At 42.8% G+C, this 144,179-nt stretch overlaps 2 protein-coding genes across 3 annotated transcripts; both read left to right on the top strand.

Moving 5' to 3' along the window:
- Nucleotides 1–41,902: 41,902 nt before the first annotated feature.
- FAM20C (FAM20C, golgi associated secretory pathway kinase) lies at nt 41,903–100,333 on the top strand. Its single transcript, XM_027683454.1, has 11 exons — nt 41,903–42,659; nt 42,940–43,687; nt 45,457–45,632; nt 54,375–54,453; nt 86,902–86,994; nt 88,766–88,881; nt 96,744–96,924; nt 97,504–97,613; nt 98,963–99,044; nt 99,144–99,203; nt 100,004–100,333. Exons 2-11 carry the CDS (start codon nt 43,161–43,163, stop codon nt 100,254–100,256), a joined length of 1,677 nt encoding a protein of 558 aa, XP_027539255.1. The 5' UTR covers nt 41,903–42,659; nt 42,940–43,160; the 3' UTR covers nt 100,257–100,333.
- Nucleotides 100,334–129,756: 29,423 nt separating this feature from the next.
- LOC113967678 (forkhead box protein L1-like) lies at nt 129,757–133,005 on the top strand. 2 transcript variants are annotated; one of them, XM_027683457.1, is made up of 3 exons: nt 129,757–129,945; nt 130,822–130,888; nt 131,240–133,005. In XM_027683457.1, the coding sequence occupies exons 1-3, from the start codon at nt 129,839–129,841 to the stop codon at nt 131,720–131,722; spliced, it is 657 nt and encodes a 218-aa protein (XP_027539258.1). In that variant the 5' UTR covers nt 129,757–129,838; the 3' UTR covers nt 131,723–133,005. The 2 variants fall into 2 exon arrangements, with proteins under 2 accessions (XP_027539258.1, XP_027539257.1); XM_027683456.1 differs by having other exon boundaries at nt 130,720–130,888.
- Nucleotides 133,006–144,179: the final 11,174 nt, after the last annotated feature.

The following is a 144,179-nucleotide window of genomic DNA, read 5'->3' as shown; positions in this document are numbered from 1 at the left end:
TGTTTGTAGCATAATATGGTTGCAGGGCAACCACAGTCAGTGGTTTTAAATCTTCAGCAAATCTGACACGCAGGATCAACATCAGAATATAAGAGGTTAATCATGGAGAACAACAGGGACTGTTCAGCAAGTTTGGGCACTGAAAACAAGATTCATTTAATCCAACCAAATGCAAAGTTTCATAGCTATCACTGAGGACTGTGGGCCATCCTTGCAGCAAGGAAGCCATGAGTTGGGAAAGAGTTAAGTAACTGAATGTGAGTCCTCACTCTAGGAAAGGGAAAAAAAGAAAAAAGACAAATAAGCAAATTTGACCTTTGAATATGCTAAAAGAAGAGAATTGGGGGGTGGATTGTTACCTCTGCACACAGCACGAGCCAAACTGTCCTGTTTTAGCACTTGCGTTTTTTAAGGCTGCTGAGAATTGAATAAGGAGTCTAAAATAATTTAGTAAAATGGTTTATATGTAGTTTATGGAATTCAATCAATTTGGTTAATCAGCAAGACAATGGAAAAGTGATTGCAGTGTGTTTGTACACACAAAAGGAGAGAACACTGGGTATTAAAGGACCCTTTAATCTAAAGCAGCAAAGCATAACAAGCAGCATGGTCTGAAATGTGAAGACGTACGATATTAAGGAAGCAATTAAGAACACATTTTAATACAGAAACTTATAAATCAATTGTAGAAAATACATAGGAAAGGGTGAGTTCTGCAGTTCTCATACACAAGTCAAAACTAAAGGCTATTTGCTATTTGGAAAAGAAAAGTTCACCAAACATAAGTTTCAGGCTACATATAGGGGTAACTGGCCTTAATTAAACAAAATGTCTGAGTAAATGATCTAATGGTCATTTTTGGCTTTAAACCAAATGAATCTCTGAAGAAACAGAGATTGCTTTTTTCCCTTAAAAAAAAAAACAAACACATGATGACTTTTGGTTTTCAGCCAGTTCAAAACATGCTCTAAATTTTTCAGAGTTTTGACTGTTTTTCCACTCTGCCTTCAGTATTTCAAGCAGAGTAGCATAAATATTGATAAAACATATTTCCCACCAAAAAGGAGATTGTTCAGTCAATAATTTCCATTGACATTCACATATTCTTATAAGTTTATGACTGGTTTTACAAAGTGCTGGATTCCTCTCAGCATTTCTTGGTGAAAAACAGAACACTTTTTCATTGAAACATGCATAAAATTTTGGTTTGTACTTTTCTTCTTACCTGTATTTAATGTTGTGTGGGTAATCAATGAAGTGAATGAACTTGACATAGTGAAGTCGTGGTTTATTCCTATCTTTGCAGCCACAAAGAGTTACGTCAGTACCATCTGCTAAAGTTTTGAATTTCTGCAGCACATGACGGGATCATAGCAAAGTGGAGCAGTTTCTCACTGCGTGTGGTGTGACATTTTTTGCATACCTCCATTGCTACATGATACATTGGCTTAAAACACAACTACGTGGATTCGTGCAAATTTTGGATCCAAAAATAAAAGAAAATGCAGAAATCGAATTGGTCTAATGGGATGGGGCCTCCAGCACAAGTTTTTCCCAATGTTTCTTATGGTATGTCCTAGTCCATGCTGGGAAGGCTCTGTGCTGCTGGACCTTGTGGTGCTGATTCACTTGGTCCAAAAGGCTCAACATACCTCACACCCACGTAGGAAAAAGCTAAAGAAACAACATCCTTTTGTCTTACCAGAAAGATCAAGGCTGATTATTTATTTTTTTGCTAAGTGATATGGCCAAAAGCGAGTTGGTTTGTCTCACTGGGGAATTCCACTTTGGGAAAACAAGGGATGATGTGGTGTTTCCTAATGAAAAGCATACACTGCTGCAACCTACAGGCCACAGCTGGTATGCATCTGCCAAGAAATACCTTTTGGGGGGGAAGAGATTTTTCATTCAGTTTTCCTTTCCACGTTCAACTGACTGTCATGGAGTTATTCCTAAATTGTACAATATCAATGAAGGGAGAATTACGTGAACTCTGTTTCCAAAACTCTTCCCTAACAAGTACCAGCATGTTGTCCTCCTTCTATCTCCCACCCATGCCAGGTATTTACAGCTACACTCTTTATCTTTCTAGCACTATAGTCACAAGATAAAATAATAAAATCCTGCTCTATATATTTGCTTAAGGTATATTCGAAACAAGTGCAGAGCAGAGTCACAGTCAGAGCTGCACACTTCATACCAACCTTTCTCCAAATGAAATGAAGGACTTGGGGACTCAGTTTGGAATAACCTTGGGCACCTTCAACAGATTTTCCCAATATACCAACTTTGAGAAGATGGTTTGTCAAATAGCAAAGTTTAACCCAACCCCTTTACTGCAGACACATGAAGAAGCATTTAAAACACTTGGAAGCATCTCCTCCTTCACCCATGGGGAGCTCACAGCCCCCTGGTTCTGCTGCTGACAGTTTAAACTCCTTCCACATTCCTGGCCAAAGCATCAGCCACAATTATGGGAAAAATCAATCTAGGACCACAAGGAACAAGAAACAGGCTTTGCCTGGCTGGTAATGGTTTACTCACCATCTGCTCTTCCCTTCACATCATTTTCCTATCAGGGGACAGTTGTAACCATCAAAGTTAAAAGTAAAAAACAAGGTGGCTGATTACATCCCACAAATAATAAATAACCAAATTCCCTAGAAGATGGTACACACAGGATCTGGAAGTTCAGCTTTTCCAGTCTTTCAATGTTTGTTTGTCACTCATGTACTTTCTGTGCTTTAGAACATCTCCCTTTGTACATGATGTGCTGTCAATGATTTGCCTGAATTATACACATTTCCAAATAACTACGTGGCCCAGCACCTAATGGTAAGCTCAGAAACCAGCAGTAGTTTGTAAATTATTCACAGATCAGCCAGGGAACAGAGCCTTGAAAGTACTCTTTGAACAGCTATAATATACTTAACAATATTGCAATAAAATGTTGATACTTGGAAATCAATAGGGTCTGACAGCCTAAGTATAACTCTGTGGTCACAAATAGGAGTTTAACTAACTTCAGAAATATTACCTAGGCTGGATGAAGATGAAAATTGGCCTTTTCCTTTATTGAGGGACAAAAACAACAATTTCCTGCACTGTGGTCATGTAGAGATTTCACCTCCTTGCTGCCACGCTGTTCTCCTGATAAGAAGCTGTTTAATCTCCCTGACAAGGGAACACCAATTCTGCTGATTCTCTGAACGAAGTCAAGACCCACAACATGCCTTCACCTCAGACGTGTTTGGAGCCCCAAATGAAGCAGCATGAAGGGACATGCACCAGAACTGCTGCGAGGCATGAATCAGCCTCCTCTGGCCATAAATCCAAGTCATTGCAAAACTCCCTTCCATTTATTCCATCTGATCCTCACCCCTGATTAATTTTGCAATGGTGTAATTTTAAAAGCACAGTTATGCTCCCCGAAGGAGGTGCAGGATCTCTGGGGAGTCTTGGAGCAGTGTTGCCAACTCACATGATTTTAATCTTGAGTCTTATGATTTCTGAGTGTTCTTCAGCTTTGGCTGCCAGAAGCGTGCAATGACATGAGAAACTCAGCTAGCTCCTCTCTTAATTTTTATTAATAGTAATTTTCTAGACTTTATGGTTGCACCCTAAAGACCCAGAAATCAGAACTCAAAATGAAAAAGGGACCAATTTAGTCATTTTAACTGTGATTTTTAAGATTACTGTGTAATTCATGAAAACCTGACTCAATATATTTTTCTATTGAAGTTGGCAGCACTGTTTGCTTTTCATCCTCACTAAACTGCCCTTTAATATTATTCCAATTTAACTGTCTAGATTATTAAAGAAACGGGGAATACAAACTCTCTGTATCTGGAGGCAGAACAGCAACCTGAGTCATTTTTTTCAGGTGCTCACAAAGGACTTGTTGGTACTGGATGAGAAACAGGGCCATCGGGATCATGGGGAGGAGAAGGGAAGGAGACATGTCCTAACTGGAAAGGCAAAGAACAGAAAGACAAGATGAGTTTTCTTCCCTTAAGGAAATGCCCCTCCATAGAGCCTCCCAGAGGCAGGACAGCCTCTTTGGCTGCTCTCTTCAAGATGAGGTGAGATGGGCTGGCAAGAAGCAAAGGCACCTTCTGCAAAGCAGGTCTCCAAGCACATGGCTTATCTTTTTTTCCTCTGGTTTCCACAGGACTGCAACGAGAGCCAGCTCAGAGTCAAGGAAATGCTGTTCTTGGGGCAAGGAGGAGTCCATATTTAACCAGCTTTGAACCCAGGGGGACAAATTATAACCTGTACATTACACAATTCTTGCAGTTACCCAGCTGGCAAGCTGGGCTTCTCCTTTGCCTTTCCAGATGCAAACACACCGTGGGTGCACCTGCAGAGTTACTGCCCCTCCAAACACTCAGGCTTGCAAATAAACAGAGGGTTACAATTCCCTTCTCGAGCATTCAGAAAGGGTTTGCTGAAGTCCATTGTGGGCAAATGATGCTGCTGACAGTGCCAAAATCTCCCTGCTGCCGATAGAGCAGCCAAGCTCCCACAAAGAGATGCTTTGTCAGGGACAACCGTTGTGACCCTGCAGAGGCATATGACCATCACAGCCGCTGTGTTTGTCGGGGTAGGTTGTGCACGAGTTGCCTTTGCCTCTTTAAGAAGAGCTGCTTTGACATCAGTCAGACAATGGGTATCATTGCTTGTAAAGGAAGTGTCTCTGCCCAAAAACATCATGGCAGATATTCTGTGGGTGTGTGTTCCCCTGCTGAGCCATAGCATGGTCACCGACTGGTGGCCAAACTGTGAGTCCTGCTACACTTGGCATCTTTCTGAAAGTGTTACCTTTTGAAAGCATTTAATTAACTGATAATTTCAACCATCAGAACAAACAAAACAAAAGACAACTGTTTAGCTCTGATGACTTTGGATAAAACCTCAAAAACAAAACCCAGGCATTCCCTGTAGGCACCAAAGGCAAGTGGAAAGGTTGCCAGACTTTGTATTTTGCTTTCAGATATTGTGGTTGTAAAGTCAACCTCCTACTTTTAGAGGACCTGACATCATTTTTGCGTGGGAGGAGGCATTAACAGCTTCTCTGGGCATTATCTTTGAGAGAAAAATCATTTAGCAGATATTAGCTATCTCTGAATAGTAATGGGCCAGTGAAGAAAAATGTGTTTTGCTTAAGTGTTCATTACCACTGCAAGTTTCACTTGCTTTAAAACAACTTGCATATTAAGTAGCAATAATGTAAGCCTCATTAGGGGCTGCCCATATGTCAGGCAGTGAAAGGACACATAGCTCTGGTACTATGAAAAAAAGCTATTCCCAACCTTTTCCACTGGCAATGACACCCTGCCACACTCCCCATCCAGGTGGAGGCTCCCACTTCTGCTCCTGGGTTGACCTGCAGTCATTCCTCTTCCCCTTTATGAATAACTACTCACATATCTTTCCATCTGTTAAGAGGTATATTACTCTGTAAGTGCAAAATAGATTACTGGTATGTCCATTACTAGATTGGACTGCTGGCAAAATGAAGTGATATTCAAGGAAGATGAGTAAATGTATCAAAATGCAGCACTAAGGAAGCATTCACCCCACCATAAATGGAGAATTATGCTCATCTGCACTGAGCTTTGCCCCAGAGAGGAGGAGAGAGACCCAAAGCACTAAGCCTTACAGCTTGATAATGTATATATTAATATAAAGGGGAGAAAGGTTTTAACAAATGGAACATTTAAATATGCAAATTTGCATTTGTAAATTTGAAAATGTAAGTTTGCACACAAAGATGTAGATTTCTAAGTGTACCAAATATTTTGGGTATGTGGAGATTTGACTCCCTCTGAGTGGAAAATAAAAAATTAATATTTTATATTAATAGACCAGACCCAAACCCATACTGGAAGAATTTCACTCAAAACTGTAAGATGTCTTGTATTTTTAATGCCTCCAAGCTACGAATGTTCGTATTTCCTGCAATCTATAATACAAAATAACTTTAATTTCTTTGAAGCATGCATTTTTATGAAGTTAGAGGAATAAAAATTCTGACCTTGAAACAGTCATATTTATAGTAACAAACTACAAAATATGTATGATCCAGTTTATCATTATGCCTCAGTTAGATGAGATTAGCTAATCAGGCAGTTTATTTTCCACACACCTATATGCTGTTATTGTTTGTTCGTTTGTAGTTCTGGCACACGAGCCTTACAAGGATGCACAACACGATTAAGGATTTGTTTACATTTTCTTTAAATATCAGCAGCATTATAGTATGAACGACACTTTTAACCACCTACCCAATTCTGTGTCTATAATGCCCATAAATTCTGAGCACTGATTTATTTTTTGACAAAGCTTTGCTGGTGTTATGTACAGACCTATGGAGACAGACCTAACCCCCATTAGAGTCAAAAGCCTCGAGCCTGATTTTAACCTGGCTTTAGGAAATCAAGAGGAACCACACTAACACAGAAAAGAGCCATAAGTGGGGGGAGACTCAAGGTTTCATGATCCCTGGGTACCCCAAATTGCTACTGCCCTGGTAGGCTGCACCCAGGCTGTCCACTCAGCACCTTGGATGATGCTTCTGAGGGGGGGGGGGGGGGAAATCAACGGCCAAGAACAAAGAAGGTCATTCAGCTGCTGTTTCAATCCTATATTTTAACCCAAAAAATAACAGCTGGAAAGACTGATTAGGTCATCCTACTCAACTGCCTGCCAAAGCAGGAATACACTCTGTGGTATTTTCTTGAGGGCTTTTATCCAGCTTATATTTAAATGATTCAAGTAATGGGGATTCCACAATCGACCAGACTTTTCTGTTTGGAAAAACAGACTGATAGCCAGCTTAGATTTCTTTCTGCTCATTTTTCTGCCATTCCTACTCACCGTGCCTCCTTCAACCAACCAATGCAATTTTTCCTGTGCTTTTGGAGCAGTTTCCCTGTCCCTGCCATGCTGCACGAAAGTGAAGGGAAAGGTTGCCTCGTGAAATGTAGCTTTAAGCACAAATTTGTCCTCAAGATCTTGGGAATATTTGCTCCTTGGCTGAAGGCATAAAACATAGCAATCTTGGAAATGTCCTGAGGGATTTAAAGCACAAACTGATGATCTTAGCAAACTAGATACCCTGCCCTGCTGGGTGTCTCCAAGTCACTATTGACAGATGAATTATACCCCTCCCTTGAGCTTTCATTTAAGCCATTCAGGCTTCTTTTGAGCATACCTCCATTTAAAGGCCTCCTGCCCTAACTGACAACCTTCCAATCTGTCCAAGGGAGCCTTTGTTCTCCCCGACCCACTCCAGAGAAACGAGGCCCTTTGCAAATTGCAGACCATCCATTCAATTACATTTCAATAGTAATGCTGGCACATTAGTTCCACTTATCCTTGGTTAATAGTTCAGCTTATATTCAAACAGCCATTAACATAAAATCAACACAGCAATTTTGTATGAATTCTCATATCATTAATCCATTTAAAGTGGATACACAGTTCACACTCCAAATTCACTTAATTATTGACTTAATAACATTTGAGGAGGCCATGGTCTTTGGCTCCATTGGAATGCAATATTGTTTTTTCCTGCTTTCCCTACTTTTATAGGTTTTCTACAGAAGTTAGTTCTGCAAGGTTTGGAGGTGTGTCACCTCACCTCACCTTCCTGTGAGAACTCCTCTCCAATCACACATAGGTTTAATCTCATGAGGAAGACCCTGTTGGCTGGTTTGCTGGCTCACCTTGGGGAAAGAGGAAAAATGTCTAGGGTGGGCTGCACAAAATGGGTTCTATTTGCCCAAACCCCTCTGCAGCAGGCAGCCACAAGCATCCCAGCCTGGAGCATCCTGGGGGAACTCCTTTCAGCCTTCTCCATTGCTGTGGGCTGCAGGAAGCCCTCATGCTGCCCTGCTCCAGTGGCAGCCACAAGCCTTGCTGAGGAAGGGGAGATAATTACATCTTTCTTTGATATAATTAGCTCTTTAGCTCTGGCATGGACAGCAGATATATCATGATAATTTCTAAACACTACACAGAAAATTAATAGTTTCATCAAAATTGTCTATGAAGCTTATTTTCCTCCATAGTTTGATTCAATACTTCTTTTTTTCCTCACTTCTCCCCCATTCCTCTCTTTTCTCTCCTTGTCATCACCCATGGCAAATGATGTTGTTTGCGCTTCAGCTGCTGTTACAGGGCAAAAGCAATCAGCAAGCGGCGGGTCTTGCATTTCACTTTGAAAAATGTCAGGTTAGGACTTGTCTGAATCCTCGCATAATTTGTGTCACTGTTGGAGGCCTTTCCCTGAGACTCGTTTTCCTCCAGTGGCTCCGGTGGGATTTGGAAGCATGAAAAAGGATCTGGGGAGGATCAGAAAAACATCTGAGAGCCGTGGGGAAAACACGTTCATAGCTGACACGGACCATTGTCCCTTCCAGCCTCCCCATGTGGCCGGAGCACTTCCCTGAGTGCCGCTGGTGACAGCAGAGGAAGCTGCCCAGCACCAGGCAGTGCCCAGCTGGATTCCACCTCACTGTCACACAGAGCAGGGCTATCAGGCTCAAGCCATAGCTAAGTCCATGCTGGACTTGCTGTTTGCCAAAACACCTCGAAAACTACTTTGAGCCATCCCTGTGATTACAGCAGCTCATTTTGCTACGTCAAAGTCGCTTCTGTGTGCCCTGGCCCTGTGGCAAACTGCATCCCACAGCAGAGACACATCCTGAACACCCTCTCTCCTCTCCAAGATAGCAGGGCAAGCCAGGCATCCCCACTGCCACAGCACATTCACAGCACAACATTGGCAGGAAAACTCCACTATAATAGACTCGAGCAGAAACTAATTGCATCAGGGTTTGTGCTGTAAAGGGTCATTGGAGCCCATGAGGCTACTCTGCTTTTCCCCGCCTTTCACGGAGAAGTGAATGCTTGGAGGATCACACCAATGGAGAGGAGCCAAATTTTACTAATGCATTCTTGCCACAGACATCAGCAAAAGGAGAATCAGATGCACAGTGCTGCAGGTCATAAGCAAGCATTTTAATCTGGATATTGCAGTTAAAAAAAGAGCAGAACACCCCAGCACAGACAATAACCATAGTGTGTGGTTTCTCCTTCTTAATTGGGCCTGAGGGTGTTTCCCACATCTTCACTGTATTTAACACTGATCCATCTTAATTCAGGCACATGGGAATTTCCAGGTAGCATTTGCTAGGGATTGTCTTTAAAAGAATGAGTTGGTACTTGCTAGAACTAGGTGCAACTTTGCCCCCAAATTGGTTGCTTGGTTATAGCTCTGAGAAATAATATTGTTTCCTATTTGAGATTCAAGGCTTATCTGCACTAATAAAAGCAGTCCTCTTTTTGTTCAGCATCTACTGATGCATCTGTTTGTTTTATAAACTAACACTGTAATCCTGCTTTTACTATAAAATGTAATAAAAACATTGAAAGGAGACATAAAACTGACCCTGAAACTCTGTGACATTTCATAAATACTGGCAAACATCTCCATGTCCTTCCTAAATTTGCCACAGATTTTCTAAACATTGTGTTTAGCAAACACAGTCCTCACAAAGCTTCTCCAAACAAGATCCAGAGCCTGGTTCCAGGCATTGTGCAGACCAATGCTCTCGCTGCAGGCACCAATGTGTTCCTTGGGACCACAGCCCCCCTTGCAATTGCTGGAGAGATGAAGCAACTGAGCACCTGCCTGTCCCTACCTGCACAGCCAGCAGCGATCACAACTCTTGGCAAGTTGAATGATATGACAGGACAGGAGGAATCTACTGACACAGACCACACCTAAACAGCTGGGTTCATGTTGGGATATTCATTATGTCGCCCTAGCAGTGCACAGAGTGCAGCACCCGGGGCAGGGTGATCACAGCAAGGGCTGGACCCTGCGGTGGCCTTACAGCTCAGCCCCACAACCGAGCGGCACATGGGAGACCTGAGAGGGCCATGGGCTTTGCAACCACAACAGTTCTATTCCTGCCCAGCGCTTTTAAGACTAAAAAACCAAACTCGTGGTGTCTGGGTACAGCACACAAACAGACCAGGATGCAGAGCCCACCCAGAGCCTGCCCCAGACAAATCCCCCGTTGTGACTCAGCTGCTGTCCCGGGCAGAGGGTTGGTGCGTGCGCTGCTGGCAAAGGGGAGCTCCCCGAGCAGGCAGCACTGCCAGCACCAGTGCTCTCACTGCACTGCTGCTCATGCTCAAACACCCAGCCTGGGACATGTCTGGACTAACAGGGCTGCTGAGCTCCAGCCTTGAGCCAGAACGGACTCAGCAGCAGGAGTGGAAAAATACCTCTTTCCCACGTGTATCCATTCACCCCTACTGGCTGCCACCCCTACTCCCTGTTCCAGCCCATGTTATACGTGAGTTAATATAAACTAACGTGGAGGGCTGCCCTGCTTTGAAGATTCACATCATGCTTCCTGTTGGGCGCCTCGCCATCCTCATAAATATGTACTAAAATGATGGTCACTATTCCTGGAATAGATCACATCATAATCAAATCTGGAGCAATGCAGTTAAATATTTTCTCTGTCTTACTGGGTCCAGCTATTTGCTGTGGAAAATCACCATTGGAGGAGTCAATTTAAGTGATCACAAGTTTAACACATACACACATCACCCCTTTCATGAAGAAACTTTAGAGAAAGAAAGGAATTGAGTCAGTGCTGGGCTCCTCTGGGACCTCTGCCCACAATCCTCAGCTGGAGGGATGTACCTGTGGATGCCTCAGCTATAGCCAACTCCTGGACACAGCTTCCCTCTTCCAAGGTGCTGTCTGAGAGGAACACTGAGATGCTCAAAACTACCAGTCTCAGAAATAAAGCAAATTTCCAGCAAGCCAGCTGTCTTTGTTCCCATTGGCTTTGGTGGGATGAAGACTCAGAGCCCAGTTGTAGGCCTGGAGATGACAAGAAACTCCAGTGATACACAGCTCTAAATCAGAGAATAAACACCAAGAATTGTCTTTATCTGTGGAAGTTATGCAGACACATTCATACCCCCAACAAGGATGTTTGCACACAGCAGACATTATATGGAAGATGTTACAGCAGCATCTGTTTTGTCTTGCTTGCAGAAACAGGACAAAGAAGAGAAATACTTTGTTTAATTTCCATATTTGTAGGAAAACAACATAATCCTGGTTACTGTATATGCTTCTTGAAGGGTAGGATCTACACTTACATCTTTTTCAGTACAGATCATGTTTTTTTCAGTACGGATTAAAGAAAAATGAGAAAACATGTTCCTCAACAAGGCAGATTAGGGTTTTATTCAGGGTATGTTTTAGACAGATGGGCCTTTCTTAACACCTTAGATTTTCCCTCTCCTCACTTTTTGCAGTCAAGATAAGGATGTCCAGCCCACTATCAAGCCTTTTTCTATCTGTGCTGGACCATGCTCACTCCACAGGAGAAAAAAAAAAACCCATACCAAAAATCTTATGTCCAGCCTTGCTTCACAGAGCACAGAATTCACCTACTTTTTGTAGAATTATGTTTCTTTGGTAATTCAGCTCTTCCTGAAATCTTTAGATCCTCTCATGATTTTCTTCTAGAGCTCTGTGATCTGCAGTCTCTCTTTCTGCATAGATAAGAGATGCAGAAAGACTGAACTATTTGAAGATAACATAGGAAAGTCTATGATAATGAAGGGACTTAAGGCCCTATCCACCAAATCCTTGATGGTGCTCAGACCACTGGAATTTTACCAGTAAGAGCACTTTATTGCAGCCCTAGTTCACCACTGTTCATTTCATTTCACAGATATATTCAGATCTATTTCTCTTCCACTTTAGAACAGGAGACCAACATTTCAAAATCCCTGGCAATAGAAATTGAGAAAATAGTTGCTTTGCACTTATCAAAACATTTGGTTTCTGCATGAATTACTTATTTTTATTTTTGACAGTTTCTATGACAGTAGGAAAAATATAATTTGAAATGCCCCAAGGGGAAACTGAAGTTTCTTGTTTTGCTAATGCAGACATGGACCATACCCATGCTGCTGTAATTTCCTTGTCTTTTTTCCCCCCTTTTCTTTTCTTGTTTCCTTTACAACAAACATCAAAAGAGTGACTAAACAACATGATTTCACAAACAGTTTTGATTTTGGTTGAAATCAGTCCCCAGCAGAAAGATACTCAATGAACAGCCCTTGTCAGAGGTACCAATCAACACCTACAGCTGAACAGGCAGGTTTTGCTCCGCCTTTTTTGCTCACAGATGTGCCTGCTCAAGCACTGCCTCTCTCCCACTTTTTTCCCCCCCCCTCTTTCCTTTCCTCCATCAACATAACCTTTCTGCAGCAGAGTGGGATGTAAGGCTTGAGTTGGCCAAGCTGCAGTTCACCTCAGGATTCCAAAAGTGTTGGGGTTCTCTGATTGTGAACAAGGATTTCAAACAAGAGAGATTTGCTGTAACATGAATCAGAAATTTTAAACTGACTTTTTGGAGATGAGCAGGAACCTCAGCAGCTCTCCTGGAAGAAAGACCCATCCAAATTGTTACATTAGTTGTGCAATGAGGTTTCACAGTACTCATGAACTACCCTGGGGATTTGGGGTGATTTTTTTTGCTCTGCATAAAGTACACATTTCTGCCCATGTGGGATTTTGCTGTAGGCTGCTACATATTTTGCTATTGTCTCTTTTTTTCCCCCCAAAGACATTGAAAATTCCTCTGCCTCATGTTTTATTTACAAATTTTTGTGGCTTTGTGTTTTATCAGTTTGAGTGGGTGGGAGAAATTCCGTTTTATGGATTTTTAATAGAAAAGTGGAGAAAAGCTCATCTCAAAATCTTACACTAATGGTTTGCAATGTGTCAGGAACTATCCTACTTCATGGAAGACAGAATATATATTCCTCTGGGTTGGGTCACGAACTGAAACTTTCCTGTGAAAAGGCTGGGATACCAAGAGTTCAAGTCTGAACACGACACAAAACAAAAAGGCCAGCCAGTGCTGCAGTCCTGGACATGCAGTAATTTGGGGCTGATAGACTGTTTTCCACTGATGGTTTTGCTGTACTTAGTGGACCAGGGTAAAGCTCCTCCTGTATTACTCAGGTGTCAAAGATGGGAGGCAGATTTCTATCCCCAGAGTATCAGGATCCAAGGAAACAGCAAATGGAAAGAGAGAGCACCTCTGTAAAAAAATAAAAATTGTACATGAAGAGCTTAAAAAAATACAGTAGTGTGCAGAACTGTTCCCTTCTTGAGTAAAGATTATATGATGATTATTTCCTTCCTTGGTGCAATCCCTTCTAGCAGAGACCACAGCTCCACCTCAGCACATGGCACACCACATGGGAGGTTGTACAGACCCACATCTGAGTGATTCTTCCAAGATCCATGCATGGAACAGCCCTCCTAGTCAACACATGGGACAAACCAGCTGCTTGACCCCTCAGAGGCTGGGAACGAGCAACACTCAGGACAGAAACATTCACCTCTTGGAGCTAACAACAAGAAGAGGTCTGCATGAAATATTCTGCTTGTGTAGGTTAAATAAAAGCCTTGCTCTAGCTGAGAAGCCACCCATATTTTTTCAGCTACATTCAGGACAATTTTACATTTACATTTAAATCAACACCCTTGGAACAGGGTGGAGTCCAGGTTTGAAAGCCAAGAGTAATTTGAAAACATCTTTCTCTGCAAGCCAAACTTTTCTTGTTTGATATAGCCCAAAAAATTGGGAAATGCTCTAAAGAGGCCTTCAAGAAGTGCTCATTGCAAGGCACCCTGTGTTCACACAACAGCTCAACACCCACTGCCTGCTGTGGGTGTCCTTCACCAGCAGCAGAGGGCTTGTGTCCATGCAGCTTGTTCCTCCAAGCCTTGGACTGGCTTGCATTAGGAAGGATGTGCTGGTAACAACTTGACTACACACACCCCTGAGGGAAATACAGCTCACACCCATAAAAGAATTCATTTGTCAGGATAGCTTGGGCTGGCTCTCCGAGCAAGCAGCTATTACAGCAAAAGGATGTCGTTGCTGTGTAAGCATGTGTCCATTTTTTCTCCAAAATTAAAACAAAAAATACATATAAAAAAAATCATACTTCTATGAAGCAGTAAAGTGAGGGTCAGCAATTGAGAAAAGATTGGTTTTTTAAAAGTAAAAGGTATATAACCCTGATCATTTTTCCCTTCATTGAAAGCAAGCATGGGTGGATGCTGTTATGAAACAGTTTTAAAGAGAGGTCACAAAAAGGTGATGGAAATTGGCTCGTTAGAATTAGCAAGAAAAACCCATGTTTTAAGTACAGCATCTAAGCTGGGTGATAAATATTAGATAAGTGAAAATACTATTTTATTTATAATTCTTACAGCAAACAAGAGACACTGATTTGAAATAGGAAGTTGAGCCAATTTTATAATTACTAATGATAAAATGCTTTAACCTCTGCATTAGCTGCCACTAACACAGTGCCTTTGATTCCACTAATCGATCTTAATTGATTAAGTGAATGCACTTCATCTTTGGATTTTATTGCCAGCATATTCTGCCACTGTCTATTACAATCCATTTTGGAAGATACCTGATGATCATATCTGAACACCATTCCGGTTCCATTTTAACTTTCACCCTCTCGTTAATTATCTGATTTCAGCAAACCCACTGTGCACGTGTCCCATTTCTCATGAGGAGATGGCCCCCCTGGCTGCCAGCCAGCTGCTGACAGCCCAGATTTCTTGCAGCAGGGGTTTCCAGCACACAGACACCCCTAAAACACAGCACATCCAACCCAACCAAGAGCAAACAATCTTTCCCGCTCAAGTCTCTGCCCCGGACAAGTGTGGCTCTGTGTAGAGAACTCCTTTGGTTCATGAGTTCTTTTCCCTTAAAGGTTCTTCGGGCATTTTTTAAATGAGGTCTCAATATAGAGCTGCTTAATAGTGAGTTTTGTATGTGTTCCAATGTTCTGTTTAAATCGAGTTAATATTAAGATGTTTTTCCTCTGAAATTGAATCTGGGTTTCCAGGTGCAATTCTCCCCTATAGAATCTGCAGTGACTATATGAAGGTGAGGCTGGTGGAGAAAACCCCCAGAATTTGGATAATGTGAAAATTGCAACTGCATTATTCAAACTAGAGACAAAGGAATTTATTCGCCTAGAAGGAAAATATTCCCTGAGATATCAGACAGTGGAACACCTAAATTATATTTTGCATAACATTAATCATGAAGGGATAGGTACTCAAGCACTCACATAATGAGCAGTGTATTACAACCAAGTTACTAGAGGAATACAGCCTGTATTTGGGTTATTTGTCCTCAGGGACTTCAGTCAGAGCTCATCATGAGAACTCAGAATACAATCTGACCCATATATGCTGTAAGAGTACTGCACATAGCACTGGGAAAGCACACAGCAAGGGAAATGTGTTAGGACAGTGCCTAGAATCTTTATTCATGAGAGCAAGGCAGATAATGTGCTGTTGTGGTTTAACCCCAGATGGAAACTCATCCCCACACAGTCACCCGCTCACTCTCCCCTCGTGGGGTGGGGAGAGAATCAGAAGGGGCAAAAGTGAAAAGTCTCACAGGTTGAGATAAAGGCAGTTTAATGGGTAAAGCAAAAGCTGTGCATGCAAACAAGGCAAAACAAAGAATTCAGTCACCACTTCCCATGGGCAGGTGGGTGTTCAGCCATCCCGGGAAAGCAGGGCTCCATCACACATAATGGTGATTTGGGAAGGCAAACACCACCATTCCAAACATGTGTCCCCCCTCTTCTCTCTTCTCCCAGCTTTATACATGGAGCATGATCCATGTGGTCTGGAATAGCCCTTGGGTCAATTGGGGTCAGCTGTCCTGGCTGTGTCCCCTCCCAACACCTTGTGCACCCCCCAGCCTCCTCACTGGTGGTGGTGGGTAAAGAGCAGAAAAACCCTCAACTCTGAGTAAGATCTACTCATAACTAAAACATCCCTGAATTATCAACACTTTTCAGCACAAATCCAAAACACATACCAGCTACTGTGATGAAAATTAACTCTACCCCAGCCAAAACCAGCACATGTGCAGAAACCAATGGTGCAGATAATTAAGAAAAAATTGGAAAATGGGTTCTTCAAGGGAGAAAAATGGACAATCCCTCTTGCTGTCACTGTTTTCAAAAGAGAGTGTTCCCAGAAAAGAAAAACAACTTTCTTGGTTTTGAGTTCTCCTAATGACTGGGAATGATGTCACTACAGTGACTAGGTAAGGTTGAAAAATGATAAACCTGTAAAAGGTCTTTTTGTCCTCAGCACAAGATGGAAATTCAAGAAATACTCATCCACATAAGACACAAGCCTTGCAGCCTGCTCAGATCAGCAGTTTTTGTAAATGATTGCCATGCATGTTAACGTGGTATGAAGGCTGTCTCAGAGCAGACAACTGAACTTCCCCAGCTCCAAAAGCTCCAGAGGGGAGAATTACAACCCACAGATGATGCCTTGGTTACAATCCAGTATCCAACAGAAAGTACACTGAGCCAACAGCTGGGCTTTGCTTTTACTACCAGAGTCATAATTTCTCTACAACATAGTATAGATCGATGTCTGTTTTATTTTTAAAGAACTGACGCCTGCTAAGTTTTGTCTCTTAGAAAATGGCTCTTCCAAATTCCTGCTGCACTTAAGTTTTATCTTATACATAGATCTTATCTACTGCATGAGTCAAGTAGGGAGGAGGCTTTCTTATCTGTCTTAGCCAACAGAGAAGAGCTTAATGAAAAAATCCTATTGTTCTTCAGTAACAATCTGCTTGCAGCTCCCAGCCAGGCTCTGATACCCAATGGAGATACACTGATACCCATCACACTGCTGCAAACATTCCTCTAGATCCAAACCACAAGATTTAACAAGAGCTCAGACAGCATTTCACTATATTTTTTCTCCATCTTCTGGACTTCTGAGTATGCAGGTGTTATAAGATTCCTTAGATGGAAAGTTTCTTCACAAACATTAAAGATTTTTCAAGTGTGATAAGGTTAACCAGGTTTACACATGAAAGGTGACTCAGATTAAAACAACAGTTTTCATACTTCCATGGCTGATTCTCAATAACTCCTTGTGCAGACAGCTGTAATTCCAAAACATCACCTCCAGAGCAGACCTTTATTTGGGCCACTCATTGAATTCAGAAGTCAATATCTCTGCTGTTTCAGGAGAACTTGAAGACCACTTGATCTTTCTGAAGTTACACATTATTGAGTGTAACACCGTAAAGGAGAACCACCAAAAGGCTCTCTTGATGAAGGATAAGGAAGTATTCTAACTTTGCTAATTTATTCCTGCAAGGGAAGGCAAATAAGATATCCCAGCATATGTTAGCTTTTATGTTTTTAGAAGTTTCACACAGGGATTAATGCAGATATAAGTTTCCCTTAATCTTTCTGAGTCAATTTGTCAGGTATACGAAGGACCACAGCCCTCACTGGTTTTGCTTTTCTTTATCAAAATGCAATTAAAATACCAGTTCCCTCTCCTTGCAGCAAATTTGTGAAAAGGAGCCATTTTCTTGCAATAAATTCCTAAAGATTTTATTACATGAGCAGCAGAGCATAGTAGAAGTGCATAATAAATCAGTCCAAATTCTAGCTGTGTCTAAAAGGTTTAGAGAAAGCTCTCTATCCGTTTTTCACACTCCAAAATCTGAATTGTAATTAATTTCAGGAATCAACCAACCTACCCTTACTTTAAAGATGTCAAGCTGAGGAGTGCATTATGTGAGATTACAATTAATCAGGAGTGGAGGCGCGCACACACACATCTTCCCACTTAAGTTCTTTGGCCAAAAAATATTACAGCAGCCTTGACAGATACTAAATGATCTTTTCAAATAATACTCACTGGTGATGAATGTTGTAGTTTGGCAGCCTTGTGCTAATACAGAGCTTTTCGGTGCAAACAGGCATCATTTGACAACTCCTGCATTAACTCTAATGACATACTGATGGCCCTGACACTCTTCTCTCTCTTGGATGCACCATCCCATCTGGAAAGAACTCCAGAGATGGAAGACCCCAGCATGCTAAATTATATAAGAATAATTATCAACATTCACAAAACATTAATGAAGCATTAAACATAACTGTTTTGTAGGACAGTGTTGTTATTTACTCATTTTGTTGTGCATATTAAATGAGTTATTTATAAGTGCTGCTGTCTTTGGCCCCAGTAGTGCCTTCTACTCTTATATTACTCTGCTGAAAGGCCACGTGGCTTTCTCTGCCTGTGTCTAATGATCTTTAAAATACTGGGTCATCTGGGTTGCAGTCACAATGTCCTCAAAAAAACCCCAACTCCACATTTAGAGCAGAGCACTGATATCTTTTTTACATATGTGACTGGAGTAAACACAAGGGAGGGGGCTGTGTGGGCACCCAGCAGGAGCTGCCCCTCTCTGGGCAGGGTCCTTCCCATGCCCTGTCTCTGCCCTGCAGTGATTAACCACCCCTACACGCTGGGACAAAGGACATCCAGGTCACAAACACCACCCACAGTTAAAGCAAACCAAAACATGAGTGTTCATGAGCTTTCCCTCCCCTCCTCTGCAGCAATACCTGACCTTCCCTCTCCTCCTGCCCAACATGCCATATCTTCCCACCAAGGGAAGGCATCTCCTTCCCCTGCCTCAGCTCCTGAGGTGCTAATGAAAAGGCTGGACAGAGTCTGTACAAGGCAGTAGTCCCAGAAATATCATTTTGCTTCACTATCACCTGTAAGGGGTGAGGAACAAAAATAACTGCTCCTTAATTTAATATGGACTTCAAATAAAAGCACCTCCCCTTCCACTTATCTGCTCATATTTTTGTCCAGTTCACTAGGAGAATTGTTACATTCTGTTATGCCTAAAATATTTTGCTTCTTTAATCACTGCACAGGGCTTCTACCTGCAGTAAATGGACTGAGCTGACAAAAATTTATTAGAGCCACCAGCCAGCGATCAAATTCATCTCTCATCAATTATTTGGGCCGCTATTGTTTCTAGCAGTTTCTCCTCTTAATAAAACTGCTCACAGCTGAATATTTGGCTGCTTCTGTAGGAAATGCCAAGACTTGTTATTTCATTATACATGTATTCTTCTTACTTGTATATTCTCTGGAAGGGTTTTATATATAAGTGATGAGCATTGTCTGGTTGACAAAGTGTGACTAAAGTACAAGCCAAAGAGCTGGAAGATAAATTCATCCTCACAGTGCTGCTGCTGATTTTCTATGCAACAATTAATAAAAAGCACTTTTCCTTTGCCCCTCTATCAGAAGCAGAGCTGGCAGTTTGATGTCTTGGGGAGAGAAAAATAATAAAGAGAATATCTGGGCAAAGCCCATTCCCCTAGTCCAGTGTCAAAAGAAGGACACAACTTCTATACAACCCTCCAGGAAAGGACTGATAAGAGCACAGGATGGTCTTGTCCCTAAGAAAGCTCTTCCATACACTGGGAACCAAATGCAGGCATCATATGATATGGACTGAGAGCCTACATTACTTTTTCCTCTCTTGTAGTGAACAAGGTATGGTCTCTTCAAAAAAAAGAAAATCCCTTTGCAGTTCCCAGCACACCTCTACAGCAGCTCCAGTGGCAAAGCAGAGTCAGACACTGCAGAGTCCAGGAATAAGGAGGAGAGCCCAAGAGTGATACTGGTCTGGCAGGGAACATGCACAGCACTAAGCTGGGAAGGACTGGAAACATGGCAGGAGCTTTTCTCAGCTGAGGAAGGGCAGAAAAACCCATCAGCAATCACAGCTCTGCAGTGCCATGACCCAGATGAGCTGGGGAGGAGGAAGATGGAGGCAAATGGATCCCCAACCCATGCAGGGGCTCTGGCACAGGACATGATGTGGAGAGGGACTTTCCCATCCCAGCCAGCTTGTTTCCAGGACCTACCAGCTGCTGAAAGGCAAAGCTGGATCACAGGATTTATCACTGGAAACACAGATAATTTGCTTGGAGGACCCATCCTCACAGCTTCACAGAAACAGGAGATCACAGTGGCAAGCAGGGAGATGAGCAAGATCTCTCTGCCACTGTGAGCTTGGCACTGGTGGAAAGACAGCAGCAAGGGAGCTGCTGGGAACAGGCCTATTTCCATATGTCTTTTGAGCATGGCATTGCCTCAGGAGGGATTAGTGTGAGAAGTCAGGGCTCTTCCCCAGGCTAACAGGGGCTGGGCATTGCATAAAAGAGACACTGACAGCTTTGGGGACCCTCAGCATGCAGGTCCAAAGCAATGTGCTGCAGGGAAAGCATTTGCTTGCCCTTGAATAAAGGGCTTTAGAATATTGCTCAGCACACAGGCAGGATGCTGCTGTTGGAGGACTAAAATTATGCTTCCACTTCCCCAGAATGAGAAACCAATGAGAAGAAACTGAGAGCCCATGGAAGGACTGGAATTCAGAGCATGTTCCTGAGGATTTTAAGCCTTCACTTTAGTGGAGGTGTCATTAGAAATCTTTGCCAGAGATGAACACAGCACAAGCTAAATCAGGACAGAGAGGCCTGATTGTATCTCAAGGACTTTTCTCATTCAGCCTTAAAGTAGATTTTACATCAGTTTTCCTAATGGCATTAAGGTAAATATCTCACAACTACACCAGCCCAAACTTACTTCATGTATCTGCCCTGAAGTCAATGTAACTGCCCAGCAGCCATAACCAAAGACCACCCCATTAGTCTCTAAAGAACAAGTTTCCATAATCCATACTTTTCCAGCTCTTTCCACTGTGTCTACAACATTTACTCAAAGGCAATTAAAAAATAACAGCAAAAAAGCAGGTGCTATAAAAACTTCTTTTCCCCTGTGCTAACCAGCATTATCACCCAAGAGAAACAACATCTGCTGTGAGATATGAAGCAGAAAAGGGGCTGAGGAGCAATTACTCTGAAAACTGAAGTTTTATTCTCATAAGACAACTTCTCCATTCATGTTTCTGAAGACACTTCCCATCTGGAAGTGAAGCTCCCTTCACATCGGTGTAATGCAACTATGATAGTAAGTGCCATGAAGTGACTTAATGTGCTAGGAAAGTCATCCACATCCCTAGTGGTGCAGCACAAAACATTCTTAATCTTTGTTTCATGGATTGTAGGGCTCCACATGATGATGAAAATCTTTGGTGTTTGTAGAACTGGATTTCACAGTTGCCTTGTGACATGAAGTGGAGAGAGAGGTCAGTCATATGCATGTCTGACTCCTTACAAACCATTTTTAGATCTGTTTTTGAAAATATAACATTCCACAGGCCCAATCCAGGAGTTCACTGAAGTCAGTGAAAAGCCTGACTTGAAAATGTCATTTGCTTGATTACCTGCATTTTCCTCCCATATTTCTCAATCATAAAACTCTTGTCTCATTTCTTGGCATTGTTCATTAAATTAGCTGTTTCAGAGGTCAAAACACCTCAAAGCTCCAGGTTTCTTCTGATTCTTCTCTTTCTAATCAACTAGGAAAGTAAGGAAGAAGTAACTGTAAGACTCAGATCTCATTTACCCAGAACACAAAAGGCAGGTCCTCCCTCTGAGCACACTCACCTTGCCTGTCTGAACATCTGCATGAACATAACACGTGTGAAAAGCCCTCAAATTAAGCTAGGGGAAAATCTTTGCACACATCCTCCAACAGCTCTGAAGATGAATCCATGAAGTCTCAGTCACCCTGATTCAGAAGACCAGCTCCAAACCCACTGAAATGAATGGAGTCTTGCCATTCACCATGAGGACTTTTGGATTACCTCTTATCTTGCAAAAGGGATTTCACTTTCTTTTTCATTCACTTTACCACTTTGGAAAGTAAGAATAAAAAATATCCCACTACTTGGCTGAATTACCTTTGAGATCTCCCAGTTTCCCTTTGAGCCCTCCCAGTAGAAATTGCCAGGGTTGTTAGAGTTAGTCTAAGACCAGCACTGGCAAAGCACATCTCAACCTCGGAGGTCTAATTAGAGCTCCAGGTTCTAGAGGGAACAGAGTGCCTGCTCTAGAATATGAACAAATTGCCTTGAATCTACTGTATAAATTGATTTAAGAGGTAGATGAAAAATTAAATGGTATAATTACAAAGGTTAACAAACTCGAGGGAGTCATTAGACAAACTGTGAGAACATCTGTTTTTTTTAAAAAAAAAGAGCAGAATCAAAGATAATGGAATTCAACCATTTCAACTCAGTTTTCCTCATTTTCCTCAGTTGAGAAAACATTGTAAGCCCATGTCAAACAGAAGTGTTAAATGGTAATTTCTACAGCATTTATCTTCAAGCATTAGGTTTAAATGAGGCTTTATAAGGTAAAGGCTGGTGACTATTTAACCTGCTATAGTGGAAAAGTATTTAAGGTATTAAGCATGATGTAAAACTATTGCTATAACCCATCATTTCCTAATCCTTTAACTCTGAGGGAGGATTTAAAATTAATTATATAAGCTTTAGTAAACAAATACACCATATAGGAAACTAAAACTGAAGAATATTAACTGAGAAGGAGACATAGTTACTGCAGGTGTAGTTTAAGGGAGAGTTTTCCAAAGTATCTTGATGAATTAAGAACCTAATTCTCATTTATGAGAACACTTATGAGCTATGATAAAGGAAAGATTTTCTCCAGGAGAATTTTTAACTAAAAATACATGACAGAAGTACTTACTCTATGATTTTTATGACAACAAAAATACACAGTGCCAAAAGGCTCCTGAAGCTCCTGATTGCTTTCATTTCATTTCTCACCACGAAAGTGAAACAAGAGAACGAAGGGAAGATTATAGTGCCAGCTTTCTCATTATTAATGGCAAAGGAAATAGCTGCCTTAATGCATTTGATTACATCTTAATAATCACAGTCACCCAGTTCCTTTTTAAACATGCCAAATTCTGTAACAGAAAAATATCTTTACGCCGACCACAAACTGCTCGGTGCCGACCACTGACAAGTTGTGACAACTGCACTGAGCCTTCTGGGAGAGTGTAAATATAACTGGCTTTGCACCCACGTGAGTATCATCTGTCACCAAGGGGGCTTTATCAGAGCTCAGGGAAGGCAGGGCTGGGCACTGCACAAGTTTCCTGAGGTGCTTTGAGAATAACTGAAAGAGCAGCGCACGTGCACGTGGAAGGAAAGGCTCCTCAGTAACCACGTGCAATGCAAGAGCTGCCCTCTGAATTCCTGATGTTTCCAGGCTGTCCTCGGGGATATTCCTGGAAAAAATACATTCTTTCTAATACTGGTAGAGCTTGCTAAGCTCTGCACCTCAACTGTGCCCAAACGCTGAGACAGGGCTATCAAATGTGGTGAGCTGTTAAGAAAACATGATCTTTAGTAGAAAAATAAAAATCTATCACTGGAATGCAACTGAAACTTCCCAAGCCTGAAATAGGCTTTCTTGGACTCAAGCTAAAGAAGTGCAGAGGGCTTTCAAGAGTTGAAAGCCTTGACTTTTTTTTTGTTGTTGTTGTTTCATACCTTGCCTCAAGGTCTTGGTCTCTCCCAGAGGGAGAGCCACGTTACAGAAATTGCAGCCTGGCTCATGAACTGCACCAGCCTTGGCTTTTTGTCTGCTGCCCAACAGAACCAAAAGTTAGCATCAGACTGAGCTTCCTTTGTGAGGAGCAGGTCAGCAGTCACACAGAGAGAGCAAGAATGCAAATCCACCACCTGGATTCCTGGGGAAAACCTGGACCTGTCAACAACAGCTGCATCTGACCACAGCTTTGTGTCCTCTGTCACTTACTGTGAAGTGAAAGAAATTACAAGTTTGATGATTAGATGTTTCTCTAATAAAAACTCAATCTCAATAAAGTCACACACACCAGCTTGTACACTGGGACTGCGCTCTGGTATTCTCTGATGACATACAGAGTGGGGCAGAATTTTTTCTACCCACCAAGGTTTCCTGTTGCCTAAAACCCTAGGAGCAAAATCTCAGCTCCTTTCTTGGTCCCTCACAGGTCCAGAGCTAGATCCCAGAGAGATAAAAATGAGGAGAGTGCAAAATTGGGAAAAAATAAGCAATAAGGAAGAATCATGAGGAGAAAGAGTAGCTCTGCACTGCCCTGAGACTGCTGTAAAAGGATGCTGCATATGGGAAGGGAATAATCTGTTCATGTGCATGGTAGGTTAGACAAGACATAATGAGATAAAATTACAGCTAGGGAAATTCAATTCAGACATTAGGAAATACTTTCTAACAGTAAAGACTGTTATGCCCTGAAACAGATAGCTTAGGGACACTGCAGAATATATGGTGTTGGTGGTTTAAAGAGACAGATGAACTAAATGAACTCCTCAGATCTCTTCCAAGCCCATTTTTTAATTTAGGGTAAATCATCTCAAATTTCTCCATACACTTTTGTACTTGTAGAACCTCTAACTTTCCAGACTTCGTGGCTGAGCTTAATTCTGAATTAACAGTGCCTTGGGGTTTTTTTAAGAACAGTATATAAACCAAGCAATAATAATTACAGTATTTTATGATATACTTTTATCACAATTATACACAGACTATAGATCCATTTAACCTAAGAATGCCATTAAGCATCTGGCAATGTGGCCTTCACTCTGTCAAGAATATCAGCCACTTTCTTCAATGGCTCCCCAAAAAATAGTCACTGGTTACAAAACATCAGGTCTCTATTTAACTACCTCAAACACTTTAGTGTTGTTAACTGGAAAGGCTCAGTTTAGCACTTCTCTGGCTGAACAGTTTCTGATAGAGTGCATTGTAAAAATTCTGTGAGAGCAGCACTTTTTTGGGGGTGATTTATTTGGTGCTGCTACTTATTTCTATCAGAATCACAACCTGAAGAGCAGGTCTAAAGAGTCAATAAACAAAATCTTACAGGCCTCTTGCATGCCAAAACCAAAGCAAGACTCTGGTGGTCACTACAAATCTGATCTTGCCACCCATTGCACACACTGGCATCAACCCAGCAAAGCACTTAAGTGCCTGCTTGATTTTAAGCATACAGGTAGGGCCATTTAAACTAATGGAACCATTTAAGTGCTTTGCTGGATCAGGGCCAGTCTCCTCAGCATCTTGCAGTGTCAAGTATGCAGAGCAAGGGCTTCATCTAATTGCATCAGGCTTTAATTGACAAAAATCAAAGTAATGCAGCGTTCAGACTGAGCCCATCTCTCTCGGGCAGCTGTTCTAATCACAGTGAGCAGTGCAGGGTTTGTTCAGGCTGTCCCAGTGCCTGAAGTGTCCTGTTGGATTGGAGCCACCATGCCTCATCTCTGGCATAAGGCCCTTTTCCAGCAACTCTTGTCTAAGTTTTCCAGCCAACATGCCCTCATCAAAACAGCTGATTTGTTCACCTGCCCCAAATGATTACACTACATAGTTACGTGGTTTTTCATACCAAACGTGTTCTATCACTTGCTATTATCTCCTCTTATGTACATTCAAGCTTAGGCTGTGGACTCGTTTAGAAAGTGTTTTTACTCAAATTTTGCAATTTTTTATGCATCTGTGGATCTATTAAAAAAATGAATTGGGAAAAATGGTATTGATGCTGCAGCAGTTAAAGAGAGCAGGTCACATAATGGAGAAGCCTAACACCTCCGTAACTTGAAATCACCCTCTCTTCAGAGATATAACTTATTATTCAACTGACAAGGACCGGAACACTGTGTCCACCCATTAACTAGTCTGACCCCTGTATAAGCAACGTTGCAGTTCTGAAATAGACCATTTGAGAAAAAAAAAAAAAACAAACAAATCCAAACCAACACAACTAATTCAGCGTGGATGTAGAATTAACTTCTCACCACAGCATGTTCCTATAAACACGGTTATGAAAGGGAAAGAAATGACACGCCTGGGAATTTGTCAGACTATTGCTCTCAGTTAATGCAATTATTGAAAAAGGGTGATTGAGAGCTGTGTTAGGAGTGTGGGCAGAGCACAGTGACAGCAAAGTGAAAGTGTTCTGCATCTGTACAGCCCCACTCACATAAGCAAGGCCTTTGCTTTAATTGCATTTATGCAAGCATGAAACAAGTGCAAGGCTGAGCCACAAGCCACAATCAAGGTATGGCAAACAAAATAGTAAGTGGAAAAGAGGGGAAGAAGTTTCCAGAAATCCAAGGAGAGTTTGTAACATCTTTTGTCACTGTGTTTTAACATGGTCACTGTTAGAAATATAAATCATCTTTCATCTATAGCTGCTGAGCAGACTTAGGTCTGAAAGGCACATTTCCCTAGAAAATAGGGAAATATTAAGAAGGAGGTAGGGAAGGTCATATAGTCAGAACTTGCAATGGCAATACTTCTGTAGTAGCCCTCTGAAATGTAACTGTGCCTTCAGAAATGCAACCACATTTTCCTGTACCTTCTGCAGGAAGCAGAATTCTGCAGTTAAGAGCTGAGGAAACAGCTTCTTGCAACACCTAGAAACCATTTGTCCCTGAACAGTGACCATCCTCACAGCAGCTGAAGGAAGTGAAATCCCCCAGACCTGTTGCACATCATCTCTCTGTGCTCTGGTAAAACAATCCCGTAACACAGACAAGGAGGCAGGAATAATTCAAACACAGAGATAATATTTAAAATATCAATATATTTTATCTTGCATGTTTGCAAACAGGATTCGTCATCTTGCAGAGTCTTGTAGAGAAGAAACATACGTATAAAAGAAGTTGAGTTTCTAAGCTCTTACTTTCAGCGGGAGTCTGGAGTAGGTAAGTCATGTGCAGCAACTTGGATGATGTAAAATATCAAAACCAACCTGAAATGGGTCTTTCTGAAGAAAGACTTCATTTGTCAGCAACTCTGCAAAGAATGTTTGTCTTTTGTGATGCCCTTGTAAAATTTGAGCCCTTGTACACGTTTAAAAAATAGGTAAAAATTAGTGAGCCTCGATGAAGACCTTAAGTGCACGTGAATTTGGATACAGCAGCAATTTTGAAACTCTAGATTGCAGGTAAAGTTTCATATCTCACTGATAATACAGAAAGTCATCAGGACCCTTCTAAACTGGGTTATTCATGGGGGTGAACCCTGAGTGAACACGAGGTTTCCAATTCTCTTTTGAAACTACCTCATGTGTGAGGACACTTTCTAAAATGCATGGGCAAGACAAATATGAGGATATAAAAATCAATTTAAGGAAATCTAATTTTAAAATGTCAACAACACTGTCTCTCAGCATTTACTCAGATCTCGTATCCAAGCCCTACAACTCCATAGTGGCTGTTTCTATCAGGATGTTTTCCTTAAAAAACCTCACATTTTAGCTACAAAAATAACACAAACTTTTTTTTCTGTGACTGTCCCACAGAAAAGAACTTTCAGTTATTAACTCCAAATTTAGCTTTTAATCATATCTGCTCAGAACAGGGCTGAGGCTGTGATACAATGCACAGCTTTCCTGCACAGCATATGGTATTTGAAAAGCGAGTAGAAGGGAAAAACGACAGACAGGAAAAGGTTCAGACTTCTGTAGCCTTGGTTTTGCACTGCGTGGTAATTATACTGAAGAATTCATGACTCACTTTGGTGCACTACTGTGTGCTGCTAAATTAGAAGTTTGGCAAGGACACCAGACAAATGATGAAATATATAATATTGGTTTCTCTAGCATAGCTCATCACTATAGTCTTGTGGTGTTTCAAAGGGCTTTTTTTAGCACCCTGGGAAAACAAGAACAATATATTGAATCAAAAACATACTGTACAGAAGTTGGCAAAAATAGGTAAAATTCCTCTAAAAAAAAAAATCAGCCCTTCAGGTAGTTTGGGTAACTGTTCCCTAAACTTATTTCTGAGTCTACACAGAGCATCTGACATGGAGACTATTAAGAGCTCTTGTGTATTAAAGCATAAGTGTGATGTGGAGATGAAGCTCTTCCACTATATAACATTAATAAGGGAAGAAAATGTTTTCTTTACACCAGCTTACAAATGTGTATTGTCAAAATGATTTACATAAAGGCTCCCCAGTCATTTGGCAGCTGCAATGATGCCAAGCACACTGGAAGATGTACACACTGGGATAACACTTAAGTTAACTCATAAAGACAAATCCTTTTCTCCCAAGGATTGCAGTCAGTCTGAAGTTATGCAGCACATTGGAATTAATCCAGTTTTGCCAGATGCAGCCAATCCTCCATGTAATGCTGAACTAGTTATTCTGATTTGTAATGAGAAAGAAGTGGTACCAGTCATAAGAAAGGCACCAGCATTAAAAACATTTTGCTGTGTGACCCAGAATTAATTTCTCAATTTCTCCAGATACAAACCAAATAAAAATACCCAGCTCCCTGGTAGGGCAGGGATGGGAACTAACTTCTATTAGGCATTTGCACATTTTTACACAGAAGTTACTGTAACATGCAAGTGGTCATAAAGATTTTCACAGCTCATAGCAGTTGAAGGGTTTGACCATGGAGAGAGTGTTAAGATGTCAGAAATCCTGTCCATGAAACTTGCCATTAACTTCAAGACCTCCCTGCATAAACCTGGCAAACTCTCAGAAATATCAGATGTTAAAGCCTCCATATGCTAAACCACCACTGCTCTATATCATGTATTTTGCTTAAAGGCAAGCACAGAGATTGCAAACAGCTATTTTTAACTCTTTTCAGTATACAGTACATCTGTTGTGTTTCTGACTTCCATTAAAAATCAGAGTCATTTACTGATCTGGCCATCATCCAGATTTCTACATGCAACACATGGACTAAGCACAAAATACTGCTGTTTTATGTGCATGGGTGCATGTATTGTATTTATTATCTACTACGATAATCAGAAATGCAGTTAAAACTGCTGCGGGGACTTTGAAGGAACAGACTATCACACTTATCTTCTCATTTCCTCAAAGTCCCGAGACTCAAAAACATTAAGAAGGAGGCCATTAAACCTTTCTTTCTTTATGTTTACATGCTGCTGCTGGGACACACAATCCCACTGACTTCACTTAGTTGAGAGGGGGATTCTGAAACCGGGGACACAGCTCAGAGTGCACCAGATACCTTGAGCAGAGCTGTAAAGAACACACACCGAGAAAAGCCTCCAACAATAACGAGCTACTGAAGTATCTGCCAACATGGACCTCAGCCAGTAAGCCAAGCAAATTAAAAGCTGCAATCACTTCTCTGACAATTCTCCAGCAAAACTTGTCCCGAGTTTTGCTTCCCTGGTGAAAAAGAGAAGATGATCAGCATGCGCCAAAGGTCAGTAGGTTCAGACTATCTGAGACCAGCAAAGGGAGGAAATTAAAACACTGTGAGGGCACCACAGAGTGCCTTGCCAGGAGCCTTTTATGAGCTCACTCCAAAGCCTGCTGAAGTCAACTGGACTCTTTTTGTAGATGCCACCAGCTTTTGGTCACATCTCCTTGCAGGGCTCCAGTGCCATTCCCTCTGCTGATTTCAAAGGCAGCAATGCAGCATTAGAGGAAAGAGGGGCTCTTTCAAATAAGCATGAGTTAGGTCTAGAGAGGTCACACCACAGCACTGCTCTTAAGGAAACTTTGAGCCAAGTGGAGAAAATATAAAGATATTCACTTGAATTCAAAAATTAATTCCAAGGTCACTGTCTGGGCAACCTTTCAGCATTTGTTTCCCATGCTTGCATGCGAAGAGACCCATTTATAGCCAGGTTCCTTATGGAATCAGTAGGCCTAAAACGTGAACAGCCAGATGTTCAGAAAAAGGTGAAATCCAAATTGTATATTTGATTTCTGATGTGATTGCATAACCTATCCTGGAGGAGAGGAGCCGATACCCTGCAGCTTACACAAGTGGCCCAGATGGAGCCTTGCTCATAGGGCAATTCCTGTTATTATTAGCAAAGGCACATCTGGCTGGCCAGGTCATCCCAGGCACAGCCAGCCCCTAGCACATGCAGGCCCCAGACCATCACCAGTGCGGAAATGGCTGAGCTACAGGCTTGGTCTACCTTCTGTGGCAGATCATGACAGAGATGCCAATGGGCTCCCTCACCTCAAGCAGGGCCCATGTGCCCACTCAGCCATGAGCCAAATGAGAAAGTACAGTTATTTCAGATGTGCACAAAGTTCTCATCTTTAAGGACAATGTGATCTTCTCTCACTATGATTTATTCCCCTGGCCTTTATGTGCTGGCTGCATATGGTACTAATTTCACAGCCATTTTCAGATGATGCAATGAGATTAAATGACATGGCCACAGTCACACAGGGATGGCAACATTAATGACGACTCTGAGAAAAGCTCCTTGTTTTTGCTCTAGAGATGGGTGTACCACTTCTTTCATATTGTGTTACTCCTCCATGGTTGTCAGACTTGCCAGACTGACAATAGCATCTAATGTTACAAAACCTACAGTTCAATGTAACTTCAGTGTCCTGCAGAGGTTAAACTTCTATGGGAAATTACTGTTGGAGAAATATGGCTTGCATATGTTTGTGCCAAAAAAGCCACTTCTGCTGCTTTTCTTCACTACTGATTTCTGCATATTTTATTTTTTGTGAATCATGACTCAGACTAAATAAAAGTTCAGCTTGGGTTTCAAGAATGCAAATCTGAATATTCAGCACCCAGGGTAAGTTTTCCCACTACTGGCATTAGCCAGCCCAAGTTGAAAGAATGGCACTTCTGGAGGACCTGGCTGGGAGCAATTGGAGTCACTGCCTGCCCTTTGAGCACTGGGGTCTGGAGAGCAAAGGAAAGGGGAAAATAATTTTCCACAGACGTTTCTCTTAAAAGACTTCAAAAGCTATTGCCACTGCTGTGTCTCTCAGCTCTCTATGGCTCAGCCCTTTTTTCCCCTCGCTCTCCTTTTCTGCAGTTTGCTCCTCAGCCCTTCTGCCAGTAAGTGAAGAACAAAATTACTTCAGATGGCACTTACTGTGGGGTACAACCAGGAGCACATTTGCAGTCTTCACCCATTTCTTGCTGCCACAGCAGTGAAGGAGCAGATGAGCTGCTGCATGGGAACACAGCCTCGATAAATTTAACAGCAGAAAAGAGGCTACAGGTCATACAAACTGCCAGTATTTCCCTCTGGGGTTTGGCTGTGTATTCAGTTTGCATGGCAAGTTTTGGTAGGGGGGGGCTACAGGGGTGGCTTCTCTGAGAAGCTGCAGAAGCTTCCCTGTGTCCAATGGAGCCAATGTCAGCTGGCTCCAAGACAGACCCGTCACTGAGCCCATCAGCAATGATGTGTCTCTGGGGTGCATATTCAAGAAGGGGGAAAAAACCCCACAAAACTTCCCAATTGCAGTCAGGAGAGAGGAGCGAGGTTATGTGAGAGCAACAGCCCTGCAGACACCCAGGTTGGTGAAGGAGGGGTAAGAGATGCTCCAAATGTCAGAGCAGAGGTTTCCCTGCAGCCCATGGGGCTGTCCCACTACAGCCCAAGGAGGTCCACGGTGGAGCAGAGATCCACCTGCATTCTGTGGAGAACCCCATGCTGAAGGCTGTGACCCTCATTCCCCACCCTCCTGTGCCACTTTGGGGGCAGTAGGTAGAAAAAACAAGACTGAGGTTGAGCCTGGGAAGAAAGGAAGCAGGGTGAAGGTGTTTTTAAGATTTGGATTTACTTCTCACCATCCTTCTGATTTGACTGGTAAAAAATTAAACTTATTTGCCTGAGACTCCTTTGCCTGTGACAGGAATTGTTGAGTGATATCTATTTGCCCTTATCCCAACCCTCAGTCATTCCCTCCCCTCTCCAGCTGAGGAGGAGAGTGATAGAGCAGCTTTTGTGGGTACCTGGTATCCATTCAGGGGCAAGTCACCACAGACTATTTGTATTTCAGTGCCTTCCAGCACCCTTACCCCCTCCTGAACTGTTTTGCAGCAATGCCAATGTCTCCATTCTGAGAACAAACCAAAATGCCAGACTAAGTGTGGAGGGGAATGTTCAGTTTCTTTTGAGTCCCTTACAAGGAAAATGGTTTGGGTCTGCCGGACTCATGAGATCCATTGGCCATTTCACTCCCATTTTGCCACAGGTTTGTAATACAAAACAGGTGGAAAATAGAGTGATTAAGCTCTGTGACTTTTGTGCTGCCTCTGTAATGGGTTCACCCTGGAGTGTGCTTGGGCATCTGCTACACAACACACACCCTCTGCAATCTCAGCCCTCACACCAGTGCTGTGCCCTGGGCATCAGGGCAGGGGGAGCACATTGGGACCAGCTGCACAGCAGGACATTTTGACCCTAATTTATATGCTGATTTCCACACCAACTTTTCAACCAACAGCTACATGCCAAGAGTCTGGGAAATAGCATCTTAGTGCATGAAGTAACCCTTCTGGACCTCCTCAGCACTGGTATTTCAGATGTTCCTGTGCACCACTCCCAGGCAGCAGATGGGACAAGTCACACATTGTGACTCCTTCATCACAATTATCCTGACATCCTTCAAAGACTCCTTCCCATCCTCCTCCCCATCCTTCACCCTACTGTCATGAACACCCCCAAGTCCTGCCCAAATTCCAGCACTTTCCAGTGCTCTGCCCTTTGCCATCTGCAGCCCCCACCCACTTCTGCCAGTGGTACACAGCAAAGCATCCAAGAAGGTCTTGCACCCACAGTGCTATTTCTGTGATATCCCTACAGGCTAAAGGCAGAAGGCACAGCCTACCTGTAATTATTATTAGAAGGAACACAGAATTATCTTATCTGGGTTGAGAAACAATAAAATAAAATAGGAACTATATAGATGAAGTGTTCATATTGGACTATGAGCACCTATGCAAATGATACTTAAAGCTGCATCTTACTATTGGTTATTCCCTTGTTTTATTATTTTTCTGAGTCCTTCATCTTCAGTCCTTCTGTATAAGACATTTTGCTCTCTTGCTTCATAATTTTGTTGTCTAATTTACTTGTCCCTATTTCCTTTTGTTCTTCCTTTGATCTTTATCATTTTAATGTTTGGGTTTGGGGTTTTTTTTGTTTTGTTTTGGTTTTTTGTTTGGTTTTTTGTTTGGTTTTTTTTTTCGCAAAAACCTTTTTTTTTTTTTGTAAACCCTGCCAGTTTCAATGGGTTGTCTTTGATTCATTTTTGGATTTGTTGCTACTTTGCTCTTCATGTAACTTTTATTTTTCTTGCTGGTTTATATGTTATCTGTGCACAGAAACAATCAGATGCCAGGAAGCTTTCTGCATCACTACACATCTTAAATATAACTAGTAAATTTAATTTTCATTTTATCAACCCCTAGCACTTGACTTGCCCACCCTCATCTCCATTTGCAGACTGGAATTCTAAAGTGGACCTTATGGATAACAAGCAAAAAAATCTCTGTGGCTTTACACTGTGTGAAAGTCTACATTGCTGTGAATTCCAATCTGGCAAAACTTAGTCCAAAGTGGTGACCATTAGTGAGTTGAGACCATTACTCACATTTATGGTGTTATGCACAAGGTCTCCACTGTGAGCTGAGCTGGGGCTTCTCCAGCCTTTCACTTCAACCTGTTCAGTCCTTGAATGTCAAAACTTCTGCTGACTTTAGTGAGCAAATAAGGAGGCCAGCCAGGTTTTGCTGCTGCCTGAAGCTGAGGGGAACAGGCCCAACTGCAAAAACCTCTTTCCATCACATCAAGGCAAAGGGCTCTGGCACATGGCACCACCCCTTCAGGGATTTCGAGCATTAATCCTTTTTCAGAGTTTTCTGGCTACATCAGTGCCAAACAGAGTAGCAGCCCTGCAAAAGGTACAGAAAAGTCCCACCTCTTGCCCTGACCACCTGACAGAAGGGCATGATCTATACTTGAAGACAACTGGAGAGGATGGAGGGAGCTGCACACCTTCACACCACAAAATGTGAGCACAACAGAGCTTTGCAACCACTGTTACTACAAAGCCCATGTGCTCTTGAAATTATTAGCTCCAGTACAAATAGCAGATATGCCATCTGAAGGAGGATTCATAAATATGAATCAACACACTGTCATTTGTATGCACGGCAGTCATGTCTAAAGGGTTCCAGCTGAGATTGGGGCCATACTAGCCCTGCTCTAGGCAACTTTACTCGGGTTTCTGAAATATTTTACAAGACAACAGTTATTGCATTGGCTTGTACCTATTATGCATGTTTTCCTATGAGAAAGGACAGAAATCAGAGCCGACAGCCATGTACAGAGCACTAATCCAAAAGATAATAGGAAGAGCTTTGCAAGGAGAGAATTCAATTCACTTTGTAACAAGAAAACGTTCATTTCTCACAGTGACACCAGGAATGGGCAATGTTGGGTTCCTGCCAGCTCAGCTCTTTGTATAAAGGTTGTGATATTTTGTCAGCAAATAAAACAAAGGTGCTGAGATGGGCTGGTCAATAATTGACTGAGCCTTGTTACTCACTGCAATCGCTATCTTGTCACCATGTCTCTGTCTCAAAGTTTCAGCTAAAACTAGTGAATCACCTCACTGAAAACGACTTCTTACCTCAAAAAAAAAAAAAGAAATTACCATCACTGACAACAACAACAAAGACTTCCTCTCCGGCTTTGTCAAAGGTCACTCAGCAGTTAAGTCCATTTACACTGTGACTTCTATCAGCTGTGAAGAACACAGAACAAAGCACACACCAATATTCACTCCTCTGGTTTCAAAAATTTCCATGGAAACCTTTTTTTTCCCCTTCTTTTTAAGTTACCTCAGTCTTCAAAGGACCAGAGAAGGCAAAAGCCTGTGCTTGAAACCACTTCCACTTTGCATGTCTGACATTCATGTTTCCAGCCCACCTGAGAGTTATAACCTTGACACATTTCTTGGCAACTGCCAGAGGTATTATCTTCCAGCAGTGAAGGTAAGTGAGCAACTACTTTCACCACTGGATTACAGGCATTGTGTATGTGTATTATCCCCATCCTTCTTCTAACCTGTATTCCACCTGAGGATACAGTTCTCTTGCTGTAGGCACTGTACAAACACAGAATACTGGAGACACTCTGCCTCAAAGCATCCCACTCTGAAGAGACAGAGCAGATAAATCAAGTCTTATTACTCCAACCTATATATGGAGAACTGTGTTGGTCTCTCAACTGGATGACAAACCCAAAGGCAGTTAGGTCTGACTTACAAGGGAGTCTATGGCAATTATATCTCCAGCTCAGGCACCTAAACTGTCTCAAGTGTTTGAACCCATGCCTTGGAGGAGCCCAAGGCCCGACAAGAAATAATAGATACAGAAAACAAACTTGCCCACAGCACCGTGACACATTCCCAAACTCATAGATCATCCCTCCCTCATAAGAGCACAGCTGCTTTACCACAAGGGCTACACACACATCCTCCAACCTTCAACAGCAAATGCAAAATAGCCATATCTAATCACTAAAATTTACTATTGCAACATATCAATAGAAAAACCCAGAAAGCAAAACATTATGAAAAAAAAAACCCTTAGGGAAACAAACAAATTTAGGGCTGCTAGAGTGGAAATCCCTGACAACAAAACAGTTCCAGGGAACACTATCCTGCTGATGGGAAGGGGAGACACCAGAGAGCCTCAGCACCTCCCTTGGCAACCCAACAACAGTCTCCCCACATCTTCATCAAGGCCAAGCCAGCTCTAGGCCCACCTTAATCCAGTCTAGGATGGTTTAATTCTGATCTCAAGGCTGTGTAGCAGGAACTGCACAGGCTGGGACTAGAGCAGCTGCCTTAGCAGGGTTCCAGCATTGGAATGAGAACCCCAGGGCAAGTGCAATTCATTAGAAAGGGAGAGCACACCAAGCCAATAAATAAGGACACTATTACATTTAAGGGGTTTCATAACTCAAGGACTCACCCCAAGTCTAACTGTTTCAGAACTTCCTATAAAGAATATTCTCAAGATTCTGTGTTTCTTGTGGGGCTAAAATCAGAGGTATGAATTATTCTCCAAAGAAGCAAGACCTAAAATACCACCATTTCTCTCCTGTAGTGGATTTTATTAATAGATCTCAAAATGCTCCAGGGTATCCTTCCCATCAGACAAGGAAATAGAGCCAAAGCAACTTTTCCCAATCACACTGGCAAGAGGCATCCAGGTTGGGGAGAGTCCTGGTATCTCCTGGGGGCAGAGGAATTCACAGCCTGTGTAGGTTACACTGCCTAGTTTCCAGACTCTCCTATGAGGGTTTCTATTAGTATTTTCATTTCTATTTCAGGCTGTGGCATGCTTAAAACATCTTGTGGTTTGCTCTCTTACTTCCTCAGTTGTTTGTTGGGTTTTTTTTTTAATTATCTGATTGAAAATTTAGCCAGCCAAGAGGAAAAAAAGCTCAAGTTAAGATGTCAAAACATCCAAGCAAATTAAAATTAGACTGCAACAAAAAAATTTTAAAAAGAACTCCCAGAGGAGATTCTTCAGTATACAATTAAGCTGTTCATGTGTGCATGCATTCATGTTTTTGTATGCACTCAAATGGGTCCATGTGTGACTGCACACTGCAGTAGGCAGAAGCTTCCTATGTGCATGTGTAACTACATCTTGTTTTAGCATCAGGACACATTTTCTCCAGGCATAAATCATGGAGCTCCCTCAATTTCAACAAAAAAGCAAAATTATTTCATGTGTAATTTAGCAAGCCATGTTTTATACACTTAAAAAAGATTCATGTACTAACTCAGAAAGTCCACAAGGAATACAGGTTATTTGATCACAATTATTTTTGAAGGAATCAGTTGCTATAGGAAGATGAAATTATGATAACTCAAGCAGTGCAAGCTTTTATGTCATGCATGCCAATATAATCTGTTTTGACTTGGTTTCAATGATAATTTTTAGATAAGAACACAACCTCCTAAGAGCTAATTTTTTTTATGACATCCTACCACTTAGGAAGGTAATTTTTCAGCCCCTCTGTAATGTAGCTATATGCAAGATCACTACTCTACTTGAATGACTGTAGCAAATGTGATCCCTCCACAGGCCAACCCCATTGCTCTGGCAATGACAAGAACAGTTTTTGTTCTTGCATGGCCAGGCAGTTCTTTGTTCCAGAGAGTGGAAGAATTAAGCATTGTGGACCAGATCCTCAGCTGATATAATTAGATGGCATTTCATTGAAATGGGGGCCAGCTGATCCCAGCTGAGGAGCCAACCCTTGATCTGCAGCAGCAACAGCTGAGGAGTAACAAACAGGCAGAGAAAAGCCTCCCATTCCCTTGCCTTAATATAATAATGAGTCCAGTGCTTTCAACAGGTTTATCAAGAAATCCCTGAGGGTTTAGATAATCCAGAATATTGTATCCCAAATTAAAGAATGGGAACACTCCAAAGCAAAAGGCTGGATTTAGAAGCTTTCTGAAATCAGTTGAGGCTGGTGATGAATTTCCAGGACAAGCCCCCCTCTGCCCAGCTCTGATGATTTGGCAGTACCAGCCAGCCCTGCTGGTAATGGGCAGCCCATCACATGTCCCTACTTTCAGCACTATTTATCTCAGGCTTGCAGCTCAGTGTCCCTCCAGTCAACCTTAGAAAAACCATCATGGGAAAGAGCGGGTCGCCACGCTGCCTCTTCGAATTGGGGGTGGAGATTTGGTCAACATTCGTTCAAAAAATATCAAATAGCTAACAAAATCCTGGGCTAGAAGGCAACCAAAACAATATTAGTATGCATTATTAAAAAAAATATGAGCACACCACTTCAAACATGTATCACTGATTCCTTATACACAAAAAACATTAACAGTGACATCAAGCTTACGGAATTACTTCCTGTTTAGTATCAAGTATATTCCTTAGCGATAGAAGTGATTTTGGCAGTGTGGGAGGTTAATATGCAGTAGCCACTAGATTGCCAGTGTGATTTGCGTTTATAAGGCAAAGCACCAATAAATTAGGTCAGCACATGAATCTTCAGAGGGAGGAAAGAGAGGGAATACAGGAAAAGCACCCGAGGCAGCATCGCTGCAGGGGCCAGGTGAGGCATGTAATACCCTCAGGACCTCCAGCACCATAGATGGAGGTTTTCAGAAAGGAAAATCCATTTTTCCATTAGAAGTAACAATAAAAATATTACACTGATTGAAAATGTGCAATCAGGCCTGACTTACAGCTTGCCCTGCTGCATTCAGGCTTTACATCAGAAGGCTATAAACCGTTATAACAGCAAATAATAGCTGGGTGTGTTTACTCACCCCAACCCATGCTTCATTTATTTACCTGAATACACTATCACGTACACTGACCATTGTCACTGCTCAGTGAGGCAAGCAGACAAAACCAGGGAAAATAAACATCTACACAGATTTCAGCAGCAGATAAGCTACTAATTCTCGCACAAAACAATGAGGAAATGCCAGGATATACGAAAATACCCCCCCCCGAATTCTTGACTGTATTGTTAAATAAAAGCAAAGGTAGAACACGTAAAGAAGTGCCTGGTGTTAATTTGTAATACTACATTAAAAAGCCAGTTAGATCCAAAGCAATCTTGGCTTGTGATTGTAGCAATTCAATGTGAAATTCCCAATGACATTCAAATGCTTCAATAAAACAGGGGAAAGATTTTAATTCAATGACCAAAAAGAAAATAAAGAGTCTATGTAAGGGATTTGATTTCATTTAAATTATTGAAATGAGCTGTATGCAGTGATTTATTAATGTAATAATATTCCATTAAGAACTTATTATGTCCTTGTTTACATAATGCCAGCAATTATGGGGGTAATGCTGGTCCAAAACACAGCACAGCAGAAATGAAAAGCTCTTTGCCACATACTGGAATTCCATATGAAAGCATAGAGTTTAGTTAAGGAGAAATATTTATATTTTTCTTACTGAGACCAAGACCTTGGGAAGTAAAATAATAAACAACTAACTTCTTAAATTACCCAAATCAGGCATTATTACAAAGACCCTGCACCTCTACACACACAAGTTTGCTGCTTAAAAGCTCACTTGAAGAAAACCTTGAACAACAGTCATCAGTTAACAGAAATTTTTGTTTTCTCATCCATTCAAGTCTTGAAGGCAAATTTTTGAAGCCAGGGGAGGTAACCTGCATGCAAATATTGCACTTGCACTGAAAGTGAAGGGGCCAGGGCATCATGGTATGTAGACAGGGATGTAGGGCTGAAATCCAGCTGGTTGGAAACAAATCCCCATTTTTTCCTTTACAGCAGGAAAAGGGAACCTTTTCCTACCAAGGGTTGGTCACATACACCCCACATCCCAGCACAAACACAAAAGCTCTCTTGCATGAAGCTCACACTTGCAGAGGGCCAGCAATGAGGTTGTCCTGGGAAGCTGCACTAGACTTGGAATAGCTTAGACCTGGTCCCTGAGTCTGCCTGCCCCTTCTCTTGTACCTCTTGCCCAATTTCCACACTATCCTGACCTCCACCCCAGCTCCTGACACATCCTAGTGGCTTCATACATCAACAATCTGTGGCTTCCTCACCACAAGCCACCCCTTGCTGGTAACATTTGCTGTTTCAACATTTTCAACATTTTTGACTTTGCTAGTGTGTGGATGCTATTTACAAAGTAGCAAGTATAATCTCAAAAAAGTGAGACTCAGTTCTTCTGCATCCCACCAAAAAAAGAAAAAAGAGAGAAGAAAGAAGGTGAGGTAAGAAATGCACAGATAAGACAGTTCTCCTTTATTCACATCTCTAGGGCATTTTTGTTGCAGCAAAACTTGTCCACAAAGGTCAGGTACAGAAGGGAACAGGGTACATCCACCAGTCTCCCATCTTTAGATAAAACTCAAATGTCTAAAAGGCTTAAGGAACAAACAGCTCATAGAGAAGAGTCAGGGAGATTGAGTTCTCAGGCAGACACAGTTTAGAGGAAACCATACTTAACTGGATAGCCAATAAGCACCAAAGGTCACATTGATGAGAACAAAAAAATGTAGCTTCAAGGAATCAGTTACTTGTTCACAGTACTGTTATTTCACCTTTTGAAAGTCATGTAATTAATTACATTTAGTTGCTTATATTGTATTTCAAAGGTAGTCTCGCTTTCATTATATAACTCTTGAACGTGGAGTTACAACACATTTGACACAATGTTCTGTTACTGCAAAGTAATAGATGTATTCAAACAACTTTATCTTAAAGAACTCATTTAAATAATTTGCAACTTTATCTTCAACATAAGTCTCACCCCCATCTAATACTACACTCCTCAGTTTTAGTAGGGCAAAAAACCCCAACCTGCAGCCTACAAACCCCACTGTGCCATACTAAAGCAGACAATGTGTCATATTATCTATCCTTACACACACCTCACTCAGATCTCTTTTAAAAAGTCACAGCAAAGAGTGTAACACAAGGAATACATCCCTTTTACTCACACCTTCCAGAGCACTGCCTTTGGCTGCCCTCCTCCATCACTCTGCTCCCCAAGGCACAGGATCGAGCATCCACCTGCCCCCTTTTGTACCCTTGGGCTTGATTGATAACCCAGTTCAGCTGATTTCCCTACGAGACAGCAGCAGGAGAAAGGCTACAGCCACAGGCAGGCAAAAAAAGAACCCCAAAACAAAACAGATAGTCTTCCATATGCCATTCATACTGCACCCATCACATATCATATCCCCTCCCAGCAGCTCTGGGTTCCCCAACTGAACCAAAACTTCAAGGCTCCTCCTGATGGGCCTAAAATGCCAACTTCCTAAACTAGATTAAAATAAGCTGAATGTTAGCTCACTGCATGGGGAGGTAGTTGACTTATGAACCAAACTCGATTTGCCAAGCAGGACCATACAGACTTGCTATTTAGCAGCAGTGGGAGGCAGTGACAACAAGGAACTATTGTCACTGTCTGCATAGTCAGCTGTCCACAAAGCCTTTTTCTAAGCTGATTTTGGTGAAAAAAGTGCAAAAATATGGAAAGCTTTGCTTCTGGCTCTGTAGCAAAATATTTTGCCGCAATTAAGTACATTTGTACTTGAAGGATCCAGGGTGACATAATGGCTTCCATGGGAATCAAAGTGCTGCATCTACAGGGAGCTGTACTTCTGGGACTACAAGGTCCCCCTAGGGCAGCAGGTGTTGTTTCTCCTCAAGGTACAGAGCAGTCCATAGGATCATGGCCCCATCAGGTCTTTTTTTTTCATCAATCTTCTTTTCCTGTTGGAAAAGCAGTGATTTCCCTTGTGCAAAACACGATAACATTGCATGGATGTGCTTCAGAGGAGTGCAGAGCACAGGGCTTTGCAGAAACACCCAGTGAGGGAACAGTGCTGGATGAAGCCTATCAGGTGGGGGAATACCTTTTGACAAAAATAAATACTTTAATGTTGCTTAATGCAGGGAAAAATGGACCAGCACATTCAGCATTCAGATGATTCTGTGGAAAGGTGGTGGTGGGTTGGAGGAAGAACATTACCTTTTTCATTCCTCCTGCAGCCCCACTTGACAATCATTTGAGCCCTGCTATGGACCATAAACTCCAGGCAGATCCCTGCCCAAAGACAAAAATCAGCAGCTCCGAGCATCCCTGCCTGATCACCTGAAGATCAGGAGTAGCTTGTTCCTTCCTCCAGAGTGCCCTCAACCTTAGACAACCGTCAACAGCTCTCCCTGGGCTGTCCTGGCCCCAAGACCACCACTTCCATTAGCCTTAAGGCCACCCAGAGCCAACTGCGCAGCGAACGCAGCAGGAGAGAGGGCAGCACGCTCCCGGATTATCACAGCCCGCAGGATCGCGGATTAGAAGGAAAGGCTGTTCCTCGGGAGGGAGCGGAGCACATGGTTTGACGGGCTGACCTTGCCGGGGCTGGGGGCGAGGGGAGCGGGCGATGCGCCACTTCCAGCCCGGGCAATGACGGAGCAGAATCGCTGATCCCAGCAGGGCACGGACCGCGCTCCAGCTTCGCAATGCTGTTAGTGCAGATTCCTCTCTCCCCTACGACTTTTTTTTTTCCTTAATATTTTTTTCCCAAACCTTTGTGGAACAGACGCCCTCTCCTTGCCCCAGTTGGAGCTGCAGTAGAATGAAAAGGGGGGTGGGAAGAAGGGAGGAGAGGAGGGGAAAAAAAACCCCGCTTTTGGTTGAGGTTTTCCTGTTACTATCACTGTAGCGTTTATTTAGCCAATCTCCTAACTATGACGTGAGGAAGGCAGGAATCATGGCTCGCTCATAATATTTAACACACCCACTGAAAGCTGGAGCTGCAGAGCTACTAGTCCAACCAGTCTCCAGAATTCAGTGTAGCTGAAAGAGGTTTTCACTCTGCACCTGCCAAAGATCTCTCCCCCCTCTTTCCTTCTCTCCCCCCTTCTCTCTTCCTTTCTCTCTCTCTCTAAAAGGCAGATCTGTAAGACCCAGCAGAGATCAAAGACCTCTTCGCTAAAAAGAACCTCTACTGATTTATATTAGTTTCTTTCCTCTAATCCTTCCTTCTCCCCCCCTCTTTTTTTTCTGTGCCATATTTAACCTTTATGTTGCAGTTGTGCCATCAGACAGTTTTGCAGCCAAAAAAAACCAACCCAAGCCAAAGCAAAAGCCCAGCTCGGATACAGCAGCCACCCAGACTCGATCTCAGTTGAACATACTAATCTCTCCCAAGCACTGGACGCGATGGACGAAGAAACTGGAACTGCTCTAAGAAAATGATTTTCCAGCCAATGTTCTTAAAGAGTCTGAGAGAAGAGAGGGAGCGAGAGCGAGCGGAGAGCGCTTCTGCTGCATCACTGCTCAAATCCAAGGGAAGGGAGTCAGCGTTTCCAGCACAGCCAAATATTATGGATGATTTTTTTTCTTCTGTCGCCTTTCCGCACAGGTTTTCTTAATATTTTTCTTTCCCCCCTCCTCCTCCCCGTATTTTTTTTAAATTTTATTTAATCAGCGCCAGTGTCTGATGCCGGTTTCTCTCCAAGAGTCAGTTCTCGGTATTTGTTGTGATCCCTGTAATAAAAAGGAGAAATCGTGAACAGATGGCTTTCTATATTGCCATGCCGCTGGCATTGTTTTCCTGTTGATTTTAAAGGCTCGGTCCGGAGCTCCTTTTTTTTATTATTTTTTTCTTTTATTCTTTTTTTTTTTCCCCTCCCCCTCCCAAGTTCTTGATGATACTGAGAAATGAGGACCTATCGGGTTTAGCCTGTTTATTTCTCGGCGCCTATGGAGGTAACTTTATTGACTTGATCGCTCGCTTCCCGACCCGAGAGGAGCAACCCGGAGCCCCGGGGGGGGCCCGGCAGCCCCGCGCCCGCCCGGGCTCTCTCCGCCGCCGCCTCCCCTCCCTCCCCCTTCCCCCGGTAATTCATCAGCCGCCCCGGCCATGAAAATGCTCCTGGTCCGCAAGTTCCGGGTGCTCATCCTGATGGTGTTCCTCGTCGCCTGCACCATGCACATCATGATCGACCTCCTGCCGCGGCTGGAGCGCCGCGGGCCCGAGGGCCGCCCGGGCTGTTCCTGCCCGCCGCCCGCCGCCGCCGCGCCGCCCCGCGCCGCCCCGCGCTGGCCCAGCAAGCACACGCTGCGGATCCTGCAGGACTTCAGCGCCGAGCCGGCCTCCAACCTCTCCTCGCAGTCGCGGGAGGCGGCGGCGGAGCGGGCGGCGGGCGGTGGAGGCGCTGGAGGCGGCGCGGGGGCGGTGGCGGCGGCGGGGAGGACGCGGCGGCTGATCGGCCCCGGGGCGCCGCGCCCGCCGCCCCCCGCCGCCGCCGCCGCCGCCGCCCCGCTGGCCGCCCTCTTCGAGCACCCGCTGTACCGCGCCGCCCTGCCCCCGCTGGCCGACGGCGACCTGCTCTTCAATGTCAACAGCGACATCAGGTTCAACCCGCGGGCGGCCGAGCAGCCCGAGTGGTGAGTGCCCCGGGGGGGGGACACACACGGGGCTCCGGTTGTGCCCCAGTGGGAACGTGGCGTGTCCCCGTGTCGCTGCCCTGCGTTGGGTAGCGCGGGGTTTAGCCGGGCACTGGCGAGGAGCGGTCTCGTGGCTGGTTTGGAGTGGGTAGAGGGTTAAACTGAGCGACTCGGGGTCACTGGGAAAAAAGGGAAACCATTCACAGGCTCGGCCGGACGTGTTCTTTCAAAAATTAGATGCCATGACATACAGAATAAACACAGGAGCTCGGGAAGGCTGGAGCGCTGAGGCCAAAGGGTCCGTCTGCCCCATCTCCAGCTGTCGCCGAGGCAGATGTTGCAAGAACAACGGTGTGAGGGTGAGCTCATAGTGAGCTTTATTCTCCAGCACCTTCCCACCTTCCCAGTCTCCCATTCAGAGGTGAAGGGGCTGAGCAGTGAGGCCAGGCAGTAATACATTAACTTTTCTCAAAAGCAAGGTCTAGTACCACAAAGGCATTCATCCTGGCAGGTATTTCCACTCTCGGGATCAGATCTGTGCTACATTTTTCATCCTCAATTAATTCCCAGTGCCCTACACCTCCGCTGCTCTCCAGCCTTCAAAGCAGCCAGTTGCCTCTGTGAATCGTATGCCCTGTTGGCTCCTAAGAAATGCTGAGAAATTTCAATGACTGAAAAATCAAAAGGGTTGTCTAATACAACAGCACCCTCTTCCAAACACACTGACATTGTAATGTTTAAACAGCTGCATTGTACCGTGCAAAAGCTCTGTCAAGCTGCAGAGCAGCCAGCATGATCTAAACCTTTAGAAAGAGAGGATAAATAATTCTGATTTCCGCCCCATGAGCATGTGAATTGTCCAGGCCTCTTCCATCTAATAATCCTAACTGACTGTGAAGAGAAATAACCTGAAAAAGTTCTGGTTGCTCTGAGAGTAAAAGAGAAAAAAAAAAAAGTCACAAATGCCTGAACATCTGGAGATGACTGTAAACACAGAGAACTCTGGATAGAAAATATGGGATAGTCTGTTCAGTAGGTGAACAGTGAAATCATCATTGATGTTCACAATGCAGCTGCCTGTTGTACTTATTTTCCGTGGTGGCTGCAGCCAAAGTTCACAGAACTAACATGAAATTTAGAAGGTAATAGTCATTAAACAATTCTTTGCTGTAGAAATATCCCACTGCTTGGGAAGGGGCAAAACCAGCCAGTTCTTCAGCAACCAGTTCAGAGCAATCCAGTTTCTTCTCATTATCTCTATTTAAGAATGAAGAGAGAGAGTGGGAGCATTGGGTACCACAGGTCAGGTTGCTGCTGCACTCTGGGTTCCCAGCTCCATGTCCCTGTTAAATAAAGATTCAGGATGATGCTCTCCTTTGAGTCAGACCTGTAAAAGCTCTGTGTAACATGATACAAGCTAAACACGAGATAAAACTTGAGCTCTGTGTTTCTGCTGTATAAGGGGCTCTGCCAACACTCAGTGGTGTCACTCTGAGTTTTGCTCCTGACTTTGATGGCCTTTCAGTCAGGCAGGATGAGTGGAGGTGAGAATCCATCTCCCCATTGACCCCACGTGGGAGCCTACTCCTGGCATGGAGCTGGTGCAGAGAGAAACCTGGGACCTCTCCCCACTCTGTAGTGCTTTGCCTTTCCAAGTTGCCACATTCTGAAGCCCTGTTTCTTGATGTATGTTACAAACTGTAACATTATTTCTTTCTCCTCAATTTTTGGGTTTTGTTGTTTTTTTCTTCTTTTTTTTTTGGTGGTAGGCAAAATGAAGATCATCATGAAGAATTTTTGCCAACAGGAGAAACCTCCATAGACTCCTACCCAAACTGGTTAAAATTCCACATTGGCATTAATCGGTACGAGTTGTATTCCAGACATAATCCTGCAATTGAGGCTTTACTACAAGACCTTGTCTCCCAAAAGATAACCAGTGTTGGTATGTTTGGATATATGTTATTTGTTTATTATTATTTGCTCTTTGTTTAGGATCTCGTTGTTTGAATATAAATATTTTGCATGGCTTCTCTCTGGTGTCCCTACAACATTGCTTCCTTACTTCTCTGCTCATTTTCCCTGTTAAACATAAGGAGATATTGCCAGCTCTGTATGACCTGAATAATTGCCAAATCTGCCAGCAAGGCAAACCCCATTCATTTCAGAGATCTTTCAGTCGCAATCAGGCTGAAAGTGCCCTATTTAGTTATTTAAAATAAATATGATAATAAAACAGAAAAGGATGGCAAAAATCAGATGGCATCTTGCACAAGCTGGATTTGTATTATTAGCTGGTTATTATTGAAAAGGCTGTGTCTGGCACAGCCTCGTGTTCCCGAGGAAGGAGAGGCGGCTGACCTGCAGCCCTGCAGTGATGGCCGCGGGAGCATCCGGCACCGCGGGGCTCTGCGGCTGCCGGAGCTGCAGCTTCCCTGGGCATCGCGCAGGGAGCTCCAGGCGAGCCAGCCTCCCGCTGAGCAGAGTTCAGCTCTGTTTATTCTGCTTGTAAATCCACAACGGGGATGTGCCCGTGTCAACCTTTGGCTCTGGTTAAACAAGGTGACACAGTTCGGGGCTTTTCTCCAGGGTTGTTTAATGGCAACGTGTGTGTCTCCTTGAATTTAGCCGCGTAGCTGCACGGGGGAAAAAAATGACACAGTCCCCAAATGAAAGCCCTGGGATACTAAACAAATGCACACCCCGTGGTTTCCAGAGGTAGGGAGCTGCAGCACAGGCGGTGGTTTCCATCCACCATGCAGAAAATGAAGTTACTTGTGCTGACCACAAAGTTGCAAAGTCCCTTTCAGAGGGATGAAATAGCAGGAGCTCTGTAAAAGTGCTGATGGTGTGTTGGCACTGTGGGATGAGGTCAGCAGGTCTTTAACCCTGCAAGGCAAAAATTCCCCCAGCTTCAGCAGGAAATGGCCTGGGCAAGAATAGCTCAAGCAGCCCTAAGGTTTACATTTTCCATTGTGTGAATCACAGTGGCTGCTGAGCAGGAATAAAGGAGATCCTTGGTCATCAAGAGTGGGCTGATTTAGCCGGTTGGGATGGAGTAGGTGTAAAATGCGGGATTGCTACAGGAGAGCTTTGCCTCCGTGAATCTTGCTGCCTGGTGGCTGTGCTCAGCACGCTGCTCTGCTGGGGCAGCATTTTGAATAAAGCACTTTGTGGTATCCAGGTGCCATCCCACATGTTGGATTCAAGGGTCCAGTGGACACGTAACTCATGAAAGATGACAAACGTGGACTCATTTATTAACCTGTTCTGGCTTTTCTGTCCCCAAAAGTCTGTGATTCACTAAGGAGGTTGGGTTTGACAATTAAACCATGTATTTTCCCTTCCCTAGCTCAGAGGTGACACTGCAGGTAGCAGCAGTCTCTGTATGGACATGGCCTGGATGGTTTTCTCCTTGATATAGCCCTCACCTTTCCTGACCTCGCCCCTCAATACCGAGTGATTTTTGGAATATTAGTGACACGTGCAAATGGGGATTGAGCCAGCACTTTGTAACACGGGTTGACGTTGCTCTTTGGGCACATCCATTGAGGAGGGAAAGATGCAGTCTGTGCCCTTTCCTGTCCCCACAGTGAGCAGCAGAGCCCAGGCAGTGTCCTCAGCACTGTGCAGAGGTGATGCTCAGCCAAGTCATCTCCTGGCCCATCTCTTGAGGCTTGCACAAAGTGCACTGGCTGTAGCAGTGTTTTGTACTGCATGGCTGCCGAGTGTATTGATTTCTACTTACCTCCTCAACACCTCAGAACTCAGCTGTGTTGTCTGTGCAGGAGGAGAGCAGTGTTTGCAGCAAACTTGGCAGTGTTTGAGCCACGAAGTCTGTCACTTCTTCAGAGCAGTGGGATGGGTAAGGTTGATGTAGGGACATAGAAGCTGGTGGGAGAAAAATGGAGGTAGGAGCGAGGAATAATAGTTTAGTACTCCCTCTTCACTTGATCATCTGGGCTTGGTCTTCACTTGTGCTTCTGGGCATGTGGCTTCACCACTCTGTGCTTCAATTATCCTAGCAGCAAAACATTATCCTCATAAAACATAGGAGTGAAATCCTGACCCTGGTGACGTAAGTGGAAGTTTTGCCATTTGCTTCCCTGGGGCCATGGTTTCACCTAATGTGTCATAGAGATGTGTCATGGGGTTTCCATTAATTCTGATTTTGATAGAGCTTTCAGATCAACGAGGGGAAAGGGCCATGGGACCACAGAGGAAGATTTATGGTTGCTATTAGCTATTCCCTTTGGGATTGTCTCTGTTAATGTTTGAACAAGGCTCTTAAGAGCATGGTAGGGCCTCTTAGGCCTCTAACAAAAACACAGAGCCATGGTTTCTAGCAATGAATCAGTAAAATTTCCATAAATTAAACCATGAGGTATATTTGGTGTTGGTATTGGCCACTGTGGTAACTGACAGAGAATGATTCCTACACATAAATCCCAGTTTAAAATCAAGTGTATGGAAATGGAAAGGGGACTTTTGCTGATGTAGAGGTGCCAGGATCTGAATTTTGGTGGGAGCATTCATTGTCTGTCCCTGTGGGGGTTTGGGAGCTTTGTCAGGTTGCAACAAAAGAAAGAACATATTGTTAACATTTTTTGAGATGAGACTGGAGGTTAATATACTTTCTTTTTTTATTATTTATTACACAATGCAGCATCTCTTATTTTATGTTCCAAATTCTTTGGGTGTTTAAAAATACATGTTTTAATGTAATTCCTGCCAGTTTTCAGCTTTACTGCAGAGCAGCACAGGGATTCAAAAGCATTTAAGCTGATTAATAAAGAGTAATATATTTGACCAAAGGACATTTATAGGTCTGTTAACATTCTTTGCAAACTCCTGCATATCTTCTAATTAGTCTTTTTTTTTCCTTGCGGTCCATTTTTGCTGGGTTTTTTGTTGGTTTTTTTTCCTCTAAGGCAGCTGGGAAGATATCAGCTTAGGAGTATAAAATAAATTGAAACCTTTACAGTGCCCAGTCTTCAGGCTTCTTTTAGCAAGCAGGACAATTAAATATACAGGGTTACATGCATTAGATGAAATGGGATATTGCTTTATCCAGTTTCTTCCCAGTATTCAGATTTAGTTTGGCTCTAATAGAATTAGATGCTTTGCTTGATACCCACAGTAATTAGATCCAAACTGCAGCAAAACAGCCTTTTTGGCCACACTGTGATTTCTCTGCTCAGCTTGCATTATTTATGGGGGAGAGTGGTGACCAGATTGATCTCCCACGTCTATTAGAACCACTCACATGACTCTGAAACGTGCAGTGGTATTTTAAAATGAAAACGGTGACAGAAGCAATTCCCAAGAGCAGGGAGCACCAAGGTGACATTTTCTTGATGTTAAAGTTTAAATGGAACAATTCCATGGATGGGAAGGAGCATCACATCCAGCTCCCACAGTGACACCTAGAGCTGGCCTGGAAAAGGACAGGGTTACCCAGGCTCTCGGGCTGAGGATAAATTCTGCGCCCTGCATCAGTATATATATTTCCTATTCATTTTGTTCAGCATAAAGGGATAGCTCTTAATTTGATTTAATTCACTGAAAATTTCCTCTTGCCATAAATAGGAGCCTAGAGAGAATTGCTTTTCCACTGAGCACTGAAGCCTGGTTTTCAGAAGTACATGCACAGGCAATTGCACATTTCCTTTGCCTTTCATAACTGTTTATTGCATGCATAAATAACCATAGTTAGCTGTTTTCTTGCATATTTACAAGATGTCTGTGCATAATTGTTGCAGTACTGTCAGCAGCTTGACACCAACTCTGGCATGGTGCATTGTAGGGGCAGCGTGGGCTTGGTCTTGCTTGTATTGCTGTCCAGAGGGGCTGTGCTGTGGGATTGCCTGTCAGCAGAATAGGCCTTGGTGATTCCTCTGTTTAGCTGGGGTTTATTTTTTGATTCTTTAAATCCTCTGGTTGTAAAGGTTTGGAAACCTGACTGAGGTAATTTCTGAACCTCTGATGCCTTCAGTTTGTTCAGGCAGTAATTAGAAAGCAAACCTCCGAGATTACTCACGCAGGGGATAAATGCTGCAATTACCTGAGGTGGACTCTGCTTCAAGGCAGGCAAAAAAAAAAAGGGGGGGAAAGAAGAAAAAGACAAGATGCTAAATATTGCACATAAATTCTGATTCTAAAGAAAAGTGTAAAAATCTCATCCAAAAGAAAGGAAAAAGTGCTTTTGAGAACTTGAGAAAAACATAATGAAATGTAGCACCATTGATTTACTGTATAAGAAAACAATGAATCTGCCAAGAGTCAGCAGATTGATTTAATGTACAATTCCAGATGAAAGGAGGGGACTTAAAAAGTACAACAAAGCCTAAGAATAATTTCACAGATCTCTTCCCCTGCAGAAGTCTTTTACTTTCTTGACTAAACCAAGAAAGTCCTTTAAAAACAAGTTAGCAGAACTGACTGAACAAGGACAAATTAAGAGATAATGAGGGCTTGAATTTGTTTTGAAATATGTTCTTTACTGCTCGTACAGGGCCATGTCTCTAGCCTGGGGCAGAGCATTACTTGTTAAAGCCAATCAACATGTTTATGTTAGATTTAAGCTTGATCTATAAATAGGAATCCAAAATGGATCTGAACATCCTCTGTTTCAGATGTTAATTGCATCCCAGGCTGGGACTGGATCTCACTTCTCAGGCATTAGCGCTGCATAATTAAATATATTTTAAAACGTTTGTTGGATTCTGACCAAAAGAATCAGAAAAGGTTCAAAGATCCTGTTGGGACTCTCACTCTCCCTCAGAAAACCATATGGTCTAGATAGGCTGGTAGGACCAGGGCTATCATGGAGTAAACCAGAGGAGCTGGAAAGCCAGACCAATTGAAATTCCAAACTCTTCTGGGTCAGATCCCTTTGGGCAGGATTGTATCTCTACTAGGAGTTAGTACCGGATGGTAGCCAGAAACTCTGTGGCATACAGTTTTAAAAAGATGACTGAGAGATGATAGGTAAGGTATCTTTTATTGGATGGTGTGTTTGGCTCAGGGAGGGAATTCAGGACTTGTGTTGGTGAGGGGACAGGGTGGGGAAGTAGCAGACATGGAATGTGGCCATGACAGCAGGCTCTTAGATGTAAATGGAATGGGGATTTTTGCAGACTTGATTCAAAATCTAACAGAGAAAACAGAGAGAATCCCACCAATTTCACTAATCTTTGGACAAGACTCTAATCCCAGTCATTCAAGCAAAAAGATTTCTCAGGGAATTTTTTGCAAAGCTTTCTAAAGTTGGAAGATTTCTGATCACACTCGAGAGCCCTTACACGGGGTTAACAGGAAAGGTTAATGCTGCTTTCCATTTCCTTCTACTTTGGGGGAAAAGAGAGGCTTTGAATTGCCTGAAGATGAAAAGTAATGATGGTATTGGGATTTGTTTGTAGCAGTGTGCCAGTACATCCAGGAGCTGTATGAGACTTGATTTGAAGTGCCTGTTGTGAGCTAGCAGGTTCATAAAGCCTTTTACAGAGCTGTTTGTGACCTGTGATGTTACAGTATATTAAAAAACCTTAAAAAAAAAAAAGAAAGGTGAATTTAGAGAGTGACTAGTGGTTCCCTTGGAGTCAGTACAGCCTTGTGTTGCAGGGCCTTAGTAAAAATCCCTAAGCCTGCTGATCAGACGTGACAGACTGCAATGGTGTAGCATCCTCCACTTCCTTGGAGAATTGGATCCATTGCTTCTGGGTATTATACATTCCTCAGAAATGTTCCTGTGGGCAGTAGATGAAGGTACAAGAATATCTCCAGATGAGCAAGCACTGTTCATTTGGGATAAACCCCTGGAAGATGACAGGGCTCCTGTTATTTGGCCAAAATGGCCAGAGAGGTGTGTTTAACTGAGGTCTGAGCAGAAAAGGGAGTTCCTGCAGGAATACAGCTCAGGAAATGAGACGGAAGCCAGTATGCAGATGTGATGCTAAGTCAGGACAAGGGAAGTGATCTGACCTAGAGGTCGGAGTGAATCATCTCCAATGAGATCTTCTCTTTTCTGGCGTTGCCACCCCAAAATTTGGGCATCCTGGACTTTGCCCAAGCCTACTTAGTTTACAGGTACAGCAAGGGCCTTGTTGAGTTTAAAAGAACAGTCTCAGTTTAGGTGTTTCCATCTGTGCAGGGATTACAATGCTGGGCTCTAACTAGTCTGCATTTGGAGGGTGGCCTTGAATCACACCCAGCCTGACCAGCACATCTGTGGCACTGGCAGAGCAGACAAAGTGGGAATATCTGCACGCAAGTCTGGATGATGGGGTGGGAAACCAAGGTGCAGTTCTGGCATGGGCTGTTTTCCATGATGCATGTGGGTTCCAGCATGCCCTGCCAGAAAGCACGATGGGACACCATTCCCACCAGTGTCACCCTCTGGCTTGGAGGGGCCCAAAGTTTGCTCCTCACAGCAGTGGAGGAACAACGTGCCAGCAAAATTTGTGTTTGGTCGAGGCCACGGGTGCAACCAATTAAGGCAACACAATACAAGGGATCCAAAAAGACGAGGGAGACGCTTTTGTCTTACTGCGGCTCAATTCCTTCTGACAGGAAACCAGGCTTGTGTGTCTCATGGAAGAATTACTCTGAATTGTTAATCTTCTTCATACGTTTCCCTGCCTGGTGATGACATACTCGCTGTGGAGTTTGGCTGCTAACAAAATCATTATCTGTCAAGTGGCTTCAATTTTCTGGGAAACCAGTTGCCTTAGCGTGTCCAAAACTTTGTGCTTAGAAAAGGGCGTGATGAAACATCCCTTTTTCTTCTTCTTTGCATTGCTGTGATTGCAGGGGGGTTAGACTAGTTGATATTTAAGGTCCCTTCCAACCCAAGCCATTGTGTGATTCCGTGTTTTATTTGAAATCCTGCACCTCTGACAGTGGTTGGGCAGGGAAGGTGGTCAGGACTGCCCTGTGTGTCCCTGTGGGCATGAGGCCAGGGCAGCTCCAGCTGCCTGCTTGCTGTCCAGACTCACCAGGGGTGTTTCCAGAGTGCACAGCTGGGTGTGATGGTCCCAGGGCACCGCATGTAGGTTTTGGACTGGAGGATTTCTGCTTCTCATTGCCCTCAGGCTGTGGGTTGGGTATGAAGAAGCCTAGTGCTCCTTCTCCCCTCAGGTGCAGATCAACTGACCTGTTCTGCACAAAAGAAGGAGTTTAATCCATGAAAGCCACGTGCTTCTGCTTTACCTGGTCAATGCAAATTGCTTAATGCCCTTTAATTTCTAATTATTAATTTGTTCCTTTGGGATAAACTGGAAATGCAAGAGAAGGCTGGGATCAGCAAAACAGCAAGGCAAGAGGGATTTTATTCCAGAAGTATAATTACACTAACCAGATTTGCATAACATTTTGTTGCAAAAGTATAGATTACAAGTGCTGAAAGAGAGCTGATGACCTATCAGTGATAAGACACAGAGATGAGTAATTAAGAAGATGTGCAACCAATGGCATTGGTTAGAGAAAAAAAATACAAGCTATATAGGTGGAACAAGGGCAACTCTAAGCCAAAATTTACAGAGCAAGATAACCTGACATTTATGTAGTTCTCCAGTTGACATGAGTTTTGTCAGAACTCTAAAGAAAGGGATTGATTATCTGATGATTCGTAGAAAGCATCTCGAAAGGCCTGACTCATCCACACAGCCCTGACAGCCATGCCCTGCCTCTCCCAACACAGAAGTACATTAAGGAGTTGGGCTATAGGTCATTTCATTTATTCAGAGCACTTTTGAATGAGGCAGTAAAAAGCAGCTGTTTGCCAAAGTCTCATGTTTATCTTTTTCAAGTAGCCTTATCATCAATTAAAATGCATTTTTATGAATTCTTATACATATAGAAAAATCACTCCAACTTTAGAAACACTATAATCTGGCTGTTGCTGTGGTATTGTCCAAATTTTTCAGACTAGTATGAATAAATATCAGTCTTAAATTCCTGCTATCTCCCAGCTGGGAGGTGAGCATAGCCCTCAGTGTGCAGTGTGGGCCACTGTCCTTGCTGCCTCCATGTGTCCTCTCCTGCCCTCCCAGCCAAACCAGGGACCTGCTCTGCACAGCTCCACTCTTATGTATGAACCACCTTGGGATCCCTTGAAGTTAATAGCTGGGCTGGATACAAATCCATTGTGCATAGAGGAGGTGAATTTACATATCTCTACTGCTCAGCAACCATTAATAAAATCACAGCAGTGATCAAAGATTGCTGCAGTATCTGCTCGTGCTTTTAATTAAGGAGATGTCTGCTGTGCATTGGACTGTACATCCCAGCCGCAGATGTCTTTGAAAGCACCCCGTCTCCTTTCCCAATGTGTGTCCCTTGTTAAAAGGAACTCTGAGAGCAATTGAAGATGGAGAAAACAAGACTCCAATGGTCTGTTCCTATCCGTGCTGTTCAGTCAGGGTGCTTATGGAGCCCACAGTGGCCAGTTGAAGAAGACAAAGATGTGTCAGGAAATACAATCTGTGTTTAGTCCTGGTCAGCAGCCCAAAGCCCTTCCCTGTGCTCTGATAATCTCTTGTCCAGATAGGATTACCCTGCTTTGTGCTCCAGTGCCACAGTGCTGCATCTAATACAGAGCAAAATAGATATGATTTGGTTTCAAGGAAGCTGAATTAAGTAGATCCACATGTTGCATTTTAAAACAGTTTTGTTTTTTTCCCCCCAGCGATGAAATCAGGAGGCACCCAGCTGAAGCTGATCATGACATTCCAGAACTATGGACAAGCATTGTTCAAACCAATGAAGTAAGTCAAAGAAGTGTGTGTTGTTAAGTGAAATTGGGGTGGAATAGCCATTTTCTAAGCTGTTAAAAGTTTGCTGTAGTATCTCTCAAGGTTAACGTGTCTCATTCCTGAGGCTTGTTCCTGAGTCTGGAGCTTCGGGATCTGTTGATACCTTGTTCTGCTAGACTGGTCTTTGGAAGAGATGCTGAGGAGGCTTCAGAGACATTAGAGTCTTGTCAGGAATGTTATTCACTCTGATCTCTGTGAAATCTCCCATCATAAATACAAGATGTTTTCAGCATTTCTTTCCTATATAAACTTACTGCACAGGTCTGAGTTTTATCTAGTGTCAGTGCTCCTCTGGAACATGGCCAGACAAGAGAGGTGGTTCAGAACAGCTTTGGGAAGAGCTAAATAGTATTTGTCTGATAAATTATAATTTAATCAGTTGATTTATTGTTGTTTGTGTTAAAGGCTTGTATTAGTCATTTGACGGTGGCTATGCTGAGTCTCTGAAAATGAGGTTATCCGAGAGTGGTACTGCAAGGTAATGACTCTGGAGAGAAAGGGAAGGACTAGGATTATGTGGCCTTGACTTGTGCCTGCCCAGGTCCCACTGAGATAAGTTATTCAAATACAAAGCAGATGTAAATGACTCCTGAATCCTGACCTGTATGTTTGTGTTGTAATAAGGAAAATGACTCTGCTTATTGTAGAGAGTTCATCAAAGATGCTCTGGGCTGCAAAATGTTTAATGAAGCTACTCAGTATCTGTGTCAAGGGTACCACTGGAATAATAAATTCATTTCCTTCTTTTGTTCCCACTGTAGGGAAGTTCAGTTAATTTTCTCTATGATGGTCCATAAAAGACTAAAGTAACTGAGAATGAGTGGTTTGGAATATGTGTTGGCATTGTGTTAGAGCTGTAGTGGGGAGCACAGCTCAGAAGGAAGCTGCTGGCTGGAGACTGAGAAATTCCCTATTTCACTATAGATTTTGCTATAGATTGACTTCAGAAAAGTACAGATTTGACTTGATTTTGTTTGACTTGCAGAAGGGCCAAAGAATTGGTCCCATTTCCCCTCAACCCAAGTTTGTGGAGGAACACTCCCTATGTGCATCTGTCCTGGGAATCACAAGGAAATCCTATGAACTTTCAGGCAGCACAAGGCATTTGTGCAAATTTGTTATTTCTCAATTGCACACAAATTTTTCCTTGTTTTCAGTGGATCTCTGGTTGCCTGGGAGAGGTTGGAGGAAGCACAGACAATACTGACAAGTCAGAGGGAAGGTGGTAGCAGAGAGCATCTGCTCCAGCATCTGTCCTTCCTCTCCCTGTCCTCTCCCCAAATTTTCAGGTCACCAGTACATGAACCCATCCCCTTTATCTGCAAGTTTGATGTGTATAGGCACAATTCCTAGTTGTGTCTTGTCCCATGTGCAAAATCAAGAACCCAAGGGGGTTTCAAGCAGCCTTTAAGTATTTGGCAGAGTCGTGGTTGCACTGTTGGCTTTTTACATAGTGTGTGATTTGCTCCTTCTCTGTTTTCTCAGATGCAGATAATCTCAGTCTTTATCATTGGTATGACATTGTAATTCTGGGAATGTTAATGAGGTCAAATCAAAAGTTTGCCACTGCTACTGTGCTATACACAGCCTCAGCAGGATGATGGATGACAATAGAGGTGTAGCCACATTCCTGTGTAGAAGCAATTACTACCATCCACTAGAACAAAACCAGAAAATGATGATGTCTTAATCATTCCCTTTGCTTGATTTGAGGGGCAGCAGTGCCCTGTTTTCTCACTGCTCTTTGCATCACATATACCCCTGGAAGAAGCACTCAGCATCTGCTGTTCCAGTCAGCAGACCTTACAGGAGCAATGCTGCTGCAGTTGTGCTGAGCGTCACTGAACACATTAGTGATTTTGAATAAGGGTGTTTGCAAGCATTTGTCTTCATTCTGATAACAGGGAACAGGGAGCCAGATGCTCACCCAGCGTAAATCTTCCTGGCTCCTTTGGCATCTGGTCCCATTGGCCTCTTTCACTGCCTTATGGACTGAGGTTGATGTTCTTGGAGAGGTTTGCAGCATCATTTCTTTATACAGAAATAAGCAGCCTAGAACAAAATAAAAATAATTAGTAAAAACCCCAGGCTTTAAATCTAGGAGACTTCTTGTAGGATCTTCTTCACTCCCTAGATACTTTCCAGGCTGTTCCTGGTGCTCTCTCCTTTCTACAGGGTATCCTTTTGATTGAGGCTTCACAAAGCTGGTTGTTCTTTCCCAGGGCAAGAGGCAGTAGGGAGCTCACAGATCAGGGACAGACATCTCTGATCATCAGGACTGATAGTGTAAAGGACAATTTTTTTTTTCCAAATACTTTTATTTGAGAGCCATAAAATGTCATCCTGGTGGCTACTTCTGAGATCAGCTCATTAAAGGAAGCCCTTGGTGGATAGTCAGGTTGTCTCCACCTGGTTCATCCTATGTGTTTCAGTTGTTGCTGTGTTATCAGCTCCATGGCTTTTCAAAGCAGCAGAAATTACACTTTCTCATGAGCTGATAAGCCTTTTCATAAAAGCAGCCTTCTTCATGAACCCCGGGTAACAGGGCCATTAAATAGTGCTGAATGTCCAGCTGCAAATGATAACTGGGGCCTCAGTTTGTCTCTTAGTACTGGAGGGGCAATGTGAGTTACATCTCTATGTTAAACTGGAATAAGCCACTGTTCTTTAGAGAACAGAGTTGGCATCAGCAGGATTTCAAGCCTTATCCCAAGGAATACTGATAATCCAGAGTTTCCCATCCTGTCTGAGGTCTGAAGTACTGAAAGCTGCATGGTGTGAGGTACACAGAGGGTAAGATGTAGACATGAGGCCAGTCTCTACTTGGATTGGATTCATTTGAACTACCTGGAAAGCTGTTTTTGCTGTACATAGCTGTACTCAGTATCTTCTAAACTGAATAATACCTGTTTTGAGTGGGATTGCAGCAGGTTGGGGAGACCATACCAACCCTTCCCTGACACAGCAGGGTATCTTCTAGAGGGAGGGGAGGTCTCCAGACTTTTGGCAATGACTTCTGCAGAGGAGTCACAGCAAAATGTGCTCCCTGGAAAACTGGTGGAGACCCTGCAGAACTCATCTGACTGGCTCTGCCCTTTCCCAGCCTCCCGATTCCATGTGGAATTTATCCAGGGAGAAAGCCAGCTCTGGAAAGGCCCAGGCAGGATTTGGAAGTGGTGAAACCAGAATCAGCCTTTGGCATCTTTTATGCTCTGTGTTTGACATTAACTGACAGCTCTTCATCTGGTCATTGATTCAGGATAGTGAAGCAAATGAGAGGAGGGAAGCGTAGAAGTCAGGGAAATGTGATAGCAGTAAATAAAGCCTGATCAGCTGCAATTATTTTATTTATTCGTGGCTCTGAATCTTCATTTCTGAAATAATGGCCCATAAAGTATTGCAGAGGAAGCCAAATCTATTTATAAATCCTCTGGCCCAGTGTAGATTCCTTTACTAAGTCTAAATGCATGATAGAAAAAGCACGTATTTGCTAAAACTCCAGGGAAGATTTAATGTGTTTGCAATGTATCTTACACTTAATGTGTAGTTTTATTTAGCTCATAACAGTTCAATCATACAAAATTATTACCATATGGGACAGAAGAAAAATAGCAACCTCCCCTTCTCCCATGATTAGTGTGTCTAACTGTACTAGTATTGTACATACAGCATAATAAAACCTATTTTCATGATTGCTGATATCCACAGTTGCAGCTTTCTCTATGACTTACCAGGTAGGGATGGGTAGAGCCATAAATTTCAAAGGGTTTTGGCTCATTTCTCCAAAAGGAACATACGCTCTCTAGTTTTATTTGGTTCCCCTTTGTTTCTGTGAGCTTGTGGAGTTAAATAGCTGGCTGAGCCACAAAACCAACATGCTATTTTTTTCCCTCCCAAGGCTTTATTCTTGAAGAGGGAAATTCTGCTCCAACAGAGCCAGTGTTAGGATTCCTATTGCATACACTGGTGCCAGGATTTTGAGAGAGGTTTTTACAGTTCCTTATGGAAAAGCCAAATAGGATCCAATAGAAAATGATACCTAGTTACTGGAGTTGTGAGCAAAGTGTCCTGTGATCTGTGTTTAAGAATGACATCTCTAATTCCCAGTTTTATAGACTGCTTTGTACAAATGTGCAGAAGGGGTATTCATTATAAAATCTTTGAGGTTTATTTGTTCCATTGAAAGAAATACTACTGTATCTAGTGAACTTGCTTTTGGCTGAAACAGATAAAAGCCAGTTCTGTTCCAACTTTAGATTTTACTGGATATTTTTAACATCTTTTTTCTTTCCTTCTGGTATTATAAGTCACAATACAGTATCGGTAAGAGCCACATGGCTGTTTCTTTCAGTAGATGAAGTTCACAGTTAAAGTCTTTAGTGAAGGAGAACCAATCAGCATGAGGGTGATACCAGGCCAGAGGAGACTTTGGGGTCAAAAAATGAAGTGTCCTTGAATCACAGTTGGTTGTCTCCTTCATTAACTTATCAAACACTGCTGACTACATTTTTTGTAACTTTTGCCCTTGCTGTCCCTCCTGAAACTTGCTAAATAATGTTGCCCACTGGGAGCATCTCTATGTTCCTGAACGTTCAGAGCCCTGACCCATCCCAGCACCAGCCACAAAACCAGTGGGCAGCCACAGCCTAGGGCAAAGCTGGTGCTCTTGGGAAATGAAACAAGCACACCCACCTTTCTGTTTCTGTAAAGTTCCTGTAGCTCCCTTTTGGCTCAAAGACATAGGTGCTGTCAGCTGGGCTGAAACATGGCAGCCAAGGTCATGGGGAAGCTGAGAGTGGCGCTTGGGGATGTGGAGGTGACACTTGGGGATGTGGTGTAGTGCTGAACACAGTGTGTTGGGGTAACAACTGGGCTTGGCAGTGCTGTGTTAGTGGTTGGACTCAATGATTTTAGGGGTCTTTTCCAACCTAAATGATTCTATGATTTTTGTTTCAATTGTCAAAGCCCAGCTTTTTACTGGCTTTTAGATGTCATACTTACAGTGACAAAGGATTAGAAACGTTCTTCAAGTTTCTCTTTGATTTCCTTTTAGGATTGTTCAACAAATAATGCATCTTTTGATAGGGATATTAAATAGGCCAAATAATCCCCATAATACAAACAACTGTTAATCGCTTTCATTTCCTGCAGTTATATTCCCTTTTCCAAGTTGCAGTGTGGCTGTTGTACCTGGGAAGTGCAGCCTCCAGGCCTGATTATCATATCAATTAGACTGGTGTAATCCTTCTGAATTGGTAGCATTGCTTCCAAGTCAGAGGAGTTCAAACGAACTCCAGAACCGAGGCAGCTGAAAGATTGCTTTCCTTATTACATTGCATCTCATGCTGTTTTGAGGAAATACATTTTGCCAACCTGTTGCATGTGAGCTGGCAGGCATCCAGTATAAACATACTGTTATAAGTCAACATAGCAATTAAATCAAATTGCAATGTTTTCTCTGAGCTGCGAGAGAAGAGAGATATGCATCCAGTAGCTGCTATGCTAGAAGCCTTCGAGGATTAACACTTTGGCACGTTGGAATGTGCTGTGTGAAACCCAGCTGAGCAGCCACTGGTCAAAGTGCAGCCCAGCAGCTGAGATTTGTCCCTTGGCTTAAGCTGTGTTACTGCACCAGTCACTGGAGAACACTGGTTCTGTGCAGGGTGGGTTACTGGAGACCTAAAGTTGAATAAACTGGTTGGAAGGGTTGAGTCTGATAATCCCAGCATTCAGTTTATGTAGGTGTATTTTAAAATTGCGAGGAGTGCTGTCATGTTACATCATGAAGAAGAAATGCTTTCTTTGCTGCTGGAAGTAATAATCAGTAATCAGATATTCTGTGGGCCTCATCCATGAGATTTAGGGCTTTTTAAGGGCATTCAAATCCTTGCCTACCAAATCCCTGCTGAAATGTTTACCTGAGTGAGACTGATATGCAGATTTGATTGTACTTGTATCAGGAATAAATCTGGAGTTAACTGGATGAGTTATATCTCTTGATATTTAAAGTGCATGAATCTGAATGTGATCCTAAAGGAGGACAGTGGAGGTTGCTGTGTAGTATTTTATTTCTTTAACTTTTGCTATATTATGCATGAACTGTTTTTCTCTTTTATAACTAATCCAGTTCATCAGATCAGACTTCTTCAGTATTTCAATGCAAATTGTGTCCTAGGACTCAGCAGTGCCTCTGGTCCAAATCTCATTTATGCAGATTGGAAAATTTGTGGTTACTTCAAGGGTAGCTGGATCAGGATGGAGTCTGACTAATGGCCCTGGACAGCAGTGAAATCCAGTGTCTGTCTGTCACCGTGCACTGCATTTTCCCTTGCCACAGCTCAGCAACTGCTGACTGAAATATTGATCAATCCCATCCAGCTCAGGAGCAGTTTATTCTCAAATTCTGCAAACATGTTTGTGAAATGACCCCAGTCTGCCAAGTCCAGGTAGCTCAAAGGTCTGTTTAGATAAGGATCTTTGGGGTCTGTGACAGCAGGTTTCACTGTGCCAGCAGCCAGGAAGGGAAAACAAATCTCCTTCCCTCTCTTTGGGCACCAGCTCTTTTTTGCTGTCCTAAACCAACCTAGTCTGGATTATCCCCTCCTGGAGTCAGACAGGAGCTGCCCTAAGCCAGATGGGACAATAAGCATCCCAAAGGTGGGAGGGAGCAGAACTTCCTGCAGCAAACCAGGGTTGTTTTGCTGGATATCACCATGTCCATGGGCTTCAGCCCCATCCCACTTCCCAGTACTAGGAAGCTGCCATCCCCCACTGTTGGTGAGTTCTCCCCATATCCTTCTCCCCTGACCTCCTCATGACATCTTCAGCTCTGGACAGGAGAAAACTTCACTCTGCAGCTCCCAGAAATGCCAGCCCCACTGTCACTGTGGCTTTTTGCACAAATAATTCCAGCCTTGCATTTTTCTACAACTCATTTGTTGGGCTGCTTTCAGCAGATGGTAACATGATGCTCAATATCTTTGTTCTTGTCTTACACAGACACAAATGGCCACAGGTCTTGCCTGTACCTGCCCCTTATCCCCATTTTAAGGAGGCCTGAGTGAGCAGTCACATTTTACAGTATAGAATTGTCTCTGCTTGATTAGATGCCTTCTAGGTGCTTATAGAATCTTGCTAATTAGTCTTTGGGAACAAAGACGTGCTGGTGTTAATTATATTTTTTTAAAGCCAGTTATCACAATAGCTAACTTTTTTTTTTAACATTGCCACAGTGTATTAGGAAAGAACCATCCTCAGTGTCTGATTTTAATCAAACCACTTCTTCACTTTAATTTTCTGCATACCAAAAAGTGCAGTCCTGTGGCTTTGTCTTTTAATCAGAGAGCCACTTTAGTTCCCCTGTTCCTTATTTCACACATTTTGCCATGTATCAATAGTGCAGAAAAGCAGCAAATGTTATCCAGGGAAGAGCTGGCATGAAATGCATAATCTGTAATTTACTGCTGAGTAACAGGGCTTGGCACACAGGGGACTCATTGGTGGAGCATTGAGGTAAGATGTCCTAGTAAATCTAAGCAAAAAAAATGTGCCCAAAATGTTTTTAGTGGCGTATGCAGATACCACTACCCTGAAACATTCCATGGGAATTTGTCTCCGTTTCTCTACCATTTGTAATCCTTAAACTGGGCTCAAGAGACTGAAATTCAGGGAGGGAAAATGATTTGTGCAAGACTTGTGGCATAAACCACAGACTGAAGTTGTTTTCTCTCTGGAGCAGCACTCACAGCTTTATCCTGGAGATGAGTTGCACTGTGCTCATCTTGCCCCTTGGGAGGAGTTATTTTTGGATGTTTTATGGAGCTAAATTGCTCCTTCTCTGCCCCTGGTCTTTCTCTTACACAGGGATAGCTCTGGGGATCCCCACTGCTTCAGAGGACACAGATTGGGATTTGGCCACTTGCCCCGGCATTTGTTTGAAGTCTGTTTGCTCATTTAAGCCCTCAACATTTCTACAGGTTTCTTGGGTTAGGGCTTCTGGCCAATGGAAGGGGCAGGAGATAAGCAGCAGTGAAATGGATCTGATGAAACAGCATGTTTAGGGCTGAGGACCCAAGTTCAACTTTGCCAGAGGTCACCAGTTCAGGTGACACAGTCCTGTGGTCAGTGACGATGCAAAAAGTGTGTGGCATTTGGGACAGACTCACAACTGAAGCAACAGTGTCTTGCAGGTTGAGACAGGAAGGTTTTGGCAAAGCTTAGGAGAGAGGGCACAGCACACATCCAAACGACGCCCTTGGCATGGGGCTATTGGTGACTCACTGTTGTAAAGAAACAAAAAAAGTGTGTTTAAAATAACCAAAATCGCTGTTAATAACACAGCTTCAGGGCACAGTGAACGCTTCTGACTTTTTATGTTTTCATTTTCAGTGTCTAGTTCAATAATCCTAGTAGTTTTCTTAACTTACAATTTTCCACCGTGCTGTGATGTTCTGCATGCGGGTAAATAAATGTGAGAAAGCCTGAAAGACTCATTTGCATGTGAAGAAGTAGCAGAAACCCAGAGTAAGTAGCATCTGCAAATGTGTGGGAGCTGGAGAGTAGGGGGGGACAGCCAAACTGTTGTAAATAGAAGCATTTTAAAGTGCTGGATTATGTGCTATAGATAACAAAACACCCCAAGCCAGCACATAAGCCAGATACTCTTCTCAGCAGCAGCAGCCAACTGATCCTGTTAGCACTTCAAGGCCCTTTTGTAAACCTTGATAATTGGTAGTCCAAGTTCTTCATGCCAGGGTGTTCACCTGGCCAGAGGACACATAATGCCATGGAGACCTGTAATAGCAGAAATATTTTACACAGGCCTCAGCTACACACAGTCTGTATATGGATTTTAAACTGCTTTGATCAGCTGGCAGCAAGCAGCAAAAGAAATGGAGGTGTCAAATAAATCTGTAGGTTTAATGGGAAATCTAGCAATGATTGGTATAATTTTCTTTAGTTTGCAGTATGACTGCCTTGTATTTTGTTTGAGTCTATGTCATGATACCCAAGAAGAGAATTTTGACCCAGTATATTTGTGTTTCCCGGTATTTTGTGCCTGTTTGAATCACTGTGCTATGATAATTCAGCCAAAATTTTCAAGCAAACCTCTTTTGTGTCTGATTCTTTAGGGGCTTTATTAAGCAGAAACTCTGATTCCCAGGACATAAAACCCAGAGATTTTTCAGCCTTTCATGTTGCAAACCCGGATTTTGTGTCAGGGCCCTGACTGAGCCCCAGCCAAGAGGAGGGAGAGCAATGCTGTAGTTCCAGTGCCAGCTCTGCCTTCTGGAGCTGACAATGGCAGACAACTTACAGCAAAATCCCGGTTTTCTCCATAGGATTGAGATGTGGGGCTGAGGGTTGTTGGTGGCAGAAGGCTGGGGTGCAGCAAGGAGGGCTTGTGCCAGCTCTGGGCAAGGGGCAGCTGTCCCCTTCAGCATGACCCAGTGTCACAAGAAGCCTCCATGCCTCCCCCTGTTCACAGCAGCAGCCAACCTGACATCTCAGGGCTCTGACACCAGCAAAACAGGTTGCCCAAGGAGGGCAAAGCCTGCATTTCTCATTGTCTGCCTAATTTCCCTATTCCCAGAGCCAGCTCCAAGTTGAAACCATCTTTTTTTTGCAGCCTCTCAGAAGGCCAGGTATGAGAGCTGGGTAACTGGGATTTTAGCCCAAAACATGCCCTTTTTTGCTCTGCCTGACCTACTTGTCGCTGCCTGTGGGGAGCCACGGGGGTTTCTGCTCCACTCGTGCTTTGCTTCCCAGAGTCAGGCTTTTGTGTTGCTGATGGTATCACGGTGCCTTGAAGTCATGTTGGCGTACACTGGATATTTTGGCACAGAAGCTGCTTTTTCTGTGCTTCAGCAGCACTCAGGGCACTAATAATGCTTCGCCTGAAGCATGGCACAGCCTCTGCTTTCATGCTGAAGCATGGGAGGGGCAGTGCCAGTCCAAAAGGAGCCCACGGCTCCAGGCGGTGTGAGCACAGCCAGGCCCTGCTCTGTTAGCAATCAGCGAGGCCATGCAGAAGAGATGGATTTTGCAGCGTATCCAGGCCACCTATTCAAATCCAGGTTCTTTTGGCACCCGTGAAATTGTCTGACAACTTGTGAGCGGGCACCGTGCCACGCGAGCAGATGGGCTGAGTGTCCTGGCAGCCAAGAGCCTGGGATGCTCAGCTGGCAGAGGGAGTGAGAGCAGAGCTCCTCGGTGCTCGTGTCCAAATGCCCGTTCCTCCTGAAGTTACCATGGGAAGAGCAGGCACAGTGGTGAGGTGTCTGGCTTGGGCATGGGATGTTTCACAGCAGAGATGATACCCCTCACCTTCTACCCGTGACTGCTACTCCATCACCCATGACTAGGTGGTTTTTGAGATGCTTTGAGCCCGAGCTCCCTGCTGGGGACAGCTGGCACCTGGCACTGTCCTGTGTCCTCCAGAGACTCACCTTGAAGACAACAGCACAGCAATTATTTTTTTAACCACCTCTGCTGGGTGGTTTCCTGTGAGAGGCCGGCTCTCACCAGAAGTGAATCCTGAGATAAAAGGATTAAAACATCCTCTTTGAGGCTTCACAGGAATTGTCACAGGGGCTTTCTCCAGGGAAGGCCTTAATGCTTATCATCCTGAGGGGCAGCTTTCCTCACACAGGCATGCATTGCATGATGATTGACACATCATTAATTAACTGTCATTAATTAACCCCATAATCTGAAGGGATGGGGGAGGAATTCCTTACAGGCCTGGATCCTGTCATTTCTTTGAACACATGAGTCCCGTGTTCTGCTGCACTCCCAAACCCATATGGCTTTGGGAAAGAAGAAGCTCATAAAGAAGGCAGGGGTAATGAACAGCCTTTTACAGCCCCCCCTCAACTGCCTTCATTTCCTGTGAGCCTCAGTTCAAACATCATTTGCAGGAGAGCAACTATTTGTATCTATTACTCTGAGTTTAGGGGAAGAGAAAAACGAAGAGGAAAAAAAAATTGGTTGTTGCCTTTCAGCCTGCCTTGTTTACTGCTGTGCAGGGTGTGATGCTGTGAAGACACAGGGTCTGTTTGTGATATAATGCTCATTCTATGTGTGGATGGTCCCATCCCTCCCTTTAGACTGGTTGTGCTACAAAAGCCCAACATTAGGACATTGGTTGTCTTGCCTCTCCTGGTTAACTCCATTGTGATTCCCTCCTTTCCAGCAGCACCTCACACCCCAAACTTTGCTAAGGGCTGAGCTGCACCTGCAACAGTAGCATAAGGGACAATTCTTGTCGTGCTGACTTCAGCTGGGCTTTGCTGGTGTCCATGAAGACTTTGTTTCGCTCTCATCATTTTTGAGCCAGTCCACGTCTTCTGCCAGTTTCAACCACTAACAATCTCTTGTGTCAGGCAGCAGCGTGATTATAGCTTTATTTAACTAATTTTGTCTGCATTTCCCTTTCAAAGAGCAACAATGCAGCAATTCTGTAGCCTAAATGTGGCCTAAGGACAGAAATTGCCCTGTTTACCCACAAACACCAGACTCTTGGCATGATGCCAGTCTCAGTATCTCTGGTGCTGATAAGCCAATAGCCATAATCACTGATCAGTGTTTTTCTGATGTTTTGGCAAGGTTATGTATCCAATACTGCTGACCCTATACTTTTCCCATTATGTGATGCATCCTTTGGCAGGAGAGAGACCTTTTCAAGGATCAGAATGGTACCTATATTGCAGGAGGTGCCCAAAACCCCATTATGTTTGGCATGGCTTGCTCCTTTTATTCAGGGTTGTATATCAGTGCTCATCCCTCCAATGCAATTCCAGGCCCAGAAGTATTAATCCTGCCATTTTGTGTCTCTGCAATTGGGAACAGCCTCCTGCTGCTGACATCTGAATTACATTTTTAACAACAATTTCCTTTGTTTTATAAAATGAAGCCAAAACAAACACTTGTATTGGAGGCTCACTTACTTGTTTAAATAACACAGACCTTTAAATGGATGAGGACTATGAATCATTTTTATGTAGATGCTGGTTTTGGGTTGTTTACTTGCTTGTTTGTGAAGGATTTTGTTCCCTTTTTTTTTTTTTTAATTTTCCCTGTCACTCTTGCAGTACGACAATTTGGAAAAGCTTCCAGGTCCTTCTTTACTGTTATTAGATTATTGGATTCTCTCATCTCTCTCTTCCCCTAAAAAGTGTATTGAATCACCAGATGTTGCACCAATTCTTTATTGCGATATCTTCTAGATTTTAAAAGCTACATGTCTACAAAACTATTTTGGTGTTACCAAAGCCATTTAATATATGTGAACTTACAGAAGGTATTTTCTGGCACTCAGCAGTGACTCCAGAGCCCCACAGAATTACACTCAACAGCCCTGAATTTTAAAGCCTGACATCACTGCAAGCAAGGAACACAAATCCATCAACAGAAGCAGGATTTTAATTGCTTTTGAATGATTCTATAGAAATCTAAAATTGCTTTGTGGGATAAAAAAAAAATCCCCACTTTTGTCTGCAAAGAGGTTTTAATTTTGGTGAATAAAATAAGTGGTTGCTGTAATAATACAAGATTTTTCCCTCTGACTGTGTAGATGTTCCTACAGCCCCTGCCTGCTGGGTTTTTATCCTTGAGCAGTGAGACATCAGAGTTCATCAGATATTATATGTGGCAATTGTCAGACCAGGAGAGTCTCTTTGGTGGCTGGAAGATTTGTGTTTCTATGGCGTTTGCTGTTAAAAAATGAGACCACCTGCATTCTTTTGCAATGTGACCTTCTCTAGTTGGTCATATGCTGTGTTTTCTCTGTGATCTGATCTGATTTTGAGGGTAATCAAAAGACCAACAGTGCTTTAAAACCCAGTAATACTTTAACTCTTACTTTACAGTTTTGTTGTTTTGTTTTGTTTTGTTTATTTTTTATGAAAGGAATGAAAACCTCTGCAGACATTTCTACATCTGGCTTAGCTTTTAGTTAAATGCATCCTCAGGGAGTGCTGAAAAATATTACTTCTCCTGTTTGGAAAAGAAGTAAATGAGTCATAATTTCCAAAATAGTTTTCAAGGAAAGGGAATATCAGAATATGTTTGTATTTTCCCATTTCATAAATCTAATGAATACTTTAAAAATGGTCTGCACCACAGGAGGAACAGCACAGGGGCGTGAGTAGTTCCACTGTCTTGGCAAATGGCAAATGCCTGAACAGCTGACAGGTGTCAAGGCAGAATCTATGGCTGAGCCACTCAGGGATGGTGCAGGCTGTGAGGGTCCCTTCCCTTCCACACCCCTTTGTCATGTGTGGGGTCAAATACTGCAGCCCTCCTGGCCTGCAGGGGAAATGAAATCTGGTCTCTCATCTTATCTCAGCATTTTATCTCAGTTGGAGGAATCCCCTAACCCTACCTAAAATATTTAGGGTGTCCAAGGGAGGAATCACAGAAAAGATATTCACAGGGGACACTGGGAGCCTGTCCCATCTCCTGCCTCTCCACGTGGCTTCTTGACAGAGAAGCTCGTGTTGAAACCCTGAACAAGCCTCAGTCCAAGCCAGGGCATGAGAAGGGTGCCCTATCCCCCATCTCCAACCAAACCAACATCACCAATGCAGCTAAACCTTCTCAAAGGCACTCAAGGACATGAACAGACATCTCTCAAGTGGAGCCATAACAGCATCTAATGCTGGTCAGCAATGACATTTCCTTAACCAAGTACTAAAAGTATTACTGAGCTTGTTTTAGGGGAAAAGAAAAAAAAAAGGCAAGACAATCTATTATTCTAAATTTTAGTTAGCGTTAAACTTACGAAAAGGTGTTTGGTTGCAGCACCTGGAATTCCTGTCGTTTGAAGCATGTTGATAGTAACCTGTACTAAAGTACAGAAAACGTTCCTATTAAGGGCTTTTAAATATTTTTAATTATTTTCAGAAATAAAACTAGAAGTTACTGTATTTTTGAAAGACAATGATTTTGTCCTCTCTTACCCAACCACGTATTTTAAAAAACCTTTTAAAATAATTATTATTTTTTTCTTCAAATTGATCATAGCAAACCAGACGAATCTCTTCAGGATTAATTTTCCACCTAGCTGAAGAAATTAGCTCTTGCTTTCTCCCTCCCACCTTGAAGCCATGCTAGGATGGTTACCTGGATACCCTGCCTGTAAAGGATGTATGTGCCGAAGCAATTTAAATAGCCTGATTTGTCATCTAACTGCAGACATCATTAGCAAAGCATTATTTGGCTGGAACATTGTAGGCTGAACGTGGATAACTCCTCTGTGTTGAGGAGAGATTTAATTTAACCACCTTGTGACCAAATATTGTCTGTCTTTAATGGGGAGCTGCAGGAAGTGTGGTGTGAAGAATAAAAGCAGTATCTGGGTGGGAAATTATTTTCCTGTGGTGTATAGATACTGGAAATGTATTCTGTACAGGGAGGGAAACAGGTGCTTTCGAAATATGTTGATTCAGAATCTACTGGTTGGTTTATTTTGGGGCAAGGAAACAATTTTTGTATCAAGGAGAAGAGAGAATGGAAGAAAATATAAGTTTGGCTTTTGCTTTTTTCCATGTAACTTTTCTCCTTGTCTCGGTCCCCGTTTCAGTGTATCGTCTCTGTAAAATGACAATTCCATCAGGATGGAAGGATCCTTACAAGCAGGATTTTAAAGACAAGGTGATGAAGTTACAATGATGTTCTGAAATATATGACATGTAAAGCAGAAAATAGTGGCCTCCTCTGATAAATCCTGCACGTTGAAAGGCAGAAGAAATAGGCGTTTCCTTGGAATCTGCCTATGAAGTGTGGTCGGGGAGGTAGTCTATGCATAACAATAAGGACCATGTGAGAACAAATCTGAGTTTTAAAAAGAGGGGTTTGTTAGTTCTCAGATCACTTTTTAGTTCTGGATTTAACATAACCATTTTAAGGCTTAACCAAAATCAGATTCTTTATTATTGATTCCAATATGATCTGTGGAACTCCTCTGCAGTCTGGTTTATCAGGTGGGTTCCATAGATCTGCGCCCTCCCATCGAAGCTAATTCTGCAGCTACAACTGAATTGCAGAAGCACCACAACTGCATAGCTGCCAATTATATATTCCTGAACATTCTTCTTGGCAAATCAACTCCCAAATCATGTTCAGGAATCGTGGTCTTAAATGAAGCACGGCTGCAAAATATTCTGCTGATCTATGGTGCAAGTCCTTTTCCTTTAGTCATAATTGATGTTACAAAATATTTTATAGCTTCTGTCATTAGTATTCCCAGTTGGCTCAATCTACAATTTATTTCATGCTGTAAAAATGCTAAGAATTTTCTCCTGATTAGCAGCAACAGTAGGTCATGTTTCTACATTTATCGACATGGGATATTTTTGGGTGGGTAAGGAGTCCTTTGTCTTTGGATTAAAATGTGTCTAGACATTCTATTTTTGTTACAAATCTAGCAAAATGAAAATGCTTTTGAGGTAGTAATTAAATTCTTTTACTGACATACCATCTACTGTGCACAAGGTTTCAGGATAATGAATATATTTATTTCCAGGAAATCTACAGTGTTTTCCCTGCCATTTGTAGGACTCAGCATATAAATAATGCAGACCATGCTGTGCTGATTTGCAGTTCATCCCAGGAAATTATGCCATTAAAAATGCCACGGTTCTTTCAGGCACACACAGACACAGCAGGTAAAGAAAATATTCATGTGATGAACAGTGACAGAAGCAGCATTAGCAAATACATAACCTTGCAAAGCACCCCTTAGACTATGAAATTGTTTGCAGTAATTATAGCGTGGAATGAGACTGTTGTTTAACTTAACATCATGGCAGCCACACTGTGATCCATCAAAGTGGCTCTGAATTTGCAACCCAGGGTTAGGACTTGGAAGTGCAAAATAAGGTGAAGGGAAATTAAGAGCTCTGGAGCCTCCCCTGCCTCTCCAAACTCCCACAGTTGATAAGCATGATGAAAATGAGACTTCTTTTAAGCAGTTTTGGAAATACAAGGTCCCCACAAATTCCCCACAGACTCACTTTTGTCTGTGAGCACGTGTTGCTCTTTGAAATCTGCAATTCAGGTGTTAAAAACTCCCCTCTACAAAAATAGCAGTGGCTCTTGCAGTGTTCAGACAGCAGAGATCACGGGGTGTGGAAAAGCTCCATCGTGTCCCTTTACTCAGTAAGGTGAGAGTGGTTTGTATGTTTAGGAAGGCAAATCTACCATCTACCACTCGTAGGCATTACTTATGCATAAGCAGAGCTTTAGTGCGTGTTGGAAATGGAAATCAAGTACATGATGTGCCTGGAAGGAGTTTATCCAACTATTTATGGGCTGATCACATTTGGAGCTAGAACTGACTTGGTTATTTTTAGTTAAATAACGTTAGAGTAGTAGTTGCATTTACGAAGAAGCAAGAAAATTCTCCTGCAATTCACAGACCTTTCTTGCTGGATCTCAAACCTCAGTGTCCCCACACTCAGTGTCCCCACGTGTCCCTGGAGGAGAAGCTGAATGCCAAATGCCACAGGGCTGCCTGTCTAATTGTGGGTCAATGAGTCTCAGCTCAGAGACAGACTTTAAGCTCCCAGAAAGCAGCTTTGTAGGTCTTTGTGCCTTTCCTCCTTCCCTCCCATCTGTTTGCAGTGCACTCAGATGGGCTTTGCCAACTTGGAGCCAGGAACTCTGGCCTGGAAGTGGACCATGTCTGCTCTCTGGCAACCCAGGTTAGGTTTTCCCATCCCTCAAAGGTGGTACCCACGTGGAGTGCATGTGTTTGGCCAGTGGTGTTGGAAGAAATTAGTTTTCAGAGTTGGAGTTAGGTGTAACTGGTACAAAGGGGCTTTGTGCAGGAGGGAATTCAGCTGAGCACGAGGCTCGTGTGTAAAAAGTTTTGGCTGGATCTCAGAATAGTTAAAAAATAAAAAAAAATCCTGCTGTCTTTGGAAAAAAAAAAAGGCCTCAATCTTCTTTCTCATCTTTATTGTCATAAAAATCAAAAATTTCAGGCCATTGGTCTTTGATATGCCTTTAGAAAGAAGTTCCAATATCTTTAAAGATGCAGATGTAGAACACAGGTATAGCACGTCATTAGCATGACTGATTATTCTTTCTTACCTATAAACAAAGAATGGAAAACCATTAAAACTCATGAAATAATAAGGCAAAGGCATATAATTTAACATGGTCATCTGTCTGCAAATGCATATTATGCATAAATAATCAGACATATCAGCAGGCAATCTACAGCCATCTAACAAGTAAGTTGTTTTGCAATTGCCATCTGACCTGGAGATAAGTGGAAACAATGTCTTCATTAAACTTGCAGAACTGAATATTAATCATTTGTGAAAACGGCACTGCAAGATGCAGGGGAAGCCTTGCTATGTCTGCAGGAGCTGTGTGCCTGTACCTAATGGGAGGATTTAACTATTAAGGTCATATCAAAAATAGATCTATTTGACCAGTGCTTACTGGTCTGATGCAAAGGCAATCGGATTTAGGATGTAGTTTAAAGACTTCCTGCATGTTGTGGAAAGAAAAGGTGTATCTGGAAAAAATGGCCTGAAAGACTTGACTTCACTTGACTTGTCCTCTTATTTTCTCCTCTGGGTGAATAAGTTTCAGAACAGCTGAGTGTTTAATTTCTATAGGACTTTATGGATGGGGGGGGGGGTTGTTGTTTTCAATGTCCCCACTGCTCTGTCCTCTGCTCCCTGCCAGAGCCAGGTGGTGGGAGCTGGAGGTGGTGATGTCCTGACGTTCCTGGGGCACTCCATCTCATGCTCTCAGACTGCACAGTAGCTGTGTAGGTGAAATCCCTAATTTGGAGAATGGGGTCCATGTGTCGGCACAACACCAGTGTATGTGATGCTGGAAACCAAAGAGGTGACTAAAAAGATCTGTATATGTGTAGAAAATGGAATGTCAGATTTAATCCTGCTTTGCACCTTTGGGTCATTTTAGACATTTTCCTGGAGGCAAGCAGTGAACCCACTTTATTTTGTTTCCTTTGGTTTCCTCTTCTACCAATAAGCCAATTCAGTCACAAAGTGCTCTGGCTGTCTGTAACTAATCCTGTAATACTTTCTTGACATTCATATTGCTGTCAAGAAGTTCTGTCAATACAATCACTGCCTGTGAGCTGCATGGAAAACAGTTCTCAGGAAAAAAAAAAGCAGGTTTAATTCTTACCAATATTTGGGATAAAATTAAGATCTTCACTCAGCTTTACTGGAGTTTACTCAGGTATTTGGTAATAGCAGCCTACTGGAGATTGCTTAAGGAGGGAACTCGAGGGACCTGTAATAAAACACAGGAAGATGGTTTGTATATTCTTTGTTATTCAAGATCTCAGTCCTGAAAGTGTCAGACACACAGTGTGCTGTGGACAGAGTTGAAATTCCAATATTAATTTAAGATTCTTCTACTCCTGCTCTTGCTTAATCCTCCATCTTGCTGATCTTTATATTAGCAAGAGCTGTGGAAGATACCATGGACATATTTAAACTAAACACTAAAACCAGAGGTTATGTCTTCTGTCCCCCTCATCCACACCTGGACAAGGACAGGGTGTTTGCTGTCACAGATGGCTCATTTAGTTGTTTGATTTAGTCTGCATCTGTTCCACAATCCTCTGGAGTCAGTGGGAGGCTTTTCCCATGACTTCACTGACCTTTAAATTTGAGTATGGGCAGGTGAAGTCCCAGATTATGAACTGGTTCTGTCTTTCCTGAGCCAGTTCACCTTGAATTCATGGGAGACCTTTCACTGTGTAGAAAGAAAGTTGGATCAGACCCAAAGGAAAGCAGTAAGTTGAAGGAATGGGATGATGAAGTCAAATGATTAAATTATGTGATCACTTTTGTCCACCATATACTCATCCTCACAGCTCATATAAAAAGGTTGGAAAATTGAAATACAAATGTCCTTGGCTTTAGGAAAAACATAGTTCTCTCTTTGAAACCAAACTCCTGTGGGCTATGCACACACATAGCTATCACACTGTACATACAGTAGATAAGCTTCACATTTTGTAGACATTTAAATGCAGTTAAAAATTCAAGGAGAGGTAACCAGACAGGCACTGTTTGAGAAAAGCAGCTGCATGTCATAAATCAACTCCATAAAAAAAAGAAAAAAAATCTGGCAACAATGTCATTTCACTAAAACTTTTACTGCACATCTTTTGCAGAATTTTCCTCCCTTCTCTTGCCCTCTACTCTTGCCTCTTTTTTCGTGTGTTGTTTTTTCTGAGCTCTGCTTTTATTGAACACACTTTTATTGCACACTTTATTCAAATCTCCCCTTATCTTACCAAGCAACCTCAGCATAGGTAGACTTTAAAATTTAAATTAGCTGAAACTAATGTCTGAGTGTGGGGAAGGGGAGAACACCTGTTTTGCATGGAGCACTAACTCAGCACAGCCTCGCCAGAGTAAAGTGCTCCCCTCCGTGTGCCTGTACACAGGCACACACTGAGACACACACACACACACAGATTCCCTTCTTTATCTTCACTCCAGCTCTGAGTGGATGTGTTTTTGTGATCCACCAAGCGTGAATATTCCTCTGCACCTCAAGTGTGGGAGTTCACGAAACGCACTGCGCTTGATGGGAGATGTTTATATAAAACAGTGATTGCCCTGAGCAGCCAAGCCAGCCAGAGCCTTCCTTCCCTTGTAGTGCACCAGAGCACTTCCCCTAACATCCTTCTGCTCTTGCTTTTTTCATATGGGATATTTTTCAGAGATTTCAATATGTCTGTTTTTTTTAAGTGGAGCAGGTTATGCCAATACTGAGCCCTTTTGAAATTCTGCATCCACTGTCATTTTAAGTGATGGTCCTCAAAACCTGCACCTCCATTTTTTTCCCTGAAATGCTTTGTCTATAACTAGAATTAAAGGAGGAGAGGGATGATGCTCTGTGGTGAGCAGGGACTGTATTTGCAGCCCTCAGCAGCAGGGCCTGTGTAGAGGCCGGAAGATTAAAATCCTCCTTCTCAGGGGAGATGGAGAAGAGATGCTAAAATGGCTTGATTTTCCCCTGGAAGTAACCCAGTGACTCCCTGTGGACTGCAGAGCATTAACCCACCCTTTATCCAGACAGTTGCAAACTTAAAGGACCCTGATGTGTAATTTCCAAGGTAATTTGTTACTCATGTGGTGTCCTTAATATAAAGTGCAGATTAGTGGTGGGGGTTTCCAGCCTGGAAGAGGAGAAGTTTAGAGAGAAAGTAAATTTCTTATAGTTTTGTAAAACAGCACAATTATTTTATGAAATGGCTACAAAAAAAGAGCACCCAACCCAGTACACTCTTCCTCATGGAGTAAATGATCAACCAAGGCTGAGGAAGATACAGTTAACTGAGTCAAATTTAGCCAGGGAGTGAAGATTTGGGTTAGTACTGAGATGTTCCATGGGTCTGTTCTTCTTGAGAAGTTAAGGCAGCCTTTGACCTAGGCTGAGGAATGCAGTTCCCAAGTACTTGAGAAGTTTAGGAGCACTCAGGAGTATTTGGATCTAAGTCACCTTGGAAGCCTCTGCCAGTAAGTAACTACCTGAGAAATGATCAAAGTGGCAAAGTGGTGATGTCAGCACATTCCCAAACATGTAACCCTCTGCAGATGGAAATAACCCAGGTGGGAGACTCCTCAGTCAGGGGAAATCAGGGTCAGAGGTGCACGATCAGCTGCAGGGTTTTGAAGTGGGATAGGGCCCGTGCCAGAGCACAGCCCAGGAATGGCGAGCGACGAAGTGCTGCTCCATATTCCTTGTTTAGGCAAAATTCTGGTTGGGAAGAAAACACATGGAAAAAATGTAGGGTCACCCACAAACTGCAGAACCAGCTTAGGGCAAAGAAGTTAGGCATTCTTCATGGAGATCATGTTTGCTGACAGGAGTAGTAACAAGACAGGAGTTAAAATAAAATAAATAAGGCGAGAGAGAGGTTGCATAGTTTGCTTTATTAGGGCAATGAAATACCACACCATATCAAAGCAATTCCCACTTCTTTTGTGACCACGAAGTAGTCTGAAGCAGGCAATTACACCTCCTTTCCAGCTCAGAGAGGCACATCGCCCTTTGCCACAAGTTAAGGAATGTTAATGGCAGCGGGGAGGAGAGTTCAGGGATGCGTGTGCTTTATTGGGAAATCACACCTCCAAGGAATTAGAAACACTCAGCCCTGGGGGAGCCATTATCTCGCAGTAACCACATGCCTGCTGTCCTTAGTGGCATGATTATGGAAGATTCTCAGGATTTGGGATTGAAACAAGCTTGAAAAGCAAAAGTTGCAGTTCTCTGGGCGAATGTCCCCTCTGACCAGCAGAAGGACTGGGCACCAGCACATCCTCTGCCCCCCTCTGCGGGGCACTCTGCTGGAAAGGATGTGTAGGGGCTGGAGCTGAGCTCTCTGCTGGCACTCAGAAGATCTAGGGTTTGCAGGAGGGGGTTGCACAAGATGCTTGGCTGTTCTGATCCCCAGCTTCTCATTTTGTACTGAGACTTCGAGATCCACAGCTGGTAAAGCAACTCGCTGTATGAATGAGAATTTCATGTTCTTTTCTTTATGTGTTGGTCCACACACCATGTAGGCTATGTCCTGTTAATGATTTTGATGGTAGTTATTTATCTGCATAATCTTGGGCACTTAACTCAGTGCAGTTCAGTAGCTCTTGAATGGTGAACCGTAAATTAAAAGCCAAAAGTGTTTGAACTTCTGCACGGGCAGGTGGGAAGGGAGAAGGGAGCATACCCGAAGTCAGCATGGTTACTGCTTTGGGGTCCTTGGTAAAGTGGAGCTCCTCTATACACATGCAGATATATGGGACACCCTTGACACAAAACTGTGAAATCTCAAAGGATTTTTCACTTCCATAGCTGGAGTCTGAGCATCCTTTTATTTATTCTTTCAAGCCATAGGTTTTATTCCTATTATACAATCTTAAGAACTGCAAACACTTCATGAGGAAGAGAGAGAGAGGGCAGAAATTCAACCTCTGAACTAGAAATTGAAAGAGGGAGCCTGGACCAAATGTGCTGAATACAGAGTGCAAACACTGTGGTGATTCTGGTTGTGTCAATATTAAGTCCGAACAACTTCTTCCTCTTGGTCTGGAGATGAGAATGTTGGGTCTGTACATACTGCTCATACAAGTTGCTCATACATTCTGCCTGTGGCCCCTCAGCCCGTTCCTCTACCTGGCACCGTTCAAATGGCATTTCTGCAACACAAGAGCTCATAAAAGTTGTCTGAGCTTTTCTAGATGTATTTGTATTTGCCCGTGTGGGGCAGGAGACACACTGAAAGCCAGGATTTGAGTCTTATTTCATGTGTAAGGAGTCTTGAGCACAGCTAGGCACCACAGTGTCAACCTGAAAGGTGATATCTGGAATCTACCAAAGCCCATGGCCAAACTGACTTGTACTTTTGGCAGAATAGCACATTATTTTCCCAAAGAAGTTGTTGTAGTTGGAAGGAAGAAGAAGAAAAAACAACTGAGTGTGGAAGTGGATGGGGGAGCGGCCAGAGCTGCTGCAGGGATCTGGTGCTGATCACTGGCTTGTTCTTGCAAAGTGCTGAGCACAAAACAGCTCCGAGGAAGTATTAAAGTCTATGCTTGACTGTCAAGGACACACATAGTTCACTGGCTATATGTGTGCCCAAAGTTAAGCATGTGCTTAATGAGGCTCGAGTGCTTCGCTTAGGGCAGAGCTGAATCCTTAATAGGTCCATGTTTTGCAGCTTTTGCTGAAAAATGGGGCTTAATATTTTCCTGCTTCCTGGGAAATTTTGAGGACAGGCTTACTAGCATTCGTGGTTCTCGTCATGATAACAAGGAAACTCATGAATAAAAAGGAATAAATTACATATCAATACATCAGACTCTCAGTAATTACTTTTTCCAACCTATTTTGAGCTGAAACCTATTATGAACCCTGGAATTTCAATGGCACATACATCATGTGCAGTGGAAAGAAAAAAAATCCAAAAAGCTGAAAGAAATTTGAGCTCTGCTATGCTTCTAATATGTTTAATGTTATTGTTCCGTTAAATCCGTACCCTTAATGACCCCAGACATATTAAATAACATTCTCAGGGCTGAAGAAATGGTTCAGACTTCTAATTTTACACATATTTTCCTGCTGCGCTCTCAGACCTCTAGAAACGTTATATATTGAAAAACCTCTGTAGAAAATACTCTGCAGTCTTTTTCCAGAAGGAGGCTGCAGGTAACTGGGCTCACACAGAGCTCTGCCTGCTCTGACAGTTTTTCAAAAATAGTTTTTGCAGCTGTATCATTTTTCATGTTTGCAATTTGTGGCGAGCAGACAATGTACAGTGGAGCCTCAAAGGGATATATCAAGGGGAAAGATGACAGATATCATGGGCTTGGCATGGCAAAAATGCTCACACCGCTTGCTTAAGAGCACAAAAGAATCTAGGCCATACAGGGGCAGAAAATATTCATAGTGATGTAATTTCTTAATGAAGATATCTTAAAGAAAGGCTCAAAATATCATTGCAGCACCTCATTAATGATGTCTCCTGCTTATTTAATTGCTGTGAAGCTTTTTTCTCCCTGCTGTGACATCAGCATTGACCATGTTAACATTGGCAATGGGAACTCTTTTGTTGTGCTGTCAAGTACCTTTTAATCTTTCCATTCCTGTATGTCAAGTCAGGTTTCTATCTCAAAGATGAACCAAACCTTATTTCTGGGTCAAGAATTTTTTAATCTGCAAAGTAAATTGGTGACAGGAGCTTCCCAGACCTTGCCTTTCTTTTCATACCGTGACTCATTTGTTTTTCTGTACAAGCCCTGCTTGTTCTGGATGGTAGAAAAGCATTTCTAGCCAACAAGCACTGCCACTTAGCCACTGTGGCATCAGTGTTCATCTGTTCTCCGTCCTACATTCCCTCTTCCCACCAGCATCCCAAAGGAGGGAGACAAAGATGAATTTCCAGCCCGACTCCCACCTTTGCACCCCTGTGATTTCTGCGTGCTGTGTGCTGCCTCTCGCGCAATCAGCATTCCAGTGTGGATTGTATACATCCCACTGAGCTCCCTGTGCAGGGGGCAGGCTTCTTTAAATCAGGGTATGAAGACCTGAGCTTCTAATGTTGGAAATACACACTTCAATCCCCACTGCTGGCCAAAAAATCAGCCGTGCGTGTCATTGCTTACAACAGAAGCAGCCCCGCACACAGCTTTCCAAAGCGGTCGTGGAAAGCATCTTTATTTCACTCACCCCAGCATTCAGTGGTGCTGCTTTTCCGTAATAACTGAGATCAGCCTCTACCCCATGATGTTGGAAAAACTCATTTTACCTCAAGTGTTTTAGTCTTGCATGCTTTCTAACACTACACCCGCCTCTTAAGTTTGAAGATTCCTTAAAGAAAGGCATAAAATAGCATTGTAGTGGCTCATCAGTGTTTGCGGGATGCAGGGGAAATACAGGCAAATGTTATAAAGAAGGATCCTACTTGTCTGGTCGCATCATGTCCATACCACAGCAGGTGGTGATAGATATTGCTGTATGTGCTGGATTATATGTTAAGTGCATCTGTGTACATCCATCTGGAGCTGGGCAGCACTGGAACCCATTTCTCTGGTTCTGTAGGGCTTACCTGCTTTGTAACAGCATTTCATTTTGCTTTATCTTCAGCCACCTTCTAAGTAGTAATAATAATAATAATAATAATAATAATACACAAACAACCTGTGAATCTGAGATCTGATCAGGCTGAGAGCTCAGCACTCAGCACAGAGACTCCACCTCCTTGCCCACATTCCTGGGGGCAGGAAGGGACCGCTGGCTGTCGCGCCGAAAGGCGCGGGTGGGGAAGACATCCTGACAAATGTGCTTACACTAATTTTTGTTTTCCATTTTCTTTTCCCACGGTGACAGGCAGCTACTTACTGGGCAGAGCTGGAAGTAATATTCTGAATTGCTGAAGGAAATTTTCCCTGGTTGATCAAACTCTTACGTTTTTTGTGCTGATCAAAGATTCTCTTCATGTCTTATACATCTGAAAGCACAAAAGAGTGAATGAAAAAAGAGCTATTCTTCTGTGCTGGTAGACAATGAAATGATGATTGGTGAGATTATGCCTTGACTTTACTGTCAGCACAATGTCAGTGAAGGCAACAGTACAGAGAGGGTGCATTTTGAGATATTAATACCAAATCCAGACCACTGAAAGGAACAGAAAAGCCCCCAGAAAAGAGGAGAGTGTCTGGGTTTATTATTATTTTTATAGTTTAGTGGAGAATAAAATTAATTTTTCATATTCTTGGATCATATTTTTTGCCCTGATTTTTCATCCCTTCATATTATATCTGCTTGTGTAGGCAGGAGTGGTAACCCCAGTGTTTTGCTCAGGTGAAAATCTTTTTATATATATATATATATATATATATAAATATACATCTAGTGCAGGGGATGGCAGGAACCTTCCACTGGTGCTGGTCCAAGCAAGGGGCTAGTTTTGCACAATGTTTTCACAAATGCCCTGATCTATGTAGAGGAATTAGAGGTTGCTTCTTTGTCTTATAGTAATAGTGTTGGTTTTTAAGGGCAAAGCCTAAAATACACTTTCAGGGCTCTGGGTTGGTGGGGTTTTTAATGAATTAAAAATAGATTAATTGTGCTTAGTAAAGAAGGGGCTTCTGAGCTGAGGAATCTGCAGTCTAAAGGCGTTAAGGCTTTGTTGCCAGGTCTTGGCTTGGGGATGCCAATTTCAGGAATGGGAGCCAGTTTTTCTGGTGCCTATGCCGCATGTATTCCCTCAGAAAGACACACGGATCAGCTGCAGCAGGTCTTACTGTGATGGTTTTGCCAGGAGGAAAAGCAAGACTGGAAATCAGCAGAAGAGTAAAGCCAGCACACGGGGACTAGGATGAGAGGGCTGTAGCCATGGGATCATGAAAGGACATTTTGAAGATCACGTTAGAACAACGTCTGTCAAGAATGGTTTGGTTCTAACTGATCTCGCCCTGGGGCCAGGGAATAGGGCTAGGTGACCTCCTGAGCCTCTTTTTTCTTTTACTCCACACTGGAAACAGAAAGCCCACCCTAATATGCTGTTTCCCTGTGGATTTTCTGTCCCTCTCAGCCCCGCTGTCTTTCTGTGCCAGGTAACAAGATATTTATATATACAAATGCTCTTTCGAAAGCTTATTGTCATTCTCTGCATAAGAAGTTTATGATTTATATTAAGCTAACTGGTCCTTGAGCATGTGCTGTTGTCAAGCTCTCTCCGTCTGCTCAGGAGAAAAGCACTCGGGGGCTGGCACGCAATAGCATGATCTCGGTATTTATCCTTTTGGCAGTTTGCTAATTATTCCTATTGCTATCACATCCCTGTGTGAATTTCTGTCTTTCTGCCACAGTAAATATTCTCTCCTTTTTTTTTCCTAGCAGCAGAAATGCTACTTAAACTGGAGAAGGCTGAATATCCTGCAGAGGCCCATATTGTCATTTTGTTGATGGCGATGAAACGGGCCAAACATCCTCTCTGTACCACTCAAATTGCATGTCTTTGCATTCCTGCCTTGGCCACTCGTTTTCTGGCCCATATTCTGCTCTTGTAAACATCTCCTATCGTCCCTGGGAGTGCTCTTTGTAGCACAATGCTTTGATAAAGCCAGAGCCATCAGCTGCCAAGACTCCATAAGGAGTCAGAAACAGCCACCAGATATCTCCGCTACTGTAGATGTAGCTGCATTAACAGTATCATTTCTCTTCCTAAGGACTTACTAAGCCACTAAAATCTATTATAAAATTAAGTGGCACTTTTTTCACCTGTTTTAACCGGTGCCAAATGTGTTGGAAGCCCTCCCAGATGATACAACTCCGCATGCAAAAATCTCAGTACCCTCCTAAGGACTGCAGCTGCCTCAGAGACACCATTTTTTTTCCACGGGCTGCCTCCTTCACTTAGAATAATAAGCTTTAGATGATCTCAGGGCACTGTAGATCCCCCTGCTGCACAATCCAATCTGACATAAGTGTTGTGTGGAGGGGAAGGAGGGAGAAAATCTTGCAAGCAGACACCGGACTTCCAGTCTGAGTTTTCCATTAGTACAAAGAAGAGGTTCATTGGTGAGGGCTGGGGAGATTTCATGCCTGTCTGTGTTGGAAGAAAGGCTCTCTGGACTTGATGGAGCATCTGTGCCTCAGTGGCATGCTGGAGGAAGGGGCTGCCTACAAAGCCCCACTGTGGAGCTTCCAAAAGCGAAAAATCCCCAATTCCATTCCAGGCCATAAAATAATTGAAACAGCAGCTAACTGCTGAGTGGCCACCTTTTAGTCTTGCATTAACTGTCCTTTTAGTCTTGTATTAACTATATTTTATCATTTAAGTAACACTGTATGTGAACTCTTGAGCCTGCAACTCGGCTTCAGGACAGGTATTTTAAACACCTTAAATACTCCACAGGAAGAGAGGAAAGCTGCTTTCCAAAGGAGAAGAATAGCAACCTATAGCTGTGGGTAGACCCAGTTAATCTCCTGTTATCTGTTACGATAGCCAAGTTATGCTCTTATCAGTGTCAGTCGTGTCCCTGCCAATGCAATTACAAAGCCTCATTGGCTTATATCTCATAGTGATTTTGCTGCTGCCGAATTCCCCTGGCTGGAGAGGGGCAGGGGCTCTGTCTGCAAAATGGCCTGACCCAAGCAAACCTACTCCCTGCTGCAGCAAAGCTCGTTGTTGTGATCCCTAATCATGCCTAATCCCGGCGGTTGATTCCCCTGATTATGTGTCAGAACAGGAGTGCAACCTATTTTAAAGGAGCTGTTTTCAAATCAGCAGCACATCCTCTCATTAGTTAAGGTACGAGGGTCTGACACAAAAGGTGTCTCTGAAATGTCTCTGGACTGCAGCACAGGAAGACAGCACGTGTCTGTCAGGATAACACTTAGCTCAGATTGGGCTGTTTGCCCTATTTTCTAGCTTTTTGGCTACTGTACAGATAATAGAACCCCCCTAGAGCAGAGGAAGTCTGGCACTGAGCAGGATTCTTTCGAGTGATACATGGCCCTGGTGGGTATTAATCCTAGTTTAGGCAGGTGTATGCTAGTGGTCATGGAAACTAAATATAGATTTCCATGTTAAAGGTTTAGTTTCTATAATGTCATTTTATGAAATGCCAGAGAGTCTGCAGTCTGCAGTTGTCCTGTGGTGATGGGGTTCATGAACAGCAAAAAGAAAAGCCACAAGAAATTATTAATGTTGGTTTTAGGGGATCAAGTAATTGGCAAAAAAAGTGTTTACAGAAACATTTAAGAGAAGATTGAGACTTTGCAAGTATTTCTGCATGCAAATCACTATGTTGATTTATCCAAATACTATTGAACACCAAACCAGGTCCCAACCATAACTAGAATCAAGCTGACTCACCAGATTTATTCATGACTGTTCACTTATCAGAGCAGCTTTATTTCTTCTGTTTGTAGGCATGATTCGCTTTTCTAGCCACCAGATCAGATCACAGTTGCATCTTGTCTTGTGTCAACACAAATGTGTCCCTGTCCTGTTTAAAATCATTCTTTGCTTCCTGTGTCTTCTGTAAGTTGTGTCATGGTGGGGAAATCTCCATGGGCTTTGATTTCCCCTTAGTTCTTACTTCTCCTCTACACATGTTACCGTGCTGATTTGTCTTTTCCTCATGCTGTAATTGGGCTGGTGCCACTGTGTAATTTTTAACTGTGTGCACTATCAACAGACCTCCATCTGTCTCTCCTCCACAGCTTCCCAGCCTGCCGTTATAAATATCTGCCAAATCCTTCTCCAAAGAGAGGATCACCAGATTCCAACTGTTTGCAAAATAAGAGCCACTGCCAGAAATCCTCTCCCACTGTCTGCAACCTGTGCAGAACCTGTCCCTGCTCGGTGTGAGGTGTCACTGCTGGCTCTGTAACTTATTGTCCCTCGGAAGTGTGCACTGCTGCAGAGGGCTCAGCATATTGGTCTGTTTGCTCAAATATCTCGCTGTGTGTGTCATTTTATTAGACAATAACCTTCAATAGCCATCAGGTGATAAAAACCAAACTAACTTGAGGGATGTTGGGTTTTTTCCCCTTTTAAAACACAATTCTGATTTAAAACACGGTGTGGGGTGGCTTGGTTCCAGTGTTGTTTTATAAGATGCTTTACTTGATCAGGGACTCAGTGCTTGCTCCTTTTCCAGCTGTCATTCGGGGACTGGGGACCAGCTACTGTGATCTAAATCTGGAGTAACTGATAGGACTTGTTGACTGTTCATTTGTGTTACTGAGAGCAGTTTGATCTTCCAACTCTCTATGCTTATATATCAGAATAGATTGTTAGAAGAATTAGCACCCAACAAGGCAATTTATTGATTAGATTGTGCATTCAAAAAAAAAAGCCAAAACAAATAAAAAGAAAATTTTTAATGTGGATAAAATAAAATTATGTACAAACACAGTTGGATAAAGCAAAACATATAGATTATGATTAAGTGCACTTTAACCCTGTTAAAGCCATTCTCATTCCATGGATGGCATTGATTCAGAGCTGTGTTAGGCTCCTGTGGCTTCAGTTGTCTACCTTGGGCTACAATCCTCTCACATATTAGTGTTTGCTGGTGGTATGGCAGCTTACTCTGGCTGGGCAGTTACCAAGGAACCTCTTTAGGTGCTGCTGCAGACATCAAATTAATAACAAATGTCTGTTTGAATAAAAGTCTGTCTAGCTAAAGTCAGATCCAAGGTACAAGATTCCTGTTCTGTCCATGGAATATTGTAGGAAGTCAGCAGAAAGGGTTTTTCAAGGTCATTTCAGGGTGTTTGGATCTGCTCCGTCTTAGTTCTGCAGAGCTCTGCAAAGGAACATAAGGATTGTAAAGCAGCTTGGGGGTTGATAAATCCTCCTTCCAGTCTATGTTCTGAGTAACACAGTATTTTCAAGAGACAGAGAAGTGGGTACCGTATGTGTTTGACATGGAGAGGGACCATGTGGACAGTGGCTGGAGAGTGTTTTTTTGTAGCTAAATAGGGCAAAGCACCAAAGAAACTTGGGAATTTGTTTCATGGTGTATTGTCGGGTTCACATACCGGCATTTCCATTGTCTAGATTTCACTGTGGATTTGGTGTCCAGTTTTGAAGGTTTTAGGACAATAAATTCCATGATTTCCTAGGAGGGTCTGCTACCACTTAATAACACATTATGACAGCAGAAAAATATGTACAAACAAGCCTAAGCCTGCAGGACAGCTGTACTTACTCCCAGATGAATAATATCCCCAGCCATTGCCGGGGGTGGCAGGGAGTAAAGAGAAAAGTGGAATTGGAGCGACCGGACAATCCTGGCAGTGATGTGCTGACTGCAGGGGAGCTGGGCTGGGGGGATGGCTGTGCTTGCAAGATTGAGATCTAGCCCTTATTCAAGTCTGATTTTCTGGAGCAGGATTTTCTTGTAAAGGAACAGACGTGATATGTTTTAAGTATTTGGGAGATAAAAAGCAGATGGCATTGATTAGCTAATTAGTAATATTTTCTGCAACTTATCAGCTGTGCTGATATGCGTAAAGTTTGCAAAATCTTGGGTTGAATCTTTCTCTCTTTGACTTATTGAAGAAATCAACTATTTTAAAATCTGGAGGGGAGGGAAAGTTATGTAGAAATGTGTAATTTTATGCCTAGAAGAAATCTGTTAATCTTTTTCTTTGAATTTATATTCAGGGCTTGTTCCTTTATTTTTTTAGGGGAATATGCACAGTGAGGTTGCAGGTCTCCTAACTCTTGCCTTGATTGTGTGGTGCATGATGTGGGATGCCAGAGGTTCTGCTCTTCTGTATTCCTCTTTGTGGATGTGCTCATTCCTTCCACTTTTGCATTTTTTATGGAGACAAAGCAAAACACTGCTTTTTATTTTATGCCAGGCTGACTTTTAGCTTGTGTCCTCGTGAACCCTTTGGCCACAGCAGTGCCCTAGCAGGACTTTTGCCAAGTGTTGGCCGCCTCAGTGGCCGCTACTATCACAGTGGTCAATGCTGTTTTGGCCAGAGGGGTGTTCAAGGCCACTCTGACCTTGACTTACATTGGACAATATCTTGATGTTGTCTCTATGATAGCAATTGTTCATCATTTAGGGCAAGATCAAGTGCCTTGCCATGACGTTAATATAAGAAGGAATGTCTGAGAAAGAATATCAGGCTTTCAAACCCTGTTGGGTGCATAGCAAAGTCTTCATACAGCCAAAACCCACAAGACTTACCCGGTTTCTCCAGCAGTGTGGAGAGCCCCAGGAGGGTTTGTGGGCAGATACCATCTCTAGTAGTCACAGTCGTGGGTGGACACAGCTTTGGTTTCCCAACAAACCCCATAATTAAGGCTTATTGCAAATTCTCTGGAGGTTTGAGCTGCGCACCAGCACCACCCCAAAGCCTTTGATGTGCCAAGGTCCCCATGCAGAAGCTGTATTTTAATTGCCAGCAGGTAGCAGGAGTGACGCATGAGCTGTCAGCTGGGCCACCTGTGGCAGTGGGGAATGAAAAAGAGCTTTGTTTTCCTCTTCTGGGGAACTGTCCTCCCTTGCAGATGCTCTGCAGACAGCTTTTTGCTGTGCTTATCTCCCACTGAAGATTTCAAAACAGGGCATAATGCAGGTTGAGGTGGGACCCAGGCATTGTACTGGTCAACTGCCTGAGTTGTGTTCCATCCAAAACCCATCAGGACTGAAATTGCTGCAACTGAGACAGAGATTTTTTTCTGTCTTACATAGAGCTTTGTATTTTCCATGGAGTGCAGTGTGGAAGCTTTACCCTTTCTATTTCCATCAGAATGACACTTTTTATTGTTTCTTAAACTGAAGAAACAACAAATTCTGCACCCTCTCTCAAGCACAGTCTCGTTAATGTTCTTTGAAACACGACATGTGTCGTGGCCGTCAAACTGCAATGATCCCGTTTCTTCTGAAATGAGAAAAACATGTCACTTTTGACTCCAAGTAACAGAAAAGGAGAGGCATATTCTAGATAGGAGCTGCATGGCTGCCAAAGATGAAAGAAAAATGTTATTACTTTTGGAAATTTCATAATTACGATTAATGATAATTTAATGAAATGACATTGTCTTCACCGCTATCACCAATGAAATGTTTGAGAGTGATAAAACAGATCTTGTTAAATAGAGCGAGAATCTTGAGTGGAACAGCTTTGTGACAGCAGACTGTGTGCACAAGTCTTGAATTCCCATTTTTTTGTTACAGTAGTTTAAGAAAGAAGATAAAATGAAGGCTGCATGGCAAATAATGCACACATGAGGTATTTAGAGGTCTTCCATTAAGCAAACAATTCTGAACTCCTGAATAGCATGCTGATGACTGAGCACTGTTCCTTAGAAATGCTAACCCTTCATTAAAACACTTCCCTTGTTTTCCTTTGCAGGCAAACCAGAGAACAAGAAACCCCGCCTGACTTTTTTTATTTCTCAGACTATGAGAGACATAATGCAGAAATAGCAGCATTTCATCTGGACAGGCAAGTAGAATGGATTTGCATTAGAAGAAAAGGGGAAATATTGTGATAAGTCGGTGCACTTGGCCAGCCCTGTAACTGAATTACTTTTAAAAAGTGGAAAGTCGAACAAAGGTGGGCAAATGCCATGAATAAATGAAATGGCAGATGATGAAAGGGTAGATTAATAATTAGGAAATGCGACTTGCTCTGGGAATGAGAAGCCTGGCAATAAGTAACTCTCAAAAAGAAGGAGAAGTTATATCGAAGAGAAGCTGAGAAATTAATTTCCCCTGTGATCTCGAAGTACATATGGAGAGGACCCATCTCTGGGGGAATATGTCACGTAAGTGTGAAGGGAGTCTGGCTCACCCCAATTAGCTCCAGGGCATGGAGATCTGAGTGAGATGTGGGGAGTGATGTGAGCATTCAGAGGGGAGTAATTGAGGTGGGAAGGGAGTTCTGGTTTCACAGCAAAAAGCTGGGACTGTCCCAGATCAGGAGCACATTTAGGCCACAAGTTAGTGTGAAGGAGAGGACATTGGTAGTCATCTCATGGTCCTGTCAGCTGAAAATGTCCCCCCAGGCAGAGACAGTGCAGAGGATGGTGGATACCCCAAGACTGGCAAGGGACTGCAGCCATCTCAGCCTGCCCAGATTAGGGGTGGGAATTAAAAATTAATGATTAACAGTAGGGCCAGGAACAATGGCATTTCACAGGCTGAGTCAGAACCGAAGTGTCTCTCACACTGTGAAGTACTGAGAAACATCCTTTTGAAAGCTTGAAGCTTTGGGGCAACAAATTATTTGGGGGGTTGTGTAGTATTGCTGCCTTCTGGGATGATGGTTGGGGTATGGGAACCTGTCAGCGGGTGGCACAGGGTAGATTTGCTGTTAGGAGCCATCCTGATGAGATCCTTCAAAGATCTTCTCTATTTTATGGTTATTGACCTTGGTGTTGATCCCTTCTGCTTTGTGTTTTATATTGCCATTTTAAGCAGATGGTGCTGTAGAAAAAAAGCATTAGTGGAGTTCCTACGGGGGGTATGTTAAATATCCACACACTAAGCAGGAAAAGCAGTTGCTGCCCAGTGTAGAAAATCTGAACAGCAGACAGTGGATATAAAAATCCCGCCTATGGGGAGACTTTGTATGGGGCCTTTGCTCTTTTACTATATCTAATAGCAGTGCTTAGTAGGGAGTTTTTTATGATCTATTAAGGCAGGGGAGTTTGGGGTAGAAAGAGCCTCTTCTCCCAGCCTTTGCCCGTGGGAAAATTTTTAGTCTCAGGGAGATTGTTTAGGTTGGTGTAAGGGTATTAAAACAGAGAGGAGCAGAAGGAAATAAATCAAACACATACTAAGACTGTCAGAAAAAGAATTACATGGTGTTTATGGAAGAAAGAGGCTGAAATCCCATTCCCCAAGTCACTTAAAAAATGGTGAGCAAAATGCATGTCATAACAATCATGAAGTAGCACAAAGTGAAAAAATAAATTTCCACTGTCTCTTATTTCTGGAATTGTATGTGTCTTCATTTTTATCATGGAACAATGCCCCCCATACCCTTCTGTATTTTGCTCCATACTATGTAGGCAAGTCAGAGCTCATCACATTCAGGACATATTTTGTAATATATTATATGAAGGATTATCCAGTTTAAAGTTGATGGGCTTTTTGCTCCTTAAAGACCACAGATAAATGTGCCTTCAGAGTGTAATGAAGCTTCCTAAGACCTAACACTATCATTACATTTTAATCCTTTACATAAACTACCTCTTTTCTTTCTCTTCCAGGATCCTGGATTTCCGTCGCGTGCCACCGGTTGCAGGTAGACTGGTTAACATGACAAGGGAAATACGAGATGTTACTCGTGACAAGAAGCTGTGGAGAACGTTTTTCATCTCACCAGGTAGTCTTGGAAATAACACTGTATTCTTTCTATCCCGCCGCACAGATACTTAAGGGAACGATGTGTAGATTGCTTAATTGCTCAGATATTTCTAATAAAACTGTCTCCTAGACCTTTGAATAAAAATAAATGTGGAGACATAGCTTACAAAGAAGACTGTATTGTTTTGAACTGACTGCCTTTTCCCCTTGACAAATTACCCTCAGAGACAGGCTTTTATGTTCGCCAAAGCAATGTATTCAACAAATGTTTTATGTAGAACAATTTCTAAAGCAATTTTTTTCTGTTGCTCTCAGTTTACCCTAAACCTTATTACCTGGTCCATTAGTTATCTAGACTTTTTTTCCCACTGCAGTGTGATCTGTCACTTCTGTTGGTCAGATGCATTTATTTCTGGTTTTGACTGGAGGACCAAAACCTAATTTTCTCAGTCATTTAGGTTTTATTACAACAGGAGTTTGAAAAAAAAACCAAGAAATAGATACATGACATATCCTACCTCCAGCTTGAAATCTCTGCTGGGCAGAGGGCAAACTAGAAATGATCTGAGTTGTCCCCAGTCCTCACTCTTGCTTAGAGGGCTGACCCAGAAACCAATACAACTCTATTACTCTTCACTCTTTCACAACACCTTGTGGACCCAGTCAAGGATGGAGCTCCACAGGGTGGGAACTTTACAAACATAGGATAAAACTGTGCCCTGCTCACCAAAAGGTACAACCGGAATTGGGAAAAATGGGCGAAGGGTGGGAAAAAGTATCAGCATCTCTGTAGCATCTGAGATGTTGAGATGGAGAAATAAGAGCTTTGAGTTAAGGTATGAAAATAATGCTTAAGTTTGTTCTTAGATATAGAATATATAGGTTAACATTCAACTTAAAGCATAGTGCTGTGTTCCAGTAGCTTAACTCACATTGTTTCAGCTGTGTGCAAATGTGTGCTGCTGAACTCGGGCTGTGACTTGTGTAAGAGGCAATCTGGAGCAGAAACCTCCAGAGATCTCTTCCCTTGCTCTGTGTGTGATTGGCCAGAAGCTGTTTATCCCAGATCCCTAAAGGGTCCAAAGACTTGATTACAGCTTCTCCCAATGTAACTGCAATTTATTGCCGTTAGCGAGAAACCAGAGCCCTGTTGTTGCAGTGCTTTCGCTCTTAAAATGTTTATCACACTTTTCAGATCCCCAATAAAGTCATTATTACGGCTGTTATTTTTAGCTTCGTAGTTGTGTTCAGCTCTGCAGGACACAGTTGAGCAGACATTTATTACAGTAACTTCACTTGTAAAATACGTTACATAATTACAGAAGGTTTCCTCTTGCCCCATATTATGAGCGCTCCAATTTTACAGGCACAGTTATGGTGACAGTAGTGACACTACACTGTGACAGTACACGGTGACAGTACATGGTGACAGTGCATGTTCACCAAACCTGATGGGCAGACATTTTTTTGTATTTGCATCAGTTGCTTTCCCTCCGTCTCTGTCTCTCTCTTTCTACTTTTTTTTTGACTTGGCTTTTTGTAGGCAAATAATCACACAAAAATGATGGCAAAAAATCTTGTGACTGTCTGCGTGCACAAGGTGCTTTGGCTCATTTAAAACATAAGTCATTTTATTCTCATTTTGGTAAATAAGACACGGATTAGTAGGTTTGCTTGATTTTTAATCTTCCCACGTTATATTTCAAGGCTTAGGGGTGAACTTCAATGATTTCTGAGAATTACAAAACTGTTCTCAAGTACTGAGAAGCTTACAGCAGACAGAGCAGGGCAACACAGAGTTAAGGCTGCCAGTTCAGATGAAGATCTTTATCTTGTCATTATGAAATTCCAGACATCCAAGGGATGATCCAAGCATAATCCTTTATTCAAATTTATTTAGAGGCCTCAGATAAATTCAATTAAAATACTTGATTAACTATGAATCAGGCTTTTCTGGAGAATAAAGTGCTTAAGCAATTAATTTTTTCTTTCCCTTTTACGTTTCCTAAATCAATATACTTTGCTTAAATCATGCTGGTTACTTGTCAGAGTTCTTCCCTACAAGTCCCCAGTTTAATTAGTCAGATTCTCATTAATGTATGCCCAACCTTTGTCTTGTATTTCATACTGACCTTAAAAGGCAGACATTAATTAATGCTTAATGAAAAAATAATAAAGATCCTAAATTAAGCATTTAGAAACAACTTCACAAGCCTAGCAGGCAGCTCAAGCAGCAGATTGAGGGCAGAGAAGGAAGAGGCAGGTGCAGGGGTGAGACTTGTGGTCTGGAAAGGTGAGGATGGAGAGGGAAAAGGGAGCCTGGGGAAGACTGGAAGAGGCTGATTTGTCCCCTCTGGCAGATGAAGGGCAGTTGGTTTTGATGGAGAACTGCTCACAAAGCTGAAAAGTTGAAGTATGACATATCATACTTGCACAAACCAGTCTGTGCACCTACTGAGGACCCTCTGGGACTCCCTTTCAGGTGGCTTTGTCACTGCATCTCTCTCCCCAGAGGTGCTCAGTGACAATTAATGGTCGTGCTGGCAATACATCCCTCTCCATGCACACATAAACCTCTCTTAAAATTAAACGAGCACTAAATGAAATTGATTTTATAGAACACTCTCCCCCTTGGGCTGGGAGCCCATGGTTTGCAGTGGGAACCCTCAGAGGATGGGCATTGATGATGCTCATCACTGCACTGTGTTATTCCCTGGACCAGCACAGGGATGTGTTGGTAGAAACCTCACTGCATTTCTACTCCTGGGACACCTCCCTTTGTCCCATCAGCCATGGAAATCAGGGCCAGGGAGCTGCAGGCAGTCGTACTTCAGAGCACAGCACCGAGCAGGATCCCTTCTTCCACTGGAAAGTGGTGATGGCTCTGAGCAGGCAGGTCAGTTGATGCATTAGGCTGCACTCAGAGAGGAAGCAGATTGCAGAAAAGTGCACTTCCAGGCAGTTTGGACTTAAACATGAAAAATGGAATTAGGTCAGTAATTATTTAAATTAATTTTACATCCTTTGCAGTAGGGCAGACTGCAGTAGCCCTGCTACTCTCACAAATGAATAGTAATTTGCTAGGAAGAAAGAGACATATTAATGATGTCAGCCTTCGTTTTGGAAGTAATTGAGGCAGCAGCTTAAAGAAATCAATGTTACATAGCTAGTAAGCACTATGTTTTTGTTCATATTAACCAATTCCAAGGGATTATGGATTCTTTTTCCCCTCTCAGCATACAATAGCAATTCTGAATTACCTATTATTTTGAGAAGGTAAAAGAAAGATCTTTTCATGCATAGCTTTAGTAAATATTCAGGATTCTTTCCAGTATTCCAGTTGCACAGGCTTGCTAAATGTCCTCTATTAACAGTCATGCAAAGAAATTGCTCAATGCTCAACGAAAGAATTGCTCTGCCAAGCAATTTGCTCCAAGGTATCCTCCCTTATTCCTTTTCTTCCTGAGAACTATTGTTCAGCTATCAGGATGATGCCCAGAAAATGTCTAGATGAGTACACAGACACTCTGGTTCTTAATTGTTGTAATTAGTTGGAATTTCGATCACCAGACCATGATTTTTGCGTGCATTTCATTATGAATCGTAGCCATTCCTCCTCAGATAATGAAAATCAGACATTGCAACATGGGATTCTCTTGCCTTTCTAGTGCTTTGGGGAAACAATTTTGGTTTATAATGAAGAAGAAGTTTGCATGTTGCAAACTCGCAGTATTTGAACATTTCAGCAAGTATAAACATCCCTCCCTGCCTGCTTTGCCAGCACTGCTGCTGTTGCCATTTCTACCCACTCTGCAGGAGCACAAACTCCTGGCTGTTTCTTCTTTTGCAAGTGTACTTATACAGAAACATCTTTATCTGGTGAGAGGAACATAAGGTTTGGGCAATTTTAATGGGAGGAGAAGGGCCATGCTCCAGTAGGGAGCTCATCTCCCCTTTCCCTCTTATTTTGCCTTGGGAAAGCCAAACCCTACTCTCAGCATGGGATGGCCATGAAGTGCTGGGCTTGTGTCTCTAGCTGGAATTTCACCCTCAGCCTGCTGTGCAGAATGTGGGTCACCTACTTAGGTTTCAAAGAGCCTTGCTGCTGCACCTTGTAAGTCTTAAATGAGAATTGTGGGTTTCTATATTTGGTACCTCTTTTTTTTTCCTACATTTTTAAGAAACCTTAAAAATTAATATTTCCACAGATAATTCAGGCTGCTTCATCTTACTGCCAGTATATAAGAACTAGGGTAGACATAATAAGATGTCTATTTTGTATCAATCAAGGCAGTTAATTTCATTAGCAGTAGTTTGAGATACAGCATCCTTTCACCTCCATTGTCCCCAGAAAATGGACAGAAGCTGTGGAGAGTAGGTCTGAGCCCACAGGAAGAATAACTGCTGGCAGAAAAAGCTTTGCCATTGAAAATAACTTCTCAGTTCTCAGTGAGAAATACACTTTTGGTTTTACTGCAAGTTCACTGCCTTAATGACAGGATGCATCTTGCCATTGCTGGGGGGACTGGATGCCTTGGTGCAGGCAATTGGGGCTCTGTGGGAAGATCAATACCTGGTGGATCCCGGCAGGGATGAGCAGGATGAGCGGCTGGAATGGTGCAGGCAGCACACGTGCTCCCTGCATCGCTCTGCAGCAGCAAACACCATCACTGCCACAGCCCCCGAGCCTTCCTCGAGATTTATCTGGATACCAGTGTGTGATTACTGTCAAATGATTAGTCCCAGCTGCTTTCGTTGACAATACAGAGCAGGGTTTCATTGTTCCCAAAGTTAAATTCAGAAGCAAACTATTAAACACAGTATTTATCTTCCCACTGAGCAAAATGCTGTGTTTAATACAATTCCTTTTTTTGAAAGGTCAGATTTACATAGCGAGCAGCAGAGGCTGTGATGGCACAGGGTGGGGGGCATTGCTGGGCCTTTTGCTCTTTGCAAAACTGTTATGGTGTCAGATAACTGAGCACTGGCTTCCTGCTGCCAGGTGGGAGTCAGGTCACAGATAGCCCGGAACATAAATTGTCTCAGGCGGTCAAGATAAATCCGTGTGGTTCCCTCCCTCCACAGATGAGGGGGTGATGCTGAGACAGCTGAATTGAAGCCCAAGCCCCACTGCTTAAAATCAGTAGAAACACAAACCCTGGCTGCAGCACAGGGAAAACCTGACCTTCCCACTGAGGCAGCTGGTGCTCAGGAAAGAAGGGATCTCTGTATTCCCTAACTCTTCTGCTTTAGCCTGCAGCAAGCAGCATCTGCATGTGATTTCTTGTAAACCATCCCTTGTGGCAGCCTGGAACCCCTTGAAATATTTTATCTGCAATAATTTCTTTTAAGGATATAAATCACAGATGTTTTCCCCCAGTTTTTGTTGGCTGAGAATATCCCAATCTTCCTGATGGCCCATTTGCAGCTGGCAGTACTGCCCACAGCTGCTTGGACAACTCTTTACCTTCATCCTGAGTGATGGAACAGGTTCACAGGGAGACACGAAGCCTTCCTGGTTTTGCCAGGGTGGTTAAAGGTGAAGATGAGGCACCTGTGTTAGCCCTGCAAAAGCTGTGCCAAGTCCAGCTGCCATTTTTGAAAAGGAAACCCATGAGAGGTTCTAGACTGCAGGGCACCGTGCCCAGGACTTGCCTTAGATTGGGTTTGTCTGGGTTTTGACTTTATACTTGATTTTAGACTAATGAGATGAGTGATCTGAAGGAGGCTGCTGAGACAGTCCTGGAACTGGTGGACCTGGTGCACAAGGAGAAGCTGAGGGTTGCAGATTTTTTTAACCTGGAGAAGCTGGCCTGGAGCTGTGGCTTGGACCAGAGGCCTCCAGAGTCTCTTCCAACCCAAGTTTCCCTAACTGCAGTTCATCCATTCCCGTGCAATTTGTAAAAAGGGCTTCAAAACTTGTCTTTTGCAGTTACGATATTACTGAGCTGCATAAAATGAAAAATTAGTGGGATTTCTGTTTAGAAGTGAACAGGCATATCATGGAATGAGCAGCACCAGGACTTGTGCTGGGGTTAGTAGGAAATAGCCAAGCTGAGCAGCTTATTGGCCAAGGACATGATCACTTCTCAGCTCATGGGAAATCTCAAGCTACTGTTCCTTTAATTAAGATATTAAGGGACTGTTCCCTTCCTTCCTTTTGTAATTTCTGTTCTTCATTTTCTCTTGCCTGAAGTACTTTTCTTTTAGTAATTGTCAACAAGGCTTTTGGCCACAGAGTAAATATTTCTGGACTTTGCCAGGATGTGTTTAACTGGTATGATCCAACCCTGCGAATGTAAATATACAGTTTGGGTTAGTTGTTTCTGGGCAGGGATGGATGGGTGGCCCTTATGATCAGTCACAGCAGAGGGATGTGAAAGGGCTTTCTCTAGAGCAAAGTTATCACAACTTCATGGACAAATCTGATGGATATCAATAGAGGCTTGGAAATGAAAAGCTGAGACAAACTGTCAAGTAGTAACACATCAGCCTTACAGTCCACTTATTTGGTGTAATTCCATGGTTAGCAGCCAGTCCCAGATAATGCAGCTGTTTAATACAATCAAACACATCGTGAGACCTTATGTTCCCCTACTTCTCCTTCTCCAAACACAGCTCCTTGCTGTGTTCCTCGCTCCCTCCTGTTAACTCCAGTATTGTTCCCTATCCCCTTGACTCACTTTCCCCCACCAGCACTGCACCATCTCCATGGGGCACTTGACTGGTTGTAGGTTGGGTTTGGTCTGAGGGGATGTCACAGTGATGTGCAGGGCCACGTGCTGCAGGGCATCACTGTGATGAAAACCCACCAGCTTACCCTTCTGAGCCACCAGGTCTTCTGTGGCAGGCAGGAAATCACCTCCCTCTTTTCCCAGCCCTTCCTGCCTCATTTATACTGATCCTGCTCAAAGGGAGAGGCGCTCAGAAATAATATTTGAATTTAGAGGCCTAGTGGGGAATTAGGACGCAATGTGACTTCTCAGCTTCATGTATTACCATGAGGAAAGGGCACACTCTTCCTCTAATGACATTTTATATGCATAAAGCAATGTCAAAAGAGTTGTAGCACACTGACAAGAGCAGCAGTGTGCTCCTATTCCTGTTCGTGGCCCAGCGTTGGTGGGCTTTGGGGATGAGCTGCTCTCTCTCACCTTCAGTGAATTCCCGTGGGCAGGGTGTTCCTGTAAAGAGGTGGGTGTTCCTGTTGGTACAGAAATAGGTGGTGGCGGTTTTGGGGAGGTTTTAAGGTAACACGAGTTCCAAAACCTGCTGCAGATTCTTTTTCTGTGGTTGTTGGAGTAGTGTGAGGTGTGGAGGAAGACATCTGTGTTTGGGATGTGTGCTGACAGAGTTACATCTGTGCTATTTCCACCTTCTACACACACCCCCACGGGAGCCTGCATGGTAAATAATTCTCCGTACTAAAACTGCCAGTTCTTCTCACACCAACAAGGCAACAAGTAAATGAATGAAATGTTCTCTGTTCTTAAAGAAACGAGCCAAGGTTTTGAAAAATTACTTGATTTTGGGCATGTGCCACTTGTTCAGCTGTGGGATTTGGGGTTCCAGCCTGGGGTAACAGATAGAACCCAAGGAATGTATCAGTCTGGGGGGAAAAAAAGGAGAAAGAAAAGGATTTTTTAAAAAAACATGGTTTTGGAATATATAAATAAACTGGAAATAGTCACAGAAAGCTCAGCACAGGGCGTGATCACAGCCACTGAAATGAATATCTTTCTAGTGGTTTTAGTGGAAGAAAACTATGTGTGGTAACAGGGTTTTGGATTTATTTCTGCTCCTACATACATCAGTGCTTTTATGAATTCTCAAATACTAATTTAAGGGTAGGTTTTATAATTCTTTTCCTTTATTTGCCAGCCAACAACATCTGCTTCTATGGGGAATGTTCCTACTACTGCTCAACAGAGCACGCCCTGTGTGGAAAACCAGATCAGATTGAAGGGTCCCTGGCTGCTTTCCTACCAGATTTGTCTTTAGCAAAAAGGAAAACCTGGAGAAACCCTTGGAGACGTTCCTACCACAAGCGCAAGAAAGCAGAGTGAGTAGTGGTGAGCAAAGGGAGGGCAATGGGAAAATAAACCAGTGCTGCAGTCACTGCCCTGGCTGTCCTGGCCTTGGGACAGCACCTGCATTTCTCCATCTCCTGGGAAGGGACAGGGCACTTAACATGCCAGGAGCTCCAGCTTATGCTCCTGAACCCAAAAGGACCTTCAATGGCATAATTCCCTCATGGGACAAATACCTCCAGTGGCATTGACAAGATGCAACGGGACCTGTCTTAAGTCCTATCAGAGGGAGAAAGATTCACTGCTATCAGCAGCCCTAAGCAAGTCTGAGATGTTTTCATCATATGACTGATGGTGCAGCTAGTCTCCTAAATCCTGAAGCTATTAGCCAGATAGTTTTCAATCTTGTGGTTTTCTTCCCTTTTCATCAGTCACAATCTTTCTCGGTTGCCTGCATTGCTGGAAGCAGCCTGAGGAATTTGCTGCCTCTACCTGACCCTGCCCTCAGTCCAACATGACACAACTAGATCTTTGAAAAATAACTTTTTTTTTTTGTAATTTTCAGTAAGCTTTGTATGTCACATAAAATATCAAAATATTGCCTTTTCCAGATGGGAAGTTGATCCAGATTATTGTGAAGAGGTTAAACAAACACCCCCGTATGACAGTGGGACCAGAATTCTGGATATAATGGATATGACAGTTTTTGATTTCCTAATGGGTATGTTTCATCTCTTTCAAAAATTAAATGCAACATTTAATTAGAATAAGAACCATTTCTTTCTACACTGCTTGCATAGCTCAGCAGTTTGCTAAAGCGTGGCTGAAGCTGCATTTACTGTATGTGCCGTCCTAGATGATTATGAGAAAATGCAGATTTACATGGTTATGTATTCCCATCAGTGCAGATTAAAGGAACAAAGATGTTCAGAAATGCAGAGTGATGATGAATGCAGGTCAGGCCAGTCTCCTTCACAACAGTGAAGGGCTTCACAGTTTGCTTTAGTGAGTGCTTTACCACTGTAATGTATGGCTCCTGGAGGCACATGCAAGGACTGCTCATTACTGGTGCTTTGTTTTCATCCTGCAGTGGTGTTCTCTGCTCCTTGCTCTATAAAATGTCGGGGAGAAGGGGGGGAAGAGGCATTGCTTTGCCACAAAGGAAGTTGTGGTATCTATCAGGAAGGTTTTATCTGCTTATGCAACAAAATCAGAATAAAATAATTATTAAAAACTGGATAATAGTGACACATTCCTAGCCCAGTCATTGGTTGACACTGAGACATTCTCATATGAAATCTGTTCTGCTGTAGCTCATACACCTGTAAGTTGCCAACCTACACACTTGATCTCTAGGCACATGCCAGCGTGGACATATCCTCTGCCATCGCCCCCACTGAGATTTCTGCAATAGGCTGCAGTAGGAGAGGCCAAGTCACAGCTCAGGAGCCATATGTGGCATATATAAGTAGCTCCAGACTCCTGCCATGAAGATAAAACTTATAGCTTGGCACCAATACTCTGCACATGGACCTTAAAGAGCAGGTCCCACGGCTGCCTCCCTTGGTGCCCAAAGGGGCTGTGCAGCTGTACCACTGCAGAACCATCCTGATCCCTGTGTTAGAGCCATGATACTGTTTTGGCCTTCCAGGCAGTCAGAAATTTGGACAAAGTTCTTAATAGAGGAAAACCATGATGTTTGGTCGGGGTTCAAAAAGTTTAATGCAATATTAACAAAGTCCTGTGGATTAACAGCCCTGCTTGAGGCATTTGCCTCTCCCTAAGCCAAGCCTCACATGTCACATGTGCCGTGGCTGCTTCACACACCGTGCTGACCCCAGGCTGGAGCAGCAGGGCTCATTTCCACCATCTTCCAGCATCACACACTTTGGGGTATCCATGGTAGAAGCAAATGAGCTCAGTAAATCCGTTCCTTTCCCTGCCCTTCACAGCCATCATGTGTGAGGAGCACTGGGCTTCTTGTTGAACTGGGGCCTTTGCATTGCCCTGACCTGCAGGCTCAGCAGCAAACCAGAGTGAGAATGACCTTTTTTCCTCTTTGTTCCATAGGTAACATGGATCGACATCACTATGAAACCTTTGAGAAGTTTGGAAATGAAACGTTTATTATCCACTTAGATAATGGAAGAGGGTAAATATCTTTTAATAATCTTTCGGGGGGGGAAAAAAAAAGAAAAAAGTGAGTCTTTAAAACAGCCTTTGTCACGTTCTTGCTCTTATCTTTAAATAGGTTTGGAAAATATTCCCATGATGAACTTTCCATATTGGTGCCTTTAAACCAGTGCTGCAGGTATGTTTCACCTCTGGAGTTGTTTCCTGGTTTATACAGTTGTTTCCACTAACAGGACTGAAAATGTTCAGGTGATTCTATTAATGGAGATGAGGACGTGGTGTGATCCTACCCATGGAGCCTGACTTTAGCTATCCCTGAGTGTCGGCATTGACACATTAAATGCTCTGTTGAGATCAGGACCTTGCAGGAGTGTGGCTATGAGCTGTCAGAAGAGAGGCTTGAAGACAAAATACCCACGAAAGTCAAGTGGCAAAACTTATCCCAGCTGGTTCAGGTGCTTCACCACAGCTTTCCTTGGTGCCCATGGCCAGGGTTTTCAGAGAGGGCAGGTGATATTTTGAGTTTCAGCTTTGCACAGCTGAGATGCAGGGTGAAACTCGGGGGAGGGGGGGCTCTTGAGATCCCTGCAGTGTGAGCCTGAGGAGCCTTCACTGCTGTCACCCATCCCCCTGCTCAGTGCCATGTGTGTCATTGCCAAGGTGGACATGACCCTGTGAATGCTGCACCAGCTCCAGTTGGTGCCTTTCCCAGCTGAGGAACACGAGGGCTGCCTGCACTTCAACATCGAGCTGTGCTCCAAAACCTCTCCACCTCTAAAGGCCCCTGGGGATCACTGGCCAGGTGACAATGCCAGCTGCTCATTAGGACTGTGACAGTGCCTGGTTCTCATAATTTCAGATCACATAATATGCTTTTTACACTATTAATGCAATGCTGACTGTAAGCCTTTTAGCCCTGTCAAGACCAACGGTGATGAAAATACTGATTTGCATTTTTTCCTCTCCTTTTTCTCCTAGAATAAGGAAGTCTACCTATCTGCGATTACAGCTGTTAGCCAAGGAGGAATACAAACTCAGTCTCTTGATGAAAGAATCTTTGCTAAAAGATAAAATAGCTCCGATTCTCTACCAGCCTCACTTGGAGGCGATGGACAGGCGGCTACGGATTGTCCTCAAGGCTGTTAGTGACTGTATAGAAAAGGATGGTTATGACAATGTGGTTGAAAATGACTTTAACACTGATGTTAACACTGTTACGACCGAGAGGTAGTGAAATCGCAAGACTACGTTTTTACCAGCCAAGTAAAGAAGATTCAAAGAGGAAAAAAAAGAAAAAGAAAATAAAAATAAGTCTTGCAAAAGACTGTGTATGCCACTTTGTGAATTCAGTGAATTCAGAAATGAGATATAATTGTTCCCAAAGTAGGTAAAGTGTAGACTCTGCAAAGGATTAGTTCATTAAGAAAAAATAAGTCTAATGTGATGCTTTTCATTAGTTCCTGAGGAGAGATTATGAAAAGATTCAGAAAATACTCAGATCGCTGACAGACAACAGTCTGATAGCAAAACACCTCCTGTCCTTTTTTGTATAGAAAGGAGGCCTTTACTTAATATTTTGTATTTATATATGGTATATCTATGAAACCCCAGACCTACCTACCAAATTTAACTAAGAGGGATGGCATAGTTTTGTGACTCACACTTTATTTGTGGTGACAGTCCACTTAGTATTTTGTGTTAACCCTTTAAGTGCTCTAATCCACTGTATCTTATTTAAATTGAATGCTTTTTTCCCCCCAGCTACTCAGCATTTAAAGGGTTAAGGCATTAAGAACCTTTAAAGGCAAAAAATAATAATAATTATAATAATAATAATAATAAATACAGTGGTTACCAGAAGGGAATTTCACTAATTGTGCATTGACAGGAATACTTGAATGTTGGTTTTACAAAGTGATGTAAAATGACAAGTTGTACTATTTGTCCATAAGGAGGTGGCAGCTCTTATCTTTCTAGACTATCATAGCTGAGCTGCTACTTTTCAATTTTGCTTTTGATAGTTTTGTGTAAATATATACATATATGGGTAAAAGGCTGCTTTCAGCAGCTCTAGGCTTACTTTTGCAGCATTTTTGTGGAATTGTTTGCAACGTGGTAAAAGTGCAATAAAGATATGGCAAAATGTGTAGCCATTGTGTCTAAATGGATTCATTCATCTTGTTCAGAGCAAAGCTGTGTGCACCAGCCAAGTGTCCCAGAAGTGGTTGTTTAAATTGTCATCCCCTTTTGTAGCAACAGCAAATGGAGCAGAAGTGGGGAATTGGTGATTAATATACATTGCAACTCTGATAAGGACCATGGTGTTGAAATGGCTAATCTTTCATATGAAAGCATTGTTTTGACTGTCATTTCAGCATCCCTTCCTCCTGCAATTATAGCTGTAGAAACAAGCTGTAGAGCAACACCTCTAAAAGATTATGGCTTGACATGCTGCCCAGAGGATTTAGACACATCAATGCCTCTGACTTGGGTAGCAAAAGCCCGTGCACAACCTAGAAAATCTCAGCCTAAATTAGCTAGAAACATGGTATTCTTATATTCTTAACCAAATAGTTTTGAATCATGTTCAGCTGCATTCACAGAAGATGTGTGGAGACTTTCAGCCCCAAAGCAAGCTATAAATTGAACACGTGGCTTTATTTGACTTGTGAAAACATGGTGTGGTACAGCAGGAATCCCTTATTACTCCTTTGGGTGAGGAGAGAATTTATTATGACAATATTCATCACCACTATAATTCAAAGCTGCCATTTGTTTCTTTTGATGTCTTTCTTCTCAGGGATTCATAAACATATACTTTAAAAGCTTGTAGCCGGATAGACTAAAATGTGGGCCTTTCAGCATATTAAAATTATGAATGAGACAAAGAGCTGCGATATGGGCTCACTCACTTCTCAGGTTGATATATTATCACTAAAAAAACCCCATGTCTTTTATATTTTATGGCCCATTTCAAATTCCTACGTCTCTCACACACGTAGCATACAAAGACAACAGAGTATCTCAAATTGTACAGCTGTCCATGAACTTGGAAAATTTCTGTATTATCCCATGGCTTTTTTTTCCACTTTAGAGGATCGACCGGTGATGACATGGATATCATCTGCAATACAGCACTGGCACTGCAGCACTCTCCCCCCATTAGCCAAAAAAACCTCCAAAACACAGGATTATAAAAAGGTGAGATGGGTGGTACTATCCTTGCTTTAGTCTCAATGCCTGGCTGTGGTTTTCCTGGAGGTGCAGCTTTTTCTCACAGTGAGATTGTGCCAGGACAGCTGACGGGGGCTATAAAATCACCTTCCTGGGGCTGCTCTGCTTTTTGCTCCTGTGGTCAGCTCAGCAAACCTGGTTTTCTTTTGGAAAGTAGCACTTTGGCAGACTCCTAGCTCAGAGAGGAGCAGATACAGTGGAGGCCTTTGCTCTTTAGAAGCCAGGTGTAGGTCAGGAGCTCCTGGCAGGGTGGTTCAAGCCGAAGAAGGCTGCCTGGTGCTGTCAGGGATATGAACTTACTGTTATGAATCTAATTCTGAATTTCTATAAGCAAAACTAGTAGTGTTTTTATGGAATAAGTATTGTTTCTTATGGAATAAGTAGTGTTTGTGTAGAATGTATAGAACTAAAGGTCGTTAATCCTTGCCATATTATAATGAGTTCCAAGGGTCTCCAGTTTCCTTCCTGTCCTGAACTTTGATGTAGACCTATAAAAGTTCTTTTCATTTCCAGTGTTAAATTAGGCATACAGAAAAGCTGAAGGGGAGGCTTTTCCTTGGCATGAGACATACAAGTATCCTAGAAGAAGGGAGACACCAGCTGACATGGTGGGAGGGTTTCCCTTCCTCAGTGCCTCTGATGAGAGATTGGGGTCAATTAACACGACCTGGGCAGTGCAGCCTGAAAATGCTGTGGGGTGCTCAGGCAATTAATGGTAAGAGGTGAGTTCAGACCCCACCCATGGTCAGGGTAGCTGAGGACATGGGCTGAACTGGAGGATATTGCAAGGAGTGGAAGGGATGATTAATTAAACAGGCTGTGGAGTTGCTTCTTGGTATCTACCAGGAAGCTCTGATGTGTTTGCATTCCTGCTGGCAGGCAGCTGGAGCTTTGACTCATGTTCATTTTCTAGGTATTTGGGAAGGGAGAAGAGTTATTGCCTTGTTCTGCTATTTCTTTTTTGTTAGAGCAGGGGTGAGTGGGCATGAGAGACAGGAAACTGGAGATAGGGAGTGAACTTGGGGCTCTACCTGTCAGTTCTTGGGGTAACACAGCATTGAGGATGACTCTGTACAGTCCAGGCAGAGGCAAACCCCTACTTCTGAGGTGCATCTGCATTGCCCCAAGAAACAGCTGGCTTGAAGTTCTTCTGAAAACCTCATGGGTTTGCCTTTAGGCAGAGGGTGTTGCTCTCCCACAGTGAAATACATCCTTCTACAAGAAACGAGTTTTCCAGCTCTCCCAGCAGCTGGTAAGAGTTGAGGGTGTCTTTGCACAGACACAGCTCATTCTTGGGGTCCTGGTGGGGAGGACAAGGTGGGTTTGGTGTGCAGAGGTTGTGCACCTCGGCAGATTGCAGCTGTGGGAGATGGTGGCTCCGAAAGGGCTGTCACTGTGCGTTTGGTCAGTAATCCACAAACTAAGCAGGATTAGTATGACATGGTGTAACATCTCTTTAGGAGCCCTACATATTTACCAGACAAAAAGATTTGCTTTAAGAAGATAAATAAATGTCAGAATTCAGTTGGTTTGTCTCAGAGTCTCGAAAATGGGTGTAGCAGGAGCACCCAGACAATTAAAGACCTGAGAAATCTGCAGTAGTCTGTCAGGGACATAATGAGTTCAGCACAATAAATAGAGTATGCACAATAAATAACAGATAAAAATAGATAATATACTTCTAAAAGCACCTAATTACAACTGTATCTGACAGCTTAGAATAGCTTACTGTGCTCTCCTGAGTAATTCAGATGAGAGCCTCATTTGCTTTTGCGGTTTTTCAGTTATTTAAGCATCAAAGGAAATTCACACAAGTTAAAGGGAAAAAGCTCTCATTGTTTGAATTAGATATCACTGTTGTGATCAGCAGAGCCAGGCAGAGCCCATGATGTATATACAAGCTGGAAGCCTGAAGCAGATTGCAGTGTAAGCAACATCAAGATGTGTTGTGTAGGAGGAGGGAAACTCGGATTTTAGCCTGACTGTTGCCTTTGGGCACTGAACTGAAAACGAACTTGTCTTACGTGGGTGTTACAGGGAAGAGTGTCCAAAGGGTATATCTGGTTCCAGCTAGTGAGCCTGTACCTGATACAGAGCCTGTATCTGCCCAGGGGGAACACCCTGCTACCTTCCATTGCAGCAATGGCACCGTCCCTTTAACACATCCAGACTCCACCTAATGACTGTCCCTGAATCCAGGCTTTTGTGGCCCCAGCCTAAGAGTTCTAAGTTTCCAGCTGGGGGCTGGACATAGAGCGTTGATAACTTTTCTTCTAGTATTGAATGTAAAGTTCATTTTCCAGAAATTATTCCAGCTATCAGTTTTTTTCTATGGAGTTTCTTGCAGGTGATTGTTTACTAAAATATTTGGAGCTCAAAAAGCAGAAATAAGTGTGCACAAGGAATATTCTTTTGAAACTGTAAATTGAGTGTTTGAAGGAAATGTTGAGTGTTCTGGAACAAGTTTTCACATGAATTTCAAGTTATTACCAGTTAGAAGCTGCTGAGTTCTTGAGAATTATATTTTTATGCTAAAAGTCATTCACAGGTAGCCTCCAGCTATAATTCCATCTGTGACCAGATCAAACTCAATTATCTGCTACCTTCTACATTTCCATCAGTAAAGTACCAATTCAATGCTTTTGGGGGCTGTCTAGAAAAAAAATTAGAAGCCATTCAATGTGTTGGGTCAAAAGACCTGAGAACTGAGGTCAGACCACTTCTGGCCATGGTTAGAAATGAAGCATAAGCAAAGAGGAGGTTGTTGATTTGGCAGTACCAGTTGCTCTTCCTCTAATGCAAGGTCAAAGCAAAAGTTTGTGTTTAGAAAAGAGCTGCTGGAATACCCGCTGGTCCATCTTTTTAGACTTATTAAACACTTTCAAAGGTTTTCCATTTATACAACTTTGATATAATTAAAGTGAAGAACTAAGGGGGTTCTGAGCAGTGTGGGAGGAATGCCAACTGCATATGAGGACTTAGGTGCTGGGAGATCAGTTCCTGTCTTTCAAATGACCTTACTATGCAATCAGCCCCTGTCCCCTCTCACAAGTAACGTATTATGCCTTGACTCTTTCTCAGGTACAGGCCCAAACCCAACAGCTTGCAGACAGAATTGGCAGCTTGAACTGAAACAGAATTATCTTGAAATTGGAGGTGTTGGACCAGAGCACTCTCCACTTCTATGAATGTGGGAATCTGGGTCACACTGTGCCTTGGCCACAGTAATGAATGGCATTAGGATCTCATCATAAATTCTTCTGACGCCTCACTGACTGTAAGACATATGCCCAAAACCACCTACATGCTTTAGTTGACCCTGACAGAACTTCAAAATACATCCCAGGCTGGCCTAAGACAGATCCTACCTGAAAGGCAGACAATTCAAAATCTCATCCCCCAACTGCTGTACTAACACCAGTCATGTGTCACTCCCGAAGTGGTGCTGGAGTCTGCTGGAATACTGTGACCTCTGTGCTCCCTGGAGCACCTGGATGCCTGCAGAAGGTGCCGTAAATCAAGGGAGGACTACAATTTGCCTGCATATTCTGAATCCTCATGCACACATAAGTGACAAATGAGAGCTAAAGCTGTCAGCAACATGTGAGCAGTGCAGCTGAGGAAGCCCAAGACAGGGAAAAGAAACAACCTAAAATGACAAAGGCAAGTTGATGGTCAAATCCTTTCTTGTCAACACCAATAACTAAGCCAAGAGCAGTACTTATTGCTCTGATCTTAGGCTGATCTTTGGAAATAGAGAACAAATCTTTTGTTTTGTAAACTAAGCAAATCAGGCTATCCAAAACTGCAAGCAGCTTCCCTTGTAGCTTTTCCTAGTAGTCCTCCACCATAACAATTCGTGCAACATTGAAGAGTAGCACCAGGAATCTTTGCCAGCACTTTATAAATAGCAATGATAAAAGACATTTCTGGTTCATCCAGTGAGTGAAGCTTGCATCATTTTCTACACCAAATCAGAGCCCTTTCTGCTGATTTTTAAGTAACTCCTCCTCAATCAGTGAAGTCAGTGAAGGTTTTACAGGAGTAGAATTTAGTTGCATTATCTTCTTTCACTGCCCCATTTACAGATGAATGGTCCCTCTGACTTTCCCATGGCTTTCCTAGCTGTAAAATTTAATAATTTATTATTGTTTATCTTTTCTCTATATGTCTAGATGTCTGCATCACTGATTTGTACTGAAATTCCATTTTTAATGGTTGTATTTTTTGCCTGAATGAACATCAACGTTCATTATTTATAACTTGAGGCATCTTATAGCCAAGTCTTTGCATTGTAATTGGAGCTTTGTTTAAATGCTGGCAGTGAACTTTAGACTCTCCTGTTTGCAGCAAGTTTCCTGATGTTGGCCATGCCTAGAGAGCTCTCACTTTGTGATACATCTGGTAGATTTAAACAGGAGCTTGTGTGATAATCCCTGGAAGTGTTGAAGGCAAGGCTTAATGGGACTTTAAGCAACCTGATCTAGTGGAAAATGTCCCTGCCCATGGCAGGGGGAGTGGAACAAGATGATCTTGCAGGTCCATTCCAACCCCAAACCATTCTAGGATTGTATAGTTCCTGTGAAATCACTTGTTCCTCCAGAGCCCTTTCAAAAGAACCTGACCAAGGGCTTTACCCTCCCTGCCCATCTGAGGGCCAGATTTGAGCACATCCTCTGTGCTATCTGCACCTGCACAGACAAAGACACTGCCTCTGTATGTGTAGAACAGCCTTGCTGAACTGTGCTCCTTAAATTCATCAGGAGGGACTGAAAATGTCATTAGCACAAGTACTCCACTTGTCTGGGGTAAGAAAAAACACCCGAATTCTTATTGACTCAGTACCTACAGATCCTCCTGACTCCAGCTGTTATCCTGGCACTTGCACTGAAACTGGTGTTTTGAACCTTCAGCATTGCTGAGGCACCAGAGTGTTTGTGGGGGGTGGTCTCCTGATTCTTTGCTGTCCTGAAGGCTCTAACAGCTGCTTAGAGCAGAGTAAGCAAGAAGAGCCTGCTGGTAATCTTCAGGCTTGATGCAGGAAGTGGAAGGAAGCTGTTCTTTCCGGAGAAGCTCAGATAAGGTTTGAAAACCTGTGTCATGGCTCATGTTTGAATGATAGTCAAGCATTGGAACAGGCTGTCCAAGGCAGTGGCTGAGTCACCATCCCTGGAGGGATTTAATGATGTGGCTCTTAGGGACATGATTTAGTGGTGGACTTGGCAGTGCTGGATTAATGGTTGGACTCAATGATCTTAGAAGTCTTTTCCAAACTAAACATTTCTATGGTTCTGTAGCTTCAGTGGAAAAATTGTTTTTGCAGTCTTCAGGATGTGTGGTCCCCACAGTGTATTTTTTCACCTCTTAAACAGGCATTGGCAGAGCCATCTCATGAAGCCTGAAATTATGAGTATTTTCCTGTTACAGGACCTAATCTAGTGAAGTTAATGGAAAGCTTCCCAGAGGTTTCAAGTTTCTTTGGATCCAACCTATAGCAGCTGCAGAGGTACAGAGCTGCTCGCCTGAGCTTCTGAGAAACACCCTGGAAACAGGAATGTTAAAAATTGAAAGAGCTTAATGGTTGTACAAGTGTTTTATTTGACATGGTGTTGGTACATGTGGTTCCTGATTAAAGAGTAACCCCTTAGCTGTTTACAGTTGTGCAGCAGGTGAAAACAGATGCTACTTACAGAGGAGGGAGAGTAAGAAGTTAGTAGAAAAATATACGGACCATACCATCCTGTGTAATCTGCCAACCAGCTGGCAGGCTGCTGCATATTTATGAGAGATCTCACATATCCTCACCTTTATTAGAGCATCCTACCTCAAGCCTGTGATGGTTGATTAGCATTTTAAGAGGTTCAGACACTTATTTACCAGGTCTCCACACTTTGCACCTCAGACTGAACGATTCTAAAACTGAGTGCTGGTGACTCACAAGAATGTTGCCTGTCAAACACATCCCACAGCAGCCTGAGAGCCTGTTCCTTACACATTCCCCTCAGTTGCCAGAAATGGTGGTGAACTGACTGGTTAGACACTACTTCAGCCAGCAAGCAGCTTCTTGTTCATTCATCAGCCTTCAAACCCCTTTGCAGCCACTCATCTAACCCAGCACAACACAGAGCTGTAGGTTGTCTGTGTATTTGGCCATCTGAGGCCCATTGTTCACTTTTCCACCTTCAGTGCAGAGCTTTAGAGACACCAGGAACAGTGGTCTCCCACTGCCACAAAGACCATGGCAGCTGCCCAGAGTAAGTCAGAACCCAAATAAGTTTAAAAAGTTGCATTAAACAAGGCAACACATTCAAATAGGACCACTATTTAAATAAAGTCAGCAATGCACCACTATCAGTTAGTTTTTAAGGAGCAAGCTCCTACTTTTATAGCTTCTGTGCTGCATCAGCACACTTGGCACACCCCGCTCCCCTATTCCCAGGCACACATGGGTGTCCAGCTTTGGCTGTAAATGAAGTTGTTAGAAGGACCACAGCAAATATTCTGGTTACAAATCACATCTTATGAACATCACTTAAGGAAAATACTGGGTAGGTCAACATGTTAGCAAGATCAGTGGTACAGATTTGTCAAAACTGGTGATATTTTTCTGGAAATCTCTTCATCACAGCATTTGGAGGTGCTGGTACACATTGTGCAGCTGTGGAGCAGGTCTGTGGAAGTCATAGATGTCACTTATAGTGGACATAAGTCGTGCTGCAGGGACACACCCAGTAGGTGCTCTCCTGATGGGTTTCTAGCATCTGAATTACTTGGGGAAATAATATATTTTTAGAACTAACCTCGAGTCATTAAAGGGAGAAATACAAGCTCATTATTTGGTTCACTTGAGCAAGAAAAGTTGCTTTCCTTAGAGGGAAGGATCATGTCTGAGCTCCAGATACATCCTGGAGTCAAGGATGGTGTATGTTGCCCATGTTTACTGTTGATGGTTTGGACTTTGCTCAGTCTGTGAAACCGTGACGTGGCAAAACATATTTGGAAGCACAGCTAATGGCCTTTCCCTTCCTGCAGCATGGAGCTGGGGAAGGCTGGATAAGCTCCCTCCCCTGTATTTCTCAAGGCAACTGTCCAAAAGCATTTTTCCCTCTTTCTTTCTTTCAGGGAATGTACTATGGAGAGCTGCATTTTCTTCCTTCTCTTCAACATGTTCTAATTTATAGGATGAGATTTGTGATAATTGAGTTCAGAGCTGAATGCTGAGCCTTCTCCATCTCCCCTGGGGTTTTCCTGGGAACAAGATGAATTGCCCAGTATGCTTCACGCAAAAAAATAATGAATGAATAAATAAATACATGAATAACAGCGTGCCTCATTTTGCCTATATCTTAGAGAGAGAGGAAGCTAATTCTTAAAGTATCAGGAATGTGCTCATTTTGCAAAAATGACAGAGCAGATATTCATAACAAGTGTATTAAAAATCCTCTTTTAGCTCCTAGAGGACAAGTGCAAGTGCGAAATTGGGTGCAATTACATTTCTCTTCCCACCTATGGTGAGCTCTCATTTGAATATGTATTTGTTTGAGCTGGTTGCATCCAGAAGCATGGAGTTTCCTGTGATTGAAAAAGCAAATTATTGTGACTACCAGCTTATACTTCACATCAGAGCCTGCATCCAAGGTCCTCTGAAGCCACTAAAAAGGCCCCTTCTGAGTCCAGCTGGCTTTGCATGCAGGCAAGGGCTGGTCTCTCACACAGCCAGCGCTGAGCATGTGTTAATAGCAACACAAAAGAGCAGAGGACACAATCCAAGTGGGGTTGTTCATCATAACTATCATTGAATCAAAATAAAATGATGAACTGCTAATTGGATGTCCCTGCAATGACTGCACAGAGCCAGAGCCCGGGGTATGGTCTCTTTCATGCACACAAATAAATCAGACAAGGAGGCTGCTGTGGGCAAAGAGATTAATCTTTGGCATGAGCAGGAACAATAGTGGAAATAAGTGTTGCTCATGAGACCATTGGTCTGTGTCTGACTGCAGTAATATGCTTGGTGCTTCTGAATGAAAGAAGCTGCTGTTTCCTACTCTTACAGTAGCATTAAAGACTGTTGAAGTTCTACATGCCCAGATTTATGAAAAAGCTCTGATTGTGAAAACCTGACCGGGTCTAAGACAACTGCTTCATGGAGATTTAATATGCTTTCACTTCAGTAACATAAAATAGAGTTGGAGATATAAGACTAAACCCAAACAAGGACAGAAACATTGGGAAGAAACCTGGAGAATGGTCCTGCCCAGGCAAGGAAGAATAATTCTTCCATGAAAATGCAGCAGCAGTAGCCCACGATATATTAAATTTTCTTTTTTTTTTTTAATAACAGTAAGAGTGGGGTTTTCCTCCCAAAATCCCTATCCCTGCACCATCTGGGAAAATGTAACCATTTTTAGAAAAATTAAACAAAGCAGTTATGAAAAACAGCGCTCCAAGGACCAAAAGTCAAATGAACAGTGAGTAAAAGAGCTTTTCTTTCACAGGTTAAAAATTAACAAAAACAAGGGTAAAATGCTGAAAATGTCCATAAACACAAATATTTCCTAAAAAGCTATTTCCTTACAACATTTTAACCAGAAACTGTTATTTTTCTGTCCTTGCTCGTTCCTGCCCAGCCTGCTCAGCTGTGATGCACTGACAGTGACACGGCCACTGTTCAGAGTGTTTGGGCCCCCCCAGTGCCCCTCTGTGTGACTGGCAGCTGTCACAGGTGGGTCCTTCAGCCCGTGCACTGTGCACAGAACAAAGTACATATTTTTGTCTGTGGGTTATTTTTTTTCCCCCTTTTAACTGATGCCATTACTCCAATTGCACTGGAGAAGGCACAGCCTAAGCAGCAGCCCTGCCGTGTCAGGATCAAAGCCTCGAGCAGTGCAGCTCCCCACAGCCCCTTCCTTCGGCGGGAGCCCCGTGTGTAACCTCGGGGAGCTCTGTCTCCTGCACAGATCAGTTCTCCTCTTACAGACAACTATTTTGCCTGAGGAATGGAGCTGCTGCCTGCCTATTCCAAGGTACTGTGTAATACATATCAGCTGAAAATCTGCTTTTCAAGCCTTGGTGAGCCAGGATTAATTGCAGTTTGGCACTGCAGGTTCCCACTTGGCTCCATTTTTTCAGTCACATACTATGTGTAATCTGAAGCCAGCAATTTTTTCTCCCGTTCCTTTTGCTGTACCAACAATAATTCTCTTACCTTTTCTCTCTCTCCAGAAAATAAGTTAATAACTACATTTGCTGTGCAACTCCATAATTTGAGAGTTGGGGTGTCTTTAATTTAATAGGAAGTGTAAAGTTAAAAGATAAAAGCAGACCAAACAAAATTTAGCAGTGCAAAATTCAGCATCTGTGTCTCTAATTTTATATTTGAAATAAGTGTTGAAACCAGGGTGATGGGTACCAATAAGACATTATGGCAAGAATGCTAGTTAATTATGTGAAGAGAAGAATCTCTGTTAGATTATTCTAACATAAATATATCCAGAAATAACAGAAGACAGTATTTACTGCAATTGTTAACAGAGTAACCTGTGTGGAATAGGAAGAAAAAAAAATGCTGCACTTCTGGGACTATTTTAATTTCTATAAAGAAGATTTATATGAGACCTTTCATCCTCTCCATCATACAAGAGGAAGGTTGTCTGCTTTCCAGGGTTTAATGAGCAACACTTTTGAATACTGCTATGGACTTAGAGGCCTTTTAATGAATATGGTGCCAGTGGAAATCTACCGTCATCCAAACTGAAAGAAAATATGGCTTAAATAACAGAAAAATCTAATGTTCAAGCCTGTGACTGGGAAATACAAAAGCCAAGTCTCGTCACAGGACTATGAGGCTGACACAGACAACAACTTCATTTATTTAACTGGGTCTAGTTGTGCCCCATAAGGTGCCTAAGGATTTGAGTCAAGCTCTGTGTATGGTTCTTGTTGGGGCTGCTGGGCCAAATCCTGCTCTGTCTTGGTTTGCACCCGGGCATAAATCCAGACAGGATTTGTCAGAAGGAAGAGATCAGGGTGGCAGACATCTGAAACAGTCTGCTCTCCTTTACAAAGGGGGAAAATAAGAGACAACAGTGCAGCTGAAAGCAGTTTTCTAAAAGAAAATAAACCAAGGTGTATTTCTTTTTGCAATCTATTCTTGATTTCCTTAATTAGTCAGAAAAAACGGCAGCAACACAAATAGAGACGGTGGCATTTAGCTGGACAAAAAGCAAGATGAACTAAACATCTAATTAGACCTCCTATATGAAGACAAAAGACATTTTCCAGAATAACTAAATATTGTACTTTTATCCACAATTAGGACAGGATATTGCCCCAGAGTATCATGAAGGTAAGAAGACAAAGACAGGGCAAGAGGTTTTTTATAGCTGTTTTTTTTGAAAGATCGTTAAAATTACCACCAGAAATATACTGGAAAAGACAAGTTTGTGGGCAGAAGAACCACAGAATGAGGGAAAAAATGCCACAGGAAGGAAGAGTAATTCTAGGAGTAAACAGCTACTTTTAGAAAATGCCATCTGTCCTGAATATGAGTTTGCAATATATTGTGACTCAAAAGTCCTTTCCCATTGAATTCACAGCTTGGGCTTTGTTCAAAGTTGAAAACCTTAACCTGACCTAGATAAGGTCACATCCCATTATTAATGCATCTGTGGCCAAAAGTTACTGGGTGGGAGAATCTGCAGTTCCAGATTTTGTCCTGATTGCTCCTGTGATCTCATGATGTCACTGAATTTTTTCACCTCCATTTGTCCATGTATGGAATCTGGCAGGACCTGTCTACCTTGGGAAGTGTGTGGGTTAATCTGTTCTCACTTGCTAATGCATGGGAGAGATAAAGCAATATGTAAACACCAGGAGTCATCTCGCAGTTGATGCTAAAAATATGATATTGCTTAAAATCACAGTTGGCAGAACACGGACAACAGGTGGAGAGGGGGTCACCTTTGTCTTTTGCATGGAAAAGATTCTGGGATGCACAAAAGGAACAGAGAAATGAACTGGTTTAGGTAATGGAAAGAAAAATACATTAATAAGCAGCTTCACAAGCCATTTATACTCAGTCTTCTAATTATCCACAAACATTGAAGGTGGGAAGTTGTCTTCTGAAACATGTTATTCTCCATCAAAGATTGTTTTTTTCAAGGCTTTCTGTGATATCAGTAGGAAATCAGAAAATGAGAAGGAAAACAATTTATAGATATAAACATCAATCAAGTTGAAAAACAGGCCTAATGGATTTAATCCTTTGAGAGAATGAGGCAAGCTTTCATCCCTAAGTCCTAGGCAACTCTTAAAGGATGAAAAATGGAGCAGTGAGGGGAAAAAAAAGCCAGTTGAGGGTTACATGGGAAAATGCTTAGACAGAGACTGTCCCCAAATGGCCTGTTTGGGGAGAGAGACTTTCCCCTTACATTGTCCCTGGAAAGACTTCCCTTTGAATAGTAAAAGTCTGTTAGGGAAAAAAACAAGCAGGAACAAAGAGCTGTCGTGGGTCCAGCCAGTGGTAGTTCCCCACCCCCTTCCTGATGCCACAAGGGGGACTGTCACTGTCCCATCTGCCTTGTAGGAAGGAACCCAAACTGCTGATGCTTCTCTTCTCCCATCCAAGCCGGCAGCAAGAGGAAGGACAAGAGTGCCTAAGAGGGATCTGCCACATCAAAAGTCTCTTGTAGTTAATTCTGACTTAATGCAGTTTTTAATAGCACCCTTTGTGCATGATCATGATGGGGGACAATGTATCCATCAGCAGAAAATGAGAATGAGGATGAAAATGATGATTTTGGCTAGAAAATAAAGCAGCAGGTGCTGTTTCACAGTGTTTGAGGTAGAAGTGACCTTGTCCAGAGATTGCTGAGTGTGATGTAGCACATCTGGGACATGGAACCTGGCTGATTCCTTTTACTCTGGTTTCACTGTGCTTTCACTCTTGTGCTTTCCATGAATTTTCCACCTAATTTATCCAGACTTGTGATTACACTTTTTTCTTCATTTCTCTGTGTAGTTTCAGCCAGTCCTGATCTCAAGCTCTGCTTCTGAGCAGCACTTTCCCCCACAAGTGGCTCTCTGGCTTTAAGAGGATTACTAGTGCAAAGAAAGCCTTCCTTATGCTGAAGTAATGGATAGTACAACACAGTCTTGCATTAAGCCCATGCTGAGTTTTCTGACACCAGCTGCAAACACTTTTTATGCTGGTGCTGCTTTGCTGAGCTGGTGGCCACCCATTTGGACATTCGTAGTCAGATGTCCACGGGAATTCTCCAGTTGGTTCCTATCAACAACCCACTCTTACCTCTTCCTGCAGAACTGGAATATGAGCAGTCATCATCCACACTGTTGTGTAGCTGTGGACAGGGGCACACAGCACACACACAAGTGCTGTATTGTTATATAAACACTGCCTGTCCCTCCTCCAAACCCCTGCACAGCACAAGTGTCAAACCACAACCTGCTCCTCAACACCAGCATAGAGAACAAATTATATATTTCAGCATGAATAGAAAGAGGGAGGAAACTTCAGGGAGCTCTCAATTAGCAGTTATCTCCAGCAGCTTGTCTGATTAATGGCTGCACCTCACACTGTGCCTGGATAAGAGGTGCAGGGAAGGTTCTTTAAGAGTGCTTTGCTCCTCCTAATTACTGTGGAGACTGGAACGGTGGGTATCTCTTGTTAGAGTAAACAAGCCTGGCAGAGCTCGAGAAGCGTTTGGATGTTTCTCTCAGGCACAGGGTGTGACTCTTGGGGATGGTCCTGTGCAGGGCTAAGGGTTGAACTCAATGATCCTTGTGGGTCCCTTCCAACTCAGCATATTCTGTGATCTCTGTCTTTCCTCCAGCTCAGCTCTATTCAAGCACCATATATAATAACAGGCCTTAGGATTTGGTTTCGGTATTAGGACACACTGGTGCAACTTTCAGGCCAGACCAGTCTGCTGAACTGGTTTCAGCAATGTGGGGCTCAGGCACATCAGGGAGAGAGTTGAAAATTATGTCCTCTCCACCAAGGAGCTTCAGGCATAAAAGTGCAGATAATAAAAGTTACCAGCCACAAATTTGGAGATCTTTTCAGAAAAGATGTTCTACCAGCCCCAAACTCGTGCCAGTACTAAGAACAGGAATGCAACAACATTTCCCAATCACAGCTGAATTACATGAAAATTACAATAATTTCATGGGTATTTGGGCGACTCTATTCTAAACCTTGCTTCCCTCTCCTCCTTTTCAGTAAGTTCACTTAATTGCACATTCACTGCAAAGTAAAGAAAGGTTTCAAAGTACATTTACCTTGTAAAAATATCAAATCTTCTTTAGAAACGAGCACTGGTGAATTATGAATGAAGGCATGCAGTGCTGAAAGTCCCTGCTTATACATTTTTAAATGTAGCCTTTCACTTCTGATAATACTTTTAAAAACCCACTGGACTGGAGCTTACAATCTATTGCAAAAAACAGCCATATTCTTTGCCAACACATTCCCTGATCTGAAGAATTCCCAACTTCTCCGGTCACACTGTCCCTCTTGCAACCTGAAGAGGCCATCAGGTCTGAGCAAAGGTCACTTCAAAGGGCAGGAGAGGAAGAATTCATTGTAAATAGCACTTACATGCTGAGAAGAAAATGTTAAGATTACAAAATAAAAAATTAAAATCTCACAACAATCAATTCAGACAAATCTTTCAGCATTCTATTTTGATGCTTTGCTGGGCAGGATGGTTGCTGGTGTGGACGTGCCCAACCTTCTACTAAGGGACATCCAGTGGTTTATCCAGGTCCCCAGACCTGGGCACAAACTCAGCAGTGGCACATCAGCCTGGCAGGTGTTGGAGGGGGTGTGTTACCTTGGAGGACACAGTGAATTGCTGAAATGTGTGGGAAGGAGCCCTTCAGTGGGCCTTCTGGTCTGAGGTGTGATGTTGTGGCAGCACAGCTGTATTGCATTCAGGTGGCAGTTGGGTCCAAACCTGTGCTGGATGTCCTCAGATGCTCAGAGGTGCTGAATGTCCTCAAAAGCCTCTCAGGACTCACCTTTGCAAACATTGTTATTTTATTCTGCAGAGTACAAGACCTACCAATCTTGAGATAAGAAGCAAGTAAATTCAAGTTACATGAACAAGGGGAAGAAGAAAATTCCCAGCATTTCCTTTTCTCTCATGCACTGTCTCTATCAATCTTTCTTCAGAGATGATTTTCATTGCTCCAGAGTTAAAGGCCAGGAGGGGACCTTAGACAAGACTTAATGTTGATCTTCCTTATGTCAAGGTTTCACCAGGTATCCCCAGACAGAGCCCAGTAATTACCTGATGAAAGCAGTTACCTGAAAGGCAACTACAATAGATTTGAAGGCACAAGGAAGTGACAAAGTGATTTGCTTCCCTTCGTTTAACATGGGTGCCTTCTCTCCAGTCTGAATGTGTCACTTTTTTGCTATGTCCTTTTTCACCATGTTATATATCCTGCAGTCACTTTACCTTGCAACCTTCCCTTCCCTAAGGTCTTTCAATTTGGCAGTGCCAGTCTGTTCTGAGCTCCTGTCAGCACTCCCAAACCCTTCCACACATGAACAATCCCATCACTGGCATCACAAAAGCAAACCACCCTTCTCTTATCTACCTCCTCTCCAGTCCAGCAATCAGATCCCACCTAGGGAATTACTGACTTTGTAAACTTAGGCTTTACCTAGAAAATCCATTTTCTAATTGATTTGCATTCATTATAGTCCTGTCCATGCATTTTATCTTCATAGGATTCACTCTCCACCTCTTGGATGACAGTGTCCCACCAGCAGGAGTGGCTGGCCCCATTGTACTGATGTAGCAGTGGCATCCTTGTGGTCCTGGACTTTACTGCATTCAAGCAACCCAAAAATGATTTCTCATAGCCCAGAGACTTCCTTGGCCAGTTCCTCTGAGATGCTTAGTGGTGAGAATAATTAAGTCTGATTCTTACCCTAGTAGATGATGCCTAATATTTTCCTAGGTGGATGAACCAGGAGGTACCAGCCAACTTTATGTGAGAAGAGAGTGGCTTTCCAAATAGAGAAAGTATCTTTTGGATACCTCTCCCTTTCCCATGGCTGCATCAGCTTCAGTATCTCCACCTAATATTAGGCCAGTGATGTTGCTAGGATATGTTTTTGCTTGAAAACAAAACTCTTATTTATTTTCCTTAGCCCTGCTCTGGATTTTTGGATATATATCTCCACCTCACATTTATTTTCTGTTCCAAATAACCTCCAGTTTGGGCTGGCTGCTGCCCATCCATACCCACACTCTTTCTCATGTGGTGTATGTTGCTTTTTTTCACTTCAGCTGGTGAATGTATTTCATCAGTGAATCAAAAGCAGGCTTTCACCTCAAATTGCTGTCTTCTCTCTTAGGTGGAGGTTTTGCATTTTAAGAATTAGGATGTTTTTATTCCCATTTTCTTTCCCTCTTTTTTTTTTTCCCTATCAGTTCCACTTGACAGTGATCAGCTTTGTGAAATATTTCCTTTGCAGCACAACATATACAGTACTGGGTTTGTTTACTAAAAAATTGCAGTCAACAACATGTGGTTCTTGAATATAAATACCCAAACCCATTGAACCAGGTCTTTTACTCAGTTCTGTGATATTTCCCAGTCTGACCTCCAAAACATGGTGCATTTCCTGACACAGACTCCTGGATTTAAAAAAATTATATAAAAAACCCAATTCCTATAGAATGGTATAGGTAGAAACTTAACGTGCAAAATATCTCAAGGTACAATACAGGACAGTGCACCAGGTTTTACAAAATATGCATAAACCATATGGATCAGACCCTCGGCCCTGCACTTAAGGGAATTACCAGCAGTGTAGTGTTCCAATTCACAGCCATTGGCAATATGCCCTCCTGTAAATGCAATTAAAAAATCTCTGCCCAGCAAAAGAAAAAAAAAGAATCAAAGCAAATTACGGTCTTTTCGCAAATTTTTTATCAGACTGCACCATCTAGAGGGCAGCAGCAGCATCTCCCAGCTCAGTACCAGTGATGCAAAGACGTTACTGTATCCCACTGTATAGAGAATATTCCCATATCTCTGCTATAATCAGTGCAGCTCTGAAGGAACACGCGTTTCTGAAAAGATTTGCCTGTCTCTGAGTGAAGTGCTGTCAAGGTGAGCAAAGGACATGACCCTGACTGAACAGCCCACCATTGTGTGTGTGCTCCCATTAAAGTCACATTAAGCTTGATAGTGACCACTTATTTGGCAAGGGAAGTATTTCCTGGTTTGCAGTGTGACAACTGATTTATCAAAGCATTAATCAGTTTATTATTGGGTTATTAGCACACACCACCATGGCTCAGTGCTGGGTCCTGCACTTGGGTCACAACAGCCTCCTGCAGTGCTACAGGCTGGGGGCAGAGTGGCTGGAAAGCTGGAAAAGGAACTGGAGGGGCTGGTTGACAGCGGCTGAACATGAGCCAGGGTGTGCCCAGGTGGTCAGGAAGGCCAATGGCACCTGGTCTGTAACAGAAATAATGTGGCCAGCAGGACCAGGGCAGTGACCATCCCCCTGTGTGGGCACTGGTGATACCACACCTCAAATCTGGGGTTCAGTTTTGGGCCCCTCACAACAAGAAAGACATTGAGGGGCTGGAACGTGTCCAGGGAGCAGTGAAGTTTGGCAGATCCACCAATTTCTGCCCCAAAATGCAGCTCTGCATGATGTCTCAGACATCCAGCAAGAGATGTATCCAAGCCCAGCTTTCCCATCAGAAATCATTAATAATATTAATTAAATAAATTTCTGAACTACTATAAAAACTGTTTGAAATAAGGCTAGAGACTGAGGCAAGAGACTTCCCAATGCACAAAGACCTGCACATAAACCATGTTTTCATGTAATTTTCATTTCTAGTGCAACGAGCCCAACAGTGAATGGTTGAGGGAGTAGAAAGAAAACACCAGAAAATGGCCAGAACAGTGCTGGTTACCTTCATTTTGCAATTCAATAATTTTTAGCATCATCCTCATCTTTGCAGGACCTTGGTCCTTCTCCTCTCCTCAGGAAGCACAGCACAGAAGCTGAGTTAAATCTTTCAATGGGTTTTGCACAAAAAGCTGTTGCTTCTTTGCTATCCAGGGAACAAAAGTTGTGAATAAGCACCATGAAGTTTTTTAGGCAGCTGTGCTTGGAAAAAGGCTCTCTCCTGGTTTAAGTTCTGCTCAGCAGGCAGCAGCTGGGGTCTTTCCCTCCAAGGGATTAAGGGGGATTTGATCCTGAGCAGTGAACAGCAGCTGACCCTGAAGTGAGGGACTCTCTGCTCTTGCTGAGCATGGTATACCCTGTGCCCTCCCCTTAGCCCAACCCACGTGAGCCTGTTCAGGTCACCCAGATTAGCAGAGAGGGGGGCAAAGCTGGTAGGGAGCCCTTCCCTGCCTGCACAGGGCAGGGAGGGCCAGTGGGCTCTGCACTCCCTCATCAGCTCCCCACATCCTGCTAGATCCCAGTGCTCCACTGGGACCATCCTGATGCCATGGCCTGGGACACAGTCAAACCCTTTCTGGGAACATTTTCGTGGGGACAACCTGCTCCAGTGTCACAATACAGCCATTTTCTGAACGCAATTTGATATTACAACTTGAAACCAAATTGCTTCTGACGACCTCATGTAGTGCAGGTCTTACAATGATTTCATTAGCTCCACTGAATTAGCTTCCTCAGAATGCACAAGTTAGTTATTTCTTCTGAATATCAAGCATTTACAGCAGATCAACCCCTTTGAGTCATGTTAAATAACCCCAAATGGATAATCAGGGGTTATTTATGAATAACTGAAGTGCCCTTCCCATTTCAACGTCACCATTTCCCCTCCCATCACTTCTCTCAGCCTATGCCATGAGCTCCATGGCCTGGGGGAGCTGATGCCAGACTAGGGGAATGAGATGAGAAAACTTTTCACCCGGGCCCTCTTACACAAAGGTGGTGTCCTTTCCTTGGACACCTCCAGGACACTCAGGGGTTTCCCAGTCTACCCCTCACCTGGTAACAAAATACATTGACAAGCTGCAAGATAGATGTTTTTAAGATTCAGCTTGCTGCAAGATGGAGATGTTTGTAAGATTCAGATGGCTCAAACAGCTTTCCACTGTCCCAAGGAAAACTGGGGATATCCCTTGAAATCAGCGAAATGAACCATTGCTCTTCTTTGCTTCCAAATAAAGATTCAGTTCTAAATTGCCCAAATCAGACATGAATGCATTGGGGTTGGAGCCAGGCAGATCCAGACTTCAGCAACCAAAAATAACCTTGGGAAACAATCTTCTGAACTCCAACACTTAATTAAGAACATGTCCATCCCCACCCATATTCGAGGGGAATGAAAATACATCTCTGGCTCTCTGCTCAATGCTGTTCAGCTCCATACCAAACAAACATAAATATTTGCAATGCCCTTTTTTTAGAAGTTCTCCCCACAAAAGCTAAATAGGCCATTAACCACAAAAAACTGAGATGAATTCTGCATGCTCCAAATTTAAAGTTTTTGGGATCCAAAATCTCTACTGAGTTCTATTTCAAAACGCAAATAAGAGCTCGTGATTCAGACAGCCCTTCTACAATCTTCTCGTCCTGGTGTCTGATTTGGACTTATTAAATAAAATTAACAAAAAAGGCATGCTCTCTCCCAAGCTCAGTTACTGCAGAATAGCTCTAAAGTACATTGTATGACCCATAAAAATCCCGTGCTCCAGTTTTCTCAAGTGCCAGGGCACAGTGATGCATCGCCAGCAGATCTCTCTGCAGCACATGCCAGAATAGGATTCTCTGCCTATTTTAAGTGCAAATTTGGCTTCTTTGCATCCTGCTTCCTAGAAACCCTTTTTCTACCCCAATGCCCTTTGTCAGCACCAATGCATCTGAGTAATTTTCAAGATTGTTTCTGTTTATAGGCTCCTGCCACAGCATAAAATTGCCTTTAGCAGCCCAGAGCCTAATCTCAGGTAAGAAAGAAGCTGCTTTAAGTGTTTCCCAAGCATACTGAGTAAATCACACCGAGCACCACCGAACCCAGCTAAGTCAGCAAAGAGCTGCACTTCTCCTGCTGTTGGACATTGTGTTGGAAAAGGCAGCTTGCATAGCAGAGTTACTTCTGCTGCAGATCCCTGCTCATCATTTTAGCATGAGCGGTGTTTTTTGGGTGGGATAAAACTAGAGACATGAAGCAAAATATGCAGGACTGTCTTGTACCATTGCTTTCTTTCAGACCAACGCTGTGTGTTGGGCAGTGGCTGTAAATGTTTTGGAGGGTCAGCACATTCCTCATTGGTCTCTGAGCATGTAACATTCCTTTTTATGATTTTGACTATCTTTTTTCCAAATGGACTGGTATTGCAGAAAAAAAAAAAAAGGCCGACTTTTCAAGACTGCCAGGCAGCTTTAAAGAAAGAATGGTTGAAATCATTCCTGTGTCTCACCTCCACCCACTGATCACCCCCTTATGGACCAGCCTACAAATGGTAACGCTGAAGTTCCTGCTTCAGACTATCATTAACAGCAGGATCTGCAATTAAATATAGACACATTCCCTGTTGTTTCCTGGGTCATGTCACTACCTTTGTCATCACCCACACAACTCCTCCTGCTCTGCTCCTGTTCACCCCCAGCAGCTGCCGTGGTGGCAATTTTGTGTCAATTAGAGCCTTTGCTCGTGGCTTTATTTTACAAGTACAACATTGGGCTATTTGGGTGCCCTTGGAGCTGTGGCTGCAGACTGTGCCACGGGCAGCAAAAGGGGCACAAAGCAGCTCTGATGCTTGTGAAGCTTCACACTGCAAAATACCTCACACAATACTGATTTCACCACACGGCTGGGTTGCAGCTCTGAGACACTGGGCTACTCACCACAGAAGCTGTTGGATTTAGGAATGTCTTTCACATAGTAAAAATGCTGACTTGGCTACCCTCTGATTTCCCAGATCCTATTTTTTAGCTTTTGATCACACAGCCAAATACAGAGTCCTTGAAGTTCCATAAATTGCTGTTTGCCTGTAAATTCACACCAGCAGCTAAATGGGTATAGAAGTCATCTTCTATTATTTCCCTAAGAGCGTTCTAATCCAGAGCTCAAGAATTAGGACCATAACTTCTAACTTTGGAAGTCCTGAGAATTATTCACAGGAATCGATGAACAACTTGGGAAATAAGGAAGATACTAAAGAAAAATAAACTACTTCCACAAATACTCATTAACAGAGGGATGTGCCTGTGAATAACCATCCCTTTTCCTTACACACAGCCTAACAAGCTGCTGCAGAAATGGGTTAGTCAGAAAATACACAGGATTTGACTCTCAAATAAGGAAATCTTCAACTCTTAATCAAGATATGTGGTTTACTGAGAACTTACCTGTACATTCCTAAAAGCACCGTATACCAAATGAATGGAAAGAAGCTGAGCTTCCATTAAAATACTTGGTTTCTTAAAGGTCCCGTTTTGTTAAATTCAGCTTTCTAAAGGACACTGAGCATTAGGAAAATGAGAAACTTTTAGCACTACAAGTTGGCTTCAGACACTCTTAAATCCCAAAGACATTTCAAACTGAAATGCTGATGGAGAAAAGTAATCTAAGGTCAAAATTTAGTGAGAAGAAGCATAAACCCCCTGGTTTATATTTATATAGAGTTCTTTTATCACACTTACCCAGTTCAAACATAAACTATGACTTCACAAATAGACACACAGCAAATCTCCCAACCTTGCTAAAAGACAGCAGCAATGAGGACTAGCATTACACTACAAATATTTTCACCTGAAACTACTAATGGTGAAAATACACTTCAAGTGGCAGAGATCAAAGCTTTTTTCCCTTTAGACTCTGCTGTGTGCATCAGAAAGCCTCTCATAAGATGAAAAGGATAGAAAAAGCAAGAAAAGAACTTGCACCTCTTTAAGGAGCTATCAGCAGGAACCTCAGAATACAATGTTAGCTGTGAGTTGCTTTCATGCGATAGGTAACCAAATACTTGAAGGATGATAAATGATGAACTGTGAATGATTATTCTAATTCAGAGGATGAGAAAGTGGCCTGTGTCTGGCATTGAGAAAAATGTAATCAGATGTCCCTGACACATTAACCACCAAGTGTTTGTCCTTGAAGGAAGTTGAGTAGTTCAACTGGTATCATCAAAACGTGTATGGGTTTTTTTGGCTTTTTTTTTTTCTTCAGAATGAAGAAAAGCCAATTGAACTTACTTACATGGAGAAACACATCAAATCAGAACTGGTGAGTTATGCAAAAAAATCTTACTGGTAATGGGGAAGTATTATTATCACTTGGTAATTAAGAGTTGGGAAACGCATTACAAAGTGTGATGTTATTTTAAAGATGGGTATTTATGGAAAACTGGACTATCCTAGGAGGTTTGTGCATCCATAGGTTACACCTTAATGAGAAATTAGAAGGGATTATGCCTGAAGAAAAACAGGTAGAGAGAGAACCTGGGCATAGGTAATCTTGCACCTCAGTTCTAGAAGGAGATGGTTCCTGCCTACCATCCCCTTCCTCTAAACAAGTAACAGCATTCACTTAAGGGCCAGTTTCCAGTTGCTTTTGCCCTGCCAGTTTGATCTGCACTGTTTTGGGATTGTTCATGCAGCTCTCAGAAAACTTCTGTGTGGGTGAGGACTATGAGTAAGGGAACTGGAATGAATAACTACTTTCAAATGAAAATAAAATCAACAAAACATAAGAGTGCCGCTTCTCCCTATCCCTCCTGTTCCCCGAGGTGCAGGATTTGTAATTCTAAAAGTGGCAACAGGGTACAGAAAGAGGCAGTAAGTTACCACCCACTGCTCAGCCTGCCCGTGCCCTGCAGCTGGGGGTCCTGGCTCAACACACACCACTGAACCTCCCAGGCTTGGCCAAGGCAGTCAGGGGATTCTTCATTCAAACAAATCATTCAGCCTTGATTCAGACAGTCCCTGGACTGTTCTCAGTGACCATCTCTGGTGGTTGGAAACACAGGCAACAAAGACAAGCTGTGCATGTGCTCCAACTGCTCAGAACCCACCTCCCCATCCATCCAGAAGCTGGGAAGTTGCATCACCATGAGGAGAGTTACCCTTGTGTTTGCAGGACCACGTGTGCAGTCAGTTTGGGCAAAGCTTGTGCTCCTTGCATTTGTTTGCCTCTTATTTGTCCATTTTGTCCGCATCAGATAGCAAAAAGTCCCAGATTTGCTGACTCTGAGCTGTGTACAAGGCAGATGGGAGAGCCAGGTTTGAATTAGCTAAAATTCGCTGTGTTGTGGGATCTGTCAAGTGCTCGTGTGACCCCCATAAAATCCCTTAAACCAATGAATGTGTGGTAGAGAGCCAACAAAGCACCACAGACACTGGTCAGGCCCTCCAGCCACTGAGTAGCTACCAAACTCCTAAATATTGCAATTTGTGACTGGGCAACAGAAGGCTCCTCATCATTTAGCTTGGTGGCAGTAGGAGATACACACTGCCTGTGGGACAGTTGATAGGCATCTCTGAGGGTTGATGGGACCACAACAGCAGACCTTTGCTGGGCTGGGAATTAGCTCCTTTGCTCCAGCGTTGCTCCTCCACGCCTGGCTGACAGTTGCCCTTTCTCCTCTGGAATAATTATGATGGCTGAAAATAAATGTGTGGGACAACTCGTGCCAGTTTCCACAGTTTAACAGCACATGGACATTTGTGTGAAAGTGTGAGCCAGGATGTTTCTAATTCTCCTAATTCTCTTGACAAAAATGGTTTTATAAATAATCAGGCCTTAATTGTGTGATTTCAGTTAATGCAGAGGGAGTTAATTAACATCTGGAACAAGTTTCCTGGCCCGAGTTATTAGCTGTGTCTGGTGCAGAATTCAAACAATGTATGAAGTGAGGCCTATTGCCAACTGATTTTGAGCAGACCTGAAATGAGAAATGCCCAAAGACGGACGAGGTGCAGCAGCTGTGCCAGGATCATGTCTGGTTTTGGTGACCAAGTGTAGACTGCTTAAGGCATGATTGTTGTGCCAGTCCAAGAGGTGCACTATGTGGCAAAGAATAGGCATCATGTCTCGATTTATCCTCACGTCAAACCCTCCAGCTCTTCTACTGAACTCCAAAAGCCTCATGGATCAGGATCCTGGAGGCTTTCACAGCTGGGGGAGGAAAAATCCCACTAATATAAAAGACAGACTCCATATTAGGAAGAAATTCTTCCCTGGGAGGGTGGTGAGACACTGGCAGAGGTTGCCCAGAGAAACTGTGGCTGCCCCATCCCTGGAAGTGTCCAAGGCCAGGTTGGACAGGGCTTTGAGCCTTCTTTTCCTATTTACTACCAAAACCACACTCAGAATCTCCAGTAATGGATTTTCACATATGTCTTGTGAATCTCCATATCTAGCTAGGGCAGGGATAATATGTCTGAGCCAGTTTATATAGTTGCTCGCTTATTTACCACCTGTAATGTGATGAATTGTTATTGAAGGTTTCTCATCCAGGTTCCTGTTTCAGCAGAAACCCGTGCTGTGTTTTATGCATGAGTTTTACACTGCTGCAGCTACAAGGCATGCAGATGAGGAATGCCTCTCCAAATAACCCCCTAGCTAGGAAATATAAACAATTCTCACTGAACTCCAGCAGAAAACCACAAATTGTGGTGCAAATTTTATTTCCATGAAGTTCTACGTATGAACACAAAAGAGATGCAGAAGGGAAAGCAATTCAGTTGATGAATGTGGGTGAAGCAGAGAGAAATTTAGGGTGAAATGCAGGTGCACAGTGTGGCAAGCCTCATCACCCTCCCAGAAATAGGGTCACCAAATTGAATGACATAAGGTCCCTTAAAGTCATATTCAGTGCCATTGCAGCCAATTGTCCAAAGAAGTCTGGGGAACTCTCCTTCTTATCTTATATCAAAGTAAGTAGGAGAATAAATACCACCACCTGCATTTCTCCATCCTTTTCTTTGTTTGTCAGAGCTACAGATCTTGTACTAAAAAGAAAGCAGTTTACTGGTGATGTAGACTGCTTTTGAGGGATTCAAAGCCTGCTGAAGGCTGCTTGTTTCCACTGATAAACCAGAAAAGAGTAGATTTCGATTGAATATAAGAAAGAAATTCTTTACTGGGAGGGTGGTAAGATACTATACAGGTTGCCCAGAGAAACTGTGGATGCCCCATCCCTGGAAGCGTTCAAAGCCAGGCTGGATGGGGCTTTGAGCAACTTGTCAAGTGCCCATGGCAGGGGGGTTGGAACTAAATGATCTTTAAAAAAATCCCCTCCAACCTCCAAAATTCTATGATTTTATGATAAACTTAAAAGGTTTGGGATAAAGTACTAAATTGCAACTAGCTCTGGCTTCCAAGTCTGAGAGAGAGCAGGAAGATTAATGCTGCTGGGAGATGCCAGTCTACACCCATAAGAAGACTGGAATGTCAGCATTCAGTCCTAAACACTGAGGTGCCTACTGTTATTCTGTTATCCCATAATGAGCAGTAATTCAGCCCTGTTTGGATTTACGACTGGTCTGAATTTCATGTACAACTTTCATAATCTTTGTCATAATTACACAAATTACAAATAACTTTTTAATATCAATGTTTTAAAAATTAGTCAAATCTTTCCCGGCACTTTTATTGCCTATTTACTATCTCAAATCAAATGGTTTACAACTTTGTGTTCTGAAAATATACAACATAAGAAAACACTAGCCTGGCAAAATTATGCTTTTATGATAATGACAGGGATGAGTTATAGTTACTCCAGTTAAACTGTAATGGCTGCACAGATGCTGGGGAAAAACTATTGTACAACATGTTCTGCCACCATAAGCATGGCACCTGCTCACTCCACCATGGTACATACAAGAGCATGTTAGCATTCCTTTGTGAAAATTGTTTTCAAGGATTATAATTGGACCATAAACATTCACTTGGGGATAAAATATCAGCATGCAGGCCTTAAAAATTACCTTGAGAAATGTTCTGCCAGTTTTGCATATCTGGATTTCAGAAGCAAGTTTATGAGAGATCATATATAACTTGTTTCTGATCTTGTAGGACTCAGAAATGGTCTGCTTTCTTCTTAGGGTCTATATGAATTTGCTGCAGGTGAATGTAGTGATATTTACAGAGCCAGAAACTAAAACCTCCAGCTCATTGCTGGCTCTCAGGAAGTAATAATATATATCCACAGGTGATGTGTTGCACAAAAGGCAATGGCAGGAGTTTCCTATATGTCTTGCCAAGCTGCCCCTGTACCACCCACTCATGGTCCCACTCACCCCTGAAGTGCTCCTCAAGGACACTGATACTGGTTGTTATGACCTTCCTCCTTTTGCTCAATTTAGTCTCACAAACTGAAGATGGAAATTTAATCTAAGTGTATTTTCCACTGAAATGGGTGAGCAATACAGTGTCCATGAGCTATTGCAGAGAGTAGGTCCCACCAACAGCTGTAATGCACATTGTAGATGTGTTAGACATGGGCAAGTGCATTACACTCACTACTGCAAGAAAACACAGGAATAGAGGTAAATAACGTAACTAAATATATGACACTGCAGTTGTTTGCTTTAATTCCCATTACAGAAAACTTACCTATTAAATACTGTCAGTAAATATGTGGGGATTTTGGCCAAAGTGTATTGTCTGACTTCCTTAGCAAGGCAATTGTCATAAATACAATATGAAGAACTGTAAAAAGAGTGCTAAGAGATTGGGTAAAATCAGAGTCAACAACCCAGTTCTACTTTTGGAAATCGTTATAAATCAGAAGCAAGGGTTTTTTAGCCTTTACTTTGAGTTACTGGAATTTCAGTGAGGTAAAACACCTCCAAAGAGAAAATGGCTGCTAAAAATCGAAGTGGACATATACTTTTGTCTCAAGGATCATGGTTTTTAGTGAGGGAAAATCTTCCTAAGGCTGTGACCCAGCTTCTTCTTTACTTTAAACCTTCTAGTCCAGCTGGACAAAGCATGAATTAAGATCAGACATTATATATTTCATTCCCCACCACTGAATCTGCTCTATCTTACTCAATATTAAAGCCCTGCTAATGCCTTGGGCAGCAATAGCTGACCCTTTGAATTAACACCTTCTCTGCAGTGGATGCTTCATGCATATGCCTATTGATGTATTTTAGAGTGGAGGTAATTTTCGTTTTGAGTATCTGCTCTGGCTTCATGTTCCCAAGAAAACACCTCTTGTATATGTTTTTTTTCCTGCCATGTATTTCCCTCTATGCCCTCCTATAATGTCCTGTTATATTCCACAGGAAAAGCCTTCTTATGTCCACCTTTGTCAGAACTCCAGGAGCAACATAAGCATAATTTTAGAGCAGTCTTTGTCACTCAGATGAACTGTCCCCTAATTGTATCCTTTAACTCCAAAAGGGATTTGGGGACATACTTTGTATGAAAGATGCTGTAGAAAACAAAAGTTGCATTGCTACTGTGGTTCCGCTTTTATATTTCCATCCAGGGAAACTCTCTGCACACCAATTTGCTTTTTCTTTTCCAATACCCATTTCCTCCTGGGGCTAGTTCCTGGGACAGAACTGTCTTCAAATAATTTAATTATCATGTGGCACACACCTTTTAAGTCCCCCCTGAAATGGTGCGTGATGCCTTTGGTTTACATCACTTGTTGGAAAACACTCCAAAGCATTGAAAAACTATTAAATTGTTACAGTATTGGATGCCAACACACAGGGCTATTAGTCTAATTCATCCTTCAGATCAAAGCCCACACAGGCAGCTCTCCTGCCTACAGCTATTTTCCTTTTACTTTCCTGCTTGACAGTAGTCCCTCATATCCCTCTGTTCTACTTTCTTTGAACATACAGATTTTTCTTTAGTCATGGAAATATAATTTATGTCTATTATACTGTATTATAGATTGCAGATCAGGACAAGCATGCATTACTGCCTGGAACGTCTGTTTATTGTACGTCGGGTTTTCTAAAAAAAAAATAAATAAAAAAGCCACGCTGCTTTGGTGGGGAGAGAAAAATACGGAGGGGGAGGACTCGGGCGCTGAGGGGGAGCTGCACTCTGTTCTCAAAGTTTAATTTCCAAGTAGAGACCTTGAAGCATGATTTATTAACATCATGCTGTTTGCTTTTGTCACGTTGTGGATGTGGCGGGGGAGGGGGGGGTGGGAGCGCTGGCCCCTCTCCAGCCTGGACCACCCAGCGAGCTGAGCGGAGCTACCGGCGCTGCACTCCCCGGTTCAAAGGTTCACCCCCAATTCACCGGCTCCATCAGTCGCCAGCCGTCCGGCTGTGCCACCCGGCTGTGCCACCCCCTTGGAGGCGACAGCAAGAACAATAATAACAACCCCCCCCCAAAAAAAAAATATCCTAACAGACGTGTTGTCTGGGACGGGAGAATTGCAAAAACAATCTCCACCCCATCACTGAGTGAGTGTGTGTGTGCACAGAGGAGAGGGAGTGTGAGGAGGGGGGAGAGAGGGAACGAGACAGACAGAGGGGAGGGAAGAAGGGAGGAGGGAGTCCAAGCTCTGAGAAACATCACTCCATCTCTCTCACTCCACAGGAGCTGAGCAAGGAGCAGGACCATGTTTGACAACACGCAGTACCCCTATAACTGCTTTAATTATGATGGGGACGATTATCCTACCTGTAGTTCTGACGAAGAGAAAAAATTCACCAGACCGGCGTACAGGTAAGATGAAGTTTTTCCAAGTCCTCCTATCTCCGGGGAGGTTTCTGAGCTCTGGGATGGTGGGATCACAGCTCTCAGGGGATCGTGGGACCTCTCCTCAGGTGTGTGCAGTGGGTCTGGTCCTGGTGCAGGCACCACAGCGGGCAGATTTCCCCCCTCTCCACATTCGAGGTGTTCATGATTTGTTTCCTCCCATGAGGGCTCACAGCAACTCTGACGTGCCCTTGAGCCTCCAGGTCTCGGACTATCTCCAACCTCCAGGACCCCTGGGAGAAGGGGAATTAATGTGCTATGTGCCAAAGGGTGAATCAGTTGCAGTCATCCCAATTTGATGGGAAGAGGCTCAGTATAGATGTTCACAGGGACATCCAAGGTCCTTTCTACGAGCAGGAAAGGTCTCCAGTGACAGTGTCTCCGAGCCTGGTCTGTCTCCCTGCAGCCTTCCTGCTCAGGGAAACTTTTCAGATAGAGCCTGAGAGGTGTGTGATCTTTCTGCAATCCTTCTGTATCCGAGCCCCTTGCACTGAGTGCCAGGGCAGACAGGCTGGTTGGGATTCAAGTGCCTGGCAGTAACACCTCTGTGTCACCTGGGGTCTCATGGAGGACAGGCAGTGACCATGCTCAGGGCTTCTCCCTGGGACACCTCAGGTCAGGGTGCAGTTCCACTGGGAGAACTTTTGGAAGGAAGATATAGGCACACATGTATCCATGTGGTCCTAAAAACTGAGTCTGTGAGCAGGGCAATGGTGTAACAGCAAGTTTTCCTTTTTTCAGCTACATTGCCTTAATTGCAATGGCCATCCAGCAAAGTCCTTCAAATAAAGTCACCCTCTCTGGCATTTATGACTTTATAATGAAGAAATTTCCTTACTACAGATCAAATCAAAGAGCCTGGCAGAACTCCATCCGACATAACTTATCCCTTAACAGTTGTTTTGTAAAGGTAAGATCAGTAACTGTGTATTTACATACACTCTGTGCATGGCTAAAAAAATACATGCAGCAATAATCTCATACCTAAGAAAGGAGGGAAACAAACAGCTGAGCTGCAAATCACTTAAAATCTCTCTGAGTTGTCAGTTCCTGAGATAAGGAGTATATCCTTGTGTGATGTGTGCAAATAGATAACAAATTGAAGAGGATGGAGTTTACATCTTACTCGTATAATAACAGAGAATAGGCTTAAAGTCTTGTCATATGTGTTTACACCGTTCTTGAATGTAAATGAATGCAGATGCTAAGCAGCAGCATCTGTAACACATACAAATACTGAACTGCCTTTAAATAAATACAGGTTCCCAGAACAGAAGGGAATGAGAAGGGGAAAGGAAACTATTGGAGCTTTGCAACAGGATGCGAATCCATGCTGGATCTCTTTGAAAATGGGAATTACAGGCGAAGACGGAGGAGGAGGAACATGAAAAGGGAACACAAGGAGCAGAGACCAAACAGAGTGAAAAGTCCTTCATCCCCCAGTATCTCTTCTATGGACTCTGCTTTGAACAACATTTCCTCTTCTGAAAGTAAACATGAAAGAATTGAATCGGGCCCAAAACTTCTGGAGCCTTGTGGGTTTGCTCCAAACAGCACGACCAACAGGCAGAGCCTAAACAATTCCTCCTTAGCAAAATCGGATTCTGAAATTAAGTTTAGCATCGATTACATCCTTTCAGCCCCTGACCCTTTGCCTGTCCTGAGATCTCAATATAACGTGCAAGAAAATAAATATCATCTACTGGAGGCTCAGCATATTAATCTCCAGTTCTGGACAATGTGATGTTATTTATTTGTGGTAACAAAGTCTGAGTTGCAGTTTGTTCAGCAGCCTCGTGTCACTGAAAATGAGCCGCCTGCCTCCTCGGTTTCCTCCCAAGCAGTACTCACAAAGGGTTACTGACTCACCAGCTGATGCTCTGTCTATACCCAAAGAACTTTGCTAAGATTAAAGCATAAATAACAGTTACCAATATCGGTTTTCACTACATTGAAATTTATGAAATTCCAGCTTTATTTTCTAAACTGTCTTGGACATCATTTAACACGACAAAGAATTTCCTTTCTTGAGCAGAATCCGACAGAGAACAGACTTGCTTATCACCCGTTGCTTTATTAAAGACAAAGTGAATTTGATCCCACTCTCAGTGGTGGAAATTAGGATTAACTCCACTGAAGTATATAGGTCAGAACTTAAGCTGATCTAAAATCGTGTAATTCTGTCGACTTACACTGACTGGGAATGGGGAGGGGCAGTAATTTGTTTTCTTAAAAGGAATCACTGAAAATCACTCTGTCTTCCCTTATTTTTTTTTTTGACATCATGTTTCAAACTGTTTTGCAGCTTTAATTCAAAATTCATTAGAAAATGTAGTTATTAATAAGTGTTTAAAATATACTTTTGTTTCTGTTCAGGGCAGAATTGTTTAAATTGTTGGAGTTGTATTCAAAATTCCAAGAGAGCTAATTGCAAGTCTGCTGAACTCTGGTAGACTTTGACAGGTAACGTGACAGAGGCATAGAGCCTCTTAATGCCTTGGTTAAAAAAAAAAAGCCCCACTATCCCCTTGTACTACCAGAAATCTTCTTGAGCTGCTGCAGAAAAGTCCTTGACCATATTTCATTTAGCAAGTGTGAAGGGAGACCCAGCTTTGCATGAAGCTGTATCCAGTGTTGAGCAAAGCTAAAATTCCACCTACCTGCTTTGAGACAAGTTGAATATTCCTATTAAATAGATTTTTATTGATCCTTCTTGCAAGCAATTACCAAAGTGGTGCTTGATATGATTTCAGCAAAGCTGGTGAGATTTATAATTTCCAGATATCAATGTTAGCTCATGAGCTCCATTTCTAAGAAAGCTGTTTCATTACCCTTTACATGCAGTGGGAGATATTGGAACAGAACCTGATGGACAATGATGAACTGTAATGAGCATTTAGGAACTTGCTTTTATACAACTTGTTCCCAATGAACTGTTTCCCAGAACCTAATGATAGCTTTAGTAAAGGCTCCACAAAATCTTGGCTTTAACTTGGCTACTATAGTCTTTACCTACTGCAGATAAAAGAAAAAAAAGGACAAGGATTCTGATGGTTTTAAGCAATTAAATACAGAGAGAAAAAATTATCTTTACAACATGAACTAAAGATAAATGAAGGTATATAAGATTCAGCAAAATTGTGCTAGAGCTATGCTCAGGCATGACTTGAATTTTTATGCAGAAGCTTTGACATTTCACTAAGTTATTTTACATTGTGTCTAATATATACTGTACATTTATACCATATATTCTTATATATTGTTATTGAGAAACGGAGCAATATCACTGCACTTATATGTTGTAAAAATGCATGATGTATGTTGTCATGATGCTGAAACTCCTGCCATATACTTAAAATTTACCATCAGTGGTATTTCACACTGATTGGTAATAAAAGCTCATTTTTTTGAAAACTGTAAAACTTGTTATCTTCAGGCATTTGCACAGCATGCAAAAAGTCTTTGCTTCTTCTTCAGAAAAGAGAAAATGGAAAATCATATCAGTTACATCACTGCATGTCTTCCAAACTTTGAAGGGATGATTTCTTGAGACTAAATTCCGCCTTCAAATGGGAGCTTTCAATTCTCTGTGAATCAATGGTTATTCTGGGCGATTTTCTGAAAGCAAAATTCGTCTCATTAGACCTGATTGATCTGCTGTTTACACTGATGTTAGAAAAAGTAGAAAACCTCCAGGGTGATGGGACAGATGGATTCTCATTTGAAGAGGGACAAGAATTTGCTCCTTTAGTATTTATGCTCAGTAGAAAATAGGTGTGGGAAGAGCATGTTCTCATTTAGTGCTCCAATGTGTGCATGTCCTCATGTGTGGGTTGGTACCTGTGCCCCTCTAGGATCCTGCCTGCAGCTGTGTATTCGTGCTTTATACCCAGATGATTTTCCTGATTGTTTTAAACATGGCAATGCTGCTGTTGGGCTGATAGTTCTAGTACACATCCTGCACTGTACTTGAAATACATATTTTCTGCTGTGAAATGTGCAGTTATGGCTGTTACTATGTGTTCTTGGTTAATGCTGTTAGCAAAAGGCACCCCAATGACAGCAAAAGTTCCTCCTAAGCATCACCATAGCCAGTGCTCACAGTGGGCTGCTGAGACCAGTGGAGATACAGTTATGGATACTAAGCAATGTAGGATTAATATATTAGGAAAGGCAGAAATACACCCAAGTGGATTTACAGCAGAGATCTGAAACCATTTGCAGTAAGATGAATTAATATTCACAAATAGCCATGTCCTTTGCTCACAGTAAAGTGCCTGCTAGGAGAGACTGTCATACTTGAGTTTCCCTAACATATAATCAAACAAATTTGTGTACAAATAGGTGTTAACATTTGTTTTGCAAAGGATATCAATCATATTTCAAAAAATGAAGGGACATATTTCAATTTACCCAGTATATTATATTCTGACAACTCCAGAAAGGTTTCCAGCTCCTAAAGTGAATGGCATTTAATATAGAACAACATAACAGGGGTGAGGGCTAGATGTGACCTTATTCAAATGTCGTAGCCATTACAAAGCCATTCCCAATGTAATTATAATTAAATACTTTATGCCTTTCTTGCAAATCCTCTGATCGATCATTGATATTAACATTAATATTGTATTACCCCCGAGCAAATGTCTCCCACACAAGTGTTATGGATCACCAGGTTTCCATTAACAAAGTTGTGAGCTATTGCCGTGTGCTGGTCGTGGATAAATTTACGTAAATTACTTTTTCTCAGGGAAGAGGGGAAAAAGTCTGGGTTTCTTTCTTTTATCCCTGCACTTTGAGTCCAGAGCTATTTCTTCAGCTCCATCACAGCCTGTCAGCCACTTACATAAAGCCATAATGAAAGAAAAAAAAAAATCTTACAGGAACATCCCTCTTTGCCCTGTGTTAGAGCAGGTGAATGTTCTCCCGATGTAGCTGGTTTGGCACTGGGATTAAAAGCTGAGCTGAAGCCACGGCTGAGCAGAGCACGGCTCTGCACCCACCAAGAACATCAGCAGGCTGGGCAGGTTGGGCAGGCTGGGCACAGCAGCCAGAGCAAGGAAAGGTTTTGGTGTTTGGCTCAATTCCTCATCTCAAGGGGTCTTCCTGACTGCGGAGACAGACCCAGAATGAGCCATGGATTTTCTGAACCCAAAAGAGCTGCTTCACTTGGGGGCTGACACCGACTGTCCCAGGCCTGGGATGAGGCAGGAGGAGGAGAGGGAGAGCAGCTTGTCCCTGCTGGGCTGGGGGCATGGTGGGGCCTTTTGACCTCTCCCTTTAGGATCATAAATACCTTTGCAAAGGAAAGATGAAAGGTTTCTTTCTGGGGAGAGGCAAGGCTTGGCCTCACTGAGGGACCCTGGAGGGGGGTTGTTTATTTATCCTTTTAAAGGAAGGCTTCCCGTGATAAAATAAATATTTTGATGGAGCCACACCAGGCTATTATGCAGCAATTTCACCCCTAATGATTTAATTTCTTAGGCTTTTGCCATTGGTGTCAGAGAAGTGGTTTTTGAACAGCAAAATGATGATCAGCCTCAGAATGAAATTCAAAGTACTTGGACAAGGATGCAGCACTTTTTCTTTCACACAAACAGTGAAGAGAGGCCAGATAACCCCTAAGGTAGGCCAGTTGTTGACCTCACTTACAGGGACCTGTCCCTCAGCAGAACCTCTTGTGCATTATGGGAGCATTAATGCAGATTAGGATAGCTGAAAACAAACCTTTTCTTTGTCAGTAAAGCTAAGTTCCCCTATTTTTCTGCCAGTCAGATAGATCTTATTAGTTGAGACCCATTAACTCCTCGTATAAAGAGAAGCTGTGCTCAAGGAGCATTTGAAGGTCAAGCCACATTGGAGAGGTGGTTCTCCCCATGCCTTTGCTTTGTTGTGCTCCATTTCATTGCCTGAGCTGCCACAACCTTCCTCAGCCATGCAGCAGGTTGGTCCTCAGCTCCCTTGCTCCCTCAAAATCGAATCAAGATTTTTACCCTGTCTTCTGGTCACAGAAAGTACCACTTACCTGTTCAGGTCCAAATCCTATGTGTCCTTTCCACTCTCTACCAACAGAGAGGACACACTGAGAGGAGGGAAAGGGGTTTGGAGGGACAAGCCTTGGGGAAAACAAGCTCTGCTACATATCTTCCAGTCATACAGAGCTGGTTGGGACCCTGCTAATGGTACAGCACAAGGGCCCTTGGGGTTGTGTGTCAAGTCTCTGTACTGTAAATCCAGGGCAGCAATTGCCTGTGTCCCACCACACTCAAGCTCAGGGAAAACAAGGAACCTTGTCCACATGCCCCTGAGCAGACAGGGCTTTAACCTTCAGCTCTGGCAGTGTAACACAAATCCCTGTCTGTGACTAGATCCCGAAGAAATCCTGCACAGTTCATTCCAGCTGGCCTCTCCCCTCTTTGTCTCCTCTGGGGTATGTTCTCCTCCCCGCTGTGTGGGTGTAAATCCTTGCAAATCCATTAACTTTGGTATAATTACCTTTGGAATTGACATAGCACGTGTGAAACGGACCTTTGCATATTATACCCAACATCTCTACTCACACACTCTGCCAACCTGTGCCAGCACCTCATCTCCCAGATGGAATTCTCAGAGCAACAAATGGTCCTGCCTCTTTATTTTGCATCCAGCTTTTAATTGCTTTCTCCAGAACATGAGTACCATGTGCACTGCACAAAGAACCTAGTACATGCCCTCTGTGTCTGTTTTAATGGAAATGTCTTTCTTTTTGCACTTAGGGTCATTAAATTAAAGAACAGGGTAGGTCCAAGTCCTATGGAACTTGCACTGGAATTTTTTTACCCGGAGAGCTAACATAAAATAACAAAGTGAGTTGTGCTCCCTCCCACCCTGGCTACAGCAGTTGGAGGCAAATCCAACTGTGAGAATTTTGCCTGAGAAAGAACTGCCGGATTTCTCCCACTGTGAAATCCAGCTGTTAATTCAAACAGAAGGGATGGACCTGACCAGATAGGCCAACTGGCTTGTTTCCATCCTAAAGTCCATTGTGTTCCACAAGTTCCTAAATTTATGGTCATGAAGGTCTTCCAAGCCCTGTAATGAAGTATGGCATGCAATGTTTTTGTTATGGAATGTGTGTGCTGCAAAGGAAAAAGAAGGTTTGAATTTATCTTTCAAATGAAGATTCTGGAATCTCTCAGGATAAACAAGCTAAATTAGGAATCAAAATACACCATGTTTCTCACCATAACTATGAAACTGAAAATAGCACTTGCAGAGCACTGACAGAGAAGAAAACTAGAAGTTGCAGTGAGTCCAACCAAGTTTCTTTTTGTCGTGGGCGTTTCTCTGTGGGTTCATTGTCACTCTGTAGCAGGGTTTGCAGTGAACCCTGCTAGGAGAGCAACAGGAGCACCCTTTCATCTTTTGGGGGTGGTTGTTCTGCCAGAGTATTTCAGAAAAAATTTTGCACTGCAAAATTGAGCTGCTGGTCCCCATAATCAGCATTTACATTGGGCACATACTGCCTTGTGTTGCTTTGAGCAAGTTGAAGGTAAGATACAGGAGCGCTCTTTGACTTGTCAGCCCTTGTGGTGCAGCTCAGGGCAGCTCTCTTATGCTACAGCTACACAGACTAACTGTTCTCACAAAAGCTGCTCCTTCTTAGGCCTTTATTGGAGACATGATGAAGAATTAATAGGCTTGGAAGTTTGTTCAGTTTTCATGCTGATATCAGTAGTTCTAATTAAAAAAAAAAAAAAAAACAACCAAAACTTCGGCTTCCTGAAATTTGCACAGCTAAAGAACACTACTCTGTCCCACAGTCAGTAAAACCTTTTGTCAGCACTAGTACTGGCCTTACACCCCCATCTATGTGGATCCAACTGTCCCCTGAAGCTGCAGTTTCCATAGCTGCTAATGGTGAAACACTGTCATGTTTTCCTTGTCCAGGAAAAAAAATAGGAGAGAATCAACTTCCCTCTTGGGCCCAAAGGCTCCACTGACCATTAACCATCTGTCCCAGGCAAGATCTGCTCTAGCTGAAAATCCTTTTGGAGAATTCATGCCACAGATATTTATTCCTACAACAAAATTGCTCCCCATCTTCCCCTCTTTGCCTTGAGGCTTTACACTGTGCTGGTATTGACTGCATCCAGCATCCTCTGCTGCCATCCCCTCCTTCCAGCATGGCCTCTCTGAGACTGGGGAAGAGAAGCAGCACTTTCCATAAAAGTGAATGTGGAAAATAACAGGTGCAATGAGCTGTGCTCCATGATTAATCTGTCTCAAGCTTTTCAGAGGCTGAGAGCTATATGAGCAATTATCAAACCCTGGGAGGCACTTCAGCACTAATCAGCCCATAACATTTTTCTGCATTGAAGCATCTGGGACTGGCTACATGGCTTGAATCCTGACTCTCATGAAATGAATGAGAGTTTTGCCACTGGGTTCAAGGGATCAAAACTTCATCTTCTATTGCCAGGACCCGAGATTAATCAGATTAAAGGCCATGTGGACTGCAGAGAAAATTAAATACCTTCTAGCAGTTACTTGGTGTCTTCTCAAGACAAAATAGCAGCTTGTTTCCACAGGTTTCTTTGGCTCTGTCTTTCCGACAGACAAAATACTTCCTGAATTCAATGGGAAATGTGCCCAAATAGGGGATAAGTTCCCCAAAGCCCAAGGGCTGAACACAGCAGAACCAGATGTTGGCATCTGGGGTGAGATTCCCGGTGCAAAGATGTTTGTGTGTTCTTTGAGAGCACCTCTGCTCTGGGGCTGGTGTACACACTCAAATAAACAATTCACACTAAGCTAATATCCAGACTTGGGATCTCAAATTTTCTTTCAACAGGAAACTGTCCCAAGATCTGCTACAGTTTGGCAAAGGGATGACACTGTGTTACTTTCTATTTTGTTTTGCTGTTGTTGAAATTACAGGAAAATAAATATTCTCAAGATGATACATTGTGTATCCCTAATAAATACCAGGGGCATTTAATATAAACTATGGACACATGGTTTGCTTTGTTGTTCTAAGTAACCATTTCCTTTTAACCAAATGAAAAGCCAGTTGTGCTGTGATGCTGCAGATTATAAATTAGCAGCTCTCATATGGTTTTGTGCAATTGTTTCTTGAAGAGCTTTAGGCTACTTCAGACAAAAATTTCAAATAAAATGTGAATTCATTGAACTGTAACTTGTGGTATTAGATTTATAATAAACAAAGGTAGGTCACATAATCATGTCATGGAAAACAACATTTTAAAATTCAAGCAGCAACATTTTAATCCGTTTTAGTTTCTGATCCTGAAATCAAGGGGAAGCTTGGCTCTTTCTGCTTCCCAGTGCATGAAACCGAGACAAGCCCAGCCCGGCTGGAGAGCACACAGCCAGGAGTGCACTTCCAGACAGGTTTGCTGGGGGTGGGAGAAGACAGATTTCTTATCAACCAGAGGAAAAACGACCCAAAGGCAGGAGCAGCCTGTTCCCATGGCAGACCAGGAGGGGTGGGTCAGGCAGAGAGAGGAGGGGGGGCCTGATTCGGTCCTTCTTGCATGGGCTGGTCCTCACCCATGCTGGGGGGAGCAGCTGGGGAAAAGCTGAAGTCAAGGAAGCTGCAGTGGGAAGACAAGGAGCCCCCAAGGGCAGAAGACTGCTGTGGGAAGCTGCCTGATTTCCAACCTCAGCTACAGGAAAGCCTGATGTCGAAGTATCTATCCTCTGCTGATACACACTTACCTTGACGAGGTATTTTCTAGAAAAGGTCCCACTTGCCTTTAAGGGAACCTCGTATCTGGGATTGGAAACACATTTTTTCCACAGGCATGGTCTCCTGTGTTGTTTTATAAAGGCACTTAGGACAATCTCTGCAACCCGGGACACGTGCACCTCAAGGACCATCCCATAGCGTGGTCCCAGGCAATCTCGGCTCCCAGCACCCTGTTCTCTCCCCTGTCCCTTCGCTTCAGGTGACAGCAGAAGGAATACAGGGCTACTGGGGAAGATGTGAAGGAGCAGACTACCTCATCTCTGAAGACCCCCACCTAATTCATGCCTGGGTCTGAGACTCTCAGAGAAAAATTTTAGCAAAATTTTGCCTGGTTGAAAACAGTGTGGGATCTTCTCATGAGACATCTGCTGCCCACGTGCTGAACAGCCCATGCACAGTCCCAGACTTTGCTGGGTGCCACCAGCATGTCCACCCACTGCCAGAGGAGGTTCTGTAACAAAGCACTCCCACCTGAAACACTCCCTATATGACAGATGTTTGTTTGAGAGGAGGCTCAGTTCTTATTTAGTGGATATTTTCTAAGTAAAAATGAATAACCCTGTCAGGTCTGGGCTGCAGCATCATAAAGCTGTAGCTCGCTACTCAACAACAGATAGGGAGAAAAATTAATATATTTGAATGTGTAGGAACTTTTTTCTTTACTTCTAAGCCTGCCTGAATCTGAATTACTTATACCATAACAAAAACAGAGGCTGAATTTGGAAAGTAAAGACAATACTTGAGCTCCAAACCCGACTGAAATTCTTTTCCTGTAAGGAACTATTAGCAAGTGAGTTTTCTGTGTCCTGGCTCTACAGCCATGTGGGCATGTGCACAGCACATATGAAATTGATATATCTGCCTTAATTCAGGGTTGCAATTACTGGAGCTAAAGTCTAAAATTTTTCCAACCACCAAACTCAGCAGCTAAATGACTGTACAGCTACTGACATTGATTATCAGGCTTCCTGTTTCCTCGCTTGTGACCCAGTAATATTGACATACAGTACAAGGAAATTGCAATCAGAACTACTAGTAGCAATAGCTGGAGGCAGTTGCAAAAGAAGTATTGCTGGTGGTGGCACATGGGCTCCTATATTAGATTTAACCATACTCTGATTATAATGCACTCGTTCAACAGAGCAGGAAATTCTATTTTTCTTTTTTAAATCACAGCCAAAAAAACATTTTTGTTTGTTTCTATGTTTCATCCTTTTCTCTGGAATAGCCTAAATAGAAAACCTTGTGGCCTTAGAGATTGTCTATTTTGCCTCAACATGGGCAACGCCTTGGGGCAAGTCATGTTATATCTCTGTGTCTCCCCAAAGCAGCAGAAAGAATTCACCTTTGCAAGGCATTTTGTTAGAAACATGCTATATCAACAAGCTGATGTTATTGACCGTCTACATTCTCTTCATTTGCTGTCACCTTTCCTGTCTCTGCTTTAATCTTCTCTATTGCTTGAACATTTTGTCCATCCTGCCCCTGACCAGTTGCCACAGATCAGTTTTGCACAGGGCTGAGTTGTGCCTGAATGTGTAAACTCAGCTCTCTGACTCTCATGTGACTCCAGGAGCAGGAAGTTTAAGAAACATAAAAAAGTGGAAAGAGAACTGGGATCAGGTTGCAAGGCTTGGAAATGTTTTTACTTTTAAAAAATAATCTTCTTGTTCCTTGTTTTCAAGCTGAGTTAAAGCAAACCTATGTCTCCAGCTAAATGAAAGAAACTTCCCATGACATATTAACTCGCCCTGCCACCTACTTCAGCAAACATTGTGCCATTACAGCAGGTCAAAGCATTTTACAGCCTTTTCTTTCAAAAAAATGCCCACAAAAAAACCTTCTACTGGCAGTAAAAATGAGCAGAGCACCTGTAATTTCAAGAGGAATCTCTGGCACTGGCAAAAATAGTATTGCAGAGAGTTATTGAACCACTTTCTTCACAGGATCTCTATAATGCCAAGATATTTGTTCATATCCAAGGAATCCATTCAGGAGCTTAAAATAATTTTGCCATAGTGAATGCTCCATGGATGCAAAATCTCCTGGAGAATCCAGCTTTGCTCTTCTGGTGATATTCCCAACCCTATTCCGAATAGGGGTAGAATACAGTATCACACTTACACATGCTCTACAAGAAGAGAGCTTTGATTTTGCCTTCAGAGAAGTTTCCCGGGCCAACTCAGCTCATTACATTTGCTGCAAACTCAGCCTTGGTGCCATCCTGAAGTAATGATCCATGGCCATCCATTACGCAGGGGCTGAGAAAAAGTGGATTGTCATGGATCGTGGCTTCCTGACAGGCCAACCTTTTCAGAGGAAAAGTTCAGCAGAAGTGGCAAAGTTGTTTGGGTTGCTGGGGGGTTTTTTGAGATTAAAAAAAAAATCTTTTCCTAATGAGCTCTGCCCTCCTCTGTCCTTCAGGAGCCCCTGGGACTTTGCACGTATGACTAAGCCACGGCAAAAACTACCCGTGAGTGTGGATAAAACAGATAAATCTGCATTGTAATTGCAGACACCCTCCACCTGCAACTGCTGCTGAAGGTGTAAGGCAGCATCTGTTGGGGCCACTATAAACAGTAACAAGGATGCAGCGTAGGACTTTCTATCTCTTTGCAATGCCAGATGTTTGTAATTCAAACAAAAGCTTAGCTCTAATGAACCCTGACTCTTAAGGCTCGGAAACCTTCTGTGAAACTTAAGAAAAATGAATATTTAAGAGAGTGAGGAAGCAGACGTGCCAAAATACTATGAAAGTGACTTTTCTCGCTGAACTTTTTCTTCCTCCAAATGGGACAGAGTGGAAATTTCACTGCTACCATGAGGTGCCTAGGGTTAGGGTTGGGGTTAAAAAAAAGAGGGGTAAGGTTAGGGTTAAAAACAAGACAAGTTTAGAAGAGTTGTACAAAGGTAACCTGTCAATTTTACGCTGATTTTCTCAAAGCTGTTAGTCTTGGTCCGTCTTTCATCATGTAGAAGTGGAAGATGAGTGTATCTGGCAATTGGTCAAGCCTATCCCACCTTCTCCATGGCTTATGTAGAGCCAGATTGTGTTATGCTTAGCCAGGTGCTAATCTCTTTCTGCTTGCAATACAAAAGCTAATGGGAATTTCATGTTGATTAAATGTATGTAAAATGATGCTTGAAATGAAAAGTCCCCAGTAAACTGACTTGTCATCACTAAAATCTGTTTAAGTTGCATAATGTTTCTTGTTAAAATAATTAGTCTTCCATCAGAGTAATTCAGGGGTTATTTTAAGGCAGTCTTATGCTTTATTCAAGAAAACTTTTGTGTTTGAATTATTTCCACAAAGTGGTGCAGATAATTGCTTAATGCTTTGTCATTCTAATACATAATCCCTCAGCATCTGAACAGTTTGAATGGGAGCAGGACTTGGCAAAGGTACCTGTACATTTTTTTCCCAATATTTTATATTCTCTCTCCAAAGAGAGAACATCTCAGACAATGAGGAGTGCAAACTTTCTATTTTTTTGCCTGCAAATTGATCTTGAAATAAAATTTATTCCTCTGGCTGCCACTTTGGGACTGCTTTCACGTCACTTTGGGTTTAATACATTACCTTTTAGCCAGATTTGACCCCAGTCAATAGGTGCACCTTGGTTTCCTGAGATAAATAACTTGACTAGCAGCATCGGGACCCAAGACTCATTTGTCCTTCATAAAGGTTTGTTTTATTTGTTTAAATATTAGCATCCACCAGCTGTGCAAAATAGACCTTTTTCATTAGTTGTTTGATCATGGTGGGAAAAGCTATTAATTTAGTCAATTCCCTGCAATGAACTGTGGGGTTGCTACCAAACCACAAACTGATGAAAACAATAAATGCTAGACTGTATTAACTGTAAAGGTTAATCCATAAATCAAAGGGAAATGTCAGATGCCTTTTAACATTGATTGAGATGTAATTTGGTGTTGGTAGTGATATGTTTGTTACATATATTCACAAATGCACTCAATTCCTGTTACGAGTCCAGATCTTTGTAACTTAAAACAAATTAAGTAGTTTGCTTTATTTACATAACCATATAAAGATTGATTACCTTATCTTGTTCAAGTTACAATAAAACAGCATTACTAAAATAAGTGAACATTAATATCCAGATCTTTTTCCAGGGTACATTTGACTTGGTATAAAAATGAATATGTTCTTGTTTTTCCTGAAAGTATGCCATTACCTTAAATATGTTTAAGGTGGTTACTCCTTTTAATTTTTGGGTTTGACTCATGTTTTTCAAATTAGAGCATAAGTATTAGCCTTTGTATAAATGTGCTCAGAACTGTAGAACATATTTTCTAGATTAGGGATACTTCATATTTAAATATATAACATGAAACAACAAATATAAGGAGGAAATGCCGCAAATTAGATCAGAATGGAATACAGTAACTAATGCCAGAACAGCAAGAAAAAGATCATTACAGTCACTC

Source organism: Neopelma chrysocephalum, unplaced genomic scaffold, assembly GCF_003984885.1.
Source record: "Neopelma chrysocephalum unplaced genomic scaffold, ASM398488v2 Primary Assembly neopelma1_65, whole genome shotgun sequence".
Classification (NCBI taxonomy): domain Eukaryota; kingdom Metazoa; phylum Chordata; class Aves; order Passeriformes; family Pipridae; genus Neopelma; species Neopelma chrysocephalum.
The sequence above is the reverse complement of the archived record's forward strand: the minus strand, read 5'-3'. Positions and strand labels throughout refer to the sequence as shown.

Excerpts from the sequence above, each read along its gene's own strand:
- FAM20C (XM_027683454.1), top strand. The coding sequence starts at position 43,161 with ATGAAAATGCTCCTGGTCCGCAAGTTCCGGGTGCTCATCCTGATGGTG. Across the intron at positions 86,995-88,765 it reads GCAGCATTTCATCTGGACAG|GATCCTGGATTTCCGTCGCG; the intron begins GCAAGTAGAATG and ends TTTCTCTTCCAG. Across the intron at positions 99,045-99,143 it reads CACTTAGATAATGGAAGAGG|GTTTGGAAAATATTCCCATG; the intron begins GTAAATATCTTT and ends ATCTTTAAATAG.
- LOC113967678 (XM_027683456.1), top strand. The coding sequence starts at position 129,839 with ATGTTTGACAACACGCAGTACCCCTATAACTGCTTTAATTATGATGGG. Across the intron at positions 129,946-130,719 it reads TTCACCAGACCGGCGTACAG|CTACATTGCCTTAATTGCAA; the intron begins GTAAGATGAAGT and ends TCCTTTTTTCAG. Across the intron at positions 130,889-131,239 it reads TTAACAGTTGTTTTGTAAAG|GTTCCCAGAACAGAAGGGAA; the intron begins GTAAGATCAGTA and ends AAATAAATACAG.